The sequence below is a fragment of the Somniosus microcephalus genome, chromosome 1 (assembly GCF_052327205.1).
Source record: "Somniosus microcephalus isolate GS21.2 chromosome 1, FLI_Smic_1.0, whole genome shotgun sequence".
Lineage (NCBI taxonomy): Eukaryota > Metazoa > Chordata > Chondrichthyes > Squaliformes > Somniosidae > Somniosus > Somniosus microcephalus.
In genome coordinates, this window is record NC_140987.1 from 416,698,498 (window position 1) to 416,842,676 (window position 144,179).

The 144,179-nt window shown below is 45.5% G+C and overlaps 1 protein-coding gene across 1 annotated transcript; it reads right to left on the reverse strand.

Annotated features, from left to right (window-relative positions):
• Positions 1-5,156: 5,156 nt before the first annotated feature.
• On the reverse strand, positions 5,157-94,272 carry LOC147125211 (SH2 domain-containing protein 1A-like). Its single transcript, XM_085999309.1, has 4 exons — positions 94,002-94,272; positions 24,652-24,715; positions 10,744-10,861; positions 5,157-8,118 (listed from the first exon to the last, which is right to left on the reverse strand). The coding sequence occupies exons 1-4, from the start codon at positions 94,133-94,135 to the stop codon at positions 8,072-8,074; spliced, it is 363 nt and encodes a 120-aa protein (XP_085855435.1). The 5' UTR covers positions 94,136-94,272; the 3' UTR covers positions 5,157-8,071.
• Positions 94,273-144,179: the final 49,907 nt, after the last annotated feature.

The following is a 144,179-nucleotide window of genomic DNA, read 5'->3' on the forward strand; positions in this document are numbered from 1 at the left end:
TTGGCTGCGGAGGAAGATATATTTTATCGTGGAGCTTTTGAAATGCAATATTTTTGTTTGGGAAAGGGAGGGAAGTTATTTTAAGAAATTTTAAGTAAGTTTTAAAGTTAAATTTTTTTTTTTTTTAAAGGGTTTTCAGAACGGTAGGTAGAAGGAGCAATTGTGGCTGTGTGAATGGAATGTGAGAATGAGTTATGTATGTATGTCCACATATATTCCTTTACGTATATGTATGTATGTTTTATATTCCTTTACTATGAATGTATGTTTTTAATTATGATTTTCCAATAAGTTACTTTCTCTGAAAGTCATAATTAAATAATACATTCATACACATAAGTAAAGGAATATATACATAACACGCAAAGGAATATATACAGACATACATACTTTCAGAAGCTCCACGATAAGAAATATCTTCCTCCGCAGCCTCTGTAGCAACTGTACCCATGCTTTTTTCATGTGTAAGTTGTAATGACTGGACCTCACTGAAAGCATTAATGAAAGCGGCGAATTATACTGCGCACGTGCTGCATGTGCAGTCGCACGCGTTCTGCCTCTGAACTCCTTCGTTCAGAGGACAGGAAATGCCGGTTTTCCCCACATGCACTGTGCATGCTGAAAACCGGCATTTCATCCGGCCAGATGCGTAAGTACCCCGACCGTACTAGCGCATTTGGAAGGGAATTATTGGGCCAACATTTTACATGTCAATAAAATAAAAAATTTAACACTTGCACGACTTGCCCCCTCGCATCTGCGACTGAGGGTCCAAGGAGGTGCATTGCGCAAGAGGTCATCATCGTACGTATCCTCACACTGTTCCCTTTGGGGAACTGTATGAAGTGGTGGAAGGATTTATGGCCGTGATTAACGCTCATTCCGTGACCATAACCATCTTTGAACCAGCCATTAGGGTGGTTAGTCCTATGGCGGGAGGGTTTTACGGGCTCCCACAACCCATCTGAGGGGGGGGGGCGGGGGGGGGGCCACCAACACCCACGGACGCAAGTATCCCGCTGGATATCCACCCAGAATTTAAAGTTGGAGCTCCGACTCCACTTGCCGGGACTGTCTGGAGTGGGGTTCAAAACCCTACTCCTTCTGGCCCAGCGGGGGGGATGCTTACTGCTACGCAAAAGGCCCACTCCGCACAAAAGGTGACACCCATACGTTTCCTGCGCCTTTTCCCTCCCCGTGACTGGAGCCCTATGCTGCCATTTCACGTTGCTAATCGGATTGGGCCTTTGTCATAACGGTAGGATCCCCGCCGCTGGGCCAGATCAGGGTAGGGTTTCGAACCCCGCTCCAGACAGTCCCGGCAAGTGGAGTCGGAGCTCCGGCTCTAAATTCTGGGTTGACATCCAGTGGGATATTTGCGTCCGTGGGTGTGGGTGGCCCCCCCTCCTTGTATAGCTTGTGGGAGCCCGTAAAACCATCCCGCCATAGGACTAACCGCCCTAATGGCTGGTTCAAAGATGGTTACGGTCACGGAATGAGCGTTAATCACGGCCATAAATCCTTCCACCACTTCATACAGTTCCCCAAAGGGAACAGTGTGAAGACACGTGTGACGACGACATTGCTAAATAAATAAATGGAATTAAAAAAATTCTTTTAGGGCTTTTAAAAGTCTTTAAATTGCTTTAATTCTCTTTAAAACTACTTCAGATTACTCAAAATAATGTAAACATTTTAAAAAGTTTGTAAAAGTTACCAAAATCTTCAAAAAACTTCCAAAAACCTATTTAAACTGCTGCTTTGCATGTAAAAAAGCAAAGCAGCTTGACAGAAACATTGGGGGCGTGTCCAGTGAAACTGAGACCTCAAGGGGCGTGTCTCACTTACACTGCACGCTCCTGGGTCCGCGCTGGCTGCACTCCTGGGCGGCGTGACGTCATACGCTGCCCGGGAATGTGCTTTCTATTTCTCCAAGTTCAGGCGTCCCAGAAGCTGATCGGCAGGAGCGCGGGGTAAGTGCAAATACGGGGCTTGCACGCGCTGCAAGCCCCGTTCTGGAATTTCTGGCCCATTGATAGATTAAGTGAATGGGCAAAACTGTGGCAAATGGATTTCAATATAAGCAAATGTGAGGTCAACCACTTTGGACCTAAAAAGGATCGAACAGGGTACTTTCTAAATAGTGAAAAGCTAAAAACAGTGGAGGTCCAAAGAGACTCGGGGGTCCAGGTACAGAGATCATTAAAAGGTCATGAACAGGTTCAGAAAATAATCAAAAAGGCTAATGGAATGCTGGCCTTTATATCGAGAGGACTAGAATACAAGAAGTGGCTATAGAGATAGTGGACGCATTGGTTGTCATCTTCCAAAATTCCATAGATTCTAGAACGATTCCCGTGGATTTAAAGGTAGCAAATGTAACCCCACTGTTTAAGAAAGGAGGGAGAGAAAACGGGGAACGACAGACCAGTTAGCCTGACAAGAGTAATAGGGAAAGTGCTAGAATCTATTATTAAGAACATGGTAACAGGGCACTTAGAAAATAATAATAGGATTGGGCAGAGTCAACATGGATTTAGATAAGGTGCCTCACAAGAGGTTATTAAACAAAATTCGGGCTCATGGCATCGGTGGTAATATACTAGAAAGGATTGAGGATTAGCTAACGGACAGAAAACAGAGAGTAGGAATAAACGGGTCATTTTCGGGTTGGCAGGCTATAACTAGTGGGGTACCGCAAGGATCAGTGCTTGGGCCTCAGCTATTCACAATCTATATCAATGATTTGGGACCAAATGTAATATATCCAAGTTTGCTCATGGGAATGTAAATTATGAGGAGGATGCAAAGAGGCTTCATGGTGATATACACAGGCTAAGTGAGTGGGCAAGAACATGGCAAATGGAATATAATGTGGAGAAATGTGAAGTTATCCACTTTGGTAGGAAAAATAGAAAAGCAGAGTATTTTTTAAATGGTGAGAGATTGGGAAATGTTGGTGTTCAGAGGGACCTGGGTGTCCTTGCACATGAATCACTGAAAGTTAACATGCAGGTACAGCAATTAAGAATGCAAATGGTATGTTGGCCTTTATTACAAGAGGATTTGAGTATAAGAGTAAAGGGGGGAAAAATTGGGTGAGTAGCACCACCTGTTAGCGCCTAAAGAGGCAGTCAGTGGCTGTAGCGCCACTAGCTGCGCCTCCCGCGATATTCAGCAGGGGCGCTAATGGTGGCGTTAGCCATTTGTGCTGCGCCGTCACCGATGACGTCATCGGTGTGAGCAGCGCCCCGTTCGCGATATTTGGTAGCGAACGGCACAGTTGCGCCGTTCGCTACCCGCGCCCGGTTCACGGGGCCTTACTGTGCCAGCACCTCCGTCCCCGGCCTCCTAACCTCCACCCCCCCCGCAGCATTGTCAGCTGTTTCCCGAGAGCCCGGCACTTCTCCTTGGTGCCGAGCTCGTTTGCCGGCACTCGCGAGCGGGGATCGCGCTGTTGCAGGCACCTCCCCCTTAACAGTGGGAGGAAGGCCTGCAGTACCGCAGTGTGCCGTGCTGCGGCACGTTGCGCTGCGATATTCAGTTTCAGCGCCCTAAGAGGGACGCGGAGCGCCTCGAGCCTCGCCCCGTGTCCCTCGAGGGGCAATGAAACTGAATATCTGGCGATCGCTGAAGCCTCGAACGCTGCGCTAAATCCTGCGCTCAGGCGACTTTTGCGCCACTTTGGCACCCCAACCCAATTTCTAGGCCAAGATGTCTTACTGCAATTATATAGGGCCCCGGTGAGACCACACCTGGAGTATTGTGCACAGTTTTGGTCTCCTTACCTAAGGAAGGATATACATGCCATAGAAGGAGTGCAGCGAAGATTCACCAGACTGTTTCCTGGGATGGGGGGATTGTCCTATGAGGAGAGATTGAGTAGACTAGACCTATATTCTCTGAAGTTTAGAAGAATGAGAGGTGATCTCATTGAAACATACAAAATTCTTGCAGGGCTCGACAGGGTAGATGCAGGGAGGATGTTTCCCCTGGCTGAGGAGGCTAGAACCAGGGACCATAGTCTCAGAATAAGGGGTCAGCCATTTAGGACTGAAATGAGGAGAAATTTCTTCACTCAGAGGGTGGTGAATCTTTGGAATTCTCTACCCCAGAGGGCTGTGGAGACTCAGTCATTGAGTATATTCAAGTCAGAGATCAATAGATTTTTGGACTCTAGGGGAATCAAGGGATATGGGGATAGTGCAGGAAAGTGGAGTTGAGGTAGAAGATCAGCCATGATCTTATTGAATGGCGGAGCAAGCTCAAGGGGCCGAATGGCCTACTCCTGCTCCGAGTTCTTATGTAGAAACTATGCTGCAGCTGTACAAAACCCTGGTTAGACCACACCTGGAGTGCTGTGAGCAGTTCTGGGCACCACACCTTAGGAAGGATATATTGGCCTTGGAGGGAGTGCAGCGTAGGTTTACCAGAATGATACCCGGACTTCAAGGGTTACGTTACGAGGCGTGATTACACAAATTAGGGTTGTATTCCCTAGAATTTAGAAGGTGATCTGATTGAAGTTTTCAAGATATAAAGGGGAACAGATGGGGTAGATAGAAACTATTTCCATTGTTTGGGGATTCTAGGACTAGGGGGCTTAGTCTAAAAATTAGAGCCAGACCTTTCAAGAGTAAAATTAGGAAACACTTCTACACACAAAGTTTGAAACTCTCTTCCACAAATGGCAATTGATGCTAGATCAATGAATTTTAAATCAGAGATTGATAGTTTTTTGTTAACCATAGGTATTAAGGGATATAGGCCAAAGGATATGGCGTCAGGTCGCAAAACAGTCATGATGTCATTGAATGGTGGAGCAGGCTCAAGGGTCTGAATGGCCTACTCCTGTTTCTATGTTCCTATCCTTATCCAAATATGGTTCTTTGGGCCAATTTCATTGCCTTTGGTAAATCACTGTATCTGTGCGTTCATTTAAAATTAATTTTTTTGCCATTTTAAGGCAGTCACTAAACTGTTAAAAAAGGGAAACTATTACATTAAAATCGAGCACAAAGGAATTATATGCAAATGTATTACGCAGCGTACTACCAGAGATGATTAAGCCCCTCTACGCTGAATTGCTGATATTTGCAATTAGAAACACTGGACAAATGTAGGGTGGGGGTGGTGGTAAAAAATGCATCAACATACAGTATTAAAGATATTTTTATTTATTTTTTTACATACAAAAAACCTTTTTATTAATTCATCAGTTGCATGGTATAAAAATAGAAATGTATCGCCTGTCCAAGTGTACAGTGTTTGTATTTACTGGTTTTAATGATGAAAGTCACATGAGTAAGCTGCAAGTCATTGTTTAAATAAAAGGCTATGGGCTATCTCATTGGATAAAGGTGATGCCTGGTGGGTAGGAATGAGCCACACAGACCAGAAAGTCTCAGGTTGGATTCTTGGTTATTGGCTCTCAGCCATGGTGGCAGTTGGCCCACTGCGATTGGTCTCAACATCCCATGCTGGAGAGTGGGGGGGAATAACATCAGTCAGGCATCCTGCTCATATTTTTTTAATTCCTTCATGGGATGTGGGCGTCGCTGGCAAGGTCAGCATTTATTGCCCATCCCTAATTGCCCTTGAGAAGGTGGTGGTGAGTCACCTTCTTGAACCGCTGCAGTCCTTGTGGTGATGGTACTCCCACAGTGCTGACTTTGTCGCAGCAGTTTGTTACAACTGAGTGGCTTACTCGGCCATTTCAGAGGGCAGTTAAGAGTCAACCACATTGCCATGGGTCTGGAGTCACATATAGGCCAGACCAGGTAAGGACAACAGATTTCCTCCCCTAAAGGACATTAGTGAACCAGTTGGGTTTTTCCGACTATTACTGATACTAGCTTTTTAATTCCAAATGTATTTAATGAACTGAATTTAAATTGCCCTGTTGCTGTAGTGGGATTTTAACTCATGTCTCTGGATTACTAGTCCAGTAACATAATCACTATGCTACCATACCCTTTTATCATGATCACTATCCAGTGACAGCTGCTGGAAAGTGTATTTGTGGACGTTAGGTGAGAACAGGATTGATCACACTTGTGATACTCTATAAATAGTTACATGACATGTGGACACTCATGTCAAGGTTGTCACATGATGAATGATCAAGATACTACAGGAAACTTTTTTTTATCTGGCACGGACGGGACCGACGTGGTGCCGGTTCATCAAAAATTCCGTATAACTGAAAGCTATAGTAAAAGTTAAAGCAACAAACCCTGTTGCTTAGCAACAGCTTCAGAACAATGGCCACAAGTTGCAAGCGTCTCTGTAGCTTAGCAACAGCTGCAGCCACACCCTTGCACAGCAACAAATGGAGGAAGGCAAGTAATAAAAGTTACCTGAACCTACTCCTGAATTTTGCCGATTAACCGAGATTTCCGGTTACTTAGGTGCCGGTAAATCGAAAGTTTCCTGTAGATGGCTACCAGTGCCCATGAAAGTGTAATCCCACCCACAATCAGTGACTTCAGGAGATAATTGGGGAAAATCCATAGTACAAATATAAAAATGATTGCCATGTGGAAGCCTGACTGCAACTTCAGCTTTTAATTTTTCCACTTTCCACGTTTTTTTAAACGTCACCATTTCAGAAGCTTATAGAGCAACAACTGACCGGCTCCAGATGAAAAGTACAAAAGCTAAAGCAAAACAAGTTGGTAAATCTCTAAACATCTAATCAAATAATTTGCTGAATTGAACGAAACAAAAATTATGTATCATCACATGTCACAACTACGTTAGAAAAAAAATGTACCCCTGTCACTAATAAGTAAGAAAGGGTTGAAGGGAACATGATTATTGCTAGATCACTCCATTTCTTCAAAAGAAAATCTCAGAATATCTATCAGTTAAAAAAAAATTAGGAAATAAATCAAGAGTGTTTCACAGAAACAAATTTTTAAAAAGGTTTCAGTAGCAGTCCAGTACAGCAGATACCTGCAGCATCTGCTTCCTAGCCACATGTTCATGTCTCAAGGCATGCAGCATCTGCTTCCTAGCCACATGTTCATGTCACTTCAGATACCTTTTCTTTTAATTTTATATGTACCTTTACCAAAAGTAACTCCAAGTGCTGCTGCTACTGTTTTGTGGGTAATAAGATACATGACATCATTTCTTCTGGTTTGTAACGAGTCTCAATCAAATTCAAGGGGAAATCATTGTGGAGAACAGCAAGATTGATAATGGTGGGTTGCTGTGGCTCATAATGAAGTGCTGCTGTGTTATCCGCGTACTAAACTGAATCACTATGTGACCATATAATAATCCCACCACTGCCCATGAAGAGCCAGCTCATCATGTCTTGTACACGTGACGTGTTGAGCTCAGGAAGGTTTGCTCAGTAAGACATTTTACATCCACACACAGTTGTTGGGAGAAACTGGTTCTTCACGAAGTGCAGGCAGAACACTGGCTGTGGGTTTCCACAGGAGTTGTTCCAATCTCCTGCCATAACCTTGGAGGGAGATCATAAGAACCCTGGAGACCAATCTCTCACCACGGCGAGAGAGCAGGACAACCCTTGCCGAAGTTCGGGGTCTCTATATTTACAGTGGAAATTGGCTTTCACTTTTTGTATCACTCGCCTGCTATTATTCACAAATAGCAGAACTGTAACTATCCTTCTGCAAAAATTCTTTTAAAATTAGATCAGTCAAGCGGTAAAAAAATAAATATTTGGTTTTTTTTTTCTGTTGAACACCAGTAGCTGACTTAGAACAATATGAAAGGTACAAAGATCCCTTTGCTAACAAGTTTGGGAAAAAGATAAATAAATAAATGAAAGATTATGAGTCCTCTGCTTCATCAAGAACTTGTGCACTAAAGTATGCCTAAACTTATGATTCAAGCATACATCAAGAACAGTAATTGCTAGTTGAGCATCTGGTACTCTGGAAAAAGGAAATAATATTTAGAATGTTGAATAGAGCACACCACCATCAAAGATCAATGAAGATATATCCAGGTTGACTGTTGCAGCTCATTTCAACAGAAAGCACTTATGATAAGTTCAGTCCAACAACATGTTAGCAATTTTTTTTTAAATCAATCATTCAGCTGGTTGCATCATGAGATAATCTTCTTCCGTTTCAACACCTGAAAAAACATAAAAATTCAGTGTTATAATGACGATTTTAGTTAATAAAGCTGCATGAAAATTACACATGCAGACCACGAGATTCGGCTCCTTTGAGCCTGCCGTTAGTGCCTCCGGAGGGCGCTAACGGGATACAAAGGGCTTATCGCCCGAGTGGGGGCCTCCTGAGAAATTCGGCGGGGTGCTCCTGAGGCACGAGCCGATAGTGCCACGCCCCCGCCAGTTCTGCCCTGGGCTGCAGACACGGCACCACGCTGTCCTGGTGTGGGCCATCGGAGGCCCTGCAGAGTGCACAGCGGCCCTCCCCTTTAACGGAAGGGGAGGGGCACTGAAACGCATCAACGCTATGTGAAGCGCTCTGGCGCTCCCACACTTTGCGCCCCCGACACCGCCCCGAGAGGAAGTCGAGCGTCTGAGATAGCGTTCCGCTTCCTTGCCAGGGCGGTAAGCCAAATTTAGCTGCCGGGGCGGTACTTCTGTGCCCGGCGCTAAATCTCCAGCGATAATTCGGTTACCGCCCCCAAACGGGGCGTAACCAAATTTCGCCCCCGTTATCTTTAAATCACAGTGAAGTTTATGCATGAGCTGTCCAATGGTTTAGTGGGCTAAAGGTACTACCTCAGTCTAGTACTAAGCCTTGCAGACCAGAAGACACTTGGTTCAATTCTGGAATGTGCTGATCTCAGTTGTGCATTTGGCTTCCGTGCCTGGCCTGGGCTATGGAAGAAGAGAAAGAGGGCAGCTAGAGTTTCCACTCCTGATCGCTATCCAGTGGCATCAGCTGCAAAGTGTGTGTCGGGTGCAGACCACACAGAGCTCAGCTGTGATCGCTCACATGGTCAATTAGAACAACAAACTTGCATTTATATAGCGACTTCAACGTAGGAAAACATCCCAAGGAATTTCACAGATGCCTAGTCAGACAAAAATTAACAATGAGCCAAAGAAGGAAATATTAGGAGGGGAGATTAAAAGCTTGGTCAAAGAAATAGGTTTGAAGGAAGGTCTTAAAGGACAAGAAAGAGATGCAGAGGTGGAGAGGTTTAGGGTGGGAATTCCAGAGCTAAGGGCCTAGGTGGCTGAAGGCGCAGACACCAAAAGTGGAGCAAAGAGTGAGCAGAGTTGGAGGAATGTGGAACCCACCGGACAACTGGGGCACTTGACACTGGATTTCTGGCTTGCCTAGTAAGGGGCAGAACCACTGCCTGCTCCTTAAAATCAAATATCATTGAAAGGGGCAACAAGGTAAGAGGACTCCCTATGCTGGGAGTTCATAATGGGGAGCTTTTGGAGGCGGGACTCCCACTTGTCGGGATTTAGTCCTGCCTCCATCGACTTCTGGCCAATCCACGCTATTTTCCCTTGATTTGACCTTGTTAAGCCCGCCCAGCGGGCTTAGGAGGCCAATTAAGGGGAAGCCGGTTACAAAGAAAGTCAGCGTATGATGTTTCATTTTTGACAGATGAATTATCATCGTTTGACAGCTCTGTGAAGCTGTCAAACACTGACATTCGCTGCAGTTTGATGAGTTCTTGACTTCAAGACTCATCAAACCTCTTTCTTTAGCAGAAATTCGATGGTTGTTGCATCGGAGAATGCAGCGGCCATCTGTCATCTCTGCCGCGGAGATGCTAGACCCTCTGCATCCCCAACGTTTGAAGCCTGCAGGAAGAAACAAAGGTAAGTAAACATTTTCTATCACTTTCCACTCACCTCACATACTTATCTCTCCAAACTTGCACCCATCACTTACCTTCACAGCGCACTTTTGCATCCCTCCGACCCCCACAGACCCACTGCTCGCCTCGGTGACCCTGGCAGGGTTCGCAGCCTTCGGGAAGCCCACACCTGTGTGGGTAAAATGGGGATAATCCTCTTACCTGCCTGTTAACTACCTGTTAACTACCTGTTAACAGGCAGTTAAGTGGCTGTAATCCCCTTCCTGCCTCCAAGGAGACGGGACCCGGCGCGGGTCGACTACCTGCCTCCTGGCAAGATGGCACGGGGACGGGATGGGCACCGGCCCCAGGTTCTGCCATTTTCCCGGCAGTCCCGCCTCCATACCCACCTCCCCAGGGCTGGCAAGATCGCGCCCTGCAGCTTTTGTGGTTCACTCAAGACTAATTGTAGTTCTGGAGGTCAGTGCACAGAAGTGAGATGAGGTCTACCAGCCTCCATGTGAGTGGAAGTGGGCCCCTCAGAGGAGGGAGGGCCTTTCTCGTTCCTGTCTGGGGAGAGCGAACTCTGTGCTCCACTTTGTCCCTTATATACCTTTAGAATTGGATGCCAGTTTCCATTGCATGCTGAGCTTCACTGGGTATTTATAAAGAGCCAGGACCTCTTAAAACCCACAGATTATAACCTCCCACAGCCTGCCCCACACACACATACACACACAACTTTTATAACTCTGAAAAATAGGACATAGTATAAAATTCATTAAAAATTTGAAAGAAATATCTTCAATGGGCTGAACAAATCCACTTAGCAAAACATGATTATAGGAAAATGTTAAAATAAGGCACCTTTTATTCGCATCAAACCAACAGTAGAATAGATCAGAAGAGCAGTATTTCCAAGCACATATGATTCAGCGCAGATGACAATAAAGAAAGTTTAAATACCTTTCTGCTTGTACACAGGGTATAATAAGGGTATTGCTAGGCCTTGGTCTTCCTTCTGGTATGCAGTAATTAAGTTCTTCACTTTACGAAACAACCTCTTAGGGACTCCAGGTGCAGTCTGTAAATGCATAAGAAAAAGAGAATTTTTAGGAACAGGAAAAGGCCAACATGCCAAAATAAGCCTATCGCTTTGTCTCAGACCAGGCCCAGCTACTCTTTTTCTCACCTTAATTGCTTCTCTCTCCAGAAATGCGGCATTTATGAGGGCCATTTTTCAAGTTGGTGCTGCCAGCTGGGAACCTTGCCCTCCAGCCATGCATTTCAGAAAATCCCCGGCATGCTGCCCACAACGTTCTATCTGTGAGCTCAAACTCGGAACAGTTGGCCTTATACTTTCCACTTCAACAACCTTCCCTGCTAACATATTCCACAACTCTATTATCCTTTGAGAGAAAGGGGCTTCCCTCTTACTCCTAACTTTCCAAATTGTAAACCTGTGTTCACTAGTACTTGAACCCTGTTAATGCAAACAAACATCATTGATGACCATTATTACTTTGATTTCATTAGTCACACTCTGCGAATTGTAATTGTTTCATAGATGTTGTACTCCCCTGGCTCGACCACACTACGCTCACTTATTATGGCCTCGTGGGATGCTATGACAGTTTTTTTCCTGCTAATAATTCTGGGCAAATTATCAGTTCAAAGAATTTAGTTGACAGGAAAAGCCTTTTACCCATACTATCGAATTGTACAAATAAAAAGAAAAACTGCAAATTCAGGAATATATGAAATAAGGGCAAGAAATGCTGGAATGCCCAGCAAGTCTGAAGGCACCTGGAAAGGGAAAGGACTGGTTAATATTTGAAAAGATCTGGAAAAAAGAACACCTTTTTAAAAGATAGTCTGAGCAGAAGAGGGGAGGCGAGAACTTGTTCAAGTGGCAACTCTTCATCAGAGCTGGAAAAAGATTTTTTAAATCTTTATAAGATAACCAAAACAATGAATAAAGGGTACGAGTATAAATATAGCAAGAGTAGAAATACATAACGATACTTCCAAGAGTAAAGATGTGCTGACTGCTATTACAAAGGGATTAGTAGCCTGTGAAAGAGTACTTTTTTGTAAAGATGAAAAGGAGTGAAAAGTACTGCTTCAGTCGGACTGGAGAGAGGGTTATGCCTGAAATGTCAACTTGTCACATCTCTCCACAGATGGTGTGCTTGACTTGCTGAGTGTTTCCAGCATTTTCTGTTTTTGTTTCCTAAACTGCACATGTCTGTCTCTGCCTCATCGTTAGCTGTGAATAGCAGCCAGACTGTAATGTATATTCCCTGCAGCTTGAGAAAAACGCAGTTAGCAGTCACTGATTTTAACCCAGTGTGTCCTGTACCAAAAAGAAAGAATCCAGTAAATAATCCACTCTGGACAAAAATGCTTTATTTTTTGTCATATGAACAGGATCCAGTCCACTGTGAAGGGCCATGGTCTATAATGTCGGATACCATCGAGGTGAAAAGAGTAGCAGAAAGGACATGATGAATCAGGAAATAATGCTCATGTGAAGCTAACATTGGAACTGCAGGAGGAAGGAGAGAGGTAAAGAATTCCACAGCTTTGAGGTCCTTGGAAATAATGCATTTGAATAAGAGGCGAAGTAGTCTTGATTTTAACACAGTGAGACTGCAGAGAAGAAGAAAAGTAGAACAGCATATTTAGACCTTAGAAGGAACAAAAAACGAAAGTTCAGAGGAGCGAGGTTTACAGCTTTAAATAAAGATTAGGTAGAATGATGGTTAATTACACCAAGAGGAAGCAGAATCATGCAGCAGACACAGTTAGAATTCTGACAGCATTCTGTGTGTATGCAGCAAGGGTTTTACAATGTTAAATGACCATTCACAGGGCTGAGATCAATTTCATTGTAGGTTATGTTAAACTTGTATAGAACCTTGGTTAGACCACACTTGGAGTACTGGGCACAGTTCAGGTCTCCATATTACAAAAAGGATATAGAGGCACGGGAAAAGCAGCAAAAAAGCTTTACAAGGATGATACCAGAACTGAGGGGTTATAACTATCAGGAAAGACTGAACAGGCTGGGGCTCTTTTCTCTAGAAAAGAGATGGCTGAAGGGTGACCTGATAGAGGTCTTCAAAATTAGGAAGGGGTTCAATAGGGTAGATGTAGAGAAGATGTTTTCACTTGTGGGATGAGTTCAAAACTAGGAGTCATAAATATAAGATAGTCACTAAAAAATCCATAAGGAACTCAGGAGAAACTTCTTTACCTAGAGAGTGGTTAGAATTGTGGAATTCGCTACTACCTGGAGTAGATGAGGCGAATAGCATAGATTAATTTAAGGGACAACTAGATAAGCACATGAGGGAAAAGGAATAGAGAGGGTGAGATGAAGTAGGGTGGGATGAGCCTCGTGTGGAGCATAAACACCGGCATAGACCAGTTGGGCCAAATGGCCTGTTTCTGTGCTGTAAATTCTATGTAATTCTATATAATAAACTCTAAACTGCAATGATTATGGCTTTGGCCAGCTTTATATTCAGTCAGTTCAGTGTGGCCTTAAAGGACAATAATTTCCACCAACCCATCATTCAACATCCTTATTTACTGGGTTGAAAACTCCCTACTGTTCATTTGTACTCCACAGCATATCAAATGATTCTGCACTTTACCCCCATCTACTTATAGAAAATAAATATACTGCAGTATAATGGAAAAATAAATCAGATTTATTAATAGAGACTGTGAATTATACAGATAGAAATCCATGGACAAATTTACATGAATTACAGAGATAAATTTGAATCACAATTATGCCATGAAATATATGTTTTAGCACAGTAATGAACTGCAAAGGTGCTGGAGATTAACTTCAAATAACAATAGGGTCTTAATCTTGGTTGACTTTACAAACCATTCATGGAATCATAGAATGGTACGACACAGAAGGAGGCCATTCGGCCCACTGAGTCCGCACCAGCTCTTGCAAAGAGCAACCCAGTTAGTCCCACTCCTCTGCTCTTTCCCCATATCCCTGCAATTTTTTCTTCTTCAAGTATTTATCCAACTTCCTTTTGAAGGCTTTAAATTATGCACCTCCACTTCATTTTTCTTGTGTTGAATACTTTGCACCATTAGTGGTTTGAGTGAGGATTTCTTTAAATCTAGTTGATAGTCCTGATTTTCTGAAAAGTGGCAAAAGTGGGTTTGAGTGAACCAATAGCAGAGCCTCACCTGTGCCAGTAGCTCAGAGATTTGGCCTTGCTGAATTTTCCAATTGGAGTCCATCCTCTTATTTTGAATAAGCTACTGGCTCAACTAAGCTTGTCCAGCGAGCTTGGCCTGTTGTTCACTTGTTGGGGAGGGTAATAACAGCAAAGCAGCGGCTCTTGAAGGGCTGCAAGTCTCCAATACAACAACAATAACAGCCTGCATTTAAGTAATGCTGTTAATGTAGGAATACGCCCCAAGGTGCTTCACAGGAGCTAAATCAGACAAAAACTGGAATTGAGCCAAGGAAGAGATATTAGGAGGTTTGACTAAAAGCTTAGTTAAAGAGGTAGTTTAATAGGGAGGGACAAAGGAGAGAAAGGTGAGAGGGCATAGCGGTTTGGGGAGGGAAATCCAGAGGTTAGGGCCTAGTTGGCTGAAGGCACGGCCGCCAATGGTAGGGTGAAGGGTTGCACAAGTAGGTTACTGAGGGAAGTAAGGGTGGAAATTGTGGAGGCTCTGGTCACACTCTTCCAATCCTCCTTAGATATGGGGGCGGTACCAGAGGACTGGAGGATTTCAAATGTTACACCGCTGTTTAAGAAAGAAGGGATAAACCCAGCAATTACAGGCCAGGCAGCCTAATGTCGGTGATGGGGAAACTTTTAGAGACTAATTCGAGACAAAATTAATCACAATTTGGAAAAGTATGGGCTAATAAATGAGATTTGTTAAAGGCAAATCGTGTTTGACTAACTTGATTGAGTTCTTTGATGAAGTAATGGAGAGGGTAGATGAGGGTAGTGTGATTAATGTTATGTACATCAACTTTCAAAAGGCGTTTGACAAAGAACCACATAAAAGACTTGTTTACAGAATAAAGCCCATGGGATTAAAGGGAAAGTGACAGCATGGATATGAAATTGGCTAAGGGACAGATAGCAGAGAGTAGTGGTGAACAGTTGTTTTTCAGACTGGAGAGAAGTATACAGTGGTGTTTGCCAGTGGTTTACAGAAACCACAGAAACCCCACAGTGCAGATAGAGGCCATTTCGGCCCATCGAGCCTGCACCGACACATATCCCACCCGATCCCCATAACCCCTACACCAACACATATCCCACCCTATCCCTGTAACCCCACGTATTTAATCCCCCTAACACTAAGGATCAATTTATCATAGCCAATCAACCTAACCTGCACATCTTTGGACTGTGGGAGGAAACCGGAGCACCCGGAGTAAACCCACGCAAACACGGGGAGAATGTGCAAACTCCACACAGACAGTCGCCCGAGGCCGGATTCGAACCCGGGTCCCTGGCGCTGTGAGGCAACAGTGCTAACCACTATGCCACCGTGCTGCCCTGTGGACCACTGCTCTTTTTGATATATATTAATGACCTGGACTTGGGTATACAGGACATAATTTCAAAGTTTACAGATGATACGTGTAGTGTATGTACCTTTAAGAGAGAACTACTTTTACAGCTCCTGTATACTGTAGTACCAGCAGTGACCACACCTGTCTATAAGCCTTGAGCAGGCATCTGTACTGACTACCCTCCTCCAGTAAACACCTGTTGATTGTTAATCTGCAGCTTCCGTCTAGTTATTGAAGAACACCATACTTTAAGATTCACGGATTCAACAGTGGCGATGAGGTCGATTCGAATCTACCTGCAACTCTGCATTTCCTTCCAAGGATTCGCTCCGGGAGGATGGTGGAAGAAAGTCGAGGCCAGAAGCACGGGCGTCGACCACGAGCAACCGCCCAGTCATCCGGCAGAGAGTGAACATCGCAGGGGAGGCTGTTGAGAGCTGGGCTTGGTTCTCCAGCCACGACGATCCAGCAACAAGACTGGCAACAGGTACAGCGCAGACCCTTCCCGGACAGCGGCGGCTGGAGCTGACCGACGGCACAGAAAAGGCCGAGCAGCATCGATGGGGTAAGAGAGAGGGTAAAGCGCACAGGGCGCAGCCGGGGGTTGAAGACCGAGCGGCTTCGACGGAAAACAAAAAGAGAGAGAGGGTAAAGCACAGCCGGGGTTCAGGACTGAGCAGCGGCAACGAGAGAGGCGCACAGGAGAACGCGCAGAGCGCAGCCAGGGCTCAAGGGCTGAGCAGCGTCCGCGGGGAAAGAAGGGAGAGCGCGGGAGACGCCATTTTTGAAGCCGCAGCGGAGAAGAAGGGCGAGCGCGGGAAGAAAGGAAAGCGCGGGAGACACCATTTTGAGCCAGCAGAGAAGAAGGGAGAGCGCGGGAGACACCATTTTAGACAGTCTAACCACACCCAGGGATGCCGAAGAGTGTCAGTGTCACTGCGTTCGACAATGAAGTCGAAGATTGGGCGACATATGTGGAACGCATTGAGGTGTACTGCAAGGCGAATGAAGTGCCAGATGCCAGGAAAGCACTGGTTTTGTTGAATTCCATGGGTGCAAAAACGTTTGGCTTACTGCGAAACCTATTAACCCCAGAGAAGCCAGTGGATAAGGATTTCGAAAGCATAGTGGAACTCCTACAGGACCACTTAAACCCCACACCGCTGCTGATAGCAGAAAGATTTAAGTTCCACAAAAGGAACCAGCATAAAGACGAAAGTAATGCTGAGTATTTAACGGAACTGCGCAAGCTATCGAAACACTGCCAGTTTGGAATGGGACTAGCAGATACGTTAAGGGACAAGTTTCTGTGTGGGCTTCAAAGTGAAGGAACCCAGAAACGGCTTCTATCAGAAAAGGATCTTATGCTGGACAAGGCTTTCAGCATGGCAATATCACACGAAGCAGCCGCACGGGGCGCTGCAGAGATACAACGGAGACCGCAAGAATATGGCACCAATGAAATGTCATATGGAGCAGGGAAGTGTTATCACTGCGGCAGAACACACGACCAGAAGGATTGTTGGTTCAAGGACCAAGTGTGCAGACAGTGTGGAAAAGCAGGACACATAGCAAGAGTCTGCAGGTCAGGGAAGAAAACCAGCAGCAAGAAATCTCCACAGGAGAAGTACAAAAAGGTACATAAGGTGATGGACAGTAGTTCAGACGAACAGAAAAGTGATACAGACTCCGGAAGCAAGGAGCTGGGTTGTCTGAAACTACATAAGGTAATCAAAATGGAGGATCACCAGACTATCTGGGTCACGCTTAAGATAGACGGAGTCCAAGTGAAAATGGAATTGGACACAGGATCAGCCCTAACAGTCATAAACCGAAGGGACTACAAGCGGCTATTCTCACATATACCCTTGAAAGCTACAGAGATTGTCTTGAAGACGTACACGTGGCAAAAAGTCTACCACAAAGGAAAAATAAGGGTGAACGTGATGTACAAAGGCCAGGAAATACCAAAAATGGACCTATATGTATTGCCAGATGGAGGACCACCACTACTAGGACGTGAATGGATCCGGAAGATACAATTAGATTGGCATTCCATACAGGCACTGAAGGTTGAGGCCAAAAAGGATGACGACGTCACACCTGGACAACTGTCAAAAATGCTAACTGACGCACAAGAAGTGTTCCAGGAGGGACTTGGAACACTAAAAGGCATAACAGCGACGATTAAAATAGAGGAAAATGGAAGCCCAAAGTTTTTTAAGGCCAGACTGGTGCCTTATGTGATCCGACCAGCCGTCGAAGCAGAGCTGGAAGGGTTGGAACGTTCAGGAGCTCTGTCCAAAGTGGACTGGAGCGAGTGGGCTACACCCATCGTTCCTGTAATGAAGAGGTCGTTGAGTAATACGCCTGGGGAACCAAAGAAGGTCCGCATCTGTGGGGATTTTAAGGTGACAGTGAACCCAGTCCTTCACACGGTACAATATCTGCTTCCACGGATTGAAGATATTTTTGCCTCGCTGTCTGGAGGAAAACGCTTCACTAAGATTGATCTGGCCCAGGCGTACCTGCAAATGGAGGTAGAAGAAGCCTCGAAACAATACCTCACGATCAACACTCACAAAGGTCTCCACCAATACAACCGGCTGATGTTCGGGGTAGCATCGGCTCTGGCTATTTGGCAAAGGGCAATGGATCAAGTCCTGCAAGGGATTCCAGGGACCCAGTGTTATTTGGACGACATCCTGGTCACGGGCGAAAATGACAGTGATCACCTCGCCAACCTGGAGAAGGTGCTCACTAGACTGAAGGAATATGGGCTACGAGCTAATCGCCACAAGTGCGAGTTTTTCCAGAAGCAGATCTCGTATTGTGGCCACGTCATTGATGAAGAGGGGTTACATAAGTCCCCTGAAAAGATTGAGGCAGTAGTCAAGGCTCCAGCACCGGAAAATGTGTCACAACTGAGGTCGTTCCTCGGGCTGGTGAACTACTACCATAAGTTCTTACCAAATTTGTCTACAGTATTACACCCACTGAACACCCTACTGCAAACAGGGGTACCATGGAAGTGGAATGACGAATGTAAGCGAGCTTTCCAGAAGTGCAAAGAATTGATCACATCAAAAGAGGTGTTGGCCCATTTCAACCCAGCACTACCAATTCGGTTGGCGTGTGATGCATCACCCTATGGTATTGGAGCGGTGCTGTCGCACAAATTCCCAGACGGGTTGGAGAGGCTAGTAGCCTTTGCGTCTCGGTCATTAACCTCAGCCGAGCGCAACTACGTCCAGATTGACAGGGAGGCCCTCAGCCTAGTATGGGGAGTAAAAAAATTCAACCACTATCTGCATGGGCAGAAGTTCACCTTGCTGACTGACCACCAACCACTTGTCTCCATCTTTAATCCAAAGAAGGGCGTTCCGGTGATGACTGCACAACGGCTACAAAGATAGTCCCTCTTCCTCGGGGCGAACCAATATGAAATAGAGTATAAGGGCACGAAACAGCATGGAAACGCTGATGGGCTATCACGCCTGCCACTGCCTACTGCGGAGGAAGCACCAGCAGTGGACCCTGTCGAAATATTTTATTCGTCGATAATTGAACGCTTGCCAGTAACTAACGCGGATATAGAGACCCGAAATGATCCGACACTGTCTCGGGTATATGATTTGACGGTGAAGGGATGGCCAACACATGGCGACTCACTGTTGCCAGCATTCTCATCCAGAAGAGAACAGCTGTCAGTATGCCAGGGGACAGTGATGTGTGGATCCCGAGTGGTAATTCCACCCAAATTAAGGGAGAGAGTGCTCAATGAGCTTCACGAAGGCCATCTGGGAGGGGTGAAAATGAAAAGCCTTGCTAGGGCTTATGTGTGGTGGCCGGGGATCGATCAACAAATCGAGGGCCTAACCAAGAGCTGCTCAGGATGCCAGAAGGTCCAGAATGCACCACCACATGCCCCTCTACACCCATGGGAGTGGCCCTCCTCTCCATGGCAACGGGTGCATATTGATTTTGCTGGTCCATTCATGGACTCAATGTTCTTAATAGCAGTGGATGCGCACTCGAAATGGCCTGAGGTAATAAAAATGTCCTCCACCACTACGGAGAAAACGATTGCAGTCCTACGGACCATATTTGCCAGGAACGGCTTGCCAGAGCAGATTTGCTCTGATAACGGAGCACAGTTTGTGTCCGAAGAGTTTCGGAAATTTATGAGAAGGAATGGGGTAAGGCATTACACATCCGCCCCGTATCATCCAGCCACAAATGGATTGGCTGAGAGGTTCGTACAAACCTTTAAGAAGGCAGTAAGGGCCATGTGCGATGATGACATTCCACTACAGCATAAGGTGGACAATTTCCTGTTAGCCTACAGAAATGCGACACATGCAGTTACCAACCAGACTCCGGCCATGATGTTCTTTAACCGAAGGTTGAGATCTCGTCTGGATTTGCTCAGACCAAATGTGCGAAGAAATGTTGAGGATAAGCAATTCCAGCACATCAATGAGAAGCTGGCAAGGAGCTTCAATGTAGGACAACCAGTCTTGGCCCGCGACTACCGAACAGAGAAATGGCAACCCGGAACGATATGCACACGGCAGGGCCACTAATGTACACAGTGGATGTCGGGGAGAACATTGTGAGACGCCATGTCAACAAGATCCTAGCGTCACAGGAACGAGTCAACCCCATGTCTCGCGTACCTGGGGGTGAACCCGACATACCGATAGCATCTACCCCAGAAACAGTAGTAGCGGAAACTGATGAACTAACCGACGACAGGGGGCCAGAATCGCCTCCGCACCAAGAACAAGACACTCAGGAAAGGCGCTATCCAGAAAGGATCAGGAAGCCGCCCCAATGACTGAATCTATAAATGGACTATTTCAGTTAAATGTGCATGTTAAAGTGTTAACTGTTATTTGAATGTTATGGTACTGTTAATCTAAAAGGGGAGGAATTGTAGTGTATGTACCTTTAAGAGAGAACTACTTTTACAGCTCCTGTATACTGTAGTACCGGCAGTGACCACACCTGTATATAAGCCTTGAGCAGGCATCTGTACTGTTAGTCTTTAGACTACCCTCCTCCAGTAAACACCTGTTGATTGTTAATCTGCAGCCTCCGTCTAGTTATTGAAGAACACCATACTTTAAGATTCACGGATTCAACAATACGAAATGCAGAAATGTAGTAAACAATGAGAAGGATAGCAACAGACTTCAGGAGGACATAGTACGATAGCAAAATACTGCAGATGCTGGAAATCCGAAATAACAACAGAAAATGCTGGAAAAACTCAGCAGGCCAGGCAACATCCGTGGAGAGAAATTACAGTCGACGTTTCGGGTGAACCCTTTAATTTCTCTCCACAGATGTTGCCTGGCCTGCTGAGTTTTTCCAGCATTTTCTGTTGTTATTTCAGGAGGACATAGACTGTTGAGATGGGCAGACACATGACAGATGAAATTTAATGCAGGGAAGTGTGAAGTGATACATTTTGGTAGGAAGAATGAGGAGAGGCAATATGAACTAAATGGTACAATTTTAAAGGGGGTGCAGGAACAGAGCGACCTGCGGGTGTACATACACAAATCTTTGAAGGACAAGTTGAGAAGGCTGTTAAAAAAGCATATGTAATCCTTGGCTTTATTAATAGAGGAATAGAGTACAAGAACAAGAAAGTTATGCTAAACCTGTAAACTGGTTAGGCCTCAGCTGGAGTATTGTGTTCAATTCTGGGCACCACATTTTAAGAAAGATGTCAAGGCCTTAGGGAGGGTGCCGAAGAAATTTACTAGAATGGTATCAAGGATGAGGGACTTCGGTTATGTGGAGAGACTGGAGAAGCTGGGGTTGGTCTCCTTAGAGCAGAGAAGGTTAAGAGGAGATAGAGGTGTTCAAAATCTTTGAAGGGTTTCGATAGAGTAAATAAGGAGAAACTGTTTCCAGTGGCAGAGGGGTTGGTAACCCGAGGACACAGATTTAAGGTGATTGATAAAAGAACCAGAGGCGACATGAGGAAACATTTTTTTTTACACAGTGAGTTGTTGTGACCTGGAATGCATTGCCTGAAAGGGTGGTGGAAGCAGAGTCAATAGTGACTTTCAAAGGGGAATTGGATAAATACTTGAAATGTAAAAAATTACAGGGCTATGGTGAAAGAGCAGAGGAGTGGGACTAATTGGAAAACTCTACCAAAGAGCCGACACAGGCACAACGGGGAGAATGGTCTTCTATGCTTCTAAGAGGCAAGAGTTGGAGCGCAGAGTTCTCGGAAGTTTGTAGAGCTGGAGGTGATTACAGGGATAGGAATGGGCAAAAACATGGAGGGATTTGAACACAAGGATGAAAATTTTAAATTGGAGGCATTTGGGAACTGGAAACCAATTTAGGTGGGCGAGCACAGTGGTGATGGGCGAACGGAACTTGTGCGGGTTAGGATACGGGCAGCAGAACTTTGAATGCGTTCTCGTTTATGGAAGTTGGAAGATGGGAGACCAACCACAATAACGTAGGAATCGTCGAATCTGGAGGTAACAAAAGCTTGGAGAAGACTTTCAACAGCAAATCGGCAGATGCAGAGGTGGAGGCGGGTGATGTTAGTGTAGAACCGGATATGTGCAAAGGAGTTTTAGGCACAGTGGAGTTTTTGGAGGATGGAAAGCCAATAAGGATAGCTTTGGAGTGGGAAGAAAAGAAAGAAAAAACATGTGTTTACATGGTGCCTTTCCTTAGAATATCCCAAAGTGCTTCACAGCCAATGAAGTACGTTTGAAGTGTTGTCACTATTGGAATGTAGGTAAACGCAGCAGCCAATTTGTACACAAACAGCAACGAGGTAAATGGCCAATTAGTCTGTTTTGAAGGTATTGTTTGAGGGATAAAAGTGAGCCAGAACAATGGGAGAACTCCGCTGCACTTCATCGAATAATACCATGGGATCTTTTACATCGACCTGAGCAAGCAGGCAGGGCCTCAGTTTAATGTCTCATCCGAAAGATGGCACCGCTGACAATGCAGAACTCCCTCAGTGCTGCACTGAAGTGTCAGCCTAGGTCATGTGACCAATTACTGGAGTGGGACTTGAACCCACAACCTTCTGACTCATGGTGAGTAGCCGAACCTACAGGTGCCAATGACATGAATTTGGGTTTCAGCAGTAAAGGGACAGAGGTAGACAATATTGCAGAAATAAGCTGTGCTGATTATGGATAGGGTGTGGGGTCTAAAGCTCAGCTCAGGATGCAAAGATTATGAATGATCGAGTTCTGCCTGAGATACTGGCTGGGGAGGAGCTGGAATCAGTGGCTAAGGAGCAGAGCTTGCGGTGGAGGCCAAAGACTATAGCTTCGGTCTTCCTGATTTTAAGCTAGAGAATGTTGCGACTTAACCAAGACTTGGTAATAGGACAGATCAAAGGGAGTTAAGGGATCAAGAGAAGTGGCATGTGGGTGTCTTCAATGTACATTGTAGTGTATGTACCTTGAAGAAGGAACTATATTCTGCAGCCCCTGTATACTGCAGTACCAGTAGTGACCACCCCTGTATATAAGCCTGTGTAGTAACTTTGTATAGTAGTTCCAGTTTTGTCTCCATTCAGTAAACACCTGTTATAACCAACTTCTGCAGTCCGTGTCTCAATTACACACGGACGTTACATACATGTGAAAGCTGACCTTATGCCTGCAGATGATGTTGCTAAGCATGTAAATTAGGAAGAAAAGGGGGCCAAAGATAGATCCTCGGGGGATTTGACAGTCCAAAAGTGGAAAGAAAAGGCACTGTTGGACATGCATGGCTACTTCAGATAGGTAGGAATGAAACCATGTGAAGGCACTCGCACAGAGCAGGAAATAACAAAGTTAGAATCCCTATTTGCATTATTTTCCAGTTGACGCAATCAACTGTGCATCTAATGGCTCAGACAGAAATTAAATATTTCAAATTGCGTGTCTGATAAGAGATACTTAGCTGCTTATTCCAACTGTTTTTCTAACAATGCAATTAGGTGGTGTTGTGAAGACAAAAGAGAAAAGATTTATCATCAACAATTATAGGTGTGAATTCAAATGAGCTCTAACTGCTGGCGGCACAAACCCAAGTTGTCATTCCCAGAGATAGCATGAATCTCCACGACAACAGGACTTTTTGAAAAGGTAACAGTGGGGGGACCCACTTCAGAATTATTTCTCCAGCAATTTCCATTTGATGAAAAGACAGAGATTGGTGTCCTCAGTCTTCATACATGGTCTTACTATTGTCACCATTTGTTATGTATTTCTAAAGTTCTTTTTTGCTTCAGCCACTGATGAAGGACATCTTTCCTGCATATAAAAAGCAAAATACTACATGGATGTTGGAAATCTGAAACAAAAGTTGAAAATGCTGGAAACACAGCAGGTTAACCAGCATCCATGGGGAGAACAGACAGTTGATGTTTCAGGTGCATACCCTTCATCTGAACTGAAAAATAAGAGACGGATAGGCATATTAATAGGATCAGAAAAAGCAGAGCACTACATTGTATATGTAAAGCACACACCGATAAATAAACATAAAGAGGAAGCATCAGTGGAATGATATAACAGATCATCTCAGTCAATTAAACAGAAGTATTAAAGAAATAAAAGATATTACACAAACAAAGGCCATGTGAACAACTAAGGAAGTGAGAGGCCTAAGGAAAGCGGGAAAGATGGGATTAAAATTAAATCAAATGAAATTAAAACAGGCTTGAAAATGAAACAGAAGATGCTGGCAAATTGCAGCAGGTCCACCTACTCCTGCCAAAAGGGAAAGAATACATTAGCATTAGGCAAAAGCATTCCATGCTCCAACAAAAGTACATCCACTCTAACAATAAGCTTATGGATAAAGCACCAGTGGGATATATGCCAATACGAAAGGATAAAGGGAAGCCTCCAATTTTGAACTGCAGCAATACCAGGAAATCAGGGTCCCTTCTTGGAAACTTACTTGACAAGATCATTCCCAGGAGTGCCCCAATGTCCCCCATAAAAGGGGGATGCCCAGTAGACCTAAAGTAACAGAAGACAGCATGACCCTGTCCCTGAAGCCCACAGCAAAGGTTATCCAGTCCATTATGTTCCTCTGCCTCAACTCCTGCTTGCCCTCCCTGCAGAACCAGTCAACAACCAGCTCTAACCTTCTCATGCACAGTGCCTGAAAAGTCCTCAAAGCCTGAGCATGCGTGGCGTTACCAACACACTCAGCACCTCCGTGAGACACCAGTGTATGACACACAATGTAAATAGACATGTTAAATATTATTTAAAAATTAAGGTTTCTCTTACTTCAACAGTCCATGAATCAGTAGGAGTCTTGAAAACACGGTATGTGTAAACTGATCCAGAATATCTGTCAAAAAAAGCACAGCTTTAGTGAATGTAAATGGCTGTTATTTAGACTTAGCGCAAAACATCTATTATATATTAAATTTGGTAAGGGGAGGCGCACATTTTATTGGAAATTTTCAAGTGAATCTTGCTCTTAGGGAAAACTCCATTATAGTATCTGTAATGCCAGTTATATAAGTAGGTGGCACTGTGATGGGAGTTTTCAATGTCACAACATGCTTGTCACAGATTCACCCGGCCTGGTATCCCACACAGCAATTGCTTATTGTACAAATATATATTTGGCCTGATGGTTGAACTGTAATTAGTTACTGTTGGTTTTGTGCTTCTTAGTTCTTAATTGGCTTTTTTTTTTACTTTTAAAAGTGAATTTATTTCTTTTATCTTTCTGTTAAATCAATTTTGCCTTTCTTTTCTCAAGTTCAGGGGTATGGTAGTGTAATGGTTATGTCACTAGACTAGTAATCCATAGGGCTGGACTAATAATCCAGAGAACCGCACCATGGCAGCTTGAGAATTTGAATTTAGTTCAAAAAATAAATTCTGGAAATAAAAATCTGGTACCAATAAAGCTGTCGAATTGTTGTAAAAACTCAATTGGTTCACAGATGCTCTTTTGGGAACAAAACCTGCCAGCCTTACCTGGGTTGGCCAAAATGTGAGTCGAGTCCCACACAAACCTGGTTGACTCATAACTGTCCTCTGAAGTGGCCGAGCAAGCCACACCACCACCTTCTCAAGGCAAATAGGAATGGGCAATAAATGCCGGCCTTGCCAGCGATGCCCGTATCCTGAGAATGAATAAAAATGCTGTGTGGTTCTGACATATTTTTTTAATGTTCTTCCATATCTTCATTCCTTAGATATTTGTAGACATTTAGTATATTTTATGTAGTTCTTTGTAAGTAAAAATTCATCAAAAAGAAACCTGTTTTTTGTGGCCCAATTGTACAAACACTTTGAGAAATAAAATTACACTTAAGCCAATATGCTTTCACATTGTGTGATACTCTTAATGCATCACTTCAATTTTCTTCTGCCACTACCAATGATGTTCCTGTAACTGCCAGTACTTCACAGTAGTGCTACACTCTCAAAATACTTTCTCCAGACACGACCCCAGTTTAGAAGGACAGAATCCATAACTGTATTCACTGATGTAGTCACTAATGATCAAGACTGTTTAAGAAAAGAAATGACACACAAGCTCATACAGGAACAATGGTCATCTGTGTGAAAGATGTAGAAAGAGGAAGAAGGAAAATTGTATTTCTTTTAACTGGACATTTAAAAAAAAAAATTTACAACCTGCAAAAATGGGACTGGTAGTCTCATACTGGATCAGAATCTGGTCTTTGCATACATCATACAAATGAGTGTTATAAATAGGTGCAATCAAAACATAATGAAAAGTGATTGCGACTTCAATGCTACTTTTTTAGCCAGATGAGTATGAGTGTAAAATTGGATAGACCCGTCAGCAGTACAGTAACAAAGACCACAGCAGAACTAACATGCACTGTCACAGAATGGTGGTTTTCAGATTAAATTCTTCATTCAATCAACTCCTGTCTTTGGTTACCTTGTGAAGTGAAGCCAAGCAAAAGCTAAAAGGGGAGAAGTATATATCTTTCCCATCTCCTAGGGACTGGCTTAGAGTGACATTGGGAGAGTCCCAGTTATACCAAGGAGGACTGAGAAGCAAACTGAAGCCTTCATAATCTTAAAAAAAAGGTTATGTCACAAATAACTGAATACTCCACGGATTCCCAGTAGCAGTAATTATACTCCTCCTTAGTGAAGGTGAAACCACTAATTAACTCATCGGCTGAAATTCTCCCAGCCCTGCGAGTGCGGGTTTGGAGGCGGACCCGCTGTCAAAATGGCCCTGATTGACAACGGGGCGGAAGTCCGCTCTGAACCCGCCTCCGTGTAAGCTTCTCAACTGTCGGGTCTGCCTGTGTATCGCAGACCCGACACCAAGCGGCGGGCCAGTTAATTAAGGTATTTAACAGGTGGTTTAAAGCTATTTAAGAGGATTAAAAGCAGGCACTTACAATTTTACCAACTTTTTGAGGAGTTTGCCGTCCCTCGAAGAACACGGCAGGTAAGTGGAGTCAGGTTCTCAGTGACTCTCCATTGCTTTCAATAGCTGACAGCTGCAAAAGTGGTATAAAAGCTACCATTTTACAGCTGTTCAATTTCCAATGTCAGAAGCTGGAGCTTTCAGTGTTAGGAAGAGTCTTTTCAGCCTCATACACTTTGGAATTGTTTGTAGTGAACTCTATATTCACTGTAACCTTCTTTGAAGAAAATTTCTGACCAGTGGCAGATTGCTTCTGTCAACTCAACTGGATCTGGCATATCAACAATCAAAATGGGCACGATTTATACTCTCTCATCTTGGTCCTCCGAGTCTGATGAGGGACAGCCGCAGGAGCAGCAGAACCAACCACACCAGCAGCAGCAACAACAACAGCACCAACGTTCTCCTCAACCACCTCATGCTGCACAGGACAGAGGGCATCAGCGCAGGGATGCACCACGCCGTAGGCATTACCCCCACCACAGGGTCTATAGGCAGAGGATGAGCTTCCTCAGCATGACAGAGTGCCGAAGGAGACTCAGGCTATCGCTCCAGGTGGTCACTGACCTTTGCGCATTGCTGGAGGAAGACCTACAGCCCAAAGGGGTGAACAGCCATTACCAGTGGTTGTCAAAGTCACCCTTGCCCTCAACTTCTTTGCCTCAGGCTCCTTCCAGACATCTGCCACAGACATTAATGGCATTTCCCAGTCTGCCGCACACAGATGCATCACACAGGTCACCGATGCCCTGTTTAACAAGTCGGGCAACTATATAAAGTTTACCACACATCAAGCCAGTGTGACTGAGCAGGCGATTGGCTTTGCCGCTCTGGCTGGCTTCCCACAGGTGCAGGGAGTGATTGACTGCACACATGTGGCCATCACAATCCGAGAGCTTTTCTGAACCTCAAGGGTTTCCACTCCCTAAACGTTCAGCTGGTGTGCAACCACAATAAAATCATCATGCATGTGTGCGCCAAGTTCCCTGGCAGCTACCATGACTCGTACATCCTGCGCCACTCCACCGTCCCTCAGCTGTTCGAACCGCCAACCAGTCTTTCAGGTTGGCTGCTTGGGGGCAAGGGCTAGCCCCTCAAGACCTGGCCGATGACACCTTTGAGGAGGCCAGCGAACGAGGCTGATGGAAGGTACAATCAAAGCCTCATCTTCACGAGAACTATAATCGAGCAAACTATAGGGTTGCTTAAAATGCGGTTCAGATGCCTGGACAAATCTGGAGGGGCCCTTCAGTATGCACCAGCGAGGGTATCCAGAATAGTTGTGATCTGCTACGCCCGTCTCCACATTGTTCAGCAACGAGGACTGGCGCTAGATGATGAAGATGGCGCAGAGCGAAGACCCTCATCGGAGGAGGAGCAACATGAGGTTGGCAACACCGATGAGGAAGGCCTGGAGGAGCCGGCACAGCCAGTAAGAGCAGTGCATGAGAACGTTGCTGGTCGTAACGCCAGGTTCCAGTAACTTTGTGGATGTCACTCATTTGCCTGGCACAGGCATCCACATGTTGGCATCATCCCACACCAGCAACATAAACCATTCAATCAATGACTACTTCCTTCTTTTCATCATCAGCACCATTGCTGCATGTCTAATCAGCCCTGACCATAAACTCTGCCACCTCCATTCTATCCCACACATCTGGCTGCGACTGCAAAGTGAGAGAAATAAAAGATTTAATTACATAGCTCCATATTTTTACAACCATCATAATGATACTGATAAACACACCGAGTGAAAACCTTCGTGACTAATTGTGTGGGATCTTTTCCGGGTGTTTCTACGTAGTGCTACCCCTGTGGCTTCAGCAGAGGTAGAGGCAGCCTCCTCACCTCCCTGCTGCAACTGCTTAGACACCTTTGGCAGTCGTCCTCTGGGTTTTGGGGCCTGTGAGGGCCCCACCAAAGTCTGCTCCTCCTGCGACTGTGCAGGAGCAGACTCGGCCATCACTCTCCGGGGAGGCATCTGTGGCTCTGACCAAGGGACAGGCAAGGGGGCGGAAGTTGGAGCTCTTGGAGCGGAGCCCCCACTTCCATGTCCCCTCCCACCATCATCCCTCTCATGGGACACCCGCACTTCCCTGCTAGCAAGAAGCTGGAGAGCACCTCGCTGCACTTCAGTGCGGACATTAGGGCCCACCTCTATACGGACATCCCTCCTACAAAGGATGTCTATGAGCCTCTGGTTTCTTTCCTCCATAGATGACCATCTATCCTCCTTAGATGACCATCTATTTCGAAGAGAAACCATGTTGTTGTTACACTGGCGCTGTGATTCCTCCATGTAGGTGGCCATCCTATCCATCGAGGAAGCTATAGATGCCAGTGACTGCGCCATGGTGCTGCTCATGTTGGAGAAGGACTCCTCCATTCTCTGCATACTTGTCGTCAGCGTAGTCGCAAAACCAGTCAGAGCCTCCTGCACTTGTTCCTGTAGCTCCAGGATCGCCCTCTTCTTGGATGGTCCCCGAGGCTCAGCGTCAGCATGCAGCCGAGCAGAGCTTGAAGACTCCTGTGCCCTCAGATGAGGAGTCTCCACTGATGTCACTGTTTCCACCATCTGCTCCTGCTCACTTGTGATCTGTGAGACACCTGGTGACAACACTACTCTATCTCGCGATGGACCCACCGAGGTGTGCGTATCTGCGCTGGTGCTGGTTTGCGTTCTGTGAGGTGATGCTGCGCCCTCAGCGGCAGGAGGCTCCTCTGAGGAGTCTTGTTCCTCTTACTCTTGGACAGTGGGGGGGAGGGGGGCTCCTGATGGACCTGTTGGAGTGTAAAGATATGATTTAAATATATGGGCCTAGAAATTCAGTATAGTCACGTTTGGGGCGCTACAGCCGGGTGTTCGTTAAATTTAGCGCCCGGCGCAACTTAGCGCCACCTTCGCTGATATTCAGTTGCATCGCCCCAAGAGGTTGCTGCTGCGCTAAAGCAGGCGATGCACGACTATCATAAGGCGCTAAGCCGGCGTGCCGAGGCACTAACACCGAGGGCGGGCGCAGCGCAGGTGCGGCGAGTTTCTGAATGAAGGCAGACACGCTGGCGCCGGTCAGCTCTTAAAGGGGGAGGGTTGACTTGTTTGGCTGCCATGCCCTGCACACTGCAGCCCTGAAGCAAGGCCTGACCATTGCTGGTTCATCAGTTCTACGCCCTGGACCACGAGGAAGCCCGCTATTCTTCCAAATCCCATTGCACACTCTTGCTGCTTGTCCAGGGTCATGGGGAAGGAGATGTACTGACGTCTCCTTCTGAAAAGGGCATTGTTCACCTGGCGGATGCAGCAATGTACCGCGAACTGGGAGATGCCAGTGGCATAGAAGTTGAGAGCCACCGTCACCTTCACTGCCACCGACAGAGACATCCTGCTCCTCAGTTGTGGCTGCAGATCTCTGCGAAGCAGGTGGCAGATCTCAGTGACCACCTCCCTTCTGAATCGCAGCCTCCGAACACACTGCTCCTCAGACATGTTCAGATATGAGAACTGCTGGCGGTATACCCTGGGTGGGTAAGGCCTCCTGTGCCGACGCCCGTTGGCCCTTCTCCGTCTGGCCATGACTGGCACTCTCTCACGGCGTCTCTGATCCCTTTGAATGCAATGCAGAATGCCAATGTTTCCACCCATTGCAGCCCCCATTATATGTGGCAACTCAAGGCTATGGCACTGAAAGTTAAATCCAACTGCAAAGCTCTGGCCTGAAGCCAGAAGTACCTGTGCGAGCACTGAGTCAAAGCAGAAAGCTCTCTGCCTTTGTCTCTCTCCAAATATCCGTCTCTCACACAGGATTGACACAAAATGGCTGCCACTTATAATGCAGGAGGAGTCCCCTTTAAATAGCGCCCCCCGCGCCCCGCAGCGACTGGGAACCGTTCCCCTCTACCAGTCGCTGGGGGCGCCAGGCGCAAAGAAGGGCGGCGCCACTGAAGTTCCAGTTCGGGGCGCACCAAGGGCGTTGCACCATGAAATGACGTCACGATCTGCGCGCGTAGCTGAGCGGGCGTTGCAGTTTAGCGCCGCCGCGAAATCTTGAGTGAAGTTCGCGAGAGGCGCAGATCGCGCCGCGCCCGGGCGCTAGCCGCTTAACGCCCCACTTCTCCTCCTCCTAAGGCGCTAGCGGCTGGCGCTAACAACTGAATTTCTAGGCCATGACATCTTAAGTGCAGACACATACCATTATACACATCATCGCCATTAATTTTCTGATCACATAACACCCCATATGAGTGACAGATGTAATTCTGTCACCAGGTTCTATTGAGCCCCTCTCTCCGTCCCCCATTTCTGGAACCTCCACCACACCAGCAATATCGAATGCTGCCTCCTCCGCATTTGACAAATGAAAGATGGAGTGAGGGCCTCCTCCCGTTCTCTCCCTCTCCCTCTTATTGTGGGCAATCTTTTCCTGCAAGGAGGCAAGGAAGAAAAGGTTTAAAGAGACTGATGGAATGACCGTCATTAATGGAATGGCATACAGCTTCACAGGGAGAATTTGATGGAGTGGCTTGGCGATACCAAGTTGCCTCCTTTTGTGCTGTTACTTGCTTTCATTGCATAACGATGATGCTGAGTGCGAGGGGTGGAAATTAAGATGGGGACCTTTAATATAAATAGAGAGAGATGGATGGATGAAGGTCTAAGGGATCTTGGACTGAGTAACTTTGTGCAGGAGGATGGTTGGCAATGCACAGTGGTGGGGATGTGATGACAGGCACAGCATCATCAAGGTAAGTGTAGGTTTATACTTACTTTTCCTGATCTTAGAAGATCATTAAACCTTTTCCTGCACTGTACCCAGGTGCGACGCACTACTGAATTCACTGCTATCTCTTCGGCTATATTAAGCCACGCTGATTTAGTCTGTTGGAGAGGCCTCTTCCTGCCATCCGCAGGGCAAAATACTTCCCTACGTGCCCTCACTCCCTCAACAAGATGCTGGAGGGACTCATCATTGAACCAAGGCGCAGATCTCTGCCTTTCAGACGTCATGGTACAGATCTCCACTCACGAACACAAGCTTCACCAAAGAAAATCCAACTGTCAGCAAACGGAGCCATGACCCCTTTAAATATACCGGCAAGAAGCGCGTCATCCGGTGATGTCACCAGACCCACTCCCATTAATTGGAACGGGATCCGTGCAGGGCGGGCCTAACAAGGCCCTTAATGGTAAGATCTTATTTTTGGCCGGGATCGTCACAGGAGCGGGTTCATCACCCGCTGCCGCCATCTTCCACCTTCACCCCACCCAGGTAGGGGAAATCGCGGCCATCTAGTATGGTTTCGCCTACGCTAATGCTAATGCAGTGTACGTACAACATTCTGAAAGTATCTGCAGGCCGTAGCCAACGCTATAGCATTGTATCTGAAGATAGCTCACAGATTATACTTGTATTCCTGTATTATGTGTTCTGCCTACACATTTAGTGCAGTTGCTTGAGTGCCAATTAATGAATGGTACCACTGAGCATTTCTCAACTGCATAAAATGCAGAAGTACTGTATCATAACTCTTACAGTGCAAGCAATGAAGGGATGAAGACTTTCTGATGTATAAACATTGTTATCTACACAATGGCCCAGAAATTCGGGTCCCAACGCGTGAGCACGCACGGGGTACTCACGCGTGGACCCGATGGAAGTGCCGGTTTCTTGGATGCACTGCGCATGCGTGGGAAACCGGCACTTCCGTTCCTCTGAACGAAGGGGTTCAGAGGTCGAACGCGTGCGCGCGGGTGTCTGCGCGTGCGCTTTGAACTTACGTTTTTTTTACAGGTTTTTCCGTGAGGGTAAGTCTTTAGATTTTAGAAATGTAAAAACCAGGCGTAAGGTCTGCATTTTAAAAGTTAAGTGGTCAATTAATTAAAATTTAAAAAAATTTTCCACAGGTTTATTATTTTCAAATACTTTAAAGCAAGGTAAGTTTATTTTTAGCCCCGTTTTTTTATAAAATTATTTTTTTCAAAAATTTTAATTATTGTTTAAAATAGTTATTTAATGTAATTTATAGTTTATTTAAAAAGTGTGATGATTTTTAAACATTTATTTGAAGGTTTACTACTATTTTGGGGCCGGAGTATTCATAAGTTTAGACAGGTCTTCCTGTCAATCTTATGAATGGGCTTTTCCCTCCTCCGATTGGCTGCCCATGGCTCACGTGATCCCAGGGGACGCATCGCACTAACTACGCCCCTGGGACACGCAAGCACAGCGCGCCGGCAACTGGGCCAGGCCCCGGAGCGGAATTCCACAGGAGCCCAGAGCTCAACTGCCGGCGCGCAAGGTAAGTGCAGGTCGGGGGCTTGCACCCGCGGGAAGCCCCCGACCCGAATTTCTGGGCCAATATATGCACCCTGAACAAACAATTGTTTCTATCCCTCATGTTTATGCTTACACAGCCATGTGCATACACAACACAATCAGTGCTTCGGACATACAGCATTGCTCAGGTACAGTGGTGTAGTCATTATGGTAGTGGACAAGCAAGCCAAAGGTTGTGAGTTCAAATCCCACCATAGCAAGTTATGGAGCTAAATTCAATAAATCTGCCAATTTGTAGGTTGACACCAAAAAAAGTGATCAAAACATCCCAACTAGGTCAGCCAGGGGAGGAAGCCTGATACCCCTGCCCAGTCTAGCTTACATCTCACTCCAGTCCACAGTAGGTGGTTGACTTTTAATGCCCTCAGAAGTGGCCCAGAAAGCCAATCAAAGTACAAACAATTGTTACTCAAGAAGAAAGCTACCACCTATCAGGGTAACTAGGGATAAGCAATGAAAAATAAAGTTAAAAATCTGTTGCGCTAATGAAACCATTAAATGTACGTTGTAACTCTCTGATTGACCATAGACCATAGTCAGTGATACATCAATTTACTTGTCACAAGCCATGCAGAACCCTGTTGATACTTTCCATATATTTACTTGCCCCACTTTAAAAGAAATTCCCTGTATAAATGTCTAAATCTGACTCTTGGTACATCCAGCCTGTACTTCATGATTTACCAAGTCCTAAACTTGATATCTGCCTGAACCTCTACATTTCTATTATTCCCAGTACAAGCTGTCTCACTCTTTATGTCATCTTAGTACCAGCACTTGCTCTCCCATTGCCCCCTCCCTAGCTCTGTCTAGTTTTGTCACCTCTCATTTCTTACTCTCATTAACAGCTTTGCTCACAATCGTTTCTGTTATTTCTTCAACTCAGCATTACTGCAGTCTCTGCACCCACTCACTCCTCTTAGTTTGAAAACTAGATTTGTCTACACCCACCCAATCTTCTTCACCTCAAATTTTTGCTGTTTCTGTGGTTTGAGAGGGAAGGAAATGTTCAGATTGTAAGGAATAAAGCATTTCAAAATAGTAGATATGTTTAAAAATGAATCTCCGTTCTATTAATGAGGAACTGCCATTGAAAAAAGGGAAATATTTCATCTATGCAGTATGTATATCAAAATCATAAACATGTTCTTCATTAATGTGCTTATGATTTAATTGGATGTAGTGCACAAAGGAAATCTTCCATGAAGGTGTTAATTAGCCCATTAGCAAGGTACACAGATAAAGTGAAATCCCCCAGTCCACAATGGTGCTCAGAAACTAATAAGAGATCCATTGCTGGTGACTGTTTTTGTAGTGTATGTACCCGTTTACCTTTAAGGGAACTATAGAATGTAACCGTTCGCCTTTAAGAGCACTACTTTAGGTGTGGCACTATTTGTTGGCTCATGTATACTGTAATACCGATAGTGACCACACCAGTATATAAGGGTTGTGATACGTTAACTAGGGCAGATTTGCCCGAACCTCTGAATAGTAAAGACCTGTTTTATTTGTTAATCTTGGAGTCTGTGTATTATTTGCAATACCACCCACAGACTTTACAATGGCGACGAGGCCGATCGTACCCTGCGGCAACAGTAGTTCCTAAGCAACTAAGGAGCGTCGAAGTGAGGCACCCGCCCTCGTCGTTCTGCTGGGTGAAAACTCGAGGCTGCAGCGATAGCAAAGAGGAAGATTTTGGCATTGAAAACTTCCATCTGCAACAGGCACTGATGGTCCCTTCTGCCACAGTGAGGAGCGAGCCGATCGACAAGAGAGGCAAGGCTGCCACGGACTGTGAGTAAGGGAACAGTAAAAGAAAATAAGGAAGGAGTAAAACCAGAGGATAAGGGCGGTACACTCGACCACGGTCGAGGGGGAAAGGAGCCAGACAAAGTCGGGTCCAGAGGCGCTGAGACCGGGAGCAGGCCGGGTGAGACAGAGCCGAGAAATCGGGAATTGGCCGAGAGCCAGTTCAGAGGCTGTAACTGTCCGCCGTCATCGGGGGTACCCGGAGCCGGTTGCCTGCCGCGGGAAGGAGAGCGCTGAAGCCAACGCGCGGGCTGGGGATCTGAAAGCCAGCGGAGAGCGCTGAAGCTGACGCGCGGGCTGGGGATCTGAAAACCAGCGGAGAGCGCTGAAGCCGACGCGCGGGCTGGGGGGTCTGAAAGCCAGCAGAGAGCGCTGAAGCCGACGCACAGGCTGGGGACCGGTAGCCAGCGGCCGTCGCCCGCGGGGGAAAGTGTACCCCTCCCGCCAGGGGAAGAAGCGGGAAACCGCCATTGCCGTGGGCGGGGAGAACAGAAAAGCACGGGGAAAACCGCCATTAAAGTGGGCGGGGAGAGCCGAGAAGCGCGGGAAAGCCGCCATTTTTCGCGGGAAAACCGCCGGGGAAGAAGACAGAAGCGGGAAACCACCATCTTAGAAAAATAATAAGAATTTACAGAAATACTGGTGTTGTGCTCAAGAAGAGAGGAAAAATAATAATAAGTAAAGAAATACTGGTGTTGTTCTCAAGAAGAGAGGAAAAATAATAATAAGTAAAGAAATACTGGTGTTGTTCTCGAGAAGAGAAGAAGATGCCTAAGCGAGGAAATATTAATGATTTTGATGTTGAGATAGAGGACTGGACCACGTATGTGGAACGCATAGAAATATATTGCAAAGCCAACGAAATTGAGGATGACGACAAGGCAATAACTTTGTTAAATTCGATGGGAGCAAAAACATACGGGCTCTTGAAACATCTAATAGCACCAGTTAAACCAGTGGATCAGACCTTCGAAGAGATCGTAGCAGTGCTGAAGGATCACTTGAACCCCACACCGTTGATGCTGGCTGAACGATTTAAATTTTACACAAGAACCCAGAGGAAAGATGAAAGCAATGCGGAATACTTAGTCGAACTGCGTAAGCTAGCGAAATACTGCCAGTTTGGAGGGAATTTGACAGAGGCGCTGCGGGACAAGTTCGTATGCGGCTTGGCCAAAGAAGGAACGCAGAAGCGACTTCTGGAAGAAAACGACCTCACACTGGACAGGGCTGTCCTCATAGCTTCATCGCACGAAGCTGCAGCGAAAGGAACGGCGGAAATGCAGCTAAAGGCGGCGGCACTCGGGGTGGACCAAATTACTGCAAGCACTTCCAAATGCTACCGTTGTGGAAAGACAACGCACGACCAGAATCAGTGCTGGTTTAAGAACCAAGAGTGCAGGAAATGTGACAAACTGGGTCACATCGCGAAGGTATGCAGGTCCGGAAAGAAGACCAACAAGCAAAGGAAGCCACCACCACAAGAAAAGTACAAGGTGCATCAGGTGGCTGAAAAGAGTTCAGACGAACAAAATTCAGACTCAGACCCAAACAGCCAGGAGCTGGATAGTCTGAGAATCCACAATGTGGGTAAAGTAACTGATCTACAGACGATCTGGGTCACACTAAAAATAGCTGGAGTCCAAGTACGAATGGAGCTGGACACGGGATCAGCTGTATCAGTCATCAACCAAAAGGACTACCACCGGCTATTCTCTCACATACCCTTAAGAAATACTAAATTCGTATTACAGACATACACGGGGCATAATGTATACCCCATGGGAAAAATACGAGTCAAAGTGAGAGATAGGGGCAAAGAACACCCACGAATGAATCTGTACGTATTACCTGAGGGAGGACCACCACTCCTAGGGCGGGAGTGGATGCAGAAAATAAACATAGAATGGCACTACCTAAAAGCCATAGGGAAGGAGGACTCGGTGCAAGCTATCAGCTCAGATTCTGAAATGGATGACGTGACGACCAATGTAAACATGGAAGACAAGGCAAAAAGGGAATTGCTGATGAGGGGAAAGGAAACGAAGACAGGCAGGCAGGCCCATGTTACCAAGCAAAATCAAGCTGTAGAGCAGAACCCCAGGTTGACAGAGAATTCTGAGCCTGCTCAAGCTAAGGATTCATCCACGACGGAAGAACACCGAGCTCGGTCCCAAACTTATGTCAAAGTACAACGACAATTAGAACAGTTGAGTGCCTGTCTCGTACAAGAGATGGAAAAGATGAAAAAGTTCTGGGACACCGAATGGGAGACCCTGGAAAGACAACAGAGACAGCTAGCTCAAGCAGAGAGCGACCATAGAGCCATCGTGGCCAAGTACCAATCACATTTCCCTGAGGCTGTTCAGGAACTAGAATATGCACAGAACGATCCAAAGGAAGAGGAATCTTCAGGAAGTCAGGATGGTATTCCAGTTCATCTCTACGACTTGTTGCAAGCAGAGTGTAACGAGTTGAAAGAACAGTATGAACAGGCTCAGACTACAATCCTGGAAGGGGTTAACTTGGCAACCTCCGAAAAGCTAGTTTTACTGGAAGCATATGAACAACAAAAGTCTGAACAGGAGCAAGAATTACAAAGACTGCAGGAGATGTTTGATGAGCTCCAGGCCAAGGCTGACTCATCGTTAGGGATTCAATCCATAGAGGAAAAATTAGTGGTGGAAGACATAACAGAACAGGGAATACAGGATGTCCAAGAACTCGTTAAATTATTAAAGGAAACACAAAATAAATATGAAGCGGCAATGGCCGAGGTCCAACGACTTGAAGAACAGATTCAACTGGGAATCTTTTCAGTGGAAGAAAAGGGAACTGTAAGAAACACAGAGATCGTAAGAATGGACCCTGAACATGAGCTTAAATCGTCAAAGGAGAGGGGTTTGGAGCAGAAAAAGCTGGAGGAAGCTGAACACATGAAGAAGTCTCTTCAGGAGAGATGTCTGGATGTGGAAACAGCTGCTGCGATAGAAGGATTAAATCACCTGATAACTCAATCCTCGATGGAAGGGGAGGTATTGAGGTCAGTAGTGAAGGAATGGCAGACAACCCTGGAGGAGTGGAATGAATATGAACGCATGAGGAAGTCTTTTAAAGAAAGAGAGATAGAGAAGGAACAGCAGTCGGCTAGCGTCCAGTTGGGTAAGGAAGAAGTAGAAGGGCCTCTCGATGGACTAACTCAGGATGACCCCGAATGTGACCATGACCTGTTGAGTGACACTGAATATTACGAGGAGGTGGTCTGCCCAAAGTGTGATGAAAACTCCCAAAGTGCTGAAATGCGGATGAAGCACTTAAGGTCTAAGGAACATAGAGAGTTGGTGGCGCTACAGCTGGCCGCCGAGAAAGGAGCTTCGAGAGTTTCAAAAAGGCAGAAAAGAAAAAGAAGAAGCCGGAGATAATAACTGTTTAAAATATTATTACTTCTACTACCTCAGTCCGAACATTACGAAAGGTGCTAAATTTGTAAAAAAAATCCGGGGACATTATCAAGACAGCCAGTGGGTTGTATAAGTCCGCACTGCTGGTTCAACAGGACGAAAGTACAAGCTGTTAAAAAGGCTATGGAGGAGTCACGTTTACCAGGTGAACCGGCTACACCAAAAAGATGCTGTCTGGGACGAATTAATACCAGAGACTGAATTTATGAACTGTTCCCACAGAGACTGAACCTGTAAACTGTTTCCACTGAGAGTATGTTTGTAAACTGTTATATGACGTTGACTCCATCGAGAGTATATCTGTAAATTGTTATATGACGTTGACTCCATCGAGAGTATATCTGCAAACTGTTTATATAAAGTTGAAGATTGTATGTTTAACGGGATTCTGTAAGTAAAAAGCTAAAAAGGGAGGATTGTAGTGTATGTACCCGTTTACCTTTAAGGGAACTATAGAATGTAACCGTTCGCCTTTAAGAGCACTACTTTAGGTGTGGCACTATTTGTTGGCTCATGTATACTGTAATACCGATAGTGACCACACCAGTATATAAGGGTTGTGATACGTTAACTAGGGCAGATTCGCCCGAACCTCTGAATAGTAAAGACCTGTTTTATTTGTTAATCTTGGAGTCTGTGTATTATTTGCAATACCACCCACAGACTTTACAGTTTTAATCGGACAGCCTTGGGTTGGCTGGATGGCCCAAGTCTTCTCTTCTCCCTCCACTGCCCCACTGTAGAGGTTGAAGAAGGATCTATGGGGAAGAAATCATCTTTGCAGGGACTGTAACAGAATTTGAGTAGCAAGCTTCAGATCAGCCCATCTAGAATTACTGATGGCTGTTCTACTAAGCTAATTACTAAGACTGCAACACAGCTGCTGCATGATCTCAGCGTTGTGCACCATCTGTACAAAAGTATGTTCTGCTTTACAAGTTATTTCAAAATGTTCTGAATATTTTTCAATTCTAGTTAATATCTTTGACTCAAAACAATATCAAACAACATTCAAAGAGTACTCACAGAACATTAGGATACTGTCTAATTCATTTCTCATGTTGCTGCATAGAAGGTCTAAAGGTTTCCCTTACTCAGAATAAAACTCATTACATAGATATTTAATGAATTAACTGCAGAAGAATTGGAGTTGGCCAAGAGTGTGCTCAAAAATGAATATAACCAGCCATGAAACAAATTTGAAGGTAAATGTATAATTATTAGTGTAGTGCTAGTGGCAGTGTTTACATTCAGTTGTATTATATCAAATTATTTTTTCGAACTTTCTTCCTTTCTCTTTCTGCTCTGAGTGGATTGACTCTGGTATGCCAGTTAAGAGTCCATTCCTCACGTGTGAACCTGACAGTTGTGTAAGCTATTCAATTCTGCATGGCATCACAGCTAAGTTGGACCTGTAATTACCCAGCAAATGGGAGTAGGAGCCCTACCTGATGTTTTTCCCTCCTTCAGAAAGAACTAGCGCCTTATCATATCTCTCACCCCAAAGTGCCCAACGCTGCCGAGGTTCTGACTGTAGTGCCCCGACTACTGCCTCAGATGAGATCAGTTAACTCAGCACAGACCCGGAGACGTGCTGGTCTGAATGACCTAATGCTGAACCATTTTGGTTCTTTTATATCATATTGTTTAATAGTTATAATAGTCAGTATGTAAAAGTGGTGGCCCATGTGTTGTTGAACCAGAAAGACCCAGAAGTCCGAGGTCCAATTGTTGGTCTGCACTAAGTCAGCTGATCTTAGTTATTTTAATCAAAACAAGAGAAATCTTGAATAATTTTAACCTCAGTGTTTACATTTTTGCCTAATGTAATCATGAAGATAATAGCCACAACGTCACTGGTGACTAGTTCCTTCTTCAGATCCAGGAGTCTAAGGTACAATCATTCAAAGTCCAGAGAAACTCCACAAAGTGCGCTGTCTATCAGCCGGAAAAAAATGACATTTTTCTTCTCGACAAAATTGAACTTGTTTTCCTTGGAAAAGAAGTGACTGTAATTTTCAAGAATATGAAGGAAGTTGATGAAATTGATCTAAGTAAGTTATTCCTTGTGTGGATCAGTTCAAATTTGGAAATTAGGAGCAAGAAGGGAAATGAGGCAGGGCCTTTTCATTCAATGTTTTCTTCACTCATGTTTTTGCAAATTTTATTTTCGATGACACTTAGCCATATATAAGCAATGAGCATAATGTTTGTACAAGAAAGATTAATACTTAATTTACATACTGAAGATTATAATCAATTATATAAAAGAAACAAAAAACAGCAAATACTGAAAATACGTATCAGGCTAGTCAGTACCATGTAAAATAAAAGCAGGATATGTAATTTTGGGTGTGTACCCTTCACCAGAACTCACCTTTCTTACTGTAGCACTATGTTGTACAGAACAGAAGGTCCCAAGTTATCATTTGTTGAATAAGCTACTCGGGAAGGACTTTGAAGTAGGCAGCAGAAATAGGTTTGAGAGACAATTAGATGCATCTCTGGAGAAAGCTGTTGTTATGATTTTGGTCCCTTCTGCCCTTCTCACTCTAGATATTCTGACTTCCTTAGTTACACTACTCATAGGCACATCTTAACTCCCTGGGGCTGGAAGTACAGACAGGATCAGGAAGAGACCTCGAGTGTATGTGAAAATGCCCGCCCACCTCACTTCTGCTGCCACAACGGCTGAGCAGAAAGCCCAGGCCACTATGCACTGTGACTGAATTAAAGGAATCGGTTCATAGCTAGATAAAAAATGTTTCACTTTTATCACAGCACGATTGAGGGATCTGGTGAAAGATGGGGCTGCTCTGCGAATGGGTCAGGCTTGTTGGACCTAACGGCCTTTTCTTGTTCCTAAATATCTTTATTTCTTCCCTCCAAACACACACATCTAATACACCTGCTTTATTACCAAAGATCACTACCACCAAAAACAACATAAATTTACATAGTACCTTTAATAAAATATCCCAAGGTGCTTCACAGTTGATGGTCAGGCTCAAGCACATGTAGGAGGGAATCAGGAGAGGTTTTAAGGAGTTTTTGAAGGTGGAGAGAAATCTAGTAAGGTGGAGACAGAGACAGTTCCAGAGCATAGGGACAAGATGGCTGAAGGTTCTGTATCTGACGTTAGAGTGAAGGGAAAAAGGAAGACACTGTAGAATTAGCAAAGGGTCCAGGCATGAAGGTTAGGGCTTGAGGAGATTGCAGATGTAAGAAGGAGTGAGGCCATGGGGGAATTTGTAGATGACAGTGACGATTTGGAAGTTGATGCGCACAGAGATAATGAAACCAGTCTAGGTCAGCAAGAACTGGAATTGCGAGTGGGACTTTGTGCAGGTTCATATGTAGATGGTGGAGTTCTGGATGAGTTGGAGTTTCTGGAGGATGGAGTTTGGGATGCCAGCGAAGAAGCTGTTGGAAAAGTTAAGTCTGAAATGACAAAGGCATGAATACGGGATTTAGCAGCAGTAGGGTGACATAAGGGATGGAGATAGGTGATATTTCAAGGGTGGAAGTACAGTCTTGGTGATAGACTGAATAGGGGATTTTGAACCTCAGTTAAAGATTGAGCAGGACAAGAAATTGGATTGACCATATCCAGGAAAATATTGTAGTAAAACATTTAACAGTTATTAATAAACCACTGTCAAAAATAAAAACTGTATAAACATTAGTGAAGAAAACATAAAACTGCAGCTTTGCTTCCAATACTTCAGGGGCCCCATTACCAAGCAACAGTCACTACTCAACTAATTAATGGTACAGAGTGTTATTAGCATTCTTCCCTGGTCACTGATATAACTGTTCAAATCGACAATGATTTAATGAAGCATCACAAGACAACAGTAGGGAGAGTGGCTTCACCAGCAATAGGTTACAATTTCACATTGTAGGCTCTGGCTATTATTTTTCTCCTCTCCTTTTCCACCTATTTTCCCTCCTCCTCTCCTGAAGATGTTAATTCCTTGTTTGGGTATAATAACACCGATACACAAGTAGCCATTTTTCATATGCAAGTCTAGCAAGCGAGTGCTGACAGGAAATTCAACAGAATTTGCTACCCTGGCTGAGGGCTCCAATAATGTATTTAATTCCTTACAAGTATTAGGAACCACTTTGGTGTTTTGCAGGATAGACTCCTACTTTGCAGTTCAGTAAAACCCCCTTAATATAATGTCATAGAATTTCAAAATCGCATTTTTTTCTATTATTCTATCAGAGAATATAGACTATTTAATGACATACATTTCTGAGTTTAAATGATCTCAGCTAATTATAAGTTGCATATTTAATATAAGGTGACTACCTATCTTAATTTGACTCTCTGGTTTTCAGGTGAGCTGTGTGGTAATGGTCGCTCTTTAAAACCAGACATTAAAGTCTGGTAATTACAGGCAGAAAGTAAGTGATAAAAAGGAAAGTGGTATGCTCATGTAGGGGCATAATCCATCATGCATGTGCAGAGGATTTCAAATTCAAACTCGTTATAGTAAGCAGTTGTCTGCTCCCGTCCAAGGTTCATCATTGCATAAGTAGGCTGTCTGCATATGTGACTTGGTCCTTCATTGAGCACATGTACAATCAGACTAAAGATTGACGGCAGTAATTTCTGCAGGGTTCTGCTGACCTCCCACCATAACTTCGAGTGAAGATTGGCACCCATTCTACCATTTTCCGGGGTTTCTGCCGAAGTGCAAGTGCTGACTGATCTGTTTACTTCCACCATTTTCTGTTTCAACTTCAGATTTCCAGCATTTGCAGTTTTTCCCTTTTAGTGTACGATCAGACTGCCTTTTTACGTGCAAAGGTGGTTACCCTAACTTGACACACAAACACAGCCTTTTGACATAATTATGAATTGGCGTGTTATTTTTAAATGAGTAGGTAGGGCATTGGGTTTCTAGTTCTCCCATTTTGACTGTTTGTTTTTGGCTGAGATTTTACCTTTTCATATTTTTAGCAAGAACAATTTTTATTTTGGAGGGGGTAAGAGTTTAAAAACTATTGCTCTCAATTTTGAATTGAGAATCGATGCAGATAAGAGGGTTCTAAATAAAATGGTATTGCAGTTTTATGCTGTTTTTGCCTGGAATGTTAAAATACTGACAATTAATCAGTTTTACAGTTACAATTCAGAATTACTACATTTTACAAGTCTTTTAATGTATTACTTTATTAATATTCAAATATACAGGAAACTGAGAATCTCGTAAAGGAGCATAGAACTTGATTTGAAAAGACATGTTTGCAACTGGCTGAAGGAGGATTTGGGGTTTCTGGTTTCTTTCAAGAGGATTTTTCACAGACCTTTTTTGAGAATTCCCATCCCGGTACTGCAAGCTCGAACACTAGCAAAAACTAACAAACAGCAGACATCTCAAAAACAATGGCCTAGAAATTTGATCTCACCTGAAAGCGGGCACGCACCTGTTAACGTGGTCCAAAGCAACATGTTAGATTCATGCTGGGGCCTCATTATAATGATTCAGGCGTATAGCCAGTTTCGGGCAGTGGTGCAGGAACTCAGGTGTCTCTGGCTCCACTTAAACTACAGCCAGCACCTCTTAACGGGGAGGTGCACTCTGGCTTCAGACAGCAGGGAAACGGCACAGATTCAAGAAGGTGGCTGGCAGCGGTCAAGACAGGGTACCCAGGTTCTCCAATGCCATGTTGGAGGCCCTGGTCCAGGCGGTGGACAGGAGGAGGGAGATCCTGTTCCCCCAGGGGACAGAAAGCTCTCCAGCCAACACCTCTGCTGTCAGTGGGAAGAGGTTGCAGAGGAGGTCAATGCCAGCAGCTTAGCTACCAGGACAATGCCCAAAGAAGTTCAATTACCTTGACAATGCTGGTGAGGTAAGAATGCTGATCTCTTACTCTCTGCTCACACCTCCATCACGTCCATCCTCAATACTCACAATACTCCCGTCCCCCGTCACTATCCTACAATCACTGCACCACACTACACTCCACCTCCTTTTCCTCATACTCACACAATCACTACTAGTTCAACCCTCATTTCCCAACACCTCACATCTTACACACTGTATACCAACTATTTGACTATGACAGACACATGTTCTAAATACCTCGCAAGGACCTCACTAACACAGTCCCTTCTTTCTTACAGGAGAAGCTCACACACAACTTGAGACAGGAGTCTACCACCGGAAGAGGATGGGCCCACCTGCGCACACTCTCCCCCATGGAAAAATTAAGCTAAGGGCCATAGTGACCTTGACAGCCACAGGCATTGCTATCCATTCCTTGGTTCAAGGCTTGAGTTGTGGTTGCAGCAGGTGACATAGCTCGGTGATTGAAACGAAGGCGCCTGAGACATTGCTCCTCAGAGAAGTTCAGGTAGGACAAGTGCTTCCTGAAGACCCGCTGTGGGTCTGGTCTGCACAGTGCCCTCCTCCTCATCCCTCTTATCCCAGCTGCTTCTACCGTCTCCTGTCTCCTTAGCTGCTCCCCTCATCCTCCAGCCCCAAAGGCAGCCCTACCAGACCACCCATGACTGCAGTAAAACTGTTTTGAAGGCAGACAAAAACAGTCCACCACCAGCAAATACTTCTTCTCAGGAGTCAGAATGAACCTTTATAGATCAGAAAACAGGCCAAAAATGCCCTGAAGCGTAAAAGGGCAAAGCACCACTACGTAGTGGATGAACCCTTTAAATAGCCTTGCTGCTGGATCTTTCCTGCCCATTAGCACCACGAGTTCCTGAGCGAGTTTATCACGTTGCAAGTTCGGTGCTGGGGTACAGCAATATCACACAAGGGTCCTTCAACAAGCGTTGGACCCTTAGTTAAATATTTGAATCAGCATTTAACATACGTCCGGCATGTGCCATTGGTACCTACAGAGCCGCCCGATCCAATATGGCGGGTGGCGAACTTCCGGTGTAGAATGAGCGCGCGTGTGGCACCCGCCATACTGGACATTTAGGTGGCATTTTGCGCCTGTAAAATTTCTAGGCCAGCTCTACGACCAAAGTGTTGCTTTTCTGTGGCTGAATAAGTTGAATTCTGTTTCTATTGTGCAGGATACGAAGGTCTTTTACCCATGTTTTCGGGAGCACAAAATGCAATTTGGTTCATTTTTCCTTGAAAATCAAAATCCCAGGGCCTTGCCTTTGACAAGTGAAAACAATTAGTGGGAGGTGCGTTTGTGGCAAATTAAGCTACCGACATACCTACTAGTTTATTACTCGTATTGCAGGGAAAAACAAAAGTATACAAAAGTGCATTTTTGCACTTTCAGATTTAGAAATTTCCGAGAAGTTTCTGAAGGTGTATGTGGGCACTGAAGGCACAAGATGTATTTCCTAGCAGGGAACTTTGGGGTATGCCCCTCTGGGAAATTTTTTTTTGTACATTTATTTGATGCATTTTTCAGCATTTTGGAGTCTATTGTAATTTTGCTTTTGAAGTCAAAATTAATTTATCCTGGAAAGATTGCAGATACAGTATTATAAATATTAAAATAAAGTAGCTGTTACAGGCTACAATTAACTTGATTTTTGTACCATACATAGTGAAAGCAGATCTGTATGTAGACATATATCACAACTACACATAATAATGGGCTACAGGGTTGCTTTTAACATTGAATTTTTGAAATAGGCATGTAATAATATCCTTAATGTAAAAATAACATTGATATAAATAACGTGGCAGGCTTTAATTCTATAGGGCTCTTTATACACTTGAAGATGTCTCAATATGCTGTACATTAATGAAGAAAATGCATAACAATTGGTGATGTACTTACTTTATTAATGGTAGAGCAAGTATTTCCATAACTGGACCCACATTATACTATCTTCACTCTCCATCTAGTACCGGACTTTTTCCCCTGTATGTTTTGAGACCAATTGGTGTTAGGACCATGTGTGTATCTGTGACTCCCCCAGGCTCTGCACTAATGGTATTGAGGTACCCATTCTGTGGGTGGACATGCATATTATCTTACTGATCGTAACTGGGAGCAGGCTCCAAACAGGAACACGTTCCTAGCGAGAGGGTTGTAAAGCTGACAGGTAAGTGAATTCAGTTCACTCATGTTCCCCTAGGTGTTAGTAATTACAACACGCCATTACTAGAAGCCTTTGAAAAACTTACCTTTGTAACATTTCAACCAGAAAAATGCAAAGTCTGGGTAAAGGGTGAGGAGGGGAAAAAACAAACACACAGAGAAGGCAAATAACTATACAATTCCTCTTTTCTGCAGTGGCTTTAAACCCCTAACCGTTGCTGCAGCCAAGTGGTAGCTTTAACAACGCACATCGAAGCAGGCTTCCAGCACCAGTTCAAGACCGACGTAACACTCATGGGCCCGTCAGTGGGGTATTACACAGTATGGAAGCATGGACTGCTTTTCCAGCTCTCCACCATTTTACCCTGCAGAAAAACGATCCATCTTCTCAACTCCAAGCTTAGCAACCGATGCTTCCGTGTGTACACTGGCACCCAGAAGAGCAGATACAGGACTTTGAACAACGGACTTCCACAGGGTTCTGTCCCGACACCCATGTTATTCAACATTTACACCAGTGACCTGCCCGAAACAGAGTCCCACAAGTTCGTATACGCTGATGATATTGCCTTGGCCACGCAAAACATGAATCTGTCCATCACCGAAGAGACCCTGACCAGTAATTTACAGAGGATGGAGGCCTACTTCCGCCGATGGTGACTTCGGCCAAACCCGCAGAAGACCATCGCCTCGACATTCCACCTCAACACCCATCAAGCAAACCAAGCTTTGAAAGTCTCCATTTGCGGCATAGAGGTAAACCATGCCAAAAAAACCTCCTATTTAGGAGTCATGCTCAATCACATCCTGTCGTATAGACAACATCTCCAGAACTTTGGGAAAAAACTAAAGAGCAGGGTCAACTTGATCCAGAAACTCGCCGGATCCACATGGGGAGCAGACGCTCAAACCCTCCGTATGGCAGCACTCGCCCTGGTGTACTCTACAGCGGAGTACTGCTCTCCGCATGGCTATCAAGTCTGCATGTCAAATCCATTGATATCCAGCTGAATTCTACTATGAGGATTATCACCGGTATGCTTTTATCGACACCAACACCTTGGCTGCCCGTGCTTGCAAACATCGCACCACCACACCTACGAATATACAGTCTCCAGGGAATACAACCACTACACCAGCAAAGACATGCCAATCCAGGCCGACTTGAACAACCTACCATCAACCCGTCTCAAATCTAGAAGGCTATTTTGGACCGTCGCCGAAGCCCTTCAGCGGTCTCTGCTCAGCCTTGATGACTGATGGCGAAATGCTTGGAAGAACTTTGACATACGGAATGGATTCCTTTTAGAGGACCCCACAGTACAACCTGAAGGATCAAACCTTCCTCGCAAACAGTGGACAACCATCAACCGCCTCAGAACTGGTCATGGTAGATGCTGCCACCTTCTTCTTAGATGGAAGATTAAAGCATCCCCATCATGCGACTGTGGAGTTCCTAATCAGACTCTGGAGTACATCATTGTGCACTGCCCTCAGAGGAAATTCACAGGCAGCCTAAAAGATATCCACACTGTTACACTTTGGCCTGGATATCGGACTTAGATATTGACATTTGATTTGATTTGCTACTACCATACGAAAGAAGAAGACCCTTAGCAGAAACAGAATAAGTATTAAATTAAAACTTTGGTCCCAAAAATTCCTAGGGGTTGAAAACAGCAGGAAACTCTATTTCAGCCTGGGGGGTTGGAATATGGGATGGAACCTGAAAGGAAGACTTCAAAAAAGATTTTTTTTCCCTTTAGCTCTGCCAGTGAACTCAGGTGGAGCAACAGTCAGTCACCACTGATGCTCCCTTACAACTGCTGGCAGCCCATCCAGCCATGTAATCCCCGTCCCGTAATTTGGGATGGAGTCTCCAGCCATGGACTATAGGGGATGGGGGTTCTGCTGTGTTGTATTTGCGCAAGTGGAGTGGACCCCACCCCCCCAGCCAGTAATTTGGGGGTCTCTAACTCTGCTGCCTAATAGAGTTATATGTAAAAGAGGTGCCAACAGTTTCAACATATTTTTGACAATGTCAAATCAAGGAATTCAAAAGATGTATTTATTTAGAGGCTCCTTACATGCCAAGTCAGCATGGTACCTATGTGATGACACATGTACATCCGCTCCAGAGTGCTCATGCGCAGAACAGAGCTGTAGAGCATTCTGGGGCAATGCCAGAAGTGGGGCCAGACATTGCTGGAAGCATTGATTTTTGTCAGCAAATCCTGAGACAATTTTGCAAATGCTGACTGCCAGTGTGAAACACCGATGGTTGGCGTGTACAGTATTGTTTTATTAGTGGGTTACACTAACCAGCAATCGGAATCCCTAATCCTCATGGCAAACGATTTGTTACTGCTCAGATCCAATCCATTGCCCATGGAAGTTTATATGCAAAACTGTGCTGCTCAGGAAGTAAATCACACTACATGTGATAAATGTAGAAATTTGCAGGATATGTCACATCCTCCAAATCGCCTGCCCTACTAATCACAACTGAAGAGAGTGACTATTGAGTTAATCCTGTCAATCCATTCAGTTTGAGCACGCTGTGTTGGCAGGAAGCACCTCTATTTTGCTAAATTAAGATAACCGGAGAGAGTGAGCAGAGATAATAGGAATTCTCTAATCAATCCTACTCACCACTAAATTCCTCAGTTAAATCAGCAACCCTTGTACCCGCACCAAAATTTTAAATGCCAGCCTGATTGGCACCATTTGTGAACTCCAAAACCAGACAGTGGCCAGGAATATGGCAGCCTGGAATCATGGGTTGAGTTTCGATGTTTGCATTGATACTGTTGAAAACTCACTAAAACTAAAGATGACTAATGTCTCCACATCGTAAGATAAAGAAGCAAAAGCAAAAAGAACTTAGGGGCTTTATTGAAAAATAATCAGTCTACCTTACAGTTTGAAAATTTCCAGACAGCCCACTCAAAAAACCCAAACTGCTGAGACCAGAAAGATAGCAACGTTATGTGCAAGTCTGGTTTGTATTATATTGAATAGTTTAAAACACAGCAGTACTTTAACAGAAAGGCTTTAACATGCATCTCAGGATCACGCAATTGTCACCTCACAGTAGGTAACTATGGCCCGGATTTTGCGGTCAGCAGTGAAGGAATGGCGCTCGCTGTTCATTACACTTACAGCTGCCCACAGACTTTTCGTGGGCTTTTGACACGCAACTTATAGTTACTAGAGATCCTTTTAAGCATGATACCCTCTACAAGGGATCTGTGGCGTATGTTAGGGCAAGGAGCAGCGTATCTCTTCAACCAATCAGATTGGAGAATCCTCACTGAGACACGCAGGCCGTGATTTTGCAAATGGATGCGGCTTGGGAGCGGGTCAGCTGGTTTCCGGGTTCCAGTCCCGCCCCCAACTGCATCCGGCCCACGAACGTGATTTTACCTCGATTGGCCTTGTTAAGCCCGCCCTGCGGGCTTGCCGGCCAATTAAGATGAAGACGGTCAGATGTCATCATTTGATGACGCGTCATCTGCTGGTTTTCTTAAAGGGACCACACACTTTTTTTTAACAGCTCATTTCTCAGTGTTTGACAGCATTGAGGTGCTGCAAACACTGACAATGACTGTTCACAGGTAAGTGTAAAGTCTGTGGGTTGTATTGCAAATAATACACAGACTCCAAGATTAACAAATAAAACAGGTCTTTACTATTCAGAGGTTCGGGCGAATCTGCCCTAGTTAACGTATCACAACCCTTATATACTGGTGTGGTCACTATCGGTATTACAGTATACATGAGCCAACAAATAGTGCCACACCTAAAGTAGTGCTCTTAAAGGCGAACGGTTACATTCTATAGTTCCCTTAAAGGTAAACGGGTACATACACTACAATCCTCCCTTTTTAGCTTTTTACTTACAGAATCCCGTTAAACATACAATCTTCAACTTTATATAAACAGTTTGCAGATATACTCTCGATGGAGTCAACGTCATATAACAATTTACAGATATACTCTCGATGGAGTCAACGTCATATAACAGTTTACAAACATACTCTCAGTGGAAACAGTTTACAGGTTCAGTCTCTGTGGGAACAGTTCATAAATTCAGTCTCTGGTATTAATTCGTCCCAGACAGCATCTTTTTGGTGTAGCCGGTTCACCTGGTAAACGTGACTCCTCCATAGCCTTTTTAACAGCTTGTACTTTCGTCCTGTTGAACCAGCAGTGTGGACTTATACAACCCACTGGCTGCCTTGATAATGTCCCTGGATTTTTTTTACAAATTTAGCACCTTTCGTAGTGTTCGGACTGAGGTAGTAGAAGTAATAATATTTTAAACAGTTATTATCTCCGGCTTCTTCTTTTTCTTTTCTGCCTTTTTGAAACTCTCGGAGCTCCTTTCTCGGCTGCCATCTGTAGCGCCACCAACTCTCTATGTTCCTTAGACCTTAAGTGCTTCATCCGGATTTCAGCACTTTGAGAGTTTTCATCACAAGCTGGGCAGACCACATCCTCATAATATTCAGTGTCACTCAACAGGTCATGGTAATATTCAGGTTCATCCTGAGTTAGGCCAGCGAGAGAGACTTCTTCTTCCTCCTCACCCGTCTGGACGTTAGCTGACGGTGGTTCCTTCCCTAAACATCTTTCTTGAAAAGCCTTCTTCATGCATTCACCTTGACGTGATTCAACGTACTTTTGGCATCCTTGTAAAATTTGTGTTGCCACCTCAGCTATCTCCGTGACTTTTGAGAGCTCCGAACTCGTTCCCCCTGAAGATTGAAGCTCGTGTTCAGATTGTTCCCCTTGTAGAGTCTTGTCCTTCAGCATATGAAGGAGTTGGCCGACCGTTAACTCTTCCCTGGGAACACGGTGGATCAGAGTCTTCTCCATTTCATCCACCTCTTTCTCCAATACTTCCACCTTACGTTCCTCTTGAACTTTGGCTTTCAGCGCTCGGAAAAGTTGCGCCCTGATGCTCTCTAGTTCATGTTCAGGGACCATTCTTACAGTGTCCTGTTCTTCCACTGCAAGGATTCCCAGTTGAATCTGTTCTTCAAGTTGTTGAACCTCAGACATTGCCGCCTCATATTTGTCTTGGGTGTCCTTCAATGTTTTTATAAGTTCTTGGACATCCTGTCTTTCATGCTCTGCCATGATTTTCACCTCTAATTGCTCATCTATGGATGGAGCTTCTATCGATGAGTCTGTCTTGGCCTTGAGCTCATCAAGAATTTCCTGCAGCCTTTGGACTTCTTGCTCATGTTCAACCTTTAGTTGTTCATATGCTTCGACTGAAACTAGCTTCTCGGAGGCTGCCGAGTTAACCCCCTTCTGAATTGTAGCCTGGGCCTGTTCATACTGTTCTTTCAACTTCTCACACTCTGCTTGTAAGGAGTCGTAAAGAAGAACTGGAATAAAATCCTGGCTCCCTGAAGATTCCTCTTCCTTTGGTTCATTCTGTAAATATTCTAGTTCCTGAACAGCATCAGGGGAATGTGATTGGTATTTGGCCATGATGGCTCTATGGTCGCTCTCTGCTTGAGCTAGCTGTCTCTGTAGTCTTTCCAGGTTCCCCCATTCGGTGTCCCAGAACTTTTCCATATTTTTCATCTCCTGTACGAGACGATCACTCAACTGTTCTAATTGTTGTCGTACTTTGACATAAGTTTGCGTCCGAGCTCGGTGTTCTTCCATCATGGATGAATCCTTTGCTTGAACAGGCTCAGAATTCTCTGTCAACCTGGGGTTCTGCTCTGCAGCTTTATTCTTCTTGGTACCATAAGTCCTTCTGCCTGTCTTCGTTTTCGACTTGGCCTTATCATCATCCATTTCAGAATCTGAGCTGATAGCTTGCACCGAGTCCTCCTTCCCTATGGCTTTTAGGTAGTGCCATTCTATGTTTATTTTCTGCATCCACTCCCGCCCTAGGAGTGGTGGTCCTCCCTCAGGTAATACGTACAGATTCATTCGTGGGTGTTCTTTGCCCCTATCTCTCACTTTGACTCGTATTTTTCCCATGGGGTATACATTATGCCCCGCGTATGTCTGTAATACGAATTTAGTATTTCTTAAGGGTATGTGAGAGAATAGCCGGTGGTAGTCCTTTTGGTTGATGACTGATACAGCTGATCCCGTGTCCAGCTCCATTCGTACTTGGACTCCAGCTATTTTTAGTGTGACCCAGATCGTCTGTAGATCAGTTACTTTACCCACATTGTGGATTCTCAGACTATCCAGCTACTGGCTGTTTGGGTCTGAGTCTGAATTTTGTTCGTCTGAACTCTTTTCAGCCACCTGATGCACCTTGTTGTACTTTTCTTGTGGTGGTGGCTTCCTTTGCTTGTTGGTCTTCTTTCCGGACCTGCATACCTTCGCGATGTGACCCAGTTTGCCACATTTCCTGCACTCTTGGTTCTTAAACCAGCACTGATTCTGGTCGTGCGTTGTCTTTCCACAACGGTAGCATTTGGAAGTGCTTGCAATAATTTGGTCCACCCCGAGTGCCGCCGCCTTTAGCTGCATTGCTGCCGTTCCTTTCGCTGCAGCTTCGTGCGATGAAGCTATGAGGACAGCCCTGTCCAGTGTGAGGTCGTTTTCTTCCAGAAGTCGCTTCTGCGTTCCTTCTTTGGCCAAGCCGCATACGAACTTGTCCCGCAGCGCCTCTGTCAAATTCCCTCCAAACTGGCAGTATTTCGCTAGCTTACGCAGTTCGACTAAGTATTCCGCATTGCTTTCATCTTTCCTCTGGGTTCTTGCGTAAAATTTAAATCGTTCAGCCAGCATCAACGGTGTGGGGTTCAAGTGATCCTTCAGCACTGCTACGATCTCTTCGAAGGTCTGGTCCACTGGTTTAACTGGTGCTATTAGATGTTTCAAGAGCCCGTATGTTTTTGCTCCCATCGAATTTAACAAAGTTATTGCCTTGTCGTCATCCTCAATTTCGTTGGCTTTGCAATATATTTCTATGCGTTCCACATACGTGGCCCAGTCCTCTATCTCAACATCAAAATCATTAATATTTCCTCGCTTAGGCATCTTCTTCTCTTCTCGAGTACAACACCAGTATTTCTTTACTTATTATTATTTTTCCTCTCTTCTTGAGAACAACACCAGTATTTCTGTAAATTCTTATTCTTTTTCTAAGATGGCGGTTTCCCGCTTCTGTCTTCTTCCCCGGCGGTTTTCCCGCGAAAAATGGCGGCTTTCCCGCGCTTCTCGACTCTCCCCGCCCACTTTAATGGCGGTTTTCCCCGCGCTTTTCTGTTCTCCCCGCCCACGGCAATGGCGGTTTCCCGCTTCTTCCCCTGGCGGGAGGGGTACACTTTCCCCCGCGGGCGACGGCCGCTGGCTACCGGTCCCCAGCCTGTGCGTCGGCTTCAGCGCTCTCCGCTGGCTTTCAGACCCCCAGCCCGCGCGTCGGCTTCAGCGCTCTCCGCTGGCTTTCAGATCCCCAGCCCGCGCGTCGGCTTCAGTGCTCTCCTTCCCGCGGCAGGCAACCGGCTCCGGGTACCCCCGATGACGGCGGACAGTTACAGCCTCTGAACTGGCTCTCGGCCAATTCCCGATTTCTCGGCTCTGTCTCACCCGGCCTGCTGCCGGTCTCAGCGCCTCTGGACCCGACTTTGTCTGGCTCCTTTCCCCCTCGACCGTGGTCGAGTGTACCGCCCTTATCCTCTGGTTTACTCCTTCCTTATTTTCTTTTACTGTTCCCTTACTCACAGTCCGTGGCAGCCTTGCCTCTCTTGTCGATCGGCTCGCTCCTCACTGTGGCAGAAGGGACCGTCAGTGCCTGTTGCAGATGGAAGTTTTCAATGCCAAAGTCTTCCTCTTTGCTATCGCTGCAGCCTCGAGTTTTCACCCAGCAGAACGACGAGGGCGGGTGCCTCACTTCGACGCTCCTTAGTTGCTTAGGAACTACTGTTGCCGCAGGGTACGATCGGCCTCGTCGCCATTGTAAAGTCTGTGGGTTGTATTGCAAATAATACACAGACTCCAAGATTAACAAATAAAACAGGTCTTTACTATTCAGAGGTTCGGGCGAATCTGCCCTAGTTAACGTATCACAACCCTTATATACTGGTGTGGTCACTATCGGTATTACAGTATACATGAGCCAACAATTAGTGCCACACCTAAAGTAGTGCTCTTAAAGGCGAACGGTTACATTCTATAGTTCCCTTAAAGGTAAACGGGTACATACACTACAGTAAGCTCTTGCACCCAAGCTCTCCAATGACTCCCTCCATAGGCTAGATCAGATGGCAGCTGCAGGTGAGGTTACAGAAGCGATCTGTCACTGGTGAGAGGTTCTCCCAATGAGGTGGGACTAGACAGCCAATTCAAAACTTGTTACCTACAAAAAAGTGTATATGCATTAAAAATGATTTTCCCAACATTTTCTTACCTCTGAAACTCACCAGTGCACCATTGAATCCTTCACACCACTTCTGCAGCTGTCATCAATGCACAAACATTGCAGCAGACTCACAACACGCCACACTTACCTGGCGTGGTGTCCGGATGTCGGGGAACCCGAGGCAGAAGCAGCAAAATTGAAAAAGAGCCTGTTAACAAGTATCAAGTACCTGTTAACAGCCAGGTAAGTGGCTATAATCCTCTTCCCGCCGCTAGGTATCGGGTCCACACGCAAATCAGGGACCTGACATTTGGGAAGATTGATTGGAGGCGGGTTGACAGCAGGTTTCCTGCCCACTGTCAATCTTTGCGATTTTGACAGCGGTCCCGCCTCCAATCCCAAACTCTGAGGACTGGCAAAATTCCAGTCGCAGTGTCTCAACCAGGAAGTGTTAATTAAAATATTTAATTCAATGTAAAATCATGTACAGAAAGCAAAATAAAGAGGGAAAGAAAGGTGGTATTAAGAGAGATAAAAGAGACAGTAAGAAAAAGAAAAAAAATTGTTTTAAGTTTTAATTTTTTCAAATCTCCAACAATAATTAAATTCTGAAGGAATGAGACACCACACTTGTAAAATTAAATTTTCCGGGCCAGAGGGGTTGTCTTGTAGTACTTAAGGCTTATCATACCATTAAAAATTCACTTACACCTGAATGCAGCAGCCCTAACTTCTGGTGTGTTTAGTGGGTAACTAGTGAGTATGTACAACAACTTCACGCTCTTCATGTGTTTTAATGCCAAGTGTGTTGGCGAGGTACTGGTGTAGCGAAGCTTCTGGAGGGCAAATCAGACAGAAACTTCTGGATTTCAGCATTTAACTAGAAGTTACTGTCCTATTTACTCCACAATAACAGTGAATGCTGATAGCCTCACTGTTATTCCTATCGCAAAATCTGGGCCATTATCTCCAGCACTGACAAGATCACAAGATAATTACAGTTAAGGAAGGATATTCTGCCCCTCTTAGTTCATTCATCCAGAATAAACCTAAAGTCCCCCCATTCAAGCATCCAATTGGTTATTAAATGATTGCAAGACTCTTTGCTTCCACTAATCTATCTAGGAGTCCATTCTATGTATGAAGAAAAACGGCCTAAATTTACCTTTTACTGGTTTGAACCTGCGGCCCTTTGTCCTATTTTCACAATTTAATTTTCTGGATTTACCTTTTCCATGCCATTTACTATCTTATGTATCTATATAGAATGAGCTCTCAGGCGCTTCCTTTCAAGGTTTCGAAGCCCAAGTTTCTCCAGGCTTTCCTCATAACTCAGACCTTTAAGACTAGTGATCAGCCTCATAACTCTTCTCAGAACATAAGAACATAAGAAATAGGAGCAGGAGTAAGCCATTTGGCCCTTCGAGCCTGCTCCGCCATTCAATAAGATCATGGCTGATCTTCTACCTCATCTCCACTTTCTTGCACTAGCCCCAAATCCCTTGATTCCCTTAATATTCAAAAATCTATCGATCTCTGTCTTGAATATACTCAATGACTGAGCCTCCACAGCCCTCTGGGGATGAGAATTCCAAAGATTCACCACCCTCTGAGTGAAGAAATTTCTCCTCATCTCAGTCCTAAATGGCCGACTACTTATTCTGAGACTGTGACCCCTGGTTCTAGGTTCCCCAGCACCGGGAAACATCCTCCCTGCATCTACCCTGTCAAGTCCTGCAAGAATTTTGTATGTTTCAATGAGATCACCTCTCATTCTTCTAAACTCTAGAGATTATAGGCCTAGTCTACTCAATCTCTCTTCATAGGACAATCCCCCCATCCCAGGAATCAGTCTGGAGAACCTTTGTTGCAGTCCCTCTATGGCAAGTATATCCTTCCTTAGGTAAGGAGACCAAAACTGTACACATTAGTACACTCCAGGTGTGGTCTCACCAGGGCCCTTTTTAATTGCAGTAAGACATCTTTACTCTTATATTCAAATCCTCTTACAATAAAGGCCAACATACCATTTGCTTTCCTAATTGCTTGCTGTACCTGCATGTTAACTTTCAGCGATTCGTGTAAAAGGACACTCAGGTCCATCTGAACACCAACATTTCCCAATCTCTCACCATTTAGAAAATACTCTGCTTTTCTATTTTTCCTACCCAAATGGATAATGTCACATTTCTCCACATTATATTCCATTTGTCATGTTCTTGCCCACTCACGTAGCTTGTCTATATCCCCTTAAAGCCTTCTTGCATCCTCCTTACATTCCCACCCAGCTTTGTATCATCAGCAAACTTGGATATATTACATTTGGTCCTCTCACCCAAATCATTGATGTAGATTGTGAATAGCTGAGGCCTAAGCACTGATCCTTGCGGTACCCCACTAGTTGCAGCCTGCCAACCTGAAAATGACCCGTTTATTCCTACTCTCTGTTTTCTGTCTGTTAACCAATCCTCAATCTATGCTAATATATTACTAGGTTCCCCCTTATCTATTCTGCTAGTTACAACCTCAAAAAACTCTAACAGATTTGTCAAACACAATTTCCCTGTCATAAATCCATGTTGACTCTGCCCAACCCTATTATTATTTTCTAAGTGCCCTGTTACCACGTCCTTAATAATAGATTCTAGCATTTTCCCTACTACTGATGTCAGGCTAACTGGTCTGTAGTTTCCTGTTTTCTCTCTCCCTCCTTTCTTAAGTAGTGGGGTTACATTCTCTGCACTGCCTCCAATATGCGAATGGCTCACTTGTGTCATGGTGACCAGAATTGGACACAGCACTCAAGATGGTGTTTGACCAGAGCACTAGACAGTTTGATCTCTGACTTCAGCCAAAACAATAGAAAACAACATTCTATTGGCTTGGTTGATTGTTGCTCTGCACTGATTCAAAATGTGAGAGTTGTGACTATTAATGCCCCTAGGTCTTCATCAACTTTATCTGTAGCTATTTCATTGTTATTTGTGGAGAACGTGTTACACAGTTATTTCCTACATCCTTCTGTAGGAAATTTCATCCACCTTTATTCTGCTCAATTACTTATCGATGTGTTACATCCTTATAATACATTCTCAGCTGGGTACTGTATTATAATAATTGATCTCCATTTTAATGTTTTCTAATGGCACTATTTGTATGAACATTGAGAGTTCATTAAGATGAGCAATTATATTGCTAAGGATAAAAACAGTTCCCAGTGCCAACATCAAGCACTCCCAGATCAGGGACAGCACAGTTTGAAGTAGAGTAAAGCTTTCTCTACTCTGCCTCAACAATGTACCTAAGTCCCAACCTAAGAAGAGCGTCCCTTACTGCATCAATATAACATTTCACATTTCTAACATCAGTGGTGATGAAATGAACTGTTTTTGATGGTGTTGGTCGAGTGCTAAATATTGGCCATGACACCAGGAGAACTCCCCTGCTCTTCTTTGAATAATGCCATGGGTTTAATGTCTCATCTGAAAGACACCTCAATACTGCACTGAAGTGTCAACCTAGATTATGTGCTCAAGTGAGGCTTAAACCCATGACCTTCTGACTCAGAGGCAAAGCTAACATTTAGTTCTGAACTGTGGTCAGTTTTATAGAATTAGATTCAATATTCATTTCACATAGGACCCATACAGCTCGCAGACAGAGGAGGCTTTCATCCCATCAGCCAGAGCTGAATTTAATCCAGTTCCAGAGGTGAAGGGCTAGTGTCTTCTCCCAGGGCTTCTACTAAATTTAAATTTCTTCAGCGAGAAATAAAAAGTATGATGAAAATACTACAAAGTAGTTACTTCAGTTATCTTATTGCTACTATCGAGAGGGTAAAGACATTAAAACTTGCCCCATGACTATTGTCCATTCGGGAGGGCATCAAATACAAATTCTTTTATTGGCTATAACAATCAAGTATAGATCATGGCAGACATTATTTTTCTTTCAACACTTGGAAAACAACTAATATGTTTCACTTTGTGGCTCCATGACTCAGGAAATCTTGCATCTGCTAAAGTTGTGGTTACAAGTATAACACATCTCCTCTGTGGTGATCTTGTATCTTAGCAAGAGAATATTTCTGTACAATATTTAAGAAGGTAACAATAATGAATCTGTAACTAGTAATAAATCATTTTTAATTTATACGCTGGCATTTTACTCTAGTCATATAGCTAGAAGATAGCACGGTGGCATAGTGGTTAGCACTGTTGCCTCACAGCGCCAGGGACCCGGGTTCGAATCCGGCCTCGGGTGACTGTCTGTGTGGAGTTTGCACATTCACAGAAATCACAGAAATCACAGAAACCCCACAGTGCAAGATAGAGGCCATTTCGGCCCATCGAGCCTGCACCGACACATATCCCACCCGATCCCTGTAACCCCTACACCAACACATATCCCACCCTATCCCCGTAACCCCACGTATTTAATCCCCCTAACACTAAGGGTCAATTTATCATAGCCAATCAACCTAACCCGCACATCTTTGGACTGTGGGAGGAAACCGGAGCACCCGGAGGAAACCCACGCAAACACGGGGAGAATGTGCAAACTCCACACAGACAGTCACCCGAGGCCGGATTTGAACCCGGGTCCCTGGCGCTGTGAGGCAACAGTGCTAACCACTATGCCACCGTGCTGCCCGTGTTTGCGTGGGTTTTCTCCGGGTGCTCCGGTTTCCTCCCACTGTCCAAAGATGTGCGGGTTAGGTTGATTGGCTATGATAAATTGACCCTTAGTGTTAGGGGGATTAAATAGGGGGATTAAATACGTGGAGTTACGGGGATAGGGTGGGATATATGTTGGTGCAGGGGTTACGGGGATCGGGTGGGATATGTGTCGGTGCAGGCTCGATGGGCCGAAATGGCCTCCATCTGCACTGTGGGGTTTCTGTGATTTCTGTGATAGTTACATACACAAACACACACAGACATCTGTGTAATAGTTTGGCCCACATGATAGCAAGCTCACCTCAGAGTCAGAAGTGTTATGGGTTCACACCAAAACTTTCGAAAATAATCGAGGCTAACTCAACAGTGCAATACTAAGAGAATGCTGCATTGTTAGAGGGTGGTGTTTTTCGGATGTTAAACCGAGGTCCTGTCTGCCAGTTCCAGTGGTTTGTGTTAGATCCGTGATTCTGAGAGGATGATGTTTTTCAATAACCACACGGATGCTGTAACTTAACAATCAACAGGTGTTTACTGGAGTAGGGTAGTCTCAAGACTGGGGGTACAGAGGCATGCTCAAGGCTTATATACAGGTGTGGTCACTGCCGGGACTACAGTATACAGGAGCTGTAAAAGTAGTTCTCTCTTAAATGTACATACACTACAATTCCTCCCCTTTTAGATTAGCAGTACCCATAATATTCAAATAACAATTAACACTTTAACATGTACATTAAACAACAATAGTCCATTTATAGATTCAGTCTTTGGGGCAGCTTCCTGATCCTTTCGGGATAGCGCCTTTCCTGAGGTTCTTGTTCTTGGTGCGGAGGCGATTCTGGCCCCTTTTCGTCGGTTAGTTCATCGGTTTCCACTGCTACTGGTTCTGAGGTAGATGCTACCGGTATGTCGGGTTCATCCCCAGGTACTCGAGACATGGGGTTGACTCGTTCCTGTGACGCTAAGATCTGATCGACGTGGCGTCTCACAATGTTCTCCCCGACATCCACTGTGTACATTAATGGCCCCTGCCTTGTGCATATCGTTCCGGGTTGCCATTTCTCTGTTCAGTAGTCACGGGCCAAGACTGGTTGTCCTACATTGAAGCTCCTTGTCGGCTTCTCCTTGATGTGCTGGAATTGTTTATCCTCAACATTTCTTCGCACATTTGGTCTGAGCAAATCCAGATGAGATCTCAACCTTCGGTTAAAGAACATCATGGCCGGGGTCTGGTTGGTGACTGCATGTGTCGCATTTCTGTAGGCTAACAGGAAATTGTCCACCTTATGCTGTAGTGGAATTTCATCGTCGCACATGGCCCTTACTGCCTTTTTAAAGGTTTGTACGAACCTCTCAGCCAATCCATTTGTGGCTGGATGATACGGGGCGGATGTGTAATGCCTTGCCCCATTCCTTCTCATAAATTTTCGAAACTCTTCGGACACAAACTGTGGTCCATTATCAGAGCAAATCTGTTCTGGCAAGCCGTTCCTGGCAAATATGGTCCGTAGGACTGCAATCGTTTTCTCTGTAGTGGTTGAGGACATTTTTATCACCTCAGGCCATTTCGAGTGAGCATCCACTGCTGTTAAGAACATTGAGTCCATGAATGGATCAGCAAAATCAATATGCACCTGTTGCCATGGAGAGGAGGGCCACTCCCATGGGTGTAGAGGGGCATGTGGTGGTGCATTTTGGACCTTCTGGCATCCTGAGCAGCTCTTGGTTAGGTCCTCGATTTGTTGATTGATCCCCGGCCACCACACAAGCCCTAGCAAGGCTTTTCATTTTCACCCCTCCCAGATGACCTTCATGAAGCTCATTTAGCACTCTCTCCCTTAACTTGGGTGGAATCACCACTCGGGATCCACACATCACTGTCCCCTGGCATACTGACAGCTGTTCTCTTCTGGAGGAGAATGCTGGCAACAGTGGGTCGCCATGTGTTCACCATCCCCTCACCATCAAATCATATGCCCGAGACAGTGTCGGATCATTGCGGGTCTCCTTCTCTATATCCGCGTTCGTTACTGGCAATCGTTCAATTATTGACGAATAAAATATCTCAATAGGGTCCACTGCTGGTACTTCCTCCACAGTAGGCAGTGGCAGGCATGATAGCCCATCAGCGTTTCCATGCTGTTTCATGCCTTTATATTCTATTTCATATTGATTTGCCCCTAGAAACAGGGACCATCTTTGTAACCGTTGTGCAGTCATCACTGGAACGCCCTTCTTAGGATTAAAGATGGAGACAAGTGGTTGGTGGTCAGTCAGCAAGGTGAACTTCTGCCCATGCAGATAGTGGTTGAATTTTTTTACCCCCCATACTAGGCTGAGGGCCTCCCTGTCAATCTGGGCGTAGTTGCGCTCGGCTGAGGTTAGTGACCGAGACGCAAAGGCTACTGGCCTCTCCAACCCATCTGGGAATTTGTGCGACAGCACCGCTCCAATACCATAGGGTGATGCATCACATGCCAAACGAATTGGTAGTGCTGGGTTGAAATGGGCCAACACTTCTTTTGATGTGATCAATTCTTTACACTTCTGGAAAGCTCGTCTACGTTCGTCATTCCACTTCCATGGTACCCCTGTTTGCAGTAGGGTGTTCAGTGGGTGTAATACCGTGGACAAATTTGGTAAGAACTTATGGTAGTAGTTCACCAGCCCGAGGAACGACCTCAGTTGTGACACATTTTCCGGTGCTGGAGCCTTGACTACTGCCTGAATCTTTTCAGGGGACTTATGTAACCCCTCTTCATCGATGACGTGGCCACAATACGAGATCTGCTTCTGGAAAAACTCGCACTTGTGGCGATTAGATCATAGCCCATATTCCTTTAATCTGGTGAGCACCTTCTCCAAGTTGGCGAGGTAATCACTGTCATTGTCGCCCGTGACCAGGATGTCGTCCAAATAACACTGGGTCCCTGGAATCCCTTGCAGGCCTTGATCCATCGCCCTTTGCCAAATAGCCGGAGCCGATGCTACCCCGAACACCAGCCGGTTGTATTGATAGAGACCTTTTATGAGTGTTGATCGTGAGGTATTGTTTCGAGGCTTCTTCTACCTCCATTTGCAAGTACGCCTGGGCTAGATCAATTTTGGCGAAGCGTTTACCTCCAGATAGCGAGGCGAAAATATCCTCAATTCGTGGAAGCGGATATTGTACCGTGTGAAGGACTGGGTTCACTGTCACCTTAAAATCCCCACAGATGCGGACCTTCTTTGGTTCCCCAGGCGTATTACTCAACGACCTCTTCATTACAGGAATGATGGGTGTAGCCCACTCGCTCCAGTCCACTTTGGACAGTACTCCTGAATGTTCCAACCCTTCCAGCTCTGCTTCGACGGCTGGTCTGATCGCATAAGGCACTGGTCTGGCCTTAAGAAACTTTGGGCTTGCATTTTCCTCTATTTTAATCGTTGCTGTTATGCCTTTTAGTGTTCCGAGTCCCTCCTGGAACACTTCTTTTGCTTCAGTTAGCATTTTTGACAGTCGTCCAGGTGTGATGTCGTCATCCTTTTTGGCCTCAATCTTCAGTGCCTGTGTGGAATGCCAATCTAATTGTATCTTCCGGATCCATTCATGTCCTAGCAGTGGTGGTCCTCCATCTGGCAATACATAGAAGTCCATTTTAGGTATTTCCTGGCCTTTGTATATCACTTTCACCCTTATTTTTCCTTTGGGGTAGACTTTTTGCCCCGTATACGTCTTCAAGACAATCTCTGTAGCTTTCAAGGGTATATGTGAAAATAGCCGCTTGTAGTCCCTTTGGTTTATGACTGTTAGGGCTGATCCTGTGTCCAATTCCATTTTCACTTGGACTCCGTCTATCTTGAGTGTGACCCAGATAGTCTGGTGATCCTCCATTTTGGTTACCTTATGTAGTTTCAGACAACCCAGCTCCTTGCTTCCGGAGTCTGTGTCGCTTTTCTGTTCGTCTCAATGACTGTCCATCACCTTGTGTACCTTTTTGTACTTCTCCTGTGGAGATTTCTTGCTGTTGGTTTTCTTCCCAGACCTGCAGACTCTTGCTATGTGTCCTGTTTTTCCACACTGTCTGCACACTTGGTCCTTGAACCAACAATCCTTCTGGTCGTGTGTTGTTCTGCCGCAGCGATAACACTTCCCTGCTCCATAGGACATTTCATTGGTGCCATATTCTTGCGGTCTCCGTTGTATCTCTGCAGCACCCCTTGCGGCTGCTTCGTGTGATACTGCCATACTGAAAGCCTTGTCCAGCGTAAGATCCTTTTCTGATAGAAGCCGTTTCTGGGTTCCTTCACTTTGAAGCCCACACACAAACTTGTCCCTTAACGTATCTGCTAGTCCCACTCCAAACTGGCAGTGTTTCGATAGCTTGCGCAGTTCCGTTAAGTACTCAGCATTGCTTTCGTCTTTGTGTTGGTTCCTTTTATGGAACTTAAATCGTTCTGCTATCAGCAGCGGTGTGGGGTTTAAGTGGTCCTGTCGGATTTCTACTATGCTTTCGAAATTCTTATTCACAGGCTTCTCTGGGGTTATTAGGTTTCGCAGTAACCCATAAGTTTTTGCACCCATGGAATTTAACAAAACCAGTGCTTTCCTAGCATCTGGCACTTCATTCGCCCTGCAGTACACCTCAATACGTTCCACATATGTCGCCCAATCTTCGACTTCATTGTCGAACGTAGAGATACTGCCACTCTTCGGCATCCCTGGGTGTGATTTAACTGTCAAAAATGGCGTCTCCCGCGCTCTCCCTTCTTCTCCGCTGGCACAAAATCGCGTCTCCCACGCTTTCCTTTCTTCCCGCGCTTGCCCTTCTTCTCCGCTGCGGCTTCTAAAAATGGCGTCTCCCGCGCTCTTCCTTCTTCTCCACGGCTCAATGGCGTCTCCCGCGCTCTCCCTTCTTCTCCCCACGGACACTGTTCAGCCCTTGAGCCCTGGCTGTGCTGTGCGCGTTTTTTTCTTCTGTGCGCCTTTCCCGTTTCCGCCGCTCGGTCCTGAACCCGGCTGCTGCTTTACCCTCTCTCTCTCCGTTTTGTTTTTCCGCGACGCCGCTCGGTTTTCAACCCCCGGCTGCGCCCTGTGCGCTTCACCCTCTATCTTACCCCGTCGATGCTGCTCGGCTTTTTCTCTGCCGGCGGTCGGCTCCAGCCGCCGCTGTCCGGGAAGGGTCTGCGCTGTACCTGTCGTCAGTCTGTTGCTGATCGTCATGGCTGGGGAACCAAGCCCAGCCCTCCACAGCCTCCCCTGCGATGTTCACTCTCTGCCGGACAACTGGGCGGTTGCTCGTGGTCGACGCCCGTGTTTCTGGCCTCGACTTTCTTCCACCGCCCTCCCGGAGCGAATCCTCAAAGGGAAATGCAGAGTTGCAGGTAGATTCGAATCGACACTCGTCGCCACTGTTAGATCCGTGATTCTGAGAGTATGATGTTTTTCAATAACCACACGGATGCTGTAACTTAACAATCAACAGGTATTTACTGGAGTAGGGTAGTCGCAAGACTGGGGTTACAGAGGCATGCTCAAGGCTTATATACAGGTGTGGTCACTGCCGGTACTACAGTATACAGGAGCTGTAAAAGTAGTTCTCTCTTAAAAGGTACATACACTACAGTTTGGGTTAAAGACATGATGGCACGATTTGAAAAAGAGTAGGGAGTTTTCCAGCCAACATTTCGCTCTCAACCCACTGAAACAGAAAAGCTGTTTCTTTATTATCTAATTGTTATTTGCCTACATACCCAATAGTTGCTGCACTTCAAAATAATTCATTGTGTGTCGTGCATTGAAATGATCCTAAGAAACATAATGGCCTGGGTTTTATGATAGCAATAAGCAATAATGGTGAGGCTATCAGCACGCACCGTTATTATGGATTAAATCAGACGGCAGCATCCGGGATCTGCACATGCGCAGCTAAACGTGGAAATCTGGAAGCTGCTGTCCGATTTGCATTGCTCCGCCACAAGCTTCATTACAATGGTACTTCGCCGATAGATTCAGCATTAAAATAGATGAAGGGCGTGAAGTTCAGATACGTACCCACTATATACCCATTAAACACACCAGAAAAAGCGAGGGCTGGTGCATTAATTGCTACAAAACAACCTCTCTGGCCCTAAAAATTTAATTTTTACAAGCATGGAGTCTCATTCCTTCAGAATTTAATTATTGTTGGAGATTTTTTTTAAACTTAAAGGGGGAGAAATTGGGAGGAGCCGCAAACGGGGCGCCAAGTTTGCCTTGGTGCCAGATTTTGCGCTGCGCTCGGAGCAGCAGCGATCGCCAGAAATTCAGCTTGAGCGCCCCAAGAGGGACACAGGGCGAGGCTCGAGGCGCTCCGCGTCCCTCTTAGGGCGCTGAAACTGAATATCGCAGCACAACGTGCCGCAGCGCCACTACGGTACTGCAGGCCTTCCTCCCATTCTTAAGGGGGAGGGGCCTGCACCAGCACGATCGGAGATCGCGAGTGCCGGCAAAAGAGCCCGGCACCGAGGAGAAGTGCCGGACTCTCGGAAAACAGCTGGCAATGCCGCGGGGGGACAACAGGAGGCCGGGGACGGAGGTGCTGGCAGGCGGCCGCCGAAAAAAACGGCCGACCCGCACCTCCACCTTAATTTGCGCCACTGCCGCCACAGGTAGGCCCCGTGAACCGGGCGCGATTAGCGAGCAGCGCTACAGAGGCGGTCGCTACCAAATATCGCAATCGGGGCGGTAGCGGGGCGCTGTGCACACCAATGACGTCATCGGTGGCGGCGCAGCGCAACAGGCTAACGCCGCCATTAGTGCCCCAGCTAAATATCGCGGGAGGCGTGGCCAGTGGCGCTAAAGCCACTGAGTGCCCTCTTTAGGCGCTACTGGTGGCGCAGCCCACCGAATTTCTAGACCAAAATGTTTTTAAAATGTTACCCTTTCATTCTGTCTCTTTTATCTCTCTCTCAATCCCATCTTTCTTTCCCTCACTTTATTTTGCTTTCCGTACATTATTTTACATTGAATCAAATATTCTAATTTATACTTCCGAGTGTAGACATTGCGTATCTCAGTGAGGATTCTTCAATCTGATTGGTTGAAGAGACACACTGTTGCATGCCCTGCTAACACACGCCACAGATCCCCTGTAGAGGGCGCCACGCTGAAAAGGATCTCTGATAACTGTTCCTTCGTCGCTGACCACAAAATCCGGGCTATTAAGGCACTATGTAAGTTCAAGCTTTTTGTATATTTAAACCACTAATTTTGCCCACTATTACTAATCATATCAAACTAACAATTTTTGAAATGTCTGTCAATTATGCTATTTCATGGATTTCTATTTAAAATTTATCTTCAGTTCATACATACAACATATATTGTGTGCAATTATTCTCCTTTTTTAATGAAATAATTCAATGCACTGGTTAATTTTTCCCCTCCCTACCCTTAGTAAACTGAGGTGAATTGTAGCATTCCGACTGCCACACTGGCTGAGCTCGTTAATTCAGCATAGATTGGAATTAAACCTAGGCTCTTGCAGATTTGCATGACTCAGTCCCACACTGAATAATACACTTAACCTTCAACCATCGAGGAAGCTGTTAAAGATACATTTTCTTTTGTTATGGAATAATATCAAAGAGAGATAAGGGTTTGTTTCTAATGTTTTTCTTTCACAGTAGTGATGGACAATAATGATCAAAGTGAGGATTGCAGTCTCCAACAAGACAATGGCCAGAATTTTCTTTATCTGGGCGGGTTGGGAGCGGGCGGTCGGCATGGTGGGTCGCGACCCCGTTCTTCATTTCATGCCACTCCTCAGAGCGACTTTCCCTTAATGGCGCCTATTGAGGCAGGCTTGCAGGTTTCACGGTCTTATTAAATGGTACGGGTCTGATGACATCATTGATGACACATTTCCAGCCGGGATGTTTAAAGGAGCCTTGGCCACATTGCATTTGAAGGTTCATCTAGGAGTGTGCAGGCACTATATTTTGGCATTTGGATCTTGCTAAGCGTTGAGCACATGACTGCACAGAGGCAGAGGGCTGCACCCAGGTTCTCAGATGACTCCCTCCATATGCTTGTGGAGGGAGTCAGAGCACGCAGGGAGGTCCTCTTCCCTTCCAATGGGCAGAAGAGACCTCCCCAACAGACCAAAGGAGCCTGGCTCCAAATAGCAGAGGAGGTCAACAGCAGGGATGTTGTCAGAAGGACCTGGGTGCAGTGCTGGAAGCGCTTCAATGATCTCATTAGATCAGGAAAGGTGAGTGCAAAGCCACACTCAAATTCATCCTGTGCTTCTCATCACATCCCCATCACTCTGCCTTCCCAACCCTACTCTTGCACATCCTTACTCACACCAACATACCTTGCACATCCACTCATCCCTCTCTCTCTATCTACATTATTACATCCCCATCTTACTAGCCACTCCTCACATTCACCCTCATCCAAATGCAATCATACCAACTAACAACACACAATGAGGCCATTTGGCATTTTCACCCCACTCCATCATAGTCACCCTCTTTACACTCATTCCATCACTCTCACTCAAACATCTCTTCTTTCCCTCCTTGCAGAAGAGAGCCCACAATAAGGGAGAGGGAGGGAACCAGAGGTGGCCGTCCATCATTGGCCACGTTAACTCCAGCAGAGGAGGTTGCTCTGGAAATCTCAGGAGCTGCAGAGCAGCTGGAGGTGGGAGACAGAGAGGGGGACAAGTCAGCAACCCGGTGACAGAATGGCATACAGCAGTCACTCATATGGGGTCTGATATCAGCAGCCAGTGAATGTTCATCATGTGCATAATGGCATCATTACCCATTCTTGATATGACATTTCTAAATCATCTCTTTACTCTCTCACAGGTCCATCAACAGCCCCTCACCCGCCACTGTCCAGGAACCTCCAGCCTCTGGGGATGCACCATCACCAGACATAAGCGCACCCAGCACCAACGCCTTTACACACACCTCGGTAGGTCCAATGCGAGATAGAGTAGTGTCGTCACCTGGTGTGTCACAAGTGAGCAAGGGCAGATGGTGGAGACAGGGGCAGCATTGGAGACTCCTTGCCAGAGGGCGCAGGACACTCCCAGCTCTGCTCAGCTGCATGCAGATGCTGAGCCTTGGGGGCCATCCAGAAAGAGGGAAACCCTGGAGGTGCAGAAGAAGTGCAGGAGGCTCTGACAGGTTTTGCGAACACGATGCCTGCAAATGTTCAGAGAATGGAGGAGTCCATCTCCAACATGAGCACCACCGTGTCGCAGGCGATGGCGACTGTAGGTGCTTCCATGGAAAGGAAGGCCATCTGCATGGAACAGCTAATGCGCGACTCACAGGAGTACATGCTATCTATGAAGAATAGATGGCAGAGGCTCATAGACTACCTCTCTAGGAGGGATGTCAAAGTAGACTTGGGTCCTCATGGCTCCACTGCTGTGCAGCAAGGTGCTTTCCAGCTCCTTACTAGCAGGAAAGTGCAGGTGACCCATGAGAGGGATGGCAGTGAGAGGGGACATGGAAGTGAGCGTTCCTCTCAAAGCACACACACTTCTCCCCTGTTGCCTCCCCCTCAGTCAGAGCCCCAGATGCCTCTTGGGATCACGATGGCCAAGTCTGCCCCTGCACCGTCGCAGGAGGTGCAGACTCTGGCGGGGCCATCAGAAACTCCAAAACCCAGAGGAAGTCGCAGCATGGAACTAAGCGGGCTGCTTCTACCTCTACTGAAGCCACAGGGTTTGCACCTCGTAGAGGCAGGCATAAGAGAAAGTTTAAGTAACTGTTTCTGTTAAGGTTCTGTTACTCTTACATCACATATTAAACTATTCATTTTCACCACTTTCCGGTCAGGGTGCAGCATGTGGCAGCCAGATGGGTGTAGAAACATAGAAACATAGAAGGTAGGAGCAGGAGTAGGCCATTCGGCCACTCAAGCCTGTTCCGCCGTTTAATGAGATCATGGCTGATCATCCAAATTCAGTACCCTGTCCCTGCTTTCTCCCCATATCCCTTGATCCCTTTAACCTTAAGAAATATATCTAACTCTTTCTTGAATATATTTAATGAATTGGCCTCAACTGCCTTGTGTGGTAGAGAATTCCACAGGTTCACCACTCTCTGGGTGAAGAAATTCCTCCTCATCTCAGTCCTAAATGGCTTACCCTTTATCCTTAGACTGTGACCCCTGGTTCTGGACTCCCCTGCCATCGGGAACATCCTTCCTGCATCTAGTCTGTCTAGTCCTGTTAGAATTTTATAAGTTTCAATGAGATCCCCTCTCATTCTTCTAAACTCTAGCGAATATAAGCCTAATCGACCCAATCTCTCCTAATACGTCATTCCTGCCATCCCAGGTATCAGTCTGGTGAATCTTCGCTGCACTCCCTCCATGGCAAGAACATCCTTCCTCAGATAAGGCGACCAAAACTGCACACAATACTCAAGGTGTGGTCTCACCAAGGCCCTGTACAACTGCAGCAAGACATCCTTGCTCCTGTACTCGAATCCTCTCGCTATGAAGGCCAACATACCGTTTGCCTTCTTAACCGCCTGCTGCACCTGCATGCTAATCTTCAGCGACTGGTGCACAAGAACACCCAGGTCTCTTTGCACTTCCCCTTCTCCCAATCTATTGCCGTTCAGGTAATAATCTGTCTTCCTGCTTTTGCCACCGAAGTGGATAACCTCACATTTATCCACATTATACTGCATTTGCCATGCATCTGCCCAATCACCCAACCTGTCCAAATCATACTGGAGTTTCTCTGCATCCTCCTCACAGCACACACGCCCACCCAGCTTTGTGTCGTCTGCAAAATTATATTGTGAATAGCTGGGGTCCTAGCACCGATCCCTGCGGTACCCCACTAGTCACTGCCTGCCACTCGGAAAACGACCCGTTTATTCCAACTGTTTGCTTCCTGTCTGCCAACCAGTTCTCTATCCAAGACAGTACCTTACCCCCAATCCCGTGTGCTTTAACTTTGCATGCTAATCTCTTATGCGGGACTGTAATGATATCAGCATGTTATTTGCCTGTTCGATTATGATGCCTACCAGCATGATTGCATGTATTGATTGCTTGTGCCTGACCAGCAGAGGTCATGTGACCGAGACAAGCAAGGCAGTCTAGTTTAGTTTCGTTTTCGTTCTAGATGCATCACTAGCATAATGGTGTCTCCTGAATGCTGTATAAAGAGTTGAACAGACTTTAGATTAAAACTCATTCTCTTTCATAAATGTCTCATCATTGAACCCACAAAGAAATCAATACACGGGACCTTATCGAAAGCCTTCTGAAAGTCCAAATACACCACATCGATTAGTTCTCCCTTATCTATTCTACCAGTTACATCCTCAAAAAATTCCAGGTTAGTCAAGCATGATTTACCTTTTGTAAATCCATGTTGACTTTGTCCGATCCTGTCACTGTTTTCCAAGTGCTCTGCTATTACATCTTTTATAATGAACTCTAGCATTTTCCCCACTACCGATGTCAGACTTACCGATCTATAATTCCCCGTTTTCTCTCTACCATCTTTTTTAAATAGTGGGGTTACATTAGCTATCCTCCAATCCATGAGAACTGTTCCAGAGTCTATAGAATTTTGGATGATGACCAGCAATGCATCTACTATTTCTAGGGCCACTTCCTTAAGTACCCTAGGGTGTAGATTATCAGGCCCTGGGGATTTATCGGCCTTCAATCCCGTCAATTTCCTTAACACCATTTCCCTACAAATACTGATTTCATTCAATTCCTCCCTTTCATTAGACTCTATGTTCCCCGACATCTTTGGGAGGTTACTTGTGCCCTCACTTGTGAAGACAGAACCAAAGTATGTATTTAATTGGTCAGCCATTTCTTTGTTCCCCAATATACATTCCCTTGATTCTGACTGCAAGGGACCTACGCTTGACTTCACCAATCTTTTTCTCTTCACATATCTATAAAAGCTTTTACAGTCAGTTTTTATGTTCCCTGCATGATTACTCTCAATCTATTTTCCTCCTCTTAATTAATCCTTTGTCCTCCTTTGCTGAATCCTAAACTGCTCCCAATCCTCAGGTTTGCTGCTTTTTCTGGCCAAATTATATGTCGTCTCCTTGGATCTTATGCTATCCCTAATTTCCCTTGTTAGCCACGGTTGAGTCACCTTTTTTGTTTTATTTTTATGCCAAACAGGGATGAACAAATTCAGCAGTTCATCCATGTGATCTTTAAATGTTTTCCATTGCCTATCCACTGTCAACCCTTTAAGTAACTTTCCCCAACTCGTGCCTCATACCATCGTAGCTTCCTTTATTTAAATTCAGGACCCTAGTCTCTGAGTCAACTATTTCACTCTCCATCTTAATGAAGAATTCTATCATATTGGGCCAGAAATTCCAGGCCAGAAGCGTGAGTACGGTCGGGTTACTCACGCATCTGGCCGTTGGAAATGCCGGCGTTCAGCAGGAACAGCGCATGCGGGGAACGCCGGCATTTCCAGACCCGAGGTCTATTCACAGCGCGTGCGACTGCACAGGCAGCGCTTGCGCAGTGAACTTTGTAGATTTCACTGATGGATTCAGTGAGGGTAAGTCCCTAGAACTTGCACTTAAAAAAAGCAAGTGTAAAGTTGTTCATTGGCTGGGGAAGGAGATATATTTTATGGAGGAGCTTATGAAATGCAATATTTAGGTTTGGGAAAGGGAGGGAAGTTATTTTAAGAAATTTTAACTAAGTTTTAAACTTTAATTTTTTTTTTTTTTTTAAACGGGTTTTCAGAACGGTAGGTAGAAGGAGCAATTGTGGCTGTGTGAATGGAATGTGAGAATGAGTTATGTATGTATGTCCACATATATTCCTTTACGTATATGTATGTATGTTTTATATTCCTTTACTAATGTGTATGAATGTATATTTTTAATTATGATTTTCCAATAAGTTACTTTCTCTGAGAGTCATAATTAAATAATACATTCATACACATAAGTAAAGGAATATATACATAACACGCAAAGGAATATATACAGACATACATACTTTCAGAAGCTCCACGATAAGAAATATCTTCCTCCGCAGCCTCTGGAGCAACTGTACCCATGCTTTTTTCATGTGTAAGTTGTAATGACTGGACCTCACTGAAAGCATTAGTGAAAGCGGCGAATTATACTGCGCACGCGCTGCCTGTGCAGTCGCACGCATTCTGCCTCTGAACCCCTTCGTTCAGAGGACAGGAAATGCCGGTTTTCCCCACATGCACTGTGCATGCTGAAAACCGGCATTTCATCCGGCCAGATGCGTAAGTACCCCGACCGTACTAGCGCATTTGGAAGGGAATTACTGGGCCAACATTTTACATGTCAATAAAATAAAAAATTTAACAATTGCACAACTTGCCCCCTCGCATCTGCGACTGAGGGTCCAAGGAGGTGCATTGCGCAAGAGGTCATCATCGTACGTATCCTCACACTGTTCCCTTTGGGGAACTGTATGAAGTGGTGGAAGGATTTATGGCCGTGATTAACGCTCATTCCGTGACCGTAACCATCTTTGAACCAGCCATTAGGGTGGTTAGTCCTATGGCGGGCGGGTTTTACGGGCTCCCACAACCCATCTGAGGGGGGGGGGGGCCACCAACACCCACGGACGCAAGCATCCCGCTGGATGTCCACCCAGAATTTAAAGTTGGAGCTCCGACTCCACTTGCCGGGACTGTCTGGAGTGGGGTTTAAAACCCTACTCCTTCTGGCCCAGCGGCGGGGATGCTTACTGCTACGCAAAAGGCCCACTCCGCACAAAAGGTGACACCCATACGTTTCCTGCGCCTTTTCCCTCCCCGTGACTGGAGCCCTATGCTGCCATTTCACGTTGCTAATTGGATTGGGCCTTTGTCATAGCGGTAGGATCCCTGCCGCTGGGCCAGATCAGGGTAGGGTTTCGAACCCCGCTCCAGACAGTCCCGGCAAGTGGAGTCGGAGCTCCGGCTCTAAATTCTGGGTTGACATCCAGTGGGATATTTGCGTCCGTGGGTGTGGGTGGCCCCCCCTCCTTGTATAGCTTGTGGGAGCCCGTAAAACCCTCCCGCCATAGGACTAACCGCCCTAATGGCTGGTTCAAAGATGGTTACGGTCACGGAATGAGCGTTAATCATGGCCATAAATCCTTCCACCACTTCATACAGTTCCCCAAAGGGAACAGTGTGAAGACACGTATGACGATGACATTGCTAATAAATAAATGGAATTTAAAAAATTCTTTTAGGGCTTTTAAAAGTCTTTAAATTGCTTTAATTATCTTTAAAACTACTTCAGATTACTCAAAATAATGTAAACATTTTAAAAAGTTTATGAAAGTTACCAAAATCTTCAAAAAACTTCCAAAAACCTATTTAAACTGCTGCTTTGCATGTAAAAATGGTTAGCAGCTTGACAGAAACATTGGGGGCGTGTCCAGTGAAACTGAGACCTCAAGGGGCGTGTCTCACTTGCACTGCACGCTCCTGACTTCGCGCTGGCTGCACTCCTGGGCGGCGTGACGTCATACGCTGCCCGGGATTCTTCTTCTGGAAACACCAATTCCAGGCGTCCCTGGAGCTGATCGGCAGTAGCGCGGGGTAAGTGTAAATACGGGGCTTGCACGCGCTGCAAGCCCCGTTCTGGAATTTCTGGGCCATTATGATCGCTCCTCCCCAAGGGGCCTTGCACAACAAGATTGCTAATTAATCCTTTCTCATTACATAATACCCAGTCTAAGATGGCCTGATCTCTAGTTGGTTCCTCGACATATTGGTCCAGGAAACCATCCCGTATACACTCTAGGAATTACTCCTCCACAGTATTGTTACTAATTTGGTTAGCCCAATCTATATGTAGATTAAAGTCACCCATGATAACTGCTGTGCCCTTATTGCACGCATTTCTAATTTCCTGTTTAATGCCATCCCCAACCTTAACATTACTGTTTGGGGGTCTATATACAACTCCCACTAATGTTTTCTGCCCCATGGTATTTCTCAGCTCTGCCCATACAGATTCCACATCATCAGAGCTAATATCCTTCCTTACTATTGTGTTGATCTCCTCTTTAACCAGTAATGCTACCCCACCTCCTTTTCCTTTTTTCCTGTCCTTCCTGAATATTGAATACCCCTGGATGTTGAATTCCCAGACTTGGTCATCCTGGAGCCATGTCTCTGTAATCCCAATTATATCATATCCGTTTACATCTACTTGCGCAGCTAGTTCATCCACCTTAGTACGAATGCTCCTCGCATTAAGACACAAAGCCTTCAGGCTTGATTTTTTAACATTCTTAGTCCTTTTAGAATTATTATTTACTGTGACCCTGTTTGATTTACACCCTTGATTTCTCTGCCTTCCACTTTTGCTTTTCTCCTTCCTGTCTTTTGCTTCTATCCTTGCTTCCCTTTCCTCTGTCTCCCTGCACAGGTTCCCAACCACCTGCCATTTTAGTTTAAACCCTCCCCAACAGCACTTGCAAACACTCCCCCTAGGACATCGGTTGCGGTCCTGCCCAGGTGCAAACTGTCCAGTTTGTACTGGTCCCACCTCCCCCAGAACCGGTTCCAATGTCCCAGGAATTTGAATCCCTCCCCTTGCACTATTTCTAGCCACGTATTCAACTGAAATATCCTTCTATTTCTACTCTGGCTAGCACGTGGCACTGGTAGCAATCCTGAGATTACTACCTTTGAGGTCCTATATTTTAATTTTCCTCCTAACTCCCTATATTCAGCTTTTAGGACCTCATCCAGTTTTTTTACCTATATCGTTGGTACCTATATGCACCACAACAACTGGCTGTTCACCCTCCCCCTCCAGAATGCATGAAGTGTAATGCATGAAGTTAAATAAATCTGGCCATGGTGAGGCCATCCCTGGTCTCCCAGGCAGCAATGTACTCGGGTGCTGGTGGCATCTGGACCTCAGGTTCCTCCTGCTCCTCCTCCTCATCTTCCAGCTGATGTTCCTCCTCCTCCTCCTCCTCTGAAGAGGCTGTGCGCTCAGAGCCTTGCTCCTCATGCAGCGCTAATCCTCGCTGCTACACCATGTTGTGCAGCGCGCAGCAGTCCATGATGATTCTGGAGACCCTAGCTGGTGCATACTGAAGTGCTCCTCCAGATCTGTCAAGGCATCTGAAGCGCATTTTCAGCATGCCTATTGTCTGCTCTATGACACATCTGGTGGCTATCAAATTCACTACCGCCCTCGACTTCTTCGCCTCAGGCTCTTTCCAGGGATCTGCGGCAGACCTTTGCAGGACATCGCAGTCGGCCGCCCACAAATGCATCACCCAGGTGACTGATGCCATGTTTCACAAGTCAGTCACTTATGTACACTTTGCCATTGATGAAGTCAGTATGACTGGGTGGACACTCAGCTTTGCGGCTCTAACTGGCTACACACAGGTGCAGGGTGTCATTGGCTGCACACATGTGGCCATCAAGGCACCCCACTTTTCCCAGGCGTGTTTGTGAACTAGAAGGGCTTGCACTCCCTCAATATGCAGCTCGTTTGCAACCACAACAAGATCATCATATATGTGTGTCCCAGATTTCCTGGGAGCTTTCATGACTCTTTCATCCTGCACCAGTCCACCCTCCCTCAGCTCTTCGCACCTCCGAACAAACTTACTGGCTGGCTACTTGGAGACAAGGGCTATCCACTGAAGACATGGCTGATGACACCCTTGAGGAGGCCAAGCAATGAGGCCAAGGAGCGCTATAATGAAAGCCACATGATGACCAGATGTGTAATAGAGCAAGCAATCGGCATGCTGAAGATGCACTTCAGATGCCTTGACAGATGTGGAGGAGCCCTTCAGTATGCACCAGCCAGGATCTCCGGAATCATCATTGTATGCTGCGCACTGCACAACATAGCGCAGCAGCAAGGATTGGAGCTGCAGGAGCAGCAAGGCACAGAACACACCACCTCTTTGGAAGAAGGGGAGGAACAGGTGGAACATGAGGAGAAGGAAGAAGAGGAGGAGGAACCTGAGGTGGAGATGGCACCAGCAGCGGCGCACATTGCTGCCCGCGAGGCCCAGGATGGCCTCATAATTGCACAATTTAGTTAAGTTGCACCAGTGCACACATCTGGCTCCCAGATGCTGTACCAACATCCCACCCACCTCCACTAAAACCACAGAGCAGTCCTAAAATTACCAAACCATTCCTGTCACACACACCCATTGCTCGAGGTTAAGTAATGTCTCACCATTCACTCCAACTGACAAGGCCACTTCCCAGGTAGCAGGCAAAAATGGACAAGACGGGGAAATGGTGCAAATAAATAAATTTATGTGGGTCATAAATAGAACTGAACCATAATACTAACATTTTGGCAAACACCCATATGTACACCTTTGTGCATCTACAGTTGTATCATTTTTCTTTTCTGAGTGCTTCTACGAAGTGCACCCCCTGTGGCTTCAGCAGAGGTAGAGGCAGGCTGCTCACTTTCCTGCTCTGACTGCTTAGACACTTTTGGCAGACGTCCTCTGGGTTTTGGAGCCTGTGAGGGCCCCACCAAAGACTGCTCCTCCTACAACTGTGCAGGGGCAGACTCGGCCATCAGGATCTGAGGCAGCATGTGGGGCTCTGACTATGGAGAGGTAACGCGGGAGAAGTGTGAGCGCTTTGAGCAGAGCCCCCACTTTCATGTCCCCTCTTAGCATCATTCCTCAAATGGGCCACCCGCACTTCCCTGCTAGGAAGGAGCTGGAGAATACCTTGCTGCACATCGGTGGTGTGATGAACGCCCAAGTCTACGTTAGTATCCCTCCTAGAAATGACTGCAATCAGAGTCTGCAAGCTGTTGTTCACAGCAAGCATAGGCTCCTTTGACTGGTGCATTAGCTGCTCCATCCAGGTGGCCATCCTTTCCATAAAAGAGCACATCATCGCCATCGCCTGCAACATGGTGCTGCTCATGTTAGAGAAGGACTCCTCCATTCTCACTACAATTGCACATATCGCGGCTGGAAAAGCTGCCAGAGCCTCGCACATTCGTTGCTGCTTCTACGAGATCAACCTCTTATTCAACGGTCCACGAGGTTCAGCATCTACATCCAGCTGAGCAGAGCTTGGAGCATCCTGCGCACTCCAGTGAGGACTCTCCACTGCTGTGCCTGTCTCCACCATCTGCTCTTGCTCACTTGTGATTTGTGCGACACCAGGTGACAACACTACTCTATGTCTCGCAGGTCCCACCGACGTGCGCGTATCCGCACTGGTGCTGGGTGCTCATGGGTCTGGTGACGGTGCGCCCTCAGAGAATGGAGCTTTCTCTGAGTCGTCGTCTTCCTCCTCTGGCTGGATAGTGGGGGGCACGTGATGGACCTGTGGGAGAGTAAAGACATCAATTAAATCTCTTATGATAAGAATGTTTAATGTTACCATTATGCACATCATGATATTTCACTGGCTGCTGACATCAAGTCACCATGAGTGACTGTTGTATGCCATGTGGCTGTATGGTATTTAGTTCTGTCACCAGGTTGCTGGGAGGTCCCCCTCTCTCCATCTCCCACTGCCAGCAGCTCTGCAACTCCGCTTATTTCCAGCGCCTCCTTCTCTGCTAGCATCAATGTACTGTAAATTGGAGGGCCACCTCCAGTTCTCTGTCTCTCCCTGTTGTTCTGTGCTCTCTTCTCCTGCAAAGATGGAAAGAAGAAAACTTTGAGTGAGAGTGATGGAATGCGTGTAGGGGATGGATGGAATGAGTGTAGGGGATGGGTGGAATGAGTGTAGGGGATGGATGGAATGAGTGTAGGGGATGGGTGGGCTACATCTGTAGAGGGCAACTATGAGGGTGTGGCGTGACATTGCCAAATGGCCTCCTTCTGTGGCATTACTTTCTATGATTGCATTAGGCTGAGGTGAGCGTCAGTGGTGGATAGTCAGATGGGGATGTGAGTAGGTGCATAGACAGTGAGGGATGGGTGCACCTGCAAGGTAGGATGGTGTGAGGAGTGATGTGCAGGAGTAGGCTTGGGAAGGCAGAGTGATGGAGTTGGGGTGACAGGTACATCAGGATGTAGTTGAATGTGGCATTGTACTCACCTTTCCTAATTTCATGAGGTCATTAAATCTCTTCCTACACTGGATCTAGGAGCGGCTCACAACACTCCTGCTGCTCACTTCGTGGGCGATCTCCAGCCAAGCCCTCTTTGTTTCACTGGCTGGCCTCTTCCTGCCATCACCAGCGAAGAGGACCTCCTTCCGTGCTCTCTCACTCTGGAGTAGGATGTCCGGGGAGGAATCAGAAAACCTGGGCGCAGCCTTCTGGCGCTGAGACTCCATCGTTGGCTATAAATGCTCGCACCCTCACAGTCAAAGTATTAGATGTAACAGCGACAGGCACCTCTCACAGCCACCTCAGAACCTCCTACAACAACCTTCAACACTGATGTGTACAAGGCTCCTTTAAATAAGCGAGCTGAAGGCGCTTCATCTGTGACGTCATCATACCCGCTCTAGTTAATTGGACGGGAAACCCGCATGATTCAGTCAATTTATCTAGTTAAGTTAAACACACAGTGGAGAGCGCACTGATGCTAAGTTCATGATGGCGACCCATTTATATACAAATGGCATTTATTGATTTATTTCTCCCACCACCTCTGTTTTCTCACCTTCGCTCCTGAAGGCATTGAATACTGATGGGGTACAGTTGCACAGGTACTGGCAGTTCTCTGGTGCCTCACTCAAGTGGCCCCCTTGATGTGTAAACCTGATTAGTGAGTCTCTGATGCAGAGGGCATCACAATAGAGCCTAATGTCAATCTCACTTGGCATCCACATATGCTTTTTCCAGCAGATAATAGCAATCTGTTGCCAGACCTCTGGTTGAGTTACCACCCCCATTATCCCTGGGGTATTGATTGCAGCAGCCTAACTACTGCTCCCGTTGTGAACAACACAGTCAGCACAGACCAGGAATCAATCCTGGAACCTTCTGTATTAACTCACTGTGTCTCCTTGCACTCATTTTACATAGACAAGCAGTGGTCTATGCATCTACCATTCCAAAAGAGCTACACTCATGAAGTGCCTTTTCATTTGCATTAGTATAGATTGGCAGATAATGCAGATGGATGCAACCTTGACAGGTCACTTGGGCAAATGGCTAAGTTGGAAAAAGATGTACTATTAAAAAGATGTAAAACTTGTATAGTACCTTGGTTAGACCACACTTGGGGTGCTGTGTACAGTTCTGGTCTCCATATTACAGAAAGAATATGGAGGCACGGGAGAAGCTGCAAAAAAGATTTACAAGAATGATACTAGAACTGAGAGGTTATAACTATCAGGAAAGACTGAATAGGTTGGGTTGCTTTTCTCCAGAAAAAGGAAAGTGACTTGATAGAGGTCTTTAAGATTATGAAAGGGTTTGATCGGTTAGACGTAAAGAAGGTGCTTCCACTTGTGGGTGAGACCAAAACTAGGGCCCATAAATATAAGATAGTCACTAATAAATCCAATAGGAAATTCAGGAGAAACTTCTTTACCCAGAGAGTGGTTAGAATGTGGAACTTGCTACCACAAGGAGTAGTTGAGGCGAATAGCATAGATGCATTTAAGGAGAAGCTAGATAAACACATGAAGGAGAAAAGAATAGGATATGTTGATAGGGTTTGATGAAGTAGGGTGTGAGGAGGCTGGTGTGGAGCATAAACACCGGCATGGACCAGTTGGGCCGAATAGCCTGTTTCTTTGCTGTACATTCTATGTAAAACAGAATTCTCAACACACTGTATTCACGACGCACAACATGCCCAGCCCCAGACTGATAGAAACCTGATGATCTTACAGACTCTATAGAATCCCCTCAGTCTATGAATCCCAGTTTAAAAACCTATGATTTAGTATGAATTATGTTAATTGTAGCACCTAGGGATTAAAAATATATCTTACAGCTGTGATTGAATTTGTACAGATAGTATTCATTTTATGTATAACCAATAATAGCAGATTGGTCTCTTTGGTATTCTAACAATAAAGTAGGATATATTTTTAATAATGGAATAGATATAAAATTAGTTACAGGCTGTGGTCATTCTTTTAAATGTTTAAATAATTTTTGAAACCCAAATATTGCATCACCTAACCATTACTTCTTTATTCAATCCATCTTCTTGGCACACCCTTTTAACCTTAATGTTGTCTTGCACTAAAGGCCTCAGCTATATGTTCTCAGTGGAAATAAATTTGAACATAGCTTTGATAAAATCTGTTTATTCTTCATGAATAGATCTTTGAATATTTGAATAATATATATCACGTTTCATAGAAATTCTGATGCTGAAGGAGGTCATTTGGTTAATCGTGTTTGCTTCAGTGCTACCTCCACATCAGAATATTTACTCTCATCCATATCCTTGTTTTTTTCGTTCTCAAGTGTTTCTTTAACTGACTCCCCTTCAATAGCTAATTGTATTAATGCAGTCCATACTCTATTAAAACATTACATGGAAGAAATTCTTCCAATCTCCCTTTTAAAGCTTCTGGTACTTATTAAAAGTGTTTGCTGTATTTGTTGATTTAGGTAGGTTTGATACTAATGAAATGAGAGCGATATAATTTTGATGGAGATTCTCTCCTCCTTACCCTCAATTTTCTCTCTATTAATGAAGGCACTGTCTCATGCTGGTGTTTCATGTTGTCAGCTGCTTTCCATTACCTCAGCAAGTGGTCATTCTTTATCTGCATAATGTATTATTTATTCATCTTTGATTCAAAGTAAGAAATGTAATTTTGTCATTTGCATAATTTAAGTATAATATCTTTTTGTTGTTATATGCCTACATGTTTTATTTAAGTAGGTTCAAAGAGTATTACTATTTTAATAAGTTTAATACCATATCAATTATGTTTTCTTAATATGATACTTGGAATTCTTAGAATTAGGCTCTTTGGATGGGGTTATTAAAATCACAATATCTGTGAAGGGAAGATTCTCTCCAGTCACTATATGTTAATTGAAATTGCAAACATAGTGAGACGATTTTACACATTTCTATTTCTAACAAATTAATTTATGATTTCACTGGAAATAGCGATCACGGGCAATCTTCCCAATATGTTTAGAATGTTGTTTTTATATTGAAGGGCTTGTAGGGCTGGAGGAAGTTACAGAGAAAGGGAGGGGTGAAGCCAGGGATGGATTTAAAGACAAGAACAAGAATTAGCCTTCCGTCTGACTTCAGCCACTTGTGCACTGATTTTTCCCTTCGCCCCACCATTGATGGCCATGTCTTCAGCCAACTAGGCCTCCCTCTCTGAAAATACCTCCCTAAACTATCTGCCTCTTCACCTCCCTCTTCTCCTTTAAGACTCTCTTTAAAATCCACCTCTCTGACCAAGCTTTTCGTCACCCTTCCTTGGCTCAGTGGGTAGCACTCTCGCCCCAGGTCAGAAGGTGGTGGGTTGAAATCCCACTCCAGAGACTTGAGCATAAAATCTCAGCTGACACTCCAGTACAGTACTGATAGAGTACTGCACTGTTGGAAGTGCCGTCTTTTGGATGAAACTTTAAATCGAGGCCCTGTCTGCCCTATTAGGTGGATGTAAAAGATTCCACGGCACTATTTCAAAGAAGAGCAGGGGAGTTATCCGCGGTGTCCTGGCCAATATTTATCCCTCAATCAACATTGCTAAAAAATGATCTAGTCATTATCACATTGCTGTTTGTGGGAGCTTGTTGTGCACATTGGCTGCTGCTTTTCCTACATTACAAACAGTCCTGAGGTCTGGAAAGGTGCTCTATCAATGCAAGTCTTTCTTTCTTTATATTGAGCCGAGGAAATCTTCTCCCCATGTTGTATTAAGTAGAAAGAAAGAAAGAACTAATTAATTAATTAGCGCACAGCAAGCTCCCCCCAAACAACAATGTGATAATGACCAGGTAATCTGTTTTTGTTATGTTGATTGAGGGATAAATATTGGCCAGTACACCGGGGATAACTCCCCTGCTCTTCTTCAGAATACAGGTAGACTACCCTTTATCCGGACTTCCGAAAACCGAAACCCTCTAAAAACCGAAGGTTTTTCGTTCAGCGTAAGTCGTGCGTACGACTTACGCTGAACGAAAAAACCTTCGGTTTTTAGAGGGTTCCGGTTGCGGAAGTTCGGATAAAGGGTAAGTCGTGCGCACGACCCCCCGCCAGCCCCGACAACCGCCAGCCGCCGACCCCGCCAGCCCCGACAACCGCCGACCCCCCCGCGGACCCCGCCAGCCCCGACAACCGCCAGCCGCCGACCCCCCCGCGGACCCCGCCGGCCCCGACAGCCGCCGACCCCCGCGCGGACCCCGCCAGCCCCGACAACCGCCGACCCCCCCGCGGACCCCGCCAGCCCCGACAACCGCCGACCCCCCCCCCGCGTACCCCGCCGGCCCCGACCCCCGCCGACCCCGACTGACTTACGCTGAGCGTCAGCGTAAGTCGTGCGCACGACCCCCCGCGGACCCCCGCCGACCCACCTTCCGAAATCCGAAATTCTCCTTTATCCGAAACTCGGCTGGTCCCGAGGTTTTCGGATAAAGGATAGTCTACCTGTATTACCATGGGATCTTTTACATCCACCTCAGAGAGCAGACAGGGCTTTGGTTTAACGTCTCATCCCAAAGACGGCTCCTCTGACAGTGCAGCGCTCCCTCAGCACTGCACTGGAGTGTCAGCCTGTTAAGTTGAATGAGTGTTGTTGGGTAATTCGGGCTGTGGTGGAAGAGATTTTTGTCCATTTGTGAGGTGCTGTGAAAAGATTGGGGCGCAGCTGAACACACAATGCAATACATCATGAAAGGCAATGGCCCCGATTTTCGGGCAGCCGTCGGGCGGCTTTTCATGCGGCCGTGGTCCGAAAATCGCGGAAAAGGCGGGTCGGGACCCCCCCCCCGCCTGATTCCCCGCCCCGTCCGACTTTCGGATTGCCGTTTTCACGCGCCCCGCTTCAGCCCCGCCCGCCGCTGGCGGGACTGCTCGTCGGAGCACTAACAAGCAATTATCTGCTTGTTGAAGTGGATTTTCTTGTGCCGTTGCGACTTTGGGGCTTTCCCCACCTGAAACCCGCCTGCGGAGAACCCCGCCAATGAGAGCTAGCGTGAAACCAGCTGGCTTGCTTGCTTGCAGCAGCAGGTCGCTGAGGGCTGAAGATATTTAAAGAGGCAGCATTTGCAGGCTGCAGGACCTTGTTGATCAAGGCTTGGGGGAACTTTTTGAAGCCTTAGGAGCAGCTGCAGAAAGTTGGAGCCTCACACACTTCTTCAGTGTGAGCTCCTGGGAAGTCCCTCTCACCACCCTAACTCAGCGCCCCCTCAATGGAGGCATCTGCTAGAAGCATGGGAGGCCTTTGGTACCTTCCCTTCCTGGCATTAGAGGATCTCCAACAGCAGAGGTGGCAGCAGCAGAACCAGGAACAGCAGGATGAGCACCAGGAGCACCAGGCTGCTGCTCACTCACCTGAAGCTGCACAAGCCAGAAGGGGCCAGCGCTTGGAAGTGGCTTGAGAGCACCTTGCTGCGCTTTAGGGGGCCAATGGGACCCGTTTCTGCACTGGCAGTCCTACTCAGAAGGACTTCCATGAAGATCTGGTTTCTCTGTTCAACAGATGGCCAACGCTCCTCAAGAGATGTCACTCTCTTATGAGCACTCACCATGTTTTCCGTATGCTGGCGAGTTATCTCCTCCATGGAAGTCGCCAACCTTTCCATGGTGCTGCGTTCATGCACCAATGACTCCACAAAGGCTCTGTTCATGGTCGCTATGGACTCCTCCATTCGCTCCACACTCGCAGCGACCCTGGAGACAAAACCTGCCAGAGACTCCTGCATCTGTGCAGCATTGGTCTCAGTGGGAGGCCTCTTCCTCCCTGACCTAGGGAAGAGGACCTCCTTGTGGGCCCTAACCCCATCCAATAATGCCTGCAGTGAAGCCTCGTCGAATTTGAAGACAGCTCGGGGTCTGGCACTGGCCACAGCTGCTGCAGGCTCCTCTGCCATCCTGTATGGTTCACTTGGAAGCCTTCAGATGATGCAGTGCTTGCTATGGACCTTGAAAGCACCACGAATGATGACATCATACTGTGGGGATTTCTGACTCGATTTAGACAATTAGCAAGGCTTCCCACATGCTGGGAATTAATTGGCCAATTGAGGGAAAATTGCGTGGGGCTGGCTGACACTTTTTTATGTGTGTCAGAAACCCCACATTCGGGGAAATCCGACCATTCCCCACACAAGCCGAAAATCGGGCCCAATGTGTTAAAAGGATCATCATTTACATTATTGCTGCTAGGGTGTGCACCGAGAGGAATATCATTTACATTACCAGTGCTAGGAAGTACACTGATAGGAATACCTCTAGTTTAAAATTCTTGTTCTTGTCTTTAAATCCATCCCTGGCTTCACCCCTCCCTTTCTCTGTAACCTCCTCCAGCCCTACAACCCCCACACCCCCCCAGCCCCACCCGAACTAACCTTGCATCTGACTTAAGCCTCTTGTGCATTGATTTTTCCCTGCGCCCCACCATTAACAGCCATGCTTTCAGCCAACTGGGTTCTCCCCCCCACCCCCTCTGAAATTACCTCCCTAAACTATCCGCCTCTTCACCTCCCTCTTCTGCTTTCAGACTCTCTTTAAAACCCACCTCTCTGACCAAGACCCCCCGCCTAATCTTTCCTTCCTTGCCTTCGCACTTGTTTTTTTCTCACACCTCTGTGCAGCTTCTTGGGATGTTTTGCTGCACTAAAGGCAATACAAATACAAGTTATTGTTGAGTGTCTTTTGCGTTATCACTGTTAGGGAGTACAATGAGAGGAATGTCATTTGCATTCCACAGCCGGAAGTACACTGTAAGATTTATAGTTTTCCTTTTCTTTTGCAAGAGATATTTAAATTAAGTTTCTATTGCAGTAGATTAAAATGTTAAGCTATTCTAGTTCTTGAGCTTAAAAATTCATCCAGAATCTAAGAAACAATAATCATTGGCCTCGATTTTAACTCCCCACACCTGCTGGAAAACAGGCAGAGGAGCAGTTAAAATGGAACTGGGGGCATTCCCACTCCTTTCACACCCCAATATAATCGACAGTAATTTTAAGATTCAGGTGGTAAGGACACCCGCCACAAGCCAGCGGGGTCCTCTTTAAATGTGCAACTACAGTTGTATTCCCTCGAACTTAGAAGGTGATTTAATTGAAGTTTTCAAGATATTATGGAGAACTGATAGAGTAGATAGAGAGAAACTATTTCCGCTTGTTGGGGAGTCTAGAACTAGGGAACATAGCCTAAAAATTAGAGCCAGATCTTTCAGGAGTGAAGTTAGGAAACTATTTTACACGGCGGTAGAAGCTTGGAACTCTCTTCCACAAATGGCATTTGATGCTATGTCAGTTGTTAATTTTAAACCTGAGATTGATAGATTTTTGTTAATCCCAAAAGTATTACGGGATATGGGGCAAAGGCGGGTATATGGAGTTAGGTCGCAGCCATGATCTCATTGAATGGCGGAACAGGCTCAAGAGAATAATTGGCCTACTCTTGTTCCATGTTCCTATGCAGGCTGGGCTCTGATGATGTCAGCGGGGGCTGATCTGCCATTTTAACCTGAGGTCTGAGCAGGGGAACAGTGGTGGTCTCCCACCAGGCCAAACCGGTCAGAAGATGGATTGAGGGCCAGAAGAGGCTAGTAAGGTAAGACTTTTTTTAAATATGTAAGTTTCCGTGTGGGCCAGGAGGAGCAGGAGTAGCCCCGATCACCGCTGGAAACCCCGACCACTTACCTGACCGCTGAGGACTGTTACTGTGGGTCCACGGCAGCGGCCTCCAGTCACTGGCCAGGCAGTGATTCCTGCTGGGTTTGGGCGGGAGTTCAAGTCTGAATATCGAAATAGGGTCAGGAAGTGAAAATCTCTCCGGGCCTCAGCATGTGAGTTTGTCAGTCGCCCAGGGCCCTCGCATGCAGCGATCCCACCCCAACTTAATCTCAAGGTCCTTGTATTTTTGGCATGTGGAGTGTTCACTACCACTACTTGCATGGTTTTCTTTTTATTTGAAGAGCCATTTGTTTGGCTAAGAGGTAGACCTCTTGACACTTAATCAAAAGGTTGTAGGTTCAAGTCCCACTCCAGAGACACGAGCACATAATCTAGGCTGACACCTCAGTGCAGTACTGAGGGAGTACTGTTGGAGGTGCTGTCGGGTCATTTATCACAATGCTGTTTCTGGGAACTTGCTGTGCGCGAATTGGCTGCCACATCTCCCTACGTTACAACAAGGACTACACAAAAAGGTACTTCATTGGCTATAAAGTGCTTTGAAACATCCTAAGGTCATGAAAAGTGCTATATAAATGCAAGTTCTTTCTTTCACATCCCCTCCGAAAGATCCAGTTATTGAGTCAGAAAAATTGTGAAAAAAGTATAGCAATACAACAATGACTAATTATTTCCTTCAAAAAGTTCTGCAAATGCGATCGAAAACCATTGAGTAACAAACATGATATAGAATTGACGCACTGTGACTCGGCTTATTTTGCATATACCAATACACCACTGGAAAAAAAATCACACTTAAGCCAATACACTTCAATGTTGGGTGTAACACTTTAGATGTATCATCCAAAAATTTTCCTAACACCAGTCACACACCAGTGACCTTCACCCTGCAGTTGTGTACAGATAGCTTAAAATACTCTGTCTAGACACAGGTCAAGTTTTAAAAGTACGAACATCTTGAAATTAATCTCTTTGAATATTAGCATACAAATGCTTAAAGTATTCATATGAAATTCTATTTGAACTAAGGTGCTAACTAGTTGAATATAAATGAGTTAATGCCTCCTTTAAAATAGCAGACAAATGAATTTCATATGAATGAATTAAAATGTTGTGTGCTAATATTGCACAGCAAGATTTTGTGCCAATAGATGCATCCATTAACTAACAGTAGGTGCTCTTAGACTAAAATCTATTATTCCTGTGCTATGCATAACATTTTTTTTTACATTTTACTAAATGGCATTGTCCCCTAAATGAGCATCATTACCATTCTCATACAAGATTGTGGAAATGACAGACTCTAATTAGGTGCATAATTTACATATTATTTTGTGTTGAAGCATATGCATGTTTTATTTTGCTTAAAGCAATTATATTTCCACAAATGCTCTTTTAGTACAGCCTAAGTTCTACTTGCTGTGAAATATTGCTTAAACTTTTATTGAGATTTTGCTGTAGTCTTTAGTTGCACCTCTCTTTTACTGTTAAGAAAGGTGTTGAAGATAACTGAAATATAATTTTACAAAATTATACAGGGGGTTCATAAGGAAGTGATGGTAAAATGATCAAAGCTAAAGTACATTTGTTTAAACACCTGCATTCAGCTTAACATCAATTATGATAAGGAAACATCATGAGGAACGGATTTGTCAGCTGTGGCTCAGTTGGTAGCACTCGCACCTCTGAGTCAGAAGGTTGTGGGTTTAAGTCCCACTCCAGGGACTTGAGCACAAAATCTAGGCTGACACTACAGCACAGTACTGAGGGAGTGCTGCACTGTTGGAGGTGCCGTCTTTCAGGTGAAACCGAGGCCCCGTCTGCTCTCTCAAGTGGACATAAAAGATTCCATGGCACTATTTCAAAGAAGAGCAGGGGAGTTATCCCCGGTGTCCTGGACAATATTTATCCCTCAATCAACATAATAAAAACAGATTACCTGGTCATTATCACATTGCTGTTTGTGGGAGCTTGCTGTGCGCAAATTGGCTGCCGCATTTCCTACATTACAACAGTGACTACACTTCAAAAGTAAAGTGCTTTGAGACATCCGGTGGTCGTGAAAGGCGCTATATAAATCCAAGTCTTTCTTTCTTTTATCTAGATAGGTTTGTTGCATTTTATCGATTGCCCATGAAAGACTTGATTTCATCATTTGTAATTATTTTTTTTTTACATAAACCATGCAATGAAATGCAGAATCCTTGTGACATTTTTTTAAATTAATAAATATAAAGGGGGCAATTTTAACCTAACCCACTCGTGGGGAGACTGACAAGATTGGGTTCATCGCTGGTTTAACATCCCGCCCGACTTTACTCTCTATTGAATTCAATGGTCGGGGTGTAAAACTGGCATTGCACCCAATCCTGTGGGTTTCCCGCCCACAGTTCGATTAAAATTACCTCTAATGTTTGTTCATTTTTTAAGAGTAATGTATAGAACTTTTTTTTTAACCTAAAGTAAGACCTTGTGGTATTTTATTTTTTAAATTCCAGCTGACATTCGAACACAGTCCTCAAAAGGCTAGAGGCTTCACCCAATTTTTGAAAATTTGGACTAGAAATGATTTACTGAGGTACATAGCTTCCTGCAACAGTACTCACCTTACAGCCTGACACCCACTTCACCTTATCCATAGATGACCCAATCCCTGCATAAACCTCAGCTCTGTTTTAAAAAAAATCTCTGGCACATCTTAGGGAATAAGTAAATTGTACTTCCACACATCTCCAGTAGCCTGTGAATGCCAGGTCTGATCTGAAGTTAATTTTTCTCATACTTTGGGAGATAGGACTACTGCTACAGTGTAATTGTCTGTCTCTTAACACTTCTGAAAATCTTCCTGTGTGTGAATAATGAGAAAATGCAGTCTCACAGAAAACTTTATTCTCAAAAGGTTGCAGATTTAATTCTCCAAGAATGGAATCTCAGACAATCAGGAGAACAACAACTGGGCTATGGAGATCAAAACTGCAAATAGAACACATTTTGAGACTGCATGGAAAGAGAGACCAAGAACAATGTAGAAAAGGACAGATTCAGACGAATAAGAAACAGGCTGTGAAAGTCCCAAATTTATTCCTGCTCTGTGCTGAGCAGCTGAGCTGAGCCAGGTTAACGATGGCAGAAATTCAACTGACCTCAATATACTTGGGTTAGGCAAGGAGAAAATTAGCCAGAGTGCCTTTCCTTGATCACTATTTAGTGACCCCTGTGGGGTTGTGCATCTGTTTGATCAAACAGAGATAGGAACAAGCCTGGCTTTAATGCATCCACAGTGCAGTGGTTGGCCAACACTCCCTGTCTAGGTCCCCGCATAAAGAATGACCAAGTGGATGAGGTACTGGAGGGCCACTATTGTCTATGAAATTGCAATCCAACATGAATTATCCAATAGAAAATTTTGGGGGAAATGATGTTGGAAGAGGCACAGGAAAGACTGAAGTACGAACAATGAACACAACTAAACGAATCCTAATAAAATCATGTAACTGAAAGTGGGTCAAGCCCTCAGTAATGCCCGTACTCCTCTAAAACAGAGGCTTCATTAACACCAGAGTTATTTTAAAAGAGCCGCTATCATGATTTTTTGACCAATTTTTTTTCTCCTCTCCTTAAAGTACTAATTCATGCTAGGAGATGATTCCCTGGGCAGCAGTAGCCCTCCAGTGCTTGGCCCAATTGGCCAATCTTCATATGTAACTCTTCTAACTAATAGATGGAGGATGGAGAAGTCGATGGTTCTCTCATTTTGGCTTATAACATAAGCTATTTTAAAATGTACGTCACTTCTACAAAGAAACACGGCTCCGTGCGTTTAAATGGGCTTGTAATCTGTCTTGCTCTTTTTGACCATACATCTATCTCAATCCTAACATTTCCCTGAGATGGACTGTTCTATTGATGAGTTCCTCCAACTCAACTGTTACAATACCAAATATTGTAGAGTAATTCGCCAATGCTCTGAAAATGCCAAGTACCGCTTATCTATCTATTAGTTAGAAGGAAAACAAATACAAAGTGAAACCCAGCACAACTACTGCACAACTGGGATTTGCCCACTGATCAAACTGTTGCCTTCAGTTGGGCTGATTGGTATTAATCATGAGAGATTTTGTCAGTTTCAGGGCAGGTTGCATGTTTTAATCAGTCTGAAGAAAGATGTGGTAGATTTATAATAGAAACAAAGCAAGTGATAGAAAATACTGAAAATGTGGTGACAAACTACTTTGAAAATGTTTACCAGTCTGATGTTTATATCTAGTTGAATTTTCAGAACAAAATTTAAAAACAGCTGTGGTTTTTATTTGTGGAACATTACACAGAAAAGGATCGCTTAGGACAAAGCAGCAAGATTGAAGTTCGCAGAAGAAAGCGGCAAACATTCTTTTGATGTTCAACAAGAAAAAGTCCCTACAAAATGCCCAAAAATCTACCTAGTTTCGTACTATGGAGAGTGCTGATCACTAGTTTTGTTTTGTTCTGTTCATATTCTTTTCACAACAATGTTTTCTGAACAACTTCTCTGCCCATAGTGACTATAAGCTGATGTCTGAAACTGTTTTTGGTAGATACATAAACAATTGTATGAGGGAACGGGAAAAAAAGGATGAAATTGATTGGAACCATTAGCATGCATTCAACGTGGTAGAAAAAAGGTAGGCTATAATTACTGAAACTACTGAACGATTTGAAAACCAAGTAAATGCTTACTGTCACCTTCAACATAGAGTATTGTGGCAGAACATGTGTTTATTCCAGGGGAGAGGTATGTGCACACCTTTACTGTTGGGATTGGGTGTATGTCATGCTGTCCCACCGATCAATCATAATAGTTTATCTCTTCATTTCTCAGTGGGCTGAAAAGACTGCATGCTGCAAATACACATATATATTAAATTTATATATAGTTGAGTAAAATGTTATATTCAATTAGATAGCTAGCAATTATTAATTCCAAATAAATGGGTAGGAGCAGAAGGGTGTCATTTGGAAAACAAAATCAGAACTCAAAGAATATTGCTGATAAAAATAATATTCTGTGAAAGGATTCTAAATTGCCACACATTGACGGAAAGAGGTGAAACAAAGCTACTTCTCTAAAATAGTTCAATTGCCACAATTCCTCATTTTAAGTTCCAACACTGTTGGTATTCAGCATGCTAGTAAAAGAAACTCTTCAGGAGGTTGAGTTCTTTCAGACAGAGCCCACACACATACAGTCAGCGGGCTTAACTGAAAACACTGTAGTCTGCTGAAATGTTTCATTCCATTGTTAAAAATATTTGGTGGGAATCGCGATCATCTGTTTGCACTTTTGGATCCTAAAATTCTTTTGATGCTGGTGGAATGTAATTTTTTTTCCAGGAAGAAAAGTGAATCAAAACACTTTTTTTTTTAAAAACAGTGAGAAGTGAACCTATAGCCTGCTTTTAAAATTTGTATTTATGATAAACGTGCAATTTAAAAGTGAAAGGCTACTGAAATTATAAATGCCAGAGTTTCAGAATGAGCCATGAGGAAAGAATAGAGCAGCTTAAGCTTCATAGACTAGAAAGAAGGCAGGTTCTCTATACCAGCTATGTATGTATTTTGATGGGGATGTACTCAAAGTTTAAAAATAGTTAAATAATATAAATAAGGCAAATCCAGATTATTATTTCAGAGTAAGCCAGGAAAGTAGTACCAAAGAACATAAATAGGAATGAGTGAAAAGTAAATTTAGAAAAAATATCAGCCAAAGAGCGATAAATGTTTGGGGTAATTTACTAAGGTTCGCTAAAACATTGGGATTATTTAAAATATAATTAGATACAAAGATGGGAGGGTTAATGAATCAGAAAGATGAGCTTCAATGAGACCTATGGTCTTGTCTTACTCATCCCTGACATACATTCTTGCTCCTGATTACTCTCCAGTGATTCCTGCTGAAAAGCGCCTATGTGTGGATGGCAGGACAAGTTTAGAACAGGATCACTGCCAATATTTGAATAACCCACTGTTCAAGCTCATATATTTGGATAAAATACTAGAGGGCAGGCAGCACCCATGGAACCATATCGCTGCAAGAAACAGTATCTTCAGGATAGGATGGGAGAAAAAGATGAGAAAATTAGAAAAATAGAGCAATCGAACATAATATCCACAATCTGAGAAAAGTTACTCTGTATTCCAAAATTGCATGGAGTGTGCAGTTGGTTACCAACTTGCTAAAACCTACCGGTAGTCAGTAACTTAATTTTAACTATCAACGGTTTAACTTTTTTCTCTCACGTTGCTTTGAGATCTCCCTACCAGGGAGAAAGCAGTCCTCAACCACTTTCACAATACCAAGTAGCAATGGTCATTTTTAGGTTCTTTTTGGCATTGGGTCCACACCTTGCTTATTTAGTGCGGTTTAAAAATGTGATCTAATCTGAAATATTTCAAACTTTATAAATATAAAAGCAGCTTCGTGGGGTAACTTTCGTGAACTTGCACTTCTGCCATGGCGTTCCGCCCACTGGGAATTTGGGCACAGAGATCAACTGGCCCTGCAGGACTTTCCCTCCATTCGTTTTAATGCACAGTAAATCCTGAGAGGCCTATTCTCATATATATGGAAAATCCTGCAGGACTCACTCTACACCTCTACACTCAAACTCCAGTTTCAAAAAGCTGGCACAGGCAGGATGGGCCGAATGACCTCCTTCTGTGCTGTATGATTCTCTGTGCTTCGAGTGGATGAAGCTCCACCCCAGGGGCACAGATTTGTCAAAGGTACACCCGTGTTTAAACGGGTTTGCCATCCATCCGCCTCTTTCAGATCATGAAGCTCACTTCATGAAGTTCCCTCAGTGGGGGCAGAACTACAAGTTCCTGGCCACCTGCTTCTTTTCTCGTCCTCCAACTCAGAATTCTTTCAGAATAACAATTCTGTCAGTGTCTGAAACTGAAAAAGCGGGTTAATTAACGCTTTGATGGAGACCTATCCGAGGAGTCCCCAACCAAAACATTAATCTATGTTTCCTGTTTCAAGATGCTGGTGCACCTGCTGTGCGTTTTCAGCATTTTCTATTTAATTTCAGATTTCGTAGGTTTCTCTTCATCTCTACTATTAGTAATGGCTCACGATATTTCTGCTGCCAGTGCAAAAATGCAGATTGCACACATGGGCATTTCCATAGTTCTGGCGCGTGCATAAAATGCCCAATCCCACAACAGCGGAAAAATGATTTTTTTTTGCAACATTTTTAAACAGACGGATTTGAATTACAGCTGTTTTAAGGGTTAACTTTGAAAAACAAAATTGTATTTTGTTTCTCGAGTTGGTGCAAAACAAAATCCCACGCAAAACAATCAGATAGGTTCTCACTTGGATTGGATTGCATTGCCCCGGGAACAGCAGGTCCTCCCGGGCTGAAAGCAAATGCAACTTTCCCAATGGGGCAAAACAATGACCAATGCTATTTGAGTGGCAGTGACGTTATTAGAAACTCGTCGGTGAGCAATCATTTTAAATGAGCGTCGTAACCCTTTATTTAAAAAAGAAATCCTCATGAGAATTTTACTGCATGAAGTTGAGACGCTTGATCCCTCTTGCAACCAAACAGTGACTCAAACCCGAGGGGGGTCCCTTTAAAAAAAGTGTGGTGGTGGTGGTGTTGGGGGGTTGATTTTACGCGATTGCTATTCACCTAGCGGGGAATTTGGATTTCTCCAGTGACTTTAGCGAGTTTGCAGCGACTGTCTGGGAGCTGAGGCGCTGGTACTCACAGGACACACAGGCAGTAGACCCCCGGCAGAGACTCGCTGTCTCTGATCAAGTAGCTCCCGTCTTTGCCGTTTCTGCTCAGCAGCTTCTCCCCGACCTCTCGGTTGATGTTCCCGTGATAAATTGGATGGTCCATTGTGGGTTTTTTTTTTCTCAAAGCGCTTCAATCACTGGATTTTTAGTTGATTTAGCTTATGTTGCAAGGCTCCGGCAGCGGTCGAGGCGGATGCTCGGCTTTTTAGCTCCTTTGACACCTTCTCAAAACAGCACGTCACGTTGACGCGCGAGAGAGTAGTGTGGGGATAAGATGTCTCCAACAAAAAGAGAGATGATTTACACTCAGAATTTCCTATAAGTTCCATCGTCGGAAAACAGAGAGAGAGAAAGACCTGGTGTGTCTCTCAATTATATTCTGATCCTTTCATTCAGATTTTTTTATTCCTTCCTGGGATGTGGCCGTTGCTGGCAAGTCCAGCATTTATTGCCCACCCCTAATTGCCCTTGAGAAGGTGGTGATGAGCCGCCTTCTTGAACTGCTGCAGTCCGTGTGGTGAAGGTACTCCCACAGTGCTGTTAGGTAGGGAGTTCCAGGATTTTGACCCAGCGACGATGAAAGATCGGCGATATACTTCTAAGTCAGGATGGTGTGTGACTTGGAGGGGAACTTGGAGGTGGAGGTGTTCCCATGTGCCTGCTGCCCTTGTCCTTCTAGGTGGAAGAGGTCGTGGGTTTGGGAGGTGCTGCCGAAGAAGCCATGGCGAGTTGCTGCAGTGCATTTTGTAGATGGTTCACACTGCAGCCACGGTATGCTGGTGGTGGAGGGAGTGAATGTTTAAGGTGGAGGATGGGGTGCCAATTAAGCGGGCTGCTTTGTCCTGGATGATGTTAAGCTTCTTGAGTGTTGTTGGAGCTGCACTCATCCAGGCAAGTGGAGAGTATTCCATCACACTCCTTACTTATGCCTTGTAGATGGTGGAAAGGCTTTGGCGAGTCAGGAGGTGAGACACTCTCCACAGAATACCTAGCCTCTGACCTGCTCTTATTCCCACAGTATGTAGCTGGTCCAGTTAAGTTTCTGGTCAATGGTGAGCCCCAGGATGTTGATGGTGGGGGATTCGGTGATGGTAATGCTGTTGAATGTCAAGGGGCAGTGGTTAGACTCTTGCTTGCTGGAGATAGTCATTGCCTGGCACTTTTGTGGCGCGAATGTTACCTGTCACTTATCAGCCCAAGCCTGAACATCATCCAGGTCTTGTTGCATGCGGGCATGGACTGCTTCATTATCTGAGGAGTTGTGAATGGCACTGAACACTGTGCAGTCATCAGCGAACATCCCCATTTCTGACCTTATGTTGGAGGGAAGGTCATTGATGAAGCAGCTGAAGATGGTTGGGCCTAGGACACTGCCCTGAGGAACTCCTGCAGCAATGTCCTGGAGCTGTGATGATTGACCTTCAACCGCCACAACCATCTTCCTTTGTGCTAGGTATGACTCCAGCCAGTGGAGAGTTTCCCCCCCGATTCCCATTGCCTTCAGTTTTACTAGGGCTCCTTGATGCAACGTTCAGTCAAATGCTGGCTTGATGTCAAGGGCAGTCACTCTCACCTCACCTCTGGAATTCAGCTCCTTTGTCCACGTTTGGACCAAGGCTGTAATGAGGTCGGGAGTTGAGTGGTCTTGGCGGAACCCATACTGGGCATCAGTGAGCAGGTTATTGGTGAGTAAGTGCTGCTTGATACCTTCCATCACTTTGCTGATGATTGAGAGTAGACTGATGGGGCAGTAATTGTCCGGATTGGATTTATCCTGCTATTTGTGGACAGGACATACCTGGGCAGTTTTCCACATTGTCGGATAGATGCCAGTGTTGTAGCTGTACTGGAACAGCTTGGCTAGAGGCGCGGCTAGTTCTGGAGCACAAGTCTTCAGCACGATAGCCGGGATGTTGTCGGGGCCCATAGCCATTGCTGTATCCAGTGTGCTCAGCCATTTTTTGATATCACGTGGAGTGAATCGAATTGGCTGAAGACTGGCTTCTGTGATGCTGGGGACCTTGGGAGGAGGCCGATATGGATCATCCACTTGGCCCTTCTGGCTGAAGATGGTTGCAAATGCTTCAGCCTTGTCTTTTGCACTCACGTGCTGGGCTCCACCATCATTGAGGATGGGGATATTTATGGAGCTTCCTCCTCCCATTAGTTGTTTCATTGTCCACCACCAGCCCCAGCCCACATGGTGCAGTCTGCTGCCAGGCCTTCAAGGCCCTGAGCTGCTCAAGGTCGCCCACCACGGCCATCTGAAGTGTCGTCGTGAAACCTCAGCAGCCTTCCACCTTCCAAGCTGTAGCCATTGGGGGGAAATGTCATAGGAGCATTAGGAAAGGTAAATGAGCACAGAAGACAGACACTAAAAGCTTGGGCAAGGGTGATTCATAATTATTTCTGTTAACTGTTAGATACAGATGGAATTTAGTACGATAAATTTGTTTTTAATCCGGTCTTAGTGTTGGTGTTAATATTTGTAGTGAAATCAGGGCAAGACCCATAAGGCTGGACTAAAGGAAGGTAGTCGGATGGTGGTAGTGAGGATGGTGGTGATAAGGATTGCAGGACTGTTGGTGTATTGGGGATGGGAGGGATAGTTCACGTGAAGCGTTCTCAGATAAACTGATCTCTGAGAATTCTGGCAGCCGGGGCACTGGTGGTCGATGCCACTCATACTCTTCCTCCTCTTCGTGCTCCTCCTCCTCCTGCATTTCTGGTCCTTCATGATGGCAAAGTTATGCAACATGCAGCAGACGGCAACAAATCTGGATACCTGCCCAGCACTCTACTGCAAAGCACCTCCCGAACGGTGCAGGGAGCAGAAGCGTTGCTTGACCTCGCCAACTGTCGGCTTGATGATGTTACTGGTTGCAGCATGGCTCTCATTGTAGGCCGTCTCTGCAGCTGTGTTCAGGTTCCTGACAGGAGTCGGGGCCAAGTCTGAAGGAAATAGTGCTTGTCACCCAGTAACCAGCCTGTAACCTGACGGCCTGGTTGGAATAAAGGAGGCACAAAGGACTGGTGCAGGATGAATGCATCATGACTGCTTTGCTCTGTCCATGAAGAGATGTAGGTGTTGTTCCTGGCATAGAGCGCTTCGGTGACTTCCCTGATTCAGCGGTGGACTGCAAACTGGGAGATGTTGCTGATGTCACTGCTGCAACCTGGAAGGAGCCTGCTGCCTAAACATTAAGGGCTGTGCTGACATTGCTATAGGCAATGCTATCCATGCCCTAGTTTGAGGCACCAGTTGTGGCATCTGCAGGTGACATAGCACGGTGATAGCTTTCTTTGTGAAGTGAAGGCACCCGAGATATTGCTCCTAAGTGAAGTTCAGGTAGATGTGCTCCCTAAAGATCCCCTGTGGGTGTGGCCTGCTGAGCAGTGCCCTCCTCTTCCCTATTCTCCCAGCTGCTCCTGTTCTCTCCTGTCTTCTTGACTGCTCCTCCTTGTCCTCCAGCCTTAGAGGCAGCCCTACCAGACCACCCATGACTACAATGAAACTGTTTTGAAATCAGCCAAAAGAACTCACAAAAACGTGGTATCAGCAGTCAGAAATTAGTTATCAAAATTAGAAAACCACCCAGAAGTTAACTAGCAGCCAAGGTGGAAAAAACAGCAACTAGCTTGTATGTAGTGGATGGGCCCTAATAGCACTGCTGAAGGGTCCTTGCTACCTGTTAAAGCCATGAGTCGCTGAGCGAGTTTCTCACATGGCGAGCCTGGTACTGTGGCACCCCAATTTCACAAAAGGGTCCGGCAAAAAACATAGGACCCTTATTTAAATATTTGAATTACCATTTAACATACTTCCGGCACATGCCCTGGAGGCCTACAGAGGAGCCTGATCCAATAGGGCAGGTGGCGCACTTACAATGGGCGCACTCATTTTACGCCAACAAATTTCTAGGCCAACATTCCCAAGTGAAATAAGTTTGATCTCCTGGAGCGTGATTTCAGTCTATAATTATTTTGTACTAATTGCCAATCTAGCTCAGATGTGCCACACACATGGCTGGTATGGGAAATGGAAATGTTGCATTGGTGCAGAGGGAGTGCTTTTCTGAGGTTGACACTACGGCATATTCTTTGGGCAAAGGAAAGAGTATTAAAGTAGGCCATTCAGCCCATTGTGCCTGTGCCGGCATCATTTGGATGTGCACAGGTTCACATTAAAAATAAGGTGCATTTTCTCAGCTGAAGGATCCACTTACTTGCTTGGAATGTTTGACCTATACACCGTATGCTGAAAACTGTGGTTGAAGTCTTCTGTTTGCCACTTCAAAAAGTCTTCACTTTCTTTTAATAAAGTAAATAAAGAAAGGATGGTGAACATCGTTTTACCATTAAGTTAAACCACATAACCAACAAGCCAGTGCACTGAGTGGGTTGTGCAGTCATGCTGTTGTAAGGTGCTTTATTTTCCAACGTTCACCACAAACAGTTTAACGCATGCGTTTTAGTGGACTTATTATATAGTTCCAGCTATGGCTCATAAGAGAAATAAGCCACTGCTCGTAATTATGGTATAACGGTGGCAATGTTTATTGAGTAAAGTGTGTGCAATTTTTTTTTGTGCTGCCTTTTTTCTCTCCTTACATGAAGACAGTGTCTCATGCTAGTGTACATTTACACAGGTGCCAGTCGCCTTCTGGTACCTTGCCCAAGTGGTCATTCTTCATAGGTTGAGAGTTCTGGCAGATTATTTGTCTGCAAGCATATCGCTGTTGAGCCCATTTCATAATTGCCAACCAGTGACGCCTGTTGGATAGTGTGCATTCATAGATATAGATTAGAACATGATGAGGTAAGGAACATAGAAACAGAAGTCGGCTTTAAAAAAAAAAAATGGGATCCTTGACTTTATTAATAGAAGAGTACAAAAGCCAGGAAGTTTTGCTAAACCTTTATAAAACACTGATCAGACCCCAGCTGGGCACCACACTTTAGCAAGAATATTGGAGGCCTTAGAGAAGGTGTGGAAGAGATTTACTAGAATAGTACCAGGGATGAGGGATTTCAGTTATGGGGAGGAACTGGGGAAGCTGAGGTGAGAAGGAATTTCTTCGCTCAGAAGGTTATGAATCTTTGGAATTCTCTGCCCCAGAGGGTGTGAGTGCTGAATCGTTGAGTATATTCAAGGCAGAGATAGATAGATTTTTGGACTCTAGGAGAATCAAGGGATATGGAGATCGGACGGGAAAGTGGAGTTGAGGTCGATGATCAGCCATGATTTTATTGAATGGTGGAGCAGGCTCGAGGGGCCGTATGGCCTACTTCTGCTCTTATTTCTTATGTTCTTATGTTCTTAAGCTGAGGTTGATCTCCTTAGAACAGAGAAGGTTAAGAAGAGACTTGATTGAGGTGTTCAAAGTCACGAATGGTTTTGATAGAATAAATAAGGAGAAACTGTTTCCAGTGGTAGAAAGGTCGGTAACCAGAGGACACAGATTTAAGGTGATTGGCAAAAGAACCAGAGGCGACATGAGGAAACATTTTTTTACTCAGCGAGTTGTTGTGATCTGAATTGCACTGCCTGAAAGTGTGGTGAAAGCAGATTCAATATCAACATTCAAAAGAGAATTGAAGGGAAAAATTTATAAGGCTATGGGGAAAGAGATGGGGAGTGGGACTAATTGGATAGCTCTGCCAAAGAGCCGGCACAGGCACGATGGGCCAAATAGCCTCCTTCTGTGCTATATCATCCTATGATTGTAGGCCATTCAGCCCCTCAAGCCCGTTCCGCAATTCAATTAGATTATGGATGATCTGTATCTTAACTCCATTTGCCTGCCTTGGTTCCATAACCCTTAATACCCTTGCCTAAGAAAAATCTATCGATCTCAGTTTTGAAATTTTCAATTGACCTCGCCTCAACAGCTTTACGGGGGAGAGAATTCCAGATTTTCACTGCCCTTTGTGAGAAGAAGTACATTCTGACATCACCCTTGAGTGACCGAGCTCTGATTTTAAGGTTATGCCCCCTTGTTCTGGACTCTCGCACCAGAGCAAATAGTTTCTCTCTATTTTCCCTATCAATTTCTTTGAACATCTTAAACACTTCAATTAGATCACCCTTTAATCTTCTATATTCAAGGGAATACAAGCGTAGCCTATGCAACCTGCCCTCATAATTTAAACCTTTTAGACCCAGTATTATTCCGGTTAGGCTCTAAACTCTTCAAAATAGCCTGCTGACAGTTACTAACTAGGCTTATTGTTACAAATTTAGGTCTGCCATAGATACCGTCTTGGGCTCAGTGGTGTCAGTCACTCCCATAAGCAGTCTCAGTATTTAACTTTTTGGGAATTGACCCCCCCCCCCCTCATTGTGTGTCCTGTGACCTTTCAAGGGGTGGCAAGTCAGGAAAATCCCTTTATCTGTAAATTTCAGGGTGAGTTTTAGATGGGCAGCCCAGGGATGTGACAGGGTCATGGGAGGAAAACCATGGCAACCATTTTTTGAGACAGCGTTTCAGTGGAAGACCTCTCTGCTCCAGACCACCTTTATAAAGCTCAAAAATGGGTGGTTTTGCAGGACATCCATGAGGACGATTCCTCAGAAGCACTCATTCCTTATGAGGGTGCACCATCACAGGACGTACAGCCATGCACCAGCACAAATACTCGCACTTCGGTGGGTCCACTTAGACAGCTGGGTTTTCACCTGGTGATTCACACCTCACAAGTGAGCATGAGCAGACACTGGCGGCAGGGCCAGCTATGAAGAGACTGTGTTGGGGGGCACAATCCTCTCCAAGCTCTGCTCAGCTGGACACAGATGCTGAACCCCGGGGGCTATCGTTAAGAAGGAGAATGCTAGAGGGGTATCTGCAACTTAACCAGGTACTGACAGACGTACCATGCACACTCTCCACAATAGCGGAGAGGATGGAGGAGTCCAACTCGATCACTAGTGGATTGGTGGCACAGGGAATTGCGAGAATGTTTGCCATGGAGAGAGAGTCCACCTCCATGGAGCTTTAAGCAAGACTCTCAAATGAGTCCATGCAGGCCAAGACCACTGCTGTGCAAACTTTGGATGCCAACTTGTCTGCTGCCGATACCTTATCCGTGGCCTTACAATGTGTCAGTGATCTCCAACAAGCTGGCATACGGCAGGGTGGTAGGAGTGGTGTGGCGCTGGCCCTGGAGAGGGTTGATGGTGAACTGGGACATGGAAGTGGGAACTGCACTCAAAGTGCCCCCACTTCACTCAGCCAGTACCCGACAGGCTGCCTCATCTCCCGATGGCCAAATCTGTCCCTGCACAGGTGCAGGTGGAGCAGTCTTTGGTGGCCAAAAGCATCTCAGCAGTCAGGCAGGGATCTGAGCAGCCTGCCTCTACCTCTGCTGAGGCCACACAGGATGCACCACGTAGAAGCAGTAGGAAGCGTAAATTGAAGAAATTGTAATTCACCAAGGGTATGCGCATGGGAGGGTTGAAAATGTTTTATGTTATTAAGTTTTCTTTTTTTATAATGCCACATAAAATGTATTGTTTAGTACCACTTCCATATCTTCACTATTATTGCATCCCGAGTGCCAAATTGCCCTTTCACTTGTTTCATGATGAATGTCAATACATGGGGCAGATGTGCAATGGATGGATGAGTGGTTGAAGGACTGTTTAGTGCAAAGTGGGTGGTTGTGGTTGTGGTCCTGGTGGTGGGAGTGGACCACAGGATTTAATTTGTTATGCTTCACACTACCTCAACCGTTGCGATATTAGGGCATCCCTGGCAGCAATGTAAGCGGTTGGCTTGCCGATGGGTGCCCCATCTTCTCCTCCTCGTCTATGTTCTCCTCCTCTGAAGATGAGTGATGAGACCCTTTGTCCTCTTCCACCTGCAATTCTCTCTGCTGTGCAATGTTGTGCAGGACACAGCACATCACTATTATTCTGGACACTCTCGCTGTCAAGTACTGAAGGTGCCTCCAGAACTATCTAGGCACCTGAAAGGCATCTTCAACATTCTGATGGCTTGTCTATGACACACCTGGTGGGCATCTGGCTCTCATTGTAGAGCTCCTGCACCGCATTGGTGAGGTTCCTCATAGGTGTCATGAGCCAAGTTTGAAGGCAGTATCCCTTGTCTCCTACAAGTCAGCCCTTAAGTTTGCTCCCTGGAATGAAAAGGTCTGGAATGTTGGACTGCCACAATATGAAGGCATTGTGACAGCTCCATTGGAATCTGGCACACACCTGCATGAACCTCTTGTGGTTGCATACAAGCTGTGCGTCGATAAACGAATATCCCTTGCGGTTTATAAAAACTCCTGGTTGCTGTGGCAGTGCTCAGATTGCCATGTGTGTGCAGTCGATAACACCCTGTACCTCTGGAATCCAGCCAGAACAGAAAATCTGAGTGCGCACTCACTCTGGCTGTTGTCATCACAGGGGAAATTTACATAATTGCTGGCACTGGCAAGCAATCCATCAGTGACCTGCCTTATGTACAGCCAATTCAAAGATCCTGGCTATGTGTCTGGTAGTGCCCTGGAAGGATCCGGAGGCAAAAAAGTTAAGTAAGGGCAGTGGTCAGTTTCACATCCACTGGTAATGCGAGGCCACCAGGGAGCAGGTCTTCCTCTACGAGGCTGCAGATGTCCGCCACCACCTGACGTGACAACCTCAGCCTGCGGAAGCACTGCTCTTCCAAGAGGCCAAGGAAGCTGAGCCTCTCTCTGTGAACCCTGTGACGGGAGTAGTCCTACCTGAGACCTCGGCCTCTCTCCTGTTCATCTCTCTCCTGTGCACGTGCTGATCCCACCACAGAATATCGTCACTGCCATGGAATGCGATGGTCTTCCTCTCTGATGTGCTGTCAAACACATCCGACGTGCCTCCCTTCTTGATCTTCAGTTTGAAAGCCTCAAAAGGTTGAAAAAAGCTGTATCCACACAAGAACTCTCTGCCAAACATTTGCCAGAGGGAACTGAGACACCAACTGCAATAAGTGAGCTTTTATTTAGATGAGGCAATGACAAGTTTAAATACCCAACAGAACTGCTGCTCAAACTCACCTCCGTTTCCCTGGTCAGTTTCCTGAGCTTCGGGAAACCCATTGCTGCACACCTTAAATTTAGAGTGAAGTTAAAATCCGTTTACAAAGACCTCATTAACATCTCCTAAGGATGTTAATTGCACCAATAGCTACCCACCTGCCTGCAATAATTAAACCCGACTTCGGCGAGTAGTTTTCTCGCCGGCATCCAAACGTGTCTCTGTTAAACCCAGAAGTGGGCGCGTTGGAGCTAGCTTGTGGTCCCGATCCAGAATTCAATAATTTTAATCTCCCACCCACTCATTCTTGGGGGTTAAAATTATCCCCATTGTGATTCAAATTGAAAAGGGGTGTAACTTCTTTTGGTTAGTGCACTGACACAATTTGCATAAAATTCATTTGTGCACTAATTTAACACAAATGTTCACTTGTTTATTTTATATGTACACATTAACTACAGCACTGCTAGAGAAAATGAAACCCCAAAGAATCTTTTTCTCTATTATTATGGGAACAGAGCTTCTAAAGTGGGTATATTAGCCTAATTGACTTCATTACCATACGCATGAAGGTCAAGGAAGACAAAAAAGGATGTGATTTGGTCATGGCAAAGTCACAATCTTAACAATCACCATACTCAGCCTTCTCATAGTTCAGTCACTGATGAAATAAAGTCAACATATGTGTGTCAATACAATACTGGAAAGTGTGAGGTTATGCACTTTGGCAGGAAAAATCATAGAGCAAGTTATTATCTTAATGGCAAGAAACTGGAAAGTACTGTAGTACAAAGGGATCTGGGGGTCCTGGTGCACGAAACTCAAAAAGTTAGTATGCAGGTGCAGCAAGTGATCAAGAAGGCCAATGGAATGTTGGCTTTTATTGCTAGGGGGATGGAATATAAAAACAGGGAGGTATTGCTGCAGTTGTACAAGGTATTGGTGAGACCGCACCTGGAATACTGCATACAGTTTTGGTGTCCATACTTAAGAAAAGACATACTTGCTCTCGAGTCAGTACAAAGAAGGTTCACTCGGTTAATCCCGGGGATGAGGGGGTGGTCATATGAGGAGAGGTTGAGTAGATTGGGACTCTACTCATTGGAGTTCAGAAGAATGAGAGGCGATCTTATTGAAACATATAAGATTGTGAAGGGGCTTGATCGGGTGGATGCGGTGAGGATGTTCCCAATGATGGGTGAAACTAGAACTAGGGGGCATAATCTTAAAATAAGGGGCTGCTCTTTCAAAACTGAGATGAGGAGAAACTTCTTCACTCAGAGGGTGGTAGGTTTGTGGAATTTGCTGCCCCAGAAAGCTGTGGAAGCTACATCATTAAATAAATTTAAAACAGAAATAGATAGTTTCCTAGAAGTAAAGGGAATTAAGGGTTACGGGAAGTGGGCAGGAAATTGGACATGAGTCTGGGTTCGGAATGGTCATGGCCCTGTGGGTAGTGGAGTGGGCCCAGGGGCCGTGTAGCCTTGTTCTGCTCCTACTGTGTTCTAATTCTGTGTTAGATTTCAGGAGATGGTTTTATTCCTGTTCCTGGCTGGGGTGGAGATCGCCTTTACAGAAGGTAAGTACTGTAGAAAATATAGGGACAGAGTGATCTCCTGGAAGAATTTCGATCGCCTAGATGGGTCGGAGAGGAATTTCCCAGATTTTTTTCTCCCAAATTGGCCATTGGGTCTTTATCTGGTTTTTCGCCTCTCCCGGGAGATCACATGGGTTCGGGTGGATGCAGAGTGATAGAAGATTTGAGGTTAGGATCAGATCAGCCATGATCTTATTGAATGGTGGAGCAGGCTCGAGGGGCCGATTGGCCTACTCCTGCTCCTATTTCTTATGTTCTTATGTTCTTATGTCAGTGTTATTTGTAATTTCTGTCACCTCTTCAGCTTAGGCAGTCCCTCAGAACCGAGGATGACTTTGCTTCCATATTAAAAATGAGTTCGCAGGTGACTGATTAGTCCAATGCAGGACCTACAGTCTCTGTCACAGGTGGGGCAGATGACGGGTGGGTGGGGTGCTTGGGTTGACGTGCACTCCTTGCGCTGCCTGCGCTTGGCTTCCGCTTGCTCCCGGCGAGGAGACTCGAGGTGTTCGGCGCCTTCCCGGATGCTTCTCCTCCACTTTGTGCGGTCTTGGGCCTGGGTTTCCCAGGTGTCGCTGGGGATGTTACACTTTTCAAGGAGGCTTTGAGGGTGTCCTTGAAGCGTTTCCTCTGCCCACCTGGGGCTCTTTTGCCATGCCGGAGCTCCAAGTAGAGCGCTTGTTTTGGGAGTCTCGTATCGGGCATGCGATGTGACCCGTTTATCGGAGCTGATTGAGCATGGTCAAAGCTTCGATGCTGGGGATGTGGGCCTGACTAAGAACACTGATGCACCTGTTGGTGCACCTATCCTGCCAATGGATTTGCAGGATCTTGCGGGGGTAGCGTTGGTGGTACCTCTCCAGTGCTTTGAGGTGCCTGCTGTACATGGTCCATGTCTCTGAGGCACACAGCAGGGCAGGTATCACTGCTGCCCTGTAGACCATGAGCTTAGTGCCGGGTTTGAGGCCCTGGTCTTCAAACACTCTCTTTCTCAGGCGACCGAAGGCTGCACTGGCACACTGAAGGCGGTGTTGGACTTCGTTGTCGACGTCTGCCCTTGTTGACAGTTGTAGTGTTCTCAAAATTCCCACATTCCCCAAAAGTTCTGGGTAAAGGGACCCTGTATGGACAAGTTGTTAAAAAGGGTACCCAAAATGGCTTCTGCAACCTCGTGACCAGAAGTACAGGATTTTAAAAGCAAGGCCCTGCAAACAGGCAGGCACTTTTTCAATAGCCTGAAATGAAACCTAAAATGCATAAATCTGTGAAGAGACTTTGTGGAGCCAGACAGCTAAAGCTAAGACAGAATATGCATTCATTCACCTTGAAACAGATCAGGTTAGAATGGGCCTAAATTGAGGCCATTTGGTTTCTGCATATTTAATCGGTAACAGCTCACAGTAGCCATCAAGCCAGGATGAGGACAATTAAGTTTCATAAATGACAAACAGCCGGGACATCGAAGCCATTAAACATGGAGACAACCACTCCAGAAGTCATTAAAGTAAATGGCTGTAATCATTTTAAACGAGCCCGCCAAAAGTTAGACAAAGGACTGACCTGATTTGGCGCGCGGATAAGGAATGAAGAATCGGGTATAATTGTAAGCCCCATTGGTAGTGATCGCTCTCTTGGCTCTTGCTCTTGCCTCTTATTGTTTGGCTTTTGGCCTGCTGCCTCTCGTTCTCGTGCCCTGGCTTCGTGGCGGGCTCTCTTCTCGATCCCCGCGCTGCTCAACGCCAAGGACGCCCATTACTACGCCGAGGGCCCAACGCGGGAGGAGAACGAGACCCGAGTTCAAAACCACACAGGGCAGATGAGACGAGACGAGATGAAGAATACGGTAAACCGATAAAGGCAGAGAAGGGCAGCGAAAAGACGCATTGGGGGCCAAACGCCTAGTTATAAGCTGGCGTTTGACGAATAAACTGGCGTTTGAAGCATGGGTAGTAAAATCAGTTTAACAATATAAACCACCAACCGAGCCCCAACCGTTTTAAAAACTCGTCAGCGACTAAACCACACGAGGAAGAAGACGAAGACGCGACTCGACAACGACATTAGCTGAGGAAAAGGAGGGTGATTCACATAAACAACTCCACCGCCGTGCCCTGTGACCACGTGGCGACGAGATACCCCAAAGGACAGCAAGAGCGGACCCCAAAATCACAACCGTTAAAAGTCAACAGTTTTCGAATTGGTGAGCATAAATCCCTGGCCACTCATAGCTTAATCTAGTTAGGTACAGGGGTGGGATAAGGATAAGGGGATTTGAATGTATTTGTTTCCCTCGATGTGCCATGTGTTCCTCATTCCCATATAAGTGTATTATTTTTATATGCCTGTAATCAGCTTAGTAATTCTCAGTATTGTGTTTTATTCTGTCTTTAATAAAAATTACGGTTTGCTTGCACCGAAACACTTGTCTACTTATTTTTCTGTATCGCCGCCTGTACCTAAGTCCGGTGTCTAGAACTCAGGGGTGTGGGAGTGATTCGAACCGCTCAGAGACAGTCAGAGGCAAAGCTGACTGGGCACACGCCACCCCCTACACAGTAGGCTCCCGAGGTATGGAAAGTGGTCCACGTTGTCCAAGGCCTTGTCGTGGATTTTGATAATCGGGTGGCAGCACTGTGTGGCGGGGGCAGGTTGGTAGAGGACCTTTGTCTTACGGATGTTTAGTGTAAGGTCCATGCTCTCGTACGTCGGTGAAGGTGTTGACGATGGTTTGGCGTTCGACCTCTGAGTGAGCGCAGACGCAAGCATCGTCTGCATACTGTAATTCGATGACAGAGGATGGGACGACCTTGGATCTGGACTGGAGGTGACGGAGGTTGAACAGTTTCCCGTTTCTTCTGTAAATTAGCTCCATTCCAGTGGGGAGCTTACTGAGGGTGAGATGGAGCATTGCAGCAAAGAAGATCGAGAAGAGCGTTGGTGTGATGACACAGCCTTGCTTGACCACAGTTCGTACATGAATTGCGTCTGTGGTGGAACCGTTGGTCAGGATCACTGCTTGCATGTCGTCATGAAGCAGGTGGAGGATGGTGACAAACTTTTGAGGGCAGCTGAATTTGAGGAGGACACTCCATAATCCCTCACGGTTGACAGTGTCAAAGGCCTTTGTGAGATCAAAGAAGGCCATGTACAGTGGTTGGTGCTGTTCCCTGCATTTCTCTTATAATTGACGCGCGGTGAAGATCATGTCCATTGTGCCCCTTAGTGGGCGGAATCCACATTGCGACTCTGGGAGGAGCTCTTCGGCCACTGGGAGAAGGCGATTGAGGAGGATTCTTGCGATGACTTTCCCTGTGGCAGATAGCAGGGAAACTCCTCTGTAATTACCGTAATCGGACTTGTCACCTTTCTTGAAGATGGTCACAATTACGGCGTCTCTGAGATCCCCTGGCATGCTCTCCTCCTTCCAGATAAGAGAAATGAGTTCATGAATTCGCGCCAGTTATCTGTGCGCTCCCTGTCTCTCCATCTCCAACTGAGAGGGACGCAGATGTACCACTTAACTCCAGGGCATCCGCCTCTGCATCAGATAGTTGGACTATTTGTGGCAGCCCATCTTCAGTTCTCTCCCTCGCATTTTGTGATTTCCTCTCTTACAAGGGATGAAAAAAAACAGACCTATGAGTCAGTGAAGGCGAGGTATTCACCTGATTGATGCAATGTATTCGTTGAGGGTGACTATGAGACAGATGCATCGCATTGCATGAGGATTGGGATGAGTGGCAACGGTGGATGGATAAGTGGGGAAGTGATGAAGTACATAGAAAGTGAAGGCAGGATGCTGCTGAAAGTTGAGTGGGTGTGAGGAGCGATGTGATGGAGAATGCTTGGCAAGACAGACTGAAAGGGGGTGGGTGTTTAAACCACAGGATGTAGTTAAAACAGCAAATGTACTCACTTTTCCTGACCTGATTACATCATTAAACCACTTCCTTTGTTGCATCCATGAGTCCTTCCATGACCTGGGCACAATGCTCCTGCTCACCTCCTCAGCTACCTCCAACCACGCCTTCTTGGTGAGAGCCACAGATTTCTTCCTCCCATTGCTAGGGAAAAGTATGCCCTCCTCCTCCTCCTGACTGCACCCAGCAGTAATTCCAGCGATGCATTATTTAATCTGGGTGCTGCCTTAGCTCTATGTCCACCATCCATCCTCAACACCTCCAATTTCCAATTGTCCACTGTCCCATTAAATACAGCTGAGATCGCATCATGCAGGTGCGCATCACACCCACTGTGTAGCTTGGAGACGCGAAACCCAGAAGTCAAAATAAATTAATTGGCACAATTGTGTTGAGATCGCAGATTCCGACCCGTTCAGTTGATCTCTGGGTTTCGCCCACGCAATTCCAACCTCCCCCCGCAATCGGAATCTGCCTTCATATTAACATCGGGTCCAATAACTCTATCATAATGCTCCATCCTGCTTGATGAATAACTCTTTTAAATTGTACTCCTAAACAGCAAAACTTTCAGTTTATAAATGATATTTGTCTATGATCTCCATTTTTACGTGGAGTAGGCTACAAAATACTGTAGTTGTTTTCGGCAAGCAATTTAAATGTAATATTTCACTAGACTAATGAATTTCAACGTTTGGAAAAACACTACATTATTCTAACATCTAGTTTGGTATACATTGCTAGTTACACACATTACTATATACAGTTCCCCCCCCAAATACTTACATATCCCAGACCAACAATCAAGCTCATTCAGATGCTATCTCCTACAATTCAACCCAAATACCAGATCAAAGACCAGCCGCCTTTTTGTTTATGCTAAACTAGGCCTTTTTGGCCATTTTGGATGTTGCATAAAATATAACACGATTTATTTTAACTTTAATTAGATTCGATTTCAAAAGTATATATCACCGTTTACAGGATATATGTTTCAATTTTCTGCACAAATGTTTAAATAAATAATTCAGCTTAATCGCCTAGCACAGTTCCACCCAACAGGTTAGGTGACGTTGATGACTTAATGTAAATAGAGCCACTGTGGTTGAGTTCATTCTCTACGCAGCTACAGATATAAAAAACAAAACCAGGATGCTGTGGTTTAGCGAGAAGGTTCAAAGAAATCTTTTTTGCTTTTCCTTGACTTTACTGAAACAACATGCTTTGCTTGCATCCAGTGAGTGAAGTCTTCCTTCTTTTGAGCTTAAAGTATAGCTTAAAATGGATTTAGATTTACTGTTAATTGAAGATTTATTCAAAATATCAATAAAAGATTCTGGGATATAATTACTTAAAAATATGAACCATATGGGTGGAAGCAGGAGAAAATTGGATAAGAACAATCAAAAGAATGAATGACAGCCAAAGGCAGGCAGGAGCACAGTAACTCAGAGAAACATACAACCAGTAGCAGGCAGACAGAGGGCTAATTAACGAAGCAAATATATAAGAAGATGTTTATACCTGTTTGCTCAAAGTATTAAGCATAAGCTGCCTGAACTTGAAACTGTTCAGACAGTATAATCTACGATATAACAGATGTGACAAATATGAAGCATTTAAGTTAAGATTTACCTTGGTATTGGCTTCTTTAATTCTGTCATGTTACATAAGGCATTAAGACCAACAGCGCTCACAGAAATCACGTTCCACCTTAAATTGGTACATTGATTAGTCAGTTGTCATCAAGTACAGGAAACTTTGGTTTATCCGGAGGTTAACTGTCCGGAATGCTCGATCTACTGGCAAAATTCAGGAGTCGGTTCAGTAAGTTTTTTTTCTTTTCGTTGCTTTTTTTCCCCACCAGTCAGGCTCTGCAAGGTCTAACTGAAGCTGTTGCTAAGCTACAGAGATGCTTGCAAGGTACGGCCGACTGTTTAGAAGCTGTTGATAAGCAACAGGGTTTGTTGCCAGATACGGAGCTCAAAAGCTCCATATGTTTCAACATTAGCGCTGGTTTGTCCGGCAGTTTTGATGGGACGGCAACAGCTTGGTCCCGTCGGTGCCGGATATCACAAAGTTTCCTGTAGATACTTAAGGGAGGGGCCAAGCTATTCAATTCGACTACAGACATGATTTGTTCATATATGTGTCTGATCGGCAGTTTTTGAAACAGTTATTTAAATTTAGTTTGGCTCCAGTTGCTGTTTTGGAAGGATTTATCAGCCTGCCCTTTTCAAATTATTGGGGTAGGATTTTAACTATCAGGGGACTAACCAGTGGAGCACACCAGCCAGCCGCCCAATAGTGTCAGCGGGAGGCCTTATCTATTTCAGGAGTCGGGTTTCATTAACATACATGCGGTGGGTTGCAGGTATCAAACGGGTATCCCAATATAGCTCTTCAGCTTCAGGCCAGTCCAATATCGGGCAGCAAGGAGGCCAACTTGGCCTGAAAAAGGTAGATTCGCAGGCAGTTGCGATCACAGAGAGGGGAGCCCCAGGGTGATGGCACCCCTGCTTCTCCTGGCTCCACAAATATAATTTTAGCACTTACCTGGAAGGGTCTCTTCTGCTGTTCCATCGGGTTTTCATTGAGCAGAGTGACCATGATGGACGCTCCCCCCCCACTGGGCATTTAACGTGCCACCAGAGTCCTACGCACACCATTGGACCCCGACTTGCATAAGTTAAGGAGACCTCTGCCTGAATCAGGCAGGTTTCCTCGGCTGCCCAGCAGAAGGCCCTGGAAAATATTACAGCAAAGCAGGAATGAGGCAGTAATTCTACCACATCCATTTTAACTCCGCTACTTCTCCATTTCTGCAGGGCGGAGGGAGTTAAAATATCTCCCACTGAATCTAACTGAGGCTTAGAATCACAGAATTTCACAAAAGAAGGGCATTTACCCGTGCTGACTCTCTGAAAGAGCTATCCACTTCATCCAATTTGTCTGCCCTTTCCCCATAACTTCTTACATTTCTTTAAACAGCTATAGCTGCAACAGCCTACCGGCATAAAGCATTGGTAAGCTTCCTGCTGCTTCTGTAGCCAGAACCACACTTAACCATTATGGCACTGATTTGCAGGTTTGTAGACAGCTCAGTCGAAAGAATCTCAGCCCTCAGCGATAGAACTATGCCCCAGATTTTATTAACACACCCATCTCTACCTCACCACCAACTCTCTCAATCCCACCAATGCCTACGATTTGTCACGCTGCTTCCAGTATTGGATGAGTATTAATTTCCTCTGATAAAATAGGCCCCTGCCACAAACCCCGGCCCCCAGCCACCAAAGGGTTATGGGGAGCGGGCGGGAAAGTGGCATAGAGGCCAAGATCAGATCAGCCATGATCTTATTGAATGGTGGGGCAGGCTCGATGGGGGCCGAATGGTCTATTCCTGCTCTTATTTCTTATGTTCTTATTTCATCCCCCTTCCAGGCCACTGCCTGAGGCTGAACCAGACTGTTCGAAGCCTGCCGCCCTATTTGACCCTGAACTGAGCTTCCAATCCCATATCTTCTCCATCACCAAGACCGCCTACTTCCACCTCCGTAATATCGCCCGTCTCCACCTCTGCCTCAGCTCACCTGCTGCTGAAACCCTCATCCATACTTTTGTTACTTCCAGACTCAACTATTCCAATGCTCTCCTGGCCGGCCTCCCATCTTCAACTCTCCGTAAACCGGAGCTCATCCAAAACTCTGCTGCCCGTATCCTAACTCGCACCAAGTCCTGTTCACCCAGCACCCGTGCTCTCTGACCCCCATTGGCTCCCAGTCCAGCAACACCTCAAATTTAAAATTCTCATCCTTGTGTTCATATCCTTCCACGGCCTCACATCTCCCTATCTCTCGAACCTCCTCCAGCCCTACCAGCCTTCGAGAACTCTGCATTCCTCCAATTCTGGCTTCTCAGCAACTCTGATTTCCTTTGTCCCACCATTGGTGGCCGTGCCTTCAGCTGTCTAGGCCCTAAGCACTGGAACTCCCTCCCTAAAGCTCTCTGCTTCTTTACCTCTCTCTCCTCCATTAAGATGCTCCTTAACACCTACCTCTTTGACAGAGCATTTGGTTACCTGTCCTAATATCTCATGTGGCTCGGTGTCAAATTATGGGCCAGAATTTGCTGTAGCAGAGCAGCTAACAGCATCTGCCATTAGTTAGCACCCTTCAAGTCAAAACATTTTTGCCCGAGTTGCTGAAAGTGCAAGCTGTTAATGGCGCAATGAGGGAAACAGGGCATCTGGGACCTGAGTGAATAGGACAACCAACAGGGTATCTCCTTAACCAATGAGATTTAAGGATTGGGAAATAAACACAGGAAGGACTGAGAAGGAGGGTGAATTAAAGGGTGGTGAATTCAATGTCAAATCAGGTACAGAAAGAAATAAAGGGAAAGAAAGATTCAGTTAAGAGAGAGAAAAAAAGAGACTGAAAGGAAAAGTGAGAAAAAAATAATTTTCATTTAAAATTTGACATTTATAAAATCTCCCCCAAAAATTAAAAATCTGAAGGATTGAGGCTCCATACTTGTAATAGTTAATTTGTGGTGCTAGAGAGGTTGATTGGCAGTCATTAACACTTATCACGTCGTTAAAAGGGTGTTTATGCATGTAATGACAAAACTTAACTTTCTGTGGCGATTTTAATGGGCAATTAATGGGCAAGTAATGGGCAAATACAGTGTTCCTAAAAAAAAAAGGGGATGCTAAGGGCGTTTTCGCAAAGCTAACGGTGGTGCAACTCGAATGCCAACTTTTGGATATTCACATTTAAATGCGCATGTGCTCCACACCTGAAGTTGCTGTACCATTTACCCATAAATAACTGTGAGCACCATTAGTGAGCACATTTTGACAGCCTATTCTGGCCCATCGTCTGATCACGCTCCTGCAAAGCACCATGGGCTATTTTACTATGTTAAAGATGCTATATACTGTAAATGCAAATTGTAGTTGTTTATCAAACAATCTGTATCTACATTTATTTATTCACACATTACCCCAGTAGGGCGGACAAATTCGTAGCAAATAATCACACAAACAGCAGTCACATCAGAAAGTAAACATTTTTGTTATAACAAATAAAAGCATAATGGCTAGAACTCAGAAGGTACTGGAAGCATATCTCAGCCACATCCTCGATAAGAAGGAGGTTTTTTTTTTTTTATGAACTGTTCTATCTACTTGTCATGTTAGTGGTTGATAAATTGCAGAAAATGGAGCACAACTTGGTAGAGATGCCAAATGGGTCTGGTGCTTATGTGACTATACCATGGTATGAATTAACAGCTTCATGAGGTGAGAAAAAAGTAAACAAAAAAATAAAGACACAAAGGTCATATACAACAATCCATGTATTTTCTAAACCCCAAGCCAGTGTTCATTTCTTTATATTTTTGACCTGTGTATGCTCAGGGATGGATTGGACTCCTGGCCTCACATCTCACTTTCCTGCAGTTATATGCATGGGTCACCCAGAGGAGTGGTGCCCAAGAAGCTGCTGGTGGGGCTTCCTATAATTGGATAATCTGAGGGGACCCAGCAGCAAGCTGAAGAGAACCTCAAGGTAAGTGAAATAACAACAGAAAATGCTGGAAAAACTCAGCAGGCCAGGCAACATCCGTGGAGAGAAAAAAGAGTCAACGTTTCGGGTCAAACCCTTTGTCGAGACTGGAAAGGCACAGGAAATGAAATAGATTAAAAGGCTGGGCTGGGAGAGAACAAAAGAGAAGTGAAGAGACAGTAAGAGGTATTCAAAATGCACTGGCAGAATGGGAGACAGCTGCCATGTGGGAGAGAAAAAAAGGGGGGGAAAGGGCCAAAACAAAGGTGTGGAAAAAAATAAGTAAAAATGTAATGGGGGCCGAGGTTATGATCTGAAATTGTTGAGCTTGATATTGAGTCCGGAAGGCTGTAAAGTGCCTAATCGGAAGATAAGGTGCTGTTCCTCGAGCTTACATTGAGCTTCGTGGAACAATGCAAGAGCCCGAGTACAGTGAGGTCTGAGTGGGAATGGGGCGGTGAATTAAAATGACAGGCGACCGGAAGCTCGGGGTCATCCTTACGGACTGAACGGAGGTGTTCCGCAAAGCGGTCACCCAATCTGCGTTTGGTCTCCCCAATGTAGAGGAGACCACATCATGAGCAGCGAATACAGTATACTAGATTGCAAGAAGTACAAATAAATCGCTGTTTCGCCTGGAAGGGGTGTTTGGGGCCCTGGACAGTGGGAAGGGGGGAGGTATAAGGGCAGGTGTTGCATCTCCTGCGCTTGCACGGGAAGGTGCCGGGCGAAGGGGAAGGGGTGCTGGGGGTGATAGAGGAGTGGACTAGGGTGTCTACGGAAAGCTGAAAGGGGAGGGGAAGATGCGTTTGGTGGTGGGATCACTTTGGAGGTGGCAGAAATGGCGGAGGATGATCCGTTGAATGTGGAGGCTGGTGGGGTGAAAGGTGAGGACAAGGGGAACTCTATCGTGGTTCCGGGAGGGAGGAGCAGGGGTGAGGGCAGAAGTGCGGGAGATAGAACGGACACAGTCGAGGGCCGTGTCAGCCACGGTAGAGGGGAATCCTTGGTTGAGGAAAAAGGAAGACATGTCGGAAGCACTGGTATGGAAGGTGGCATCGTCGGAGCAGATGCGACGGAGACGGAGAAACTGGGAGAATAGAATAGAGTCCTTACAGGAGGCGGGGTGGGAGGAAGTGTAGTCCAGGTAGCTGTGGGAGTCAGTGGGCTTGTAGTGAATGTTGGTCAATAACCTATCCCCAGAGATGGAGACAGAGAAGTCGAGGAAGGGAAGGGAAGAAATAACAACAAAAAATGCTGGAAAAACTCAGCAGGCCAGGCAACATCCGTGGAGAGAAATTAGAGTCGACGTTTCGGGTTGAAACCCTTTTTCAAAACTGGAAAGGAAATTAAAAAAATTTCAACAATTTCAGATCATAACCTCGGCCCCTATTACATTTTTACTTATATTTTTTTCATTTTTCCCCACCCCTTTGTTTTGGGTTTTCCCTCCCCACCCCCTTTCCTCTTTTTTTTACATGGCAGCTGTCTCTCATTCTGCCAGTACATTTCACACCTAATCTGAGCTGTCTTTTGTCTCTTTACTAGTCCTAGCACCATTTTGTCTTGTTTTGAATACCTCTTAATGTCTATTCACTTCTTTTGTTCCCCCCCCCAGCCCTCCTTTCGATCTATTTCATTTCCTTTCCAGTTTTGAAAAAGGGTTTCGACCCGAAACGTCGACTCTAATTTCTCTCCACGGATGTTGCCTGGCCTGCTGAGTTTTTCCAGCATTTTCTGTTGTTATTTCGGATTTCCAGCATCTGCAGTATTTTGCTATCGTACAAGGGAAGGGAAGAGTCGGAGATGGACCATGTGAAGGTGAGGGAAGGGTGGAAATTGGAGGCAAAGTGAATTAACTTGTCTAGTTCAGGGCAAGAGCAGGAAACGGCACCGATACAATCATCAATGTACTGGATAAAGAGGTGAGGGAGGGGACCCGAGTAGGACTGGAACAAAGAGTGTTCCACATATCCCACGAAAAGGCAGGCATAGCTAGGACCCATGCGGGTACCCATAGCAACACCTTTGATTTGGAGGAAATGAGTGAAGTCAAAGGAGAAGTTGTTCAATGTGAGAACAAGTTCAGCCAGGCGGAGGAGGGTAGTGGTGGATGGGGACTGGTCGGGCCTCTGTTCAAGGAAGAAGCGGAGCACCCTCAGGCCATCCGGGTGGGGGATGGAGGTGTAGAGGGATTGTACGTCCATGGTGAAAAGGAGGCGGTTGGGGCCAGGAAACTGGAAACTGTTAAAGTGGCGGAGGGTGTCCGAAGAGTCGGGGATGTAGGTGGGAAGAGACTGGACAAGGGGAAAAAAGATGGAGTCGAGATAGGAAAAGATAAGTTCGGTGGGGCAAGAACAGGCTGAAACGATGGGTCTACCAGGGCAGTCCTGTTTGTGGATCTTGGGAAGGAGGTAGAAGTGGGCTGTGCGGAGTTGGGGATCTATGAGGTTGGTGGCCGCGGGGGGAAGATCTCCAGAGGAGATGAGGTCAGTGACAGTCTTGGAAACGGTGGTTTGATGTTCGGTATTGGGGGTCATGGTCCAGGTGGAGGTAGGAGGAGGTGTCGGAGAGTTGCCGTTCAGCTTCCGCTATCCCTCAAGGTAAGTGAGTTCAGCTCCTACCCGATATTTGGAACTGGGGAGTCTTCTGGCTGATGCCACCAATACTCTCTCAGTATTGCACTGAAGTGTCAGTCTAGATTATACTGCTCAGATCTGTAATGGGGCTACAACCTGCAACCATCTGACTCGGGTGAGAGAGTGCTACCAACTGAGTCAAGCTGACACTTAAAGCTTAAAGTGGTTTAAATTCAAGCTGAAAGAAGCAGCAGCTATTGGCTTGGAGGGTTGATGTCAGTCTGGGGAAAGGCAAAGCTCTTGAGGTCATTTTAACTTTGGGCGATAGGGTAAACCAGCTGATATCGAATCATCCGCCCATTATGCACTTCACCCGATTTTCCTTTCATTGAAGTCAATGGAAAGAAAGATCGGACGGGGCACATGATGGAAGGCCAATCCAATATTGCCCATTTTACACTGTTGTCCAAAGTTAAAATTCCCCTCTCTGAGTGAAGTACCCCATGCATCTGTGGTGGTACCCCTATTGTTTCTAATTTACATCAACAACTTGGATTCAGAAATTCATTGCAAAGCGGTCAGGTTTACAAATGATACCAAACTAGTTAGTTTGAATTGAAGGAAGCAGCCAGGGACCTGCAAAAAGGAAACGAAATAAAATCTGTGAATGAATAGAACAGTAGCAAATTAAATTTAATGCAGGTATATAAATGTAAGGTACTCCACATTAAAGGAAGAATGAGTAATATGCCTACACTATGAATGGTGCAGATTTAGCTAAAGGCAAGTTTCAAAGCATTCTCAGTATTAGTAAGCTTGGCATTTAGTATGTTAAAGCCACTATTCAACTGTAATCAACTAAAGCGGACAGAATGCTGAACTATATTGTTAAATCAACAGGGGTAAGTCAGAGGATGTGCTTCTGAAAATGTACAGTACTCTGGTCTGTCTGCACCTTTTGCATGTTTACACTATGTTGGAGTGCAGCCAAATATAGATACCTGGGCCTCCTCTGCCAGTTGCACTCCATAGTACAGTATAAACAAATCAGGTTCCAGAAATGAATGAGTATTATAGACCCATCAAAATACAGACCTATGATTCTGTTGTCAGGATAAGGGAAGTGTTTTTTTTTAAACTTAAGTACACAAGGAGGTGAACCCGCACATTTGAGAGCAGAAAGCTTAAAATCATTCAAGAGCTAGTTGGATGATATGATGGGAAGACGGGACAGATGAGCTAGGAAAAGCCGAATAGCCCTTGTTGTTTGCATTTATCTTGTGATCTTGTGCAGTGCAGTAAGTAACAATTATAACTTTTGATTTTCCGCTTCATTTGCTAAGTGCTATTGCTTTTGTATCAGCTCCATTCAAAGCATTGTCCAATTCATGTGATTTAATGGCTTTGCTGTGCACGTAAGCCCTAGTTTCTCAAATGTATCCTGAACAGACAGATTAGAAAAAAGGACTTACCAAAAGTCTTTAATCCCCATGTATTCAGAACTAAAGAGGAATTGGAGAGGGTGCAAATTTTTACTGATTATTAATGAGACATCAGGAAAAGGGGGTCAGTCAGCTGTGAATGTTTGAACTGTGTTTTGTCTAAGAAATGAAAGCAATTAAAACTTGCCATGTGTAAAGTAATGATGGTGTGCATGACTTACTGCAGGGTCTTTTTAATTTCATAAAATCTCTCCTTTCAAGCTTGCAAACAGCCTGGCACTTGTTACTGATTATACCTAGCAAAAGTCTTCAAATTATATATATCTAAAGATAAATACAGATGAGAAAACCTGTTTGATTCAACTTTCCTTATCTTATAGGTGTTGATATTGGGCACAGATTGGAACTTTCAGCATTTCCCAAACTATTGGCAATTATTAATCATTTCCTGACAATACTAAAGTAACTTGGAGAATTAAAATGCTTCTACCATGCAGTCAAATACTCTGTGGAACACTAGTCCCTGTGTGACTGGCACCATGGCAAGAAGATCTGTGAAATATATTGCGTCAGAGTTGAATTTTCTTCTACAGTATTTTTGTATGAACAGCACATAAGCCTGGAAATGACTATGCAATACGATCTTAGAGAACTTAATGGCCTTTGCATCAAAGTCTGCTGTTTGAATGGAGATGTTTATTTTATACAGGTCAACACATCAGTTAAAACAGCGGGCAACATTTACGATAAAATTGCACAGCAGCGTAGTGCTATGAGCACTGAGACACAGCTCGCACAAGAGCGGGTTAGATGTGGAATAGCTACCATTTCCTTTTCCCCTTCCAACGAAACACACACAACATACAGCTGAAACAATTTAGATTAATATAAAAATATAATGAGCAACACAAAAGATAGAAAGGCTTGCATTTATATAGCATCTTTCACGACCACCGAACGTCTCAAAACGCTTCAGTCAATAAAGCACTAAGCGGGGGAGGAAGTGATTTCAAGACCATCATTTGATCTCAGGATTCTGGTGACTCGTCCACATTGCTTAAGTTTCAATTTAGGAAGCTTAATTTCAAATAAATGAGTTAACAACTGAGTTAGAACAGCACACAAAAGGGGCTTTACCCAGACCTGTTAACCCATGCACTGTCAAAGGAAATTAAACCCCACCCACACTCCTTGATTAGCTCACTGCCTCGCGATTACTCCTTAGTGCCCTATATACCCCTGAATAATTGTGAATAAATGCACATCTCTCAGCTTGGGAGGAATGATACATGATGGGAGAGTGAGGAAAAATTGCATGTTCAGATGAAATACAATGGGCAGCCTATTTAACAGACTTTGCTAAATTAGTCACATTGCAGATGATCATCCAAGCTGTTAACGTGGCATGTAGAGCTGGGATCACAAGGCCTTGTGGTAGTAATACATATTCAGTTGTTATGTATATTTTTTTGCCAGTGTTTTAGGGATTGCTTCTGCAATTCTGTGGAACCTGAAAACCAGTGGGCTTAGACAAAATGGGATGGAAATTCATTTCAGCCCATTTTCAGGCTTGAAATAGGCTTCTAGGGGGCGCATGCCAGAGGCCCAAGGCTCACCCAAAATTGAGCACTCCTGCTCCACTCAGCTTCACACGAAGGAAAGTTTTTAAAAATGTACTTATCTTGATGTAGAACCAAAAAACTGGAAGGAACAGACCTGACGCCTACTCCGTTTAGTGCCAATCCAATTACACTGAAAGGTCGTTAACCAGGCGTAGGGGCCTCATTAACACATACAAGAGGCCTAACGCCTGGCTGAAAATCATCCGAGGCCAGTATTACACCGGACATTTTTTCAGGCATTATTGGGGCGCAGGGCCCCGCAAAACACGTAATTTTTGCCCCTTTTTTCCGGATGGAAAATGGGCACAACGAGGACACATTTCTATCCCAATGTGTTGCTCTAAACAAATTAATTTAATGTTAATCAGTTAAAAAGTCTTTAAGGGCACAAAGTGTTGCTATGCGTGCTTCTATCTCTGTAGTATTCATAATGTTCACTGATCATCAGGCCAGTGCTCCATTTCAAAGCTCAGCTGCTTGTTGGTAAAATTAATTCTAAATTACTGACTCTAAAACCTGGACTGTAAATTGCATCAGGGTGCGCGTTGTTTCCCGATCTTAAAACAAGCCCATCAGTTTTTGATTGTTCTCATGACCACCTATCCCCATGGCCATCCATATCGTGTCAGAAATACTGACAAGCGTCAGCCTTGGCTCAGTGCTAACACTCTTGCCTCGGAGTCAGAATGTCATGGAATGAAGCTCCCAATCCAGAGAACACACAATCACAGAATCACAGAAACCCCACAGTGGAGATAGAGGCCATTTCGGCCCATCGAGCCTGCACCGACACATATCCCACCCGATCCCGGTAACCCCTACACCAACACATATCCCACCCTATCCCCGTAACCCCACGTATTTAATCCCCCTAACACTAAGGGTCAATTTATCATAGCCAATCAACCTAACCCGCACATCTTTGGACTGTGGGTCCTTCAGTACAGTACTGTACTGAGGGAGTGCTACACGATCAGAGGTACTGTTTTTCAGATGAGAGGTTAAACTGAGGCCCCGTCTGCCATCGCAGGTGGTACTTGTCGAAGAGTAGAGTTTTCAGATCAGCGTTTTCTGTTGTTATTTTGAAGAGTAGAGTTTGCCTGATGTCCTAGCTAGTATTTATCCCTCAGTGAACACCACTACAAACAGTTTATCTGGTCATTTATCTCATTGCTGGTTGTGGTACCTTTGTTGTGCAAATTTGCTCTGTGGTTCCCCACATTAAAATAGTGACAATGCTTCAAAAAAGTACTCAATTGGCTGTAGGATTAAAACAAGTTAATGGGTTTGCATGCTCCTTTCTTGTTCCAAGCGTTCTATGACCAGCATTTACTACAGCATAGTGGAAAAGGAGCTGTGTGTAAACTCCTCAGAATGGTTTTCTTTTTTTGAGGACATTGTTGCCCTCGAGAAGGTACAGAGCTGAGCAGTGATGATGAGTCCAGAATGTAAGCTATGAGGAAAGGCTAAGGAAGTTAGACTTGTGTTTGTTTGAGGAAAAAGAGGCTTCTGGATGATCTAATCGGTTTGTAAGACTAGAAAATGAAAACAAATCCAGGAAATTTGTGCAATATGGTGGAGAGTTCAAATACAAGGAGACAAATTACAAAATGAGGAAGTTAGGAAACCCAGGAGGACTTTTTTTAAAAACTTAAAGTGTAACAGTTACTTGGAATGGATATTGAAGTGGACACCATAAATGGAGTTAGAGACAAGTAAATTAACTTCTGGGAAGAGATTGAAGAGATTTGGGGTACAGCGAAAAGGCAGGGAAGTAGGATTTCTCTATCAAGGAAGCGAGTTGTTCATTGTGTAAAATGCCGTTTCTGTTCCTAAAAATTCTAATTGTTTTGTTTCAAAACAGGATACTAGACTATGAGAAAGGAAGACAAGAATATATAATGAATATTCTGTCTGTTGTAGCTGTAGCTAGCTCAGTTAAAAGTGAAGCGCCACATCATCCAAATCAACAGCAATGAAGCACGGCGGAGCTTGTGGGCTAAACTCTTTTTTGATGTGCATTGGCACAAAAGTGGTGCACAACGCAGACTGTGCTCAAACTGCACAATGCCAGAACATAAGGCATGTTAATGAGGTGATAATGAGTGTGTACTGAATGCAAATGATACATAGAGTAATTAGTGGCGAAATTGGCTGCAGACTCTTGGAAGGGGTCTTTGAAATGTGACTCAAAGGCAATGTCCAGATTCAGCAGTGATTGAGTGTTTGACAAAGGATGAAGTTACTGATTCAGAACTCAAATTAATTATTGTAAAAGTGACTGTTTTATTTGGCACAGAGAAGAAATGTCCACAAGGAGTAAATAGGCAAAATGTTACCAATCAACTGAATGTATAATCCAATGTGAATAAAATTGAGAACGGCAACCAGAGAAATTGAAATGGCGCGAAGCAAAGCTGTCTGTACACTGGTGCTCATTTGTTTGAATTCCAAGAGACCAGTATCCGTGATTGCTTCCCATTGCATTTAGACTACTTAGTTTGGCTTCCTCACCTTGGCAGCAGGGTACACCCATCCTACTTCAGCAATCGCCTCCACCCATTCCTCCCAGCCGGCATACTTCGCCGCTCTGAGACTGGCTTAAAACTTGTTCCTCAAGCCCTCCGCTCCTATTATCAACCACTTCTTAGGCCACAATTCTCCCAATGGTGTAATGTGGGGAACTCTCACTCTCCTTTCACAAACTTCCTAAAGATCCTTCTTCTAATGTGCTTTCACCCACCCAACTAAAAATTATCTCCCCTTCTTGCTTGGTATACACACGTTGTATAGCACAAAAGTGTCTTTCTGGTTGTGAGGGGTGCTATAGAAATATAAGTTGTAGTAATATGTAGGTGCCACAGTTAGAACAGCTGCTGACATTCCAGACTTGGAGTTCCTGGGGTGAAACACAGCCACCATCATCTCAGCTTCTGGAGGGAAATAAGTCAAACTGATGATAAAGTTGCCTCGGTCTACTACTTGTAAGGGTCCTACAGGAAAAGTGCTTGAACAGTTTTAGTTCAATTCCTAGCTACATGGGCTCACTGCATAAATAAAATAACAATCTCACTCAAAGAGGCCACAGGATGGCTGGTGTGGGAAATGGAGAAGTGTCACACTGGTGCACTAGGGGCTGTTTGGAGGATGGCATTACGATGCATTGTTGGGGCAGAGTAGCAGGAGCTTTACTCCAGGTCTACTGTATTTGCACAAGAGTGGACATTGATGAGCACAAAGTTCATTCAAAAGGAATTGAGGGAACAAAATATAAATTTTAATGTAACTACCCCTTTTACCCTAGTTTTGTTTCTCACTACTACACTATCTCTGATCTGAGTAAAAAACTTACCTTTGTTTTACATAGTCTGAAGACATTAATATTCCATTTTGAAACAAAGACAATCCATAAATCTTTGGCATGGTCAGTTAAATAATTAAAGTTTGCTTTGACAAATCATTGATATATACCACAAAAAGCAAGGGACCTAGTACGGAGCCCTGCGGAATCCCACTGGAAACAGCCTTCCAATCACAAAAACACCCGCTGACCATTACCTTTTGTTTACTGCCACTGAGACAATTTTGGATCCAACTTGCCACTTTCCCTTGGACTTTTACTTTTCTGATCAGTCTGCCATGTGGGACCTTGTCAAAAGCCTTGCTAAAATCCATGTAGACTACAGCAAACGTGCTACCCTCATTAACCCTCCTTGTTACCTCCTCAAAAAATGTAATCAAGTTAGTCAGACACGGCCTTCCCTTAACAAATCCATGCTGACTGTCCTTGATTAATCCGTGCCTTTCTAATTAACGATTAATACCATCCCTCAGAATTTGTATGTGTATTTTAAGTAATTTTAGTGAAAAATGAAGCTATTTTAATATTGAGCAGTAATTGATAAATACTATCACTTGGACTAGTAATGAGACCAGTATTGTGTGTATACCATTGGCACAGGGCACCCTGATACACAATCACAGCAGGAATATGGATTGAGGTTCTAATATCCCTTTTACAGTCGTAAAAACAAGCTAAATCAACACACCTCAAATGAAACCCCACTCATGACTTTTCAAAGTCAGAGACAGGAGAGACAACTTTAGGACCCTGCTTTCTCACAGCAATAAACTGTAGGGGGTGGCGGGTGGCGCGCCACGTGCGCCCAGTCAGCTATGCCCCTGACTGTTGGTGAGCGGTTCGAATCGCTCCCACACCCCTGGGTTCTAGACACCAGACTTAGGTGCAGGCGGCGATACAGAAAAGTCGAGTAAACAAGTGGTTTGGTGTAAGAAAACCAAGATTTTATTGAACAGAGATAAAACACAGTCTTATGAGAAATTACTAGTAAACAATTACAGGCATAAACAAAATAACTGTACTCATACAGGGAATGGGGAACACACGGCACATCGAGGGAAAACAAACTACATTAACAATCCCCTTATCCTTATTCCACCCCTATACCTAACTAGATTAAGCTATGAGGGGCCAGAATTCATGCTCACCGAGTCAAAATCTGCTGAGTTCAAACAGCTGTGGGGTTTGGGGTTCGCTCTTTGTGCTCTCTGGGGCCTGCCGTCGTCACGTGGTCTCAGGGCGCTGCAAGGGCGTCATCCAGGTAAAGTACCCCGAGGTTAAAGTCTTTGCTTGGGTACTTTACCTCGCAGGGATGATGGTTCCTCTTCCTCAGGTGGCAGTTGGAGTTTGCATGAAGATAGTCGCAGGTCGGCTGGATTGAAGGCCCGCTTATTCGAAGCGTTCTTCAATCTTCTCCCAATTCGCCTCATCTCATCTCACCTCACCTCGTCTCATCTCGTCCCGCCTCGTCTGGCCTGGTTTGCCCGTGTCCGCCTGGTGCAATGCCGGGCATCCCTGATGGAGTCGGAAAGACACAGGCAGTGGCCAGGCGGCAAGCGCGGGAGGGGAAAAAGAGCAGGAGCCATGAGGACAAGGAGCAAGAGAGTCAAGGGGAAGAGAGCGATTGCTACTGAGAGCCTACAATTATACTCCTTTCGATGGCCCTTATCTGCGCGCCAAATCAGGTCAGTTCATTGTTTCACTTTTGGCGGGCTGTTTTAAATGATTATAGCAATCTAAACTAACTGTTTTTAGATGGCCGTTTATCGCACCTAATGGCCTGATGTCCGGGCTGTATTGTCATTAATGCATTTTAATCGGCCTGTGCAGCCTTGGTCACTTCCCTAAGCTGTTTCCGATTATTTATGCAGACAAAACTAATGGCCTTGCGCTTAGGCCTAACTGGGGTGATCTGTTCCAATCTGGCGAAATGCATATTCAGTGTTTGCTTAACTGTCTAGGTTTTCAAACAAAAAAGTCCTTTTTCACAGAAATGCATTTTAAGTTTCGATTTCCCAAAACAGCTTGTTCTGTGCTGCAGAGTCCAAGCTTTTAAAATCTTACAGGCTTTTGGTCACGAGGTGCGGACGCCATCTTTTGGGTACCCTTTTTAAATTGTCCATGCAGGGTCCCTTTTATTAATAACCTTGGGGGAATGTGGGAATTTTGCAAACCTTACAAAACTGTGGCAGCATTAAAAGTGAGCTCAGCAACAGGAGCAAAACTATACAGGCTCGTCACCCACCGTGTCGCCTTCCAGCCATCTCAAGCCTGCCTATTCTGGTGTGACCTACAAGTGAAGTGAATTTACACTCTGTGGCATGAAGCTGGCATAAAGCCAGCTGATTAGAAAATACTTTTAAAAGAAAAATATGCAACAAAACTGTGGATGTGCCAGCATGCTGCTTGTTTGCAGCAAGGACCACATGTGCAGATTTTAAAATTATTTTCAAAAATATATTGTATTTGGCAATCATCTCACGTCTTCAACATGTGGACAAGCTTCATTTTCTCAGTAGGGTTTTTAAGCTTGGTCAGGTGTTACATGGATTGACAGGTGGGTTAAATTCCCCTGTTAGAGCATTTTTTAATTAGCTGTTATGATCCTTGTGCTGTTCTGCACTATTGCAAACTGGCATGCTGTCACCAGCTGGTTGTGAGAATAAGATGTAGTGCAATTATCTTTTGTGTGTGTGAAAACATCACAAGATTTCAACTCATACTCCTCTCAGTTCCCTGCCTGAGCCATGTTGAACAGTTAGGTACCATAATTCGACTGCAGTAGGAGTCAGTGGGGGGGAAACTGGTCCTGTTATGCTTGTTTTCCATGCAGAAAATGGAGGCAAAAGGACCCATTTTAGGGCAAAATGTCCAGCACCCCAAGAGCACCCGAAATATGTACGATCATATTTTCGGTTGGTCGATATTCAGGCATCCTGAATCAAGCGATAGGTCCTTTGAATCTCTGGGACCTAACGCCTGTTTCAGGGCCTTTCCATTACATTAGTGAGCATTTTTTGGATCATAATGTGAACTAACCAACAGTCCTTAAAGCGACCGCTGGAGGCTGCCTCCAATAAGGCAAGTCAATCTTTATGTGGAGCTAGGGGGAAAGCACAAGGGAGCTCTTCTCTGCTCCACAGCACTCCTGAGGGCCACTGCCAGTCCGCACTAGCCCATTTTCCGCTCTTCTCTCCCCCTTCCCAAGGCCCCAATTGGTCACATTCCAACCAGCGCGCTGCCTTTGGAGGTTCAATGGCCGGTGACAACTCACTACGGTTATTAAAATGAGGCCGGTTTTCAGGAGATCCATCAGGCCAATCTCTTCAGGCGGGCGTTGCAGTCGGGCACGAACCAATTTCTCCACCATTGCTTTCTGGGGAGGGGATAGAAAGAGAAAATTGGAACAAAACATTTGTGGGTTGAAATCATGCTGTGTGATATTAGTAGTGAACACAGTGGCCTGAATTTTAACGTGGAGGCAGGTTGGGAGCGGGGGGTGGGTGGTGGGGGCTCTGACGCGGTTTCCCCGCAGGCCCTGCCGAATTTAACGGCTATGCCTGATTTGCATAGGAAACTCTGTTACCCACCCAGAGCCAGCCAGATTGAGAGGCTGGCTGGCTGGCTGCAGGCGGGTAAGCCTGCGGCACTGAGCTGCAGAGAGGAAGGAGGGATCATGTTGGGGCTGGGGGTTGCGGGGGAGGTGGCCAGAGGAACATGGGGTGAGCTTAAGAGCCGGGGGGGGGTGGTGGTGCGTTGGCAATGATTGGTGGGCCGGGAGCAGCATGGGGTGGGGTTGGTGGGGTAGGCCTCGGAGGCCTAGTTTGTGACCTGGGGGGGGGTGATGGGCGGCGGTCTCCGATTGCAGGGGGTGGGTTAGGCAGGGACGCTGGATCCAGGAGGCAAGTGTAAAAGGTACTTACTTCCTGGATCCAGCAGTCCTCGTTTTACTTTAGCTGGCAGTTTTCACGAGGCCAGCAAAATCCGACCAGCTAAAGTTAAATTTGAAATGGAGGTTAAATCTGAGGCATGGCAGCCTCATTCTAATATTTAAATGAACGACCCACCACCTGGGAGCGGGTTGGCTGCCTACCCGCACCCCCCCCCGCTCCATTAAAACCAGAAGTGGGCGGGTTGGAGACGGGTTCAGGTCGGGATTCAGACTTTAACACTTTAACTTCCTACTCAACTCAAACCAACCTGTTTTTTTGGGTTAAAATTCCCCCCCAATGTGTTTGTATGAAATTCCATCATAAACTATTTTAACAAAGGCATTATTGGGCCAGATTTTGCTGTCAAAATAATGGTGAGGCTAATGGCGCCCACCGTTATTTATGCATAAATAGTACAGCAACTTCAGGCGAGGAGCCGGTGCGCGGTTAAATGCGAATATCCAAAGGTTGCTGTCCAATTTGTGCCGCTCCACTATTAGCTTCACGGAAGCAGCATCTGGCTGTCTGGCTCACCATTGACATGCATCGAATGTCATGAAGTTGCTGTATTTGCACGGTAGATATGAACTAAACTCACCACAGAAGGCTAGGGCAAGTCTGAAGCGACGCAAGTACCCGCTCTTGGCACCATTTCTGGTCTGTGCATATTTAATTAGGCCCGGGTTCAAACAGAGGGAGCTTTTTAGCTGTGTGACTCTTTGGAGAAACATCTGAGACCTGGGGTATCAGATTTTTTCACATTTATGGGACATCAACAGCCCTGCAAGTGCTTAAAGAGGCCTGTGAGACAAAACATAGAGGGAAAAAGATGCCTTTTCTACTAGGCATCTCTCTGTTTATGTATTTACTGTACAGCATGACAGGCTTCCACAGGGAACAACAGCAAAGAGTCAGGCACCATGCCAGGAGGCACACCAGGAGGAAAAATTACCCAGCCCAGCGAGTCTACAGATAGAGGCTGTCTTTCCAGATATCAAAGGAGCTGTGTGTGAGGAGGCCACACTTTAGTAAAGAGGCAATCGGCCACCTCTGAAATGTTAAAAGAGGAACTTCAGCCACGTTCTAACTCTCACAAGGCCTTATCAGTGGCCATGAAGGTAACTATAGCCCTCAAATTTCATGGATCGAGATCATCTCAAATTTCATGGATCCAGATCATTTCAGACAGGCACCGGTGACATGTGCAACATCACCCAGAGCGCCGCAAGGGCCTGCATTCAGCAGGTCACGGATGCCATACTCCGCAGGGCTTCTGACTTCATCACCCGTGACATGTCCCCAGTGCGGTAAAAGGGTGAAGTCTCTCACATTCCACAGGATTGCTGGTTTCCCCAAAGTGCAGGGGACCGTCGACAGAACCCACATCCAATGATGCACCTGTGACACACGTCAACAGCAAAGGGTACCATTCGGTAAATGTGATGATCCTTTGCGAGGCCCAACTGTGGATCACGGATGTCAATGCAGGTCACCGAGGAAGTGCTCATGATGCCTTCGTCTACTGGCACGGAAACCTACATGATGCCTTCACCAGAGCACGGCAAAGATCTGGATGGATCTTGGGTGACAAGGCCGACCCACTAAAGCCGTGGCTGATGACACCCTATTGCAGGACCAATAGTGCAGCACAGGAAAGATACAACGGTGCATGCGACAAGTAATGGAGAAGACAATAGGGCTGCTGAAATCACGCTTCCGGTGCCTAGACAGGTCGGGGGGTACTTTGCAGTACTCACCTATCAAACTGGTGAGGATTGTGGTGGTACGCTATGCATTACACAACTTAGCCCTGCAGGAAGGACTGACCCTTAACCAGGCAGAGGAGATGCTGGTGGAAATGGATAACGTGGAGGATCACAACCCGGATGTCGCTGGGGTCACGGTTTGTGCTAGTGGTTCGCTCATTTTCACAATGGTGAAAGTGCTAATATGCCTTTCCCCCCCACCCTCACCGCCCCCACAACTTTAAATAAAAATGGAGGTAGCTGGTGCAAATCTTCAAATAAAATTAGTCTTTTTCTACTTTGGAAACAGTTGTAAGGTAAACATGATTGAGATTATTAAAATTTTTCAAATGGCTCCAAATAACTACATACCAAATAATAAGGACAGCAGCAAGAACAATTATAATAGAATCAAAAGACAAATATTAATATCAATAAATAACAGAATGCCAACAATTGAACAAGAACAAACAGCAATAAATTTAACAGACTTGCACCCTCAAGTACATGCCTGAGGTCAGCTGTGGCTCAATTGGAGAAAGAGGAGGTGGACTCTGCACAAGAGGGGCCCCCAATTCCCTCCTGTGCCTCACCCCTCCCCATGAATGGACCTCTCGTGCTAAGGGTGCAACGTCTGTGTCTGGTCTGTCGGTCGTCATCAGAGAGTTGGGAGCTGGAGTGCTGCTACTCCAAGGGGACATGGGGTGAGGTAGTCCTGTGGAAGCCAAGCTGCTGGCTCATCCTCAGCAGCCGGGTACTCTTGGGCCTATGGCCGGAGCCTATGGCAGGGAGGCTCACGGGTGTCAGGTGCAGGACAGTAGTTAAACTCCACGTGAAAGAACCTGGCAAAGGTTTTCCACATGCTGGCCAATGTGGTCCACCTTCTCACCGAAGGTTCTGCCCAAGATCCTTAATTGCCTGTCTCATGGAGCCAAGAGATTCAATGTACAGGAAACTCTCTTTTTACCGACACCTAAATAACCAGAAATCTCTCTTCACCGGCAAAATTCAGGAGTAGGTTCAGGTAAGTTTAACTTCATATTAGTGGTCGTGTAACCGTGGTTCCTGGATCTGTGGCCGTGTAACCGGGGTTCCTGGATCTGTGACCGTGTAACCGGGGTTCCTGCACCTGTTGCCATGCAACAGGGACGCCTGGATCTGTGGCTGTGTACAGGGCTCTCGTACCTTAGTAAGTATACCTTTCTGTAATCCGGACTTTTTGATCAACCGGCACCACGCCAGTCCCATCGGTGCCGGATAGAAAAAGAGTTTCCTGTACTTGTCATGCTCAGCAAATATCCTCCTCCTCATTTATGAACTAATGAAGTCCTCCCCTCAATCATCATCAACATGGGGTCGACGTCTACCCCACTTGACATGGGACTGGGACACCTCGTCCCCAATTATCAAGTGGTCCCTCACGCCCCCCACACACCTGTAGTGTATGTACTTTGCAGAAGGAACTATATTCTGCAGCCCCTGTATACTGCAGTACCAGTAGTGACCACCCCTGTATATAAGCCTGTGCAGTAACTTTGCATAGTAGTTCCAGTTTTGTCTCCACTCAGTAAACACCTGTTGTAACCAGCTCCTGCAGTCTGTGTCTCAATTACACACGGACATAATACTGGCGACGAGCAGATCCGAACTTACCTACAGTCTGCACCACCTCATGGGGATCCATCCCTGAAGCGAAGTTGTCAGAGGTCGAGGCCAGAAGGAAGAAGGAACGAAAGAAAAAAAAACAAACAAACAGCAGAAACGAGCGTCGACCGTGGGCAACCGCCTCTGATTCATCGGATTTGAAGATTGCAGGAGAGCCTGTCGAGAGCGGGGCTTGGTTATCCTGTCTATGGTGTTTCAGCTAATCGGGCTAGTGGCAGGTAGTAGACTGATCCTTCCTGGGCTGCGGCGGGCTAGAGCTCGATCGGGTGGCTTTTCAACGGGGCCGAGCAACGTTGTCGGGAAGAGGAGAGAGAGAGAGAGGGTGGAGCACACAGGGCGCAGCCGGTGCTATGAAGCCGGGCAGTGTACAGACCCGAGAAGAGGGAGGAAAGTGTCCCGTAGGGTTTGCTCTGACGACGGGAAAATAAAAGAAATGAGAAGCGCAGAAAGTCGCGAGGAGCTGCAGTTTGCCACGGGGACCGCGGAGAGCGGTGTTAGCAGCAGCGCAGGGGGAAGTGCGCGAAGACCATAGGGCGTCGCCATCAAGGCATAAAAACACCAGCAACAGCGGGGAAGACAGAAAGCGCGGGAGGCACCATTTTGTTAAATCGGGGAAGAAGGCAAAGCGCGGGAGGCGCCATCTTAGATTTCCAAGATGCCGAAGACTGGCAATATCACTGCCTTCGATAATGCAATAGAAGACTGGACCACGTATGTGGAAAGAGTCGAAGTATATTGCAAGGCAAACGAAGTAGCCGATGAGAAAAAGGCATCGGTACTACTAAACTTAATGGGCGCAAGAACGTACGGCCTATTGCGGAACCTGATCACTCCAGCCAAACCGATGGCGAAGAGTTTTAACGAAATTGTTGATATCCTACAGGAACACCTAAATCCTACACCGCTGCTGATAGCAGAAAGATTTAAATTCCACAGGAGAAATCAGCATAAAGGTGAGAGCAATGCTGATTACCTTACGGAACTATGCAAGCTATCAAAGCACTGCCAGTTCGCAGCAGGACTGACAGACACTCTACGGGACAAATTTGTCTGTGGACTCCTGAGTGAAGGAACCCAGAAGAGGTTACTCTCAGAGAAAGAGCTGACGCTGGATAAGGCTTTCAGCTTGGCAGTATCGTACGAAGCAGCAGCAAGGGGAGCTGCGGAAATACAGCAAAAGCCACAGGAATATGGCACCCATGAAATGACACGGGGATTTGAAAAATGTTATCGCTGCGGCAGAACAACCCATGACCAGAAGGACTGCTGGTCCAAGGACAAAATATGCAGGCAATGCGGAAAGATGGGACACATTGCACGAGTTTGCAGGTCTGGAAAGAAGACTAACGACAACAAAAAGGCTACTAAGGAACAGTACAGGAAAGTACAAAAGATGACGGACAGTAGTTCCGAAGACCAGAAGAGCGATAGTGAATCCGGGAACAAGAGACTAAGCTATCTCAAACTTCACAACGTAATCGCAAAAGAGGATCACCGAACCATTTGGGTCACCCTCACGACAGCAGGGTCCCAAGTCAAAATGGAATTGGATACAGGATCAGCCCTGACCGTCATGAATCGACGAGACTATGAGCGGCTATTCTCACACATACCCTTGAAAGAGACATCCATTGTCTTGAAGACGTATACGGGGCAGAAAGTATACCCCAGAGGGAAAATAAGGGTGCCTGTCGAATACAACGGCAAAGAAATACAGAAATTTTATCTGTACATACTGCAAGATGGTGGACCACCGTTATTGGGACGTGAATGGATCAGAAAGATAAGTTTAGACTGGCACTCCATTCAGGCACTGACTGTGGCTGGTAAAAAGGATGACGACGTCACACCTGGATGATTGTCAGAAATCTTAGCTAACGCTAAAGAGGTATTTCATCAAGAACTGGGAACTCTTAAAGGCGTAACCGCCTCGATAAAAATAGAAGAGAATGCAATCCCCAAGTTTTTCAAAGCAAGACCGGTACCGTATGCAATTCGCCCAGCTGTCGAGGCAGAGCTGGAGAATCTGGAGAATGCAGGCGTGTTATCTAAGGTAGACTGGAGCGAGTGGGCGACACCCATCGTTCCTGTCATGAAAAAAACGTTAAACAATAAGTCTGAGGAGCCAAGGAAGGTTCGCATCTGTGGGGACTTCAAGGTGACGGTGAACCCAGTCCTTCACACAATATAGTATCCTCTTCCGAGGATCGAAGATATTTTCGCCTCACTAGCTGGAGGGAAGCGTTTTACAAAAATTGACCTAGCACAATCATATTTGCAGATGGAGGTTGAAGAATCCTCTAGGAAGTATCTCACGATAAACACTCACAAAGGTCTTTACCAGTATAATCGACTGGTATTCGGAGTAGCATCAGCTCCGGCGATATGGCAAAGAGCGATGGAACAAGTCCTGCAAGGGATTCCGGGGACCCAGTGTTACTTGGACGACATCCTAGTGACAGGTGAAAATGACAGTGAACACCTTGCCAACCTAGAGCAGGTGCTCACTAGACTAAGAGAACACGGGCTAAGAGCCAATCGCCCCAAGTGCGAGTTTTTAAAGAAACAGATATCGTATTGTGGCCACGTAATTGACGAAGAGGGGTTACATAAGTCCCCTGACAAAATTGAAGCGGTAGTTAAGGCTCCAGCGCCTGAAAATGTGTCGCAACTGAGGTCATTCCTAGGATTGGTGAATTACTACCATAAGTTTTTGCCGAATTTGTCCACAATTCTGCACCCACTGAACGCCCTACTACAAACTGGAGTAGCTTGGAAATGGAGCGATGAATGTAAGCGGGCCTTTCACAAGAGTAAAGACCTAATCACTTCAAGAGAAGTATTGGCTCACTACAACCCATCACTACCGATAAGACTGGCGTGTGATGCGTCTCCCTACGGCATTGGAGCGGTACTGTCACATAAACTCCTTGATGGTTCAGAGTGGCCGATAGCTTTTGCGTCACGCTCGTTAACTTCAGCCGAGCGTAACTACGCCCAGATTGACAGAGAGGCCCTCAGCCTGGTGTGGGGGGTGAAGAAGTTCAATCACTACCTGCACAGTCAGAAATTTACTCTACTAACTGATCATCAACCTCTTGTCCCCATTTTCAACCCTCAGAAGGGCGTCCCGATAATGACAGCACAACGGCTACAGAGGTGGTCCCTTTTCCTAGGGGCACACCAATATGACATCGAGTACAAAGGAACTAAACAGCATGGGAATGCTGATGGATTGTCGCACCTACTGTTGCCGACAGTGGAAGAAGCACCTGCAGTGGATCCTGTGGAGATATTCCACTCGACCATAGCCGAATGTCTACCTGTGACGAATGCAAACATAGAAAAGGAAACACGAAATGACCCGACACTCTCCAGGGTCTATGATTTAATGGTGAAGGGATGGCCAGCACATGGTGAACCACTGCTGCCAGCATTCTCGCCGAGAAGAGAACAGCTGTCAGTGTGCAGAGGAACCTTAATGTGTGGATCCAGAGTAGTAATTCCAACCAAATTGAAGGATAGAGTGCTCAATGAGCTTCATGAGGGTCATCTGGGAGGGGTAAAAATGAAGAACTTAGCCAGAGCGTTTGTGAGGTGGCCGGGAATTGATAGAGAAATTGAAGAGATGACCAAGAGCTGTACAGGATGCCAGAAGGTCCAAAACGCCCCACCACAAGCCCCTCTACGTCCATGGGAGTGACCCTCATCTCCATGGCAAAGGGTGCACATTGATTTTGCTGGTCCATTTATGGACTCGATGTTTTTAATTGCGGTGGATGCACATTCAAAGTGGCCAGAGGTAATAAAAATGTCCTCAACCACCACAGAAAAAACTATCACAGTCTTACGAACCATATTCGCCAGAAATGGGCTGCCTGAACAGATTTGCTCCGACAATGGACCACAGTTTGTGTCCGAAGAGTTCCGGAGGTTCTTAAAGAACAATGGTGTTAAGCATTACACATCCGCCCCATATCATCCAGCCACCAATGGATTGGCTGAGAGGTTCGTTCAAACATTCAAGAAGGCTATCAAGGCAATGTGTAATGAAGACATACCCCTACAACACAAGGTGGATAACTTCTTGTTTGCCTACTGGAATGCGACACATGCGGTTACCAACCAAACTCCAGCCATGATGTTCTTCAATCGAAGACTAAGATGCCGCTTGGATTTGGTTAAGCCAAACATCAGAAGAGATGTGGAGAACAGGCAGTTTCAGAATATGAATGAAAGGCCAACCAGGAGTTTCAAGATAGGTCAACCAGTTTTGGCCCGGGACTACTGCACAGAGAAATGGCAGCCAGGAACGATCTGCACACGGCAAGGACCTCTAATGTATACCGTGGACGTTGGAGAGAGCATTGTAAGACGCCATGCTGACCAGATTCTAGAGTCACTGGAAAACGTAAATTCCACACCACGATCCGATACACCTGGTGATGAAACCGAAGTACCAATTGCATCTACCTCAGAATCGGTGATATTGGAAGCAGGCGAACCAAACAACGACGTTGATCCCGAATCAACTTTGCCAGAAGAACCGGATACCCCAAAGAGGCGTTATCCAGACAGAATCAGGAAGCCTCCTCAAAGACTGAACTTATAATTGCTTAACTTCAGCTAATGTACCTAGCAACTGTAATTGTAAATATGTTATTTAATTATTAATCGAATGTTATGTACTGTTTAGCTAAAAGGGGAGGAATTGTAGTGTATGTACTTTGCAGAAGGAACTATATTCTGCAGCCCCTGTATACTGCAGTACCAGTAGTGACCACCCCTGTATATAAGCCTGTATAGTAACTTTGCATAGTAGTTCCAGTTTTGTCTCCACTCAGTAAACACCTGTTGTAACCAGCTTTTGCAGTCTGTGTCTCAATTACACACGGACATAATAACACCCCCCCCCCCCAAAACAGGTCGAACTCAAATTGCGTCCCGTGTCACAGGCCCCGTGGCAGCAGCTTGTGTCAGAAAAAAAAAAGAAAATCTTGCATTTATATAGCGTCTTTCACGACCTCAGGACGTCCCAAAGCGCTTTACAACCAATGAAGTAACCCCCTCCCTCACCGCCCTCGGCAGCACCCCCCCTCCTCACCGCCCCCTGTAGCAACTTTCAACAGCTTTAAAAACTGTGCTTGCTCTACTTTTCTATAAAGGCACATCATTTGCGATCAGCGGCGAAGCAAATGCGCCCGACGTTGGCCCCGAAGAAAGCTGCCCACAAAGATCTTGCAATCTCTGTGGTGAGAGGTTCGGCTTCTCCAGCGCACAATGTAGTGGGAACAAGCAGCCAATCACAATGCAGAATTCTCACAGACAGGGAATCAGAAAGTGAAGAAGCTCCTTTTATTCTGACTTTTAAAAAATGTTACAGAGATAGCAAAACAAAGATTGGGGCTCTCACGTGGGAAAAAGGTAAACCTGAAATAAATATGAACAAACTTTTAAAAATAGAATTAAAAAAAAAATGTTTTCTTAAATTATTTTCATTATAATGGAGAAATTTGACAATCCACAAAATTAAAAATTAGTTTTTCGGGGCCATAACATTTGTTTAGCAATGAATATGCTGTTAAAACCCCAGTTACACCTAATCCGCACGCGCTCAATCCTGAAGTTGCGGTAAGTTTCAAAAGGGGTAATAACGGCAAACTTTGTTCATTTGCTGTTATTACCCACTGCAAATTCCGGGCCAATACGTTTTAAGAAGTTTTTCTTAAAACAAATAAGCTAACTATTTACAGTTAGTTTTAGATCATTTCAAGACACAGTTCATTACTCACCTCTCTGTAACACGACTAACTGAATTGATGGCTGGGTCTTCATTATTTATTGTACCACGTGGTCAGAGTTTTCTATAGTCAGCTCAAACCGTCCTTCCCATGTCCTGTTGCCTGCACCGTGCCGTTTCCAGCTCACACTTCCAACAACTTACGGTGCAATAAATCATCGTGATTAAACCATCCCAGGTATCAGCCTGGTGAATCTTCGCTGAACTCCTTCCATGGCAAGAACATCCTGCCTCAGATAAGGCGACCAAAACTGCACACAATACTCAAAATGTGGTCTCACCAAGGCCCTGTATAACTGCAGCAAGACATCCTTGTTCCTGTACTCAAACCCTCTCGCTACGAAGGACAACATGCCATTTGCCTTCTTAACCGCCTGCTGCACCTGCATGCTTACCTTCAGCGACTGGTGCACAAGGACACCCAGGTCTCATTGCACTTCCCCTTCTCCCAATCTATTGCCATTCAGATAATAATCTGCCTTCCTGTTTTTGCCACCAAAGTGGATAACCTCGCATTTATCCACGTTATATTGCATCTGCCATGCTTTTGCCCAATCACCCAACCTGTCCAAATCATACTGGAGTTTCTTGGCATCCTCCTCACAGCACACACACCCACCCAGCTTTGTGTCATCTGCAAATTTGGAGATATTACATCTAGTTCCCTTGTCTAGATCATTAATATATATTGTGAATAGCTGGGGCCCAAGGACCGATCCCTGCGGTACCCCACTAGTCACTGCCTGCCACTCGGAAAAGGACCCGTTTATTCCAACTCTTTGCTTTCTGTCTGCCAACCAGTTCTCTATCCAAGTCAATACCTTGCCCCCAATCCCATGTGCCTTAACTTTACACACTAATCTCTTATGCGGGACCTTATCGAAATCCTTCTGAAAGTCCAAATACACCACATCCACTGGTTCTCCCTTATCTATTTTACCAGTTACATCTTCAAAAATGGAGAGGCTGGCTGGCTGTCGGGTAGCTAGGCCTGTGGCAGCAGGGAAGCAAAAAAAAACTGGGGGCCGAGGATCAAAGGCTGGGATGAGGGGGGGGAAATAATCGGAGATCAGAGGTCTCGTGAGGTGGCAGGGGTGGGGGCAGAAGGGTCCGGGTGGAGGTGTGTTCGATCACGGGGTGGCGGCGTTGGTGAGGCAGGAACGCTGGATCCAGCAGATAAGTGGAAAGGCACTTACCTCCTGGATCCAGCAGTCCTCACCTCCCTTTAGCTGGCAGGCTCCCCGAGGCCTGGGTTACCCACCCGCTCACAGTTAAATTTAAAATGGTGGATCACCATGAGGCATGAAGACTCATTATAATATTTAAATGCCGACCCTCCTGCGAGCCTTCAGCTCCCTCCCTATGGAGGCTACAAAGCAGAAAGTGAGGCTCTGGACTTCACCAGGAATGTAGGCTTCTCTCAGGTGCAGGGCATCATCGAATGCACAAACATTGCCTTATGTGCTCGAACAGAAGACCCCGGAGCATACATGAACAAGAAGGGTATCCATTCGCTAAACAGAGCTGGTGTGTGATGACATGCAGTGCATCATGTAGTTCTGTGCCCAGTATCTGGCAGTTGTCATGATGCTTTCATCCTGCGCCAATCCTTGACCGTCCCTCTCTTTCATCCAGACCATTGGGTTAGACAGAGACTGACTCATCTTATCCAGATAAATCACAACCCACGATTCCACAGGTGCTATCTATATACTGACAAACAATTTCCACTTGAAGCACAATATAAATTGGCCAGATGCTGCAACACAGTGAGCCCAGGTTTTAGAAACAACAGCTCTATAGCATGAGCACACCATATGTGGTTTAAAATTATGTGGGCGGTGTTAACTAACCGTGGAGAAAACTACGCCTGTATTCTTTATGTCTGCTAAGACTTGGGAACATGCTGGTTCACGAATGGCGATATTCAGTGGCTTCTCAGTGACACTTTGACAAAGCTATCCCTCCCTATTCTGGTTTTTCTCTGCTTCATGGAAATTAGTGCAATGCCTGCTTAGTATCCAGTGGTAATTATTGGCTATTTCACATTCTTGACTCTTATAAATGTATATACAGTATTATGTATGCTAGATGTATGGTCCCAAACTTCTGAGGACATCGTTGTGTCACTGAAAGTGAGGCAAGGCAAGACATTCGCCTCCATGATGTCTGGCAGAGAGTAGGAGTAAAGGGCAGCTATTCACAGTGGCAGCAGGTGTTCCACAAGGATCAGTGCTGGGACCACTGTTGTTCACTATTTATATTAACGATTTAGACTTAGGAATCAAAAACACAATTTCTAAATTTGCAGATGACACCAAATTTGTGGGGGGGGGGGGTTAGTCAATATTAAGGAGTACGGCAACAAATTACAGGAGGACATTAATAAACTTGCAGAATGGGCATATAATTGGCAAATGAAGTTCAACACAGAAAAATGTGAGGTATTACATTTTGGTATGAAGAATAGGGAGGTCACTTATTACTTGGAGGGTGCGAGTCTGAGTGGGGTAGAGGAACAAAGGGATCTCTGAGTACAAATACACAAATCACTAAAAGTTGTGACACAGGTTAATAGGGCCATAAAAAAGCAAACCAAGCACTAGGGTTTATTTCTAGAGGTATAGAATTGAAAAATAGGGAAGTTGTGCTAAACTTGCACTGAACTTTGGTTAGACCACACTTGGAGTACTACGTACAGTTCTGGTCAGCATATTATAAAAAGGATACAAAGGCACTGGAGACGGTGCAGAGAAGATTTACAAGGATGATACCAGAAATGCGAGGCTATACATATCAGGAAAGGATGAACAGGCTGGGTCTCTTTTTGCTTGAAAAAAGGCTGAGGGGTGACCTAATAGAGGTCTTTAAAATTATGAAAGGTTTTGATAGAGTGGATACAAAGAGAGTGTTTCCACTTGTGGGGAAGAGCATAACTAGAGGCCATCAATATAAGATAGTCACCAAGAAATCCAATAGGGAATTCAGAAGAAACTTCTTTATCCAAAGAGTGGTGAGAATGTGGATCTCGCTACCACAGGGAGTGGTTGAAGCAAAAAGTATAGATGCATTTAAGGGGAGACTAGACAAGCATATGAGGGAGTAGGGAATAGAGGGTTATGCTGATAGATTTAGATGAGGAAAGACAGGATGAGGCCCTAGTGGAGCATAAACGCTGGCATGGCCTGTTTCTGTGCCATATATCCTATGTAAAATGCTGAGAGGTCTGCAGGCTGTGTGAATCCAGCCTGCAATGTCTCAGATAGACTGGTGGAGGGGGTTGGGGGAGTGGGGATGAAGAGGGGAGGATGGAAAACCAAGAAGGGGCAGAATTAGGGTTCCAAATAACATTTCAGTGGGGCCAGATGGGGCAAAAAATAACTGGAGGAGAGGGGGATATTTGGTGAAGAAGCAGGATATAAGCTGCTGTTACTTAAAAGAGGAATTGATAGCATTGGAAGAAGCACAGTGCTGCCAATGTAAAAGCATCTTTTGATTGTCCCAACACCTTCCAACATGCTCGGAATGCCCGACAGGATTGTGTCAGGAAAAAACTGCAATCGGAATAAAAATGTTTTCTGATTAGCACAAAAAGGTAGGTACAAGAAAAATGAGACTTTGAGAGAGATCGGAAAGGCCAGGGGTGGAGATCGGGAGTCTGATTGCGGGGAGAATTACAAGTTAGCTTGTTGGGCGGGTCGGGAGAAGCACTCCTGCTCCTCCTGGCCCACAGGGTTTTGAGATTTTATTTTGAACTTTTTACAGCTATTTTGAAATGATATGCTGAAAATTAGAGTAGAATGAGAGTGGAGGAACTCTCAGTGCATTATTATGGGTTGGGTGGTGTAGTGGGTTAGCAGACAGTACTTTTATCGCTGGGACCTTCATTTACGTGTGGCCCAGACTCATGAGATGAATAACTCTCTCTGTTGATTGCAATGGTATTATGTGAAATGAGTGTCAATCCCATTCCTAGTGGGCATTGACTCATAACATATAAGTCCCAGTAACGGGCTCTCTCATTCAGCGGGCTAAATTCTCTGCTTTTCAACGAATGGAACACCCCAAATAATTTTTTTTAAATAGCAGCTGCCAGTGTAAAGACATTGCAGGTCTCTGCTGGCTACTAATCATACTCCCCTTGATATTCATCTTGGCACCAAAAGTTAGCCAGTCATGGCACAGGCTAGTTAAGTGGAATAATGACCTGATCATTCAAATGATTAGCTGTGACCACCAAGCCAGCTGTGCCACAAATAAAGGCACTTCACTGGCCTTGCTGTCATTGTGCTAGTCAAAGAAATGGTGGCTTGCCAGCAGGTTATCTTCGGATCAGCAGGTTACACCATGGACAAAGCTTTTGTGCCAGGCAGGAGGCGACACAGAAGCATAGTTTTTCCGATTGGGCAGAAGTCCATTCAAAAGAAATGCAGCAGCCATACGTGAAACACATGTGCTGACTCCGAGCAGCCCGTTTCTTGGATGGGGCCATAGAGAGGAAATGAGGCAAAGTTGGGGTCACACTTAAGCAGATCACTGCAGTTCCCGTGTGACTGTCACCTCCACCACACCATTGACTTGGAAGTAGTGTTAGGTGGAGTTATTATACTTTTCCAGGAGAACTATCCAAGACCTTTCATTAATGCAATGTACTAAACAATACGCCATTTACAATTAGCTCCCCTCACACTGACCTGAAGTACTTCCTAATCTTTTCCTTCACTCGCATCCATACATACATTCAGCCCCAAAGAATCCTCCCATTTAATGTAACTGAGATTACATGTACATGTCATTAAATCCACTATGGCTGGCAGACAAATACTTCAATTGCCAAAATGGAGTGCAGTAATATTGAAGCTATTCAATTCATTTATTCAGCTAGCACAGAAAGACAACCCATAATAACTGTCAGAGATCACATAAGGCCTCCTAACTTTAAGTCTCAAATCCTGTATGAGGAAACCCTCAAACACTAATCAAAGAATTTTCTTACTGGACTCTTAAAATGAACTCTGTATATAACTCAGTCTCTAGCAAACCTCGACACCCATTGTATACTGGTAAATAATGAAAACAGTGCTAATCCACTGGAAAGGCCAGAAAGTAGCATGCATCCACCCATAAATTGGCAGGGACCATTGACTTTGTAATCATGGAATTAGATAAAGATTTAAAAAATGGGCCAATACCCGCCTTAAAGGATCTCAAGCTCATTTTCCCAATCAGTAACATTCAATTTATGCCCAAAAATTGGCTGTAACTGAATGTAAAATTTAAACTTAGAATGTCAAAGCTGGGTCCCAAATAATGAGGTCCAAAAGATATTTAATGACAAAGAAAACCACTTAATAAGTAATCTAAATGGAAATGATCCTGTGCATTTTACAACATAATGTAGAGAGGGCACAAACAATAGGATTGGCAGCATCCAGATGCTGTTGACACTGCTGACAAATATGGTAGCCTAGATTTTCCACTATATTTGTGCTGCTAAATCAGTGTAATTGGGGCAGGGGTAGGAAATGGGCTGAGGACCTATTCCACTGGGTCACAACCATTTTTGCATTTGTGCAATTGTCTACTAGGAGTGATAGCAGGTGCAAGACCACCCTGCCTATTTGCAGGGTAAAAGTAAATTAAGGTATAATGGCCTAGAAATTCGGTGGGCTGCGCCACCAGTTAGCGCCCAAAGAGTGCACTTAGTGGGCTTAGCGTCACTGGCCACGCCTCCCGTGAAATTTAGCGGGGCACTAATGGCGGCGTTAGCCTGTAGCGCTGTGCCGCCACCGATGACGTCATCGGTGTGCGCAGCGCCCCGCTACCGCCCCGATCGTGATATTTGGTCGCGCCCCCCGCTGTAACGCCGGTCGCAATTTGCGACTGGTTCAGGGGGCCTACCTGCAGCTGTAGTGGCGCTAATTAAAGGGGAGGTGCGGGGCGGCCATTTTTTTTGCTGGCCACCTGCCAGCACCTCCTCGCGCCGCTGTCCCCGGCCTCCTGAGCCCCCCCCCACCGGCAGTGCCGGCTGTGTCCCAAGAGCCCGGCACTTCTCCTCGGTGCCGGGCTCTTTTGCCGGCACTCGCGATCTCTGATCGCGCTGGTGCAGGCCCCTCCCCTTTAAGAAGGGGAGGAAGGCCTGCAGTACCGCAACGCGCCATGCCGCAGCGTGTGGCACTGCGGCACGTTGCGCTGCGATATTCAGTTGCAGCGCCCCAAGAGGGATGCGGGGCGCCTCGAGCAGCACCCCGCTTCCGTTTGGGGCGCTGAAACTGAATATCGGGCTGGCGCAAGCGGCACCGTCCGGAGCGGTAATTCCGGCGCCCAGGCGAGCTTGGTGCCCCAAATGGGGCGCCACCGAATTTCTAGGCCAATGTGTCATGAATCACATTTTCTATCAGTACACTTTCATTTACATCTGTACAAGCAGGCATTCCTTTGTTGTTAGGGTGCAGCAGTCAATCACAATGCCTTCAAGTTCAACACTAGTGCATATGGCTTTTTCTGGCAGAAACCTCTCACCAAGCTATTGAACTTCATTTTGTTTGATATTGTAACATTTGGAACCTCTTCAACTTGTTCCATTGTGTGTACCACTGTCTGGCTGGCAAATTTGGCAAGACTTACCCATTCTACCCTGGACATTATTACATTTATTTTGTGAATTCCTCTGTACCTGGTTGTCATAAAGAGGAGTAGGAGCAGTCTTCAGTGCCAGCACTGTTCAAAGATGACAGACAAACATCTTTGCTGGATCCTGGATAACCTTTTCAGCCTTGGCTGATGGCACCTGTGTGGTTCCCCTAGACCCCAGCAGAACTAGGATACAATGAGGTTCATTCTGCCACGAGGGCTCTAATTGAATGCATAATTAGAATGTTAAAAGATATGCATCAGGTGCCTCAATAAGTCTGGTGGGGCTTTGTCATACAGCACTACATGGGTGTCCGGGTTCATGGTAGTGTGTTGCAAGCTCCACAGTTTTGCTTTGAAAAGAGCTCCCCATGGAGGGCAGAGAAATGGAAGGAGACAGACAGTATAAGGAGAAGATGACCAGCAGCTGAAACAGCAAGAGGCTGGCAAAGAAATCTTCTGCTAACAGCCAGAGTTATTCATAACCATCACATTCTGGACATCCCATGAGAAATAGCTTTTCCCACTACATAAATAGTCCAATGAGCACTGTCCCCCTACTTATCCCAAGAAACCACCATGCCCACAAGCTTCCATCCAAACACACAACTCCCATTCATCCCACATCAGCACAGCCACTTCCAACCCATTACAAAACCTGAGGAAGCAAAAACCTCTATTTCAGCAACTCAAACATGTATTTGCTGTTGTGCCAATTATCATAGCTTATGACCACTATCGTTTCCCCTTGGTACCATTGTGTACTCTTCTACCTAATCTTAATTGGGTGCTTCTCCTAAGTGGTACCAAAGAGGCCACAGCATGTGAGGCTGCTCACTGTCGGTATGCTCCATGACCTTCTGTCTCTTATGATAACAAGTCAAGCGTGCCCTCTGGCATGCCTCTTGGAATGGAGATGGACTTTCCTTCCTTCTGCCTACATCCTGAGAAGGAACAGCTTCAGGCTGCATTTCCAGAGTTGTCGCCTGAGCAGCCTGGCCCTGCCGTCTTAATGCCACCTGTACAAGCATCCAAGGGGAATGGCGAGAGGGCACGCTTGACTTGCCATCATCAGAGACGGCACGATCATGGAGCATCTTCCTGCCAGTCCATTGGCGCTGAACACAGGCTCAGCTAGGCTACTGATCAGTGGTAATACAGACCAAATGGTACCAATGAAATCTGTGGCCTCTCATGGTTGCCTACAACCAGTCACCATTTCTACCTGTGTGAACAATGACAGGAGCACGGCAATTTCAGCT

What these genes read in the sequence shown, in the direction of transcription:
- LOC147125211 (XM_085999309.1), bottom strand. Translation starts at nt 94,135, where the DNA reads ATGGACCATCCAATTTATCACGGGAACATCAACCGAGAGGTCGGGGAG. An exon ending in CTGATTCATGGACTGTTGAA is followed by an intron (nt 10,862 to 24,651) that starts GTAAGAGAAACC and finishes ATGCATTTACAG; the next exon opens with ACTGCACCTGGAGTCCCTAA. An exon ending in CCCTGTGTACAAGCAGAAAG is followed by an intron (nt 8,119 to 10,743) that starts GTATTTAAACTT and finishes ATGTTTTTTCAG; the next exon opens with GTGTTGAAACGGAAGAAGAT.